Here is a 142905-nt window from a genome sequence, read left to right on the forward strand (position 1 = left end):
CAGGGTCTAGGGGGGTTGTGCCACCCAATGCAGAACAATCTGAGCCAATAAGAGTCAAGTCTGGAAAGAGAAAGCCAGAGGGAGCAGCCAGAAGCTGAACATCAATGGAACCCAGAAGAAAAGCGGGGCCAGGAGACGCCCCTCTATGCGCTGTCATGTGGTGGAGGAGCAGAGGACCATCCATCACCGGCAGCCAGCCCCAGGCCAGCTTTCAGGAAGAAAGCCCTGCTTTGATGATGTCTTGATTAGGACTTTCTCTTAGCCTCAAACCCCACTTTTTACTTCCTTCAGGATCTAAAAGGCAAATGCTTAAAATGTAATAATAAATCAGTAGTTTTGGACTCAGTAATGTATAAATCTTGTGAAAAGAAATACATAAAGGGAGGGGTATAAAAGCATAGTTCCTGGTAAGTTGAAGTTAAGTTGCTATCAAACCAAATAAGACTGTGATAGAGTTAGGATGTTAAATTTAAGCTGCATGGTAACCACAAAGAAAATTTTGGAAAACAGGCGAAGTCATAGAGATGCAAAGTAGAGAACAGGCTACCAGGAGCAGGGAGGGAGGGGAAATGTAGAGTAAATGCATAATGTGTGTAGGGTTTCTGTTTGGGATGACAGGGAAGTTCTGGTAATAGATGATGGTGAGGGTTTTGCAATATTGTGTGTGTGATTAATCCCAATAAATTGTATACTTGGGAGTGGTTGAAATGCAAAAGTTTATGTCATGTATATATGTTTTCACAATTAAAAAAATAGAAAGGGCAACTAAAGAGTCAATGACAATTAAATGCAACATGTGATCAAGGAGGGGATCTAATGATGAGGAGAAAAGGCTCAAAAGGACATTATTGGGACATATGAAAAAATTGGAATACAGATTGTAAGTTTTCTGTCAATGTGAAGTTGCCTGACCTTGATAAATGCTCCTAAGTGAATAGCCTTGTTCTTAGGAAATGTGCATGACAGTATTAAGTGTTCAAGGAGCACAGTGTATACAACCCACACTTAAGTGTTCAGAAAATGGGTTGATCGAGCAAGAGAGACCAACAGGTGGATTGGTTGACATACAGAATGATAATTTGGCAAAATGTTAAGAATGGAGGATTTTGGTATCTGCAGGGGTAGAGGTATGCTGGAGTTCTCTATATGGGGTTTGTATTACTTCTGTTACTGTCTTATAAGTTTGACAACATTTAAAAACAAAAAGTTTAAAGAAAAAATTGGACATGTTAGGATGAAATGAACAAATGCCTTTAAAAAAAACCACAATTTACCAAGCTCATTAAAGAAGAAACAGAAAATCTGAATACACCTTCATCTACCAAAAAAAAAAAAAAAAAAATTGAATCCATTAATAGACACCTTCCTACCAAAAAAACTAGACATGATTGCTTCACTGGTGGAGTTGTATCAAACATTTAAGAAAGACATTATAGCCACCAAACACAAGCAGATGCAGGAAAAATGGGAACTTTTCTCATCTTATGAAGCCAGTGCAATTTGTATAACAAAACCCAAGAAGGATTACATAACAAAGGAAAATTACAGAGTAATCTTCTCATGACCATAGATGTAAATTCCTAACGTGATAATAGTAAATCTAACTCAGAATTTTTTTTTAAAAAGTCAATTCTGGCACTTCCCTTGGAATTAGAAATGGGGGGAGGGGGGAGGGGAGCCTGGACTGCTGAGGCCGCCCCCGCACCCCCCCCCCGTGAGATGGATCTGAGACCTGCGATGGAGCCGACCAAAGTGAGCAGAGTTGAGAAGTGGGGCCTCAATCCAGGCCTCACCGCCACGCCTGGAGTTTTCAGCTTACACACGAGCCAGTTCATTTCCTTTTGTCTTGAATAAATACAGTTTAAACAACAAACCAACACTAACAACCACAACCTGGGGAGAGGACGGGAAGCCACTAGGTAGGTCTCCTTGGTGTCTGGAGGACCCCCTCCCTCTCCCCAGCTTCCTTCATCCCCTGGGAGACCCGTATGTGTGTGTGTGTGCGTGCGCACGTGTGCACGCGCGTGTACGTGCATGGGGCAGAGGGTGGAGGGCAATAGCGGGGTCGTTAACTGCTGAGAATTCTCTGTTACTGCCCTGTGACCCTATAACGAGCCTCTTCTAGATTAGAGAGAATGTGGCCCTACAGCCCAGGGTGAGTCAGAGATGAGAGGCAGGGAGGGGAAGAGATGCAGAGACGTGGAGCTGGAGCCAGTCCGAGACTCTGGAGGGAGGTGGGGACATTGAGGCTGTTTCTAAATTCCTGCCTGGGGACTTGGAGGGGAGGCGAGGCTCGGGATCCCAGGCCCCGGAAGACGGCAGGCCCCTACTAGAGCGGCGCAGCTTCTGCGGCAGCCCTGTCACGTAGGCCCTCTTAGCGCTGCAACAACAGGCCCCACGCTGTGGCACCTGCAGAGAGACATCAAAGGGGGTGAAGTTGTTGGGGCCGGTGGGAGGTGAGGCCTGGGGCGGGCGGGCCTGGAACTCCCGGTGAAAGAATGAGGGCCTGGGAAGTGTTGGGTTGAAGTCTGTGTGAATGTCTGTCTCCCTGTTTAAACTATTGGGGTGGGGCCCACAGCCTAACTCATCTCTGTAACCCTCAGAGGAAGCCAGGAAGTGCCTGGCACAGAAGAAGCCTGGATTAAACTGTGTTTTGAACAGAAACAAACTGGAAGACTTCAGGGGCCTGTCTCTCTTCTTCCTGGACAGAGCAGCTGTAAGTGAGTGGGCTGACCTTGGGACTGAGGACTTTGGACATATCCTGGTGTGAAGAAAGAGGGAGGAACTGATACCCCTTGGAGAGATGGTGGAGTGCTGAGAGTGTCGACAGGGAAACAGAAGGGGCCAGTTCCCCTGACCCAGGGTCTCCCAGCCAGGTTTCGCGGAGACAAGGGGACAAGCCTGTCAGCTGGAGGGTTGTGCTTGGAGGAGAGCAAGATGTAGGAGCTTACTGGCCTCTCAGCCCAGCTTCCCCAGCCCTGCGTTCAAGGACCGATGGTTATGATCACAGCCCAGCCAGGCTATGACACGTCTGAATGATTCCCATTTTACAGCTTCTAAATGGTCCTGCCCCCATCCTGTCCTTGCTCCCCTCTCATTGAGGTGCGTGGAGAGCGAGCCCTATGTCTAAGTGATTTGAGTTGGGGTGAGAAGGAATGAGATGCCACCCATACCTCAAACCCCCTTTTGATGAGTAGGAAATCCCATCAACTTCCAAAAGAATGGGAGAAAAGCAACTGCTGGAAGGGCAGGATTGGAAGATGTAAAGCTTCTTGGAATAATTAAAAACCAGGATTTTAGCCTTCACAACCTCATTGATTAGTAGAGGGCTCTTGAGCAATTCAAACAACTGTATCCGTTCATTCTACAGACATTGAGTGATTACTCTGTCAGGCACGGTGCTAGGAATTGGGGCTGCAAAGCTGAATGAGTAAGATTTTCTACCTTCGAGGAACTCACAGGCTAAATGGGGAGATGGACAAGCAGCCAAGCAACGAGTTATACTATAGGTGGTACGTGTTTAAGATGGGTAGTAACCAGGTACAACAGGACTTGCTTCCCCAGTGGAGCCTGCAGTACCAGATCATAAAGGGAACGTAGGGAGGCTTTGATGTGCCTGACCACAGTCTCATCTTGGGCAGAAATTTGGACCCAGGTCGGGCTCCAAAGCATATGTCCTTAAACCACTGAGCAGTGGTCACACTTCAGGGAGCATTAGAATTAGAACCTGGTGGCAAGCTTATTAAACAAGGAAGATCCCCGGGCCTGACCCCAGGAGTTCTGATTCAGTGGGCTTTGAAAAGTGCGGTGCATTGATTCTGATGCAGATGGACCATGAAACATGCCGTCTCTAAAGTCCCTGACAGCTCTATGTACTAAAATTTTCCCAGTTGTAAGTTGTTTCCTTTGAGCTAATAGAAGTGCTGTGATAGAGCCTGGATTTTGGCTTCTCTCCCAAGGTGCAGGCTTCAATTTTTTCCCCTATGGGGCCAGCTAGTAATAGTTTCCAGGTTCTCTGTCTGTTTGACAGACAACACATCTATTCACAGTTATTCTGTGAAACCGTATAAAACAGCAATAATGGGGTCTAAATAAAACGTTTCTCCATTACCCAAACACCTAAATATCCCAAGTTTTAAAAAGCAGTATAGAGTGTTGGTTAAGAGCTCAAACCTGGAGCCAGCTTTCCTAAGTTTCAAATCTGAGCTTTTCCATTTACTAGCTCTGAGACCTTAGACAATTTACCTTACCTTTCTGTGCCTCAATGTCCTTAAGTGAAATGGAGCTGATAATAACAGCATGTTAACCTCAAAGGTTGTTACAAGGGTTAAATGAGTTAATATGTGAAAAACACTTAGCAAGGTGCCTAGCACTTATAAACAATCAAGAATTGTTACCTGTTATTAACAAAGCTGAGTGCACACAAAATATTTAGGAGCTAAAAATCAAGATGGAACTGAAAACTAGAAAAATAAGCAGTTGTGCTGTACCTTGCAGCTACCATGGGGCGAAGGGGTATTGCTGGGTTGCTCTTGTTAACCCAGGGACTTGGGTTTTGATACTATGCAGGAATAGGAAACAAGATCTTGAAACTCTGGGGAGGTGGAGTGTTGACACTGAGACTTTCACATAAAGTTAGGATCTTCGAAGCACAGCATTCATAAAAAAATTGTAGACTGGAAAAACATTCTCTCTAGAATAGAGAGATGACAAGAAAACTTGTTTATCTTGAGCTGAGCTCTTGGTCAGGAGAGAAAATATCTCCCTTAAGAATTCAAAACCACTGGCATGAGCCTTTAATAGGCTAGAGGTTTGAGTAAACAGTTCCTGAACAATCAGAAACCCTTATGCTAAGAAATAAAATAAAATGTGATATAGGCCAATTATTATTACTCTGTTAGAAGCAAGCACCTTGATTATCCTCGTTTCTCCAGATAAAGCCCTGCTAAAGATGAGTTCACAATCCAAAATCACACAACATGCAAGGCAATAAAAAACCATGAGTAAGAGCCAGCAGATCCAACAAACAACAGGATTAGAGCTTCAAGAACCTTAGATGTAGAACCATCATAAGAGATGCTAAACGGAGTATATTAAATAATCAATGACATAAACTAAGGCTTTAAAAACATAAGAAATATCTAGGAAATGAAAAAATCAAGCAGATTTGAAAAAATAGAACAAATAGTACTTTTTCAGGGAAATAAAAATATAAAATATCATTGAAATTCAAAACTCAATAAACAATATTTCCACAGTTAAAAAAAGAGGGTGGGAATGAAGAGACAATGACAATGAAATGCAATACATGATCTTGAGCTGGATCTGATAATAGAGGGGAAAATGCCCAAATGCCATTATTGGGACATATGAAATTGGAATATAGGCTGTAAACTTTATATCAATGTTTAATTTCTTGAACTTGATAACTGTACTTAACAAAGTACAGTTAACTAAGATAGCTAACATAAGTTAATGTTCTTGCTCTTAGGAAGTATACATGAAAATATTTAGTGTTTAAGGTGCATAATGTACATAATTAAGCTACTCTAAAATGTTAAGAAAATAAATTTAGGTAGATAGATAGATAGTTAGATAGATAGAAGATAGATACATAGATTAATAGATAAAACTGACAAACAAATTGATGGATAGATAGAATGATAAGACAAATATGGGAAAATGTTAAATGTTAGTGGATGTGGGAACCCAGGTGGGTGGGTCTATTGGAATTCTCTGTATGGATTTTTATGATTTTTTTGTAACTGTTTCATAAGTTGAAATTATCCTCACATACAAGTTTAAAGAAACAAACAAACAATAACAACAAAAACTCAATGAGGAGACTAAATAGATTAGACATAGCTGAAGAAAGAATTGGTGAACTGAAAGATAAATCTGAGGATATTATCCAGATGGACCCCAGAAATAGAAACCATGAAAGAGATGTGAGGAGACACGGAGGATAAATTGAAAAATTCTAGCATATACCTAATAGTATGAATAGAAAAGAAAACAGAGAGAACAGGGTGAGGAACTGTTTGAAGAGAAAATGACTGAGAATTGATAGATAAGCATGTTTAGATTCAGGAACCCAAACTAGTTAAATGAAACCAAAGTCCTCTTTTTGATATACCATAGTGAAACTGCAAAACACCTAAGACAAAGAGAAGTTTTATAAAAGAAACCAGAGAGAAAAACTGAGCTTTATTACTATTGAGAACACCATGCAAGATGTCATGAAGTCCACATGACCTGGGTGCTCACAGGATCTGCATCCCAGGAGCAGAGCCTGCACACTGAGGAACCTATGGATTTTTTTTTGTTTGTTTGTTTGTTTGTTTGTTTTTTACATGGGCTGGGGCCGGGAATCGAACTGGGGTCCTCCGGCATGGCAGGCAAGCACTCTTGCCCGCTGAGCCACTGCGGCCCGCTCCATACATGGGCTGGGGCCGGGGATCGAACCGGGGTCCTCCGGCATGGCAGGCAAGCATTCCTGCCCGCTGAGCCACCGCGGCCCACCCTGGAACCTATGGATTTAATGTCAGACAGTTGGGGGGCAGAGGCAGAGATCAAGGATAACTTCAACAGTAGGCAGAGGATTTGGACTTGGTACAGAAGGCTGTGAGAAGCTCTTGCATTGTTTCAAGAATCCAATGAGATAAGATAAATATGCTTGTTAACTATAAAGTATTTTCCACAGTGTTTTGCTGTGACTGTTATGTGGAAATGTGCCTATTCTGGGACTCTGTGTTCTCAACTTCAAACTGCTGTTTTTTTGTTTTTCTTTTTTAAATAGCACAGAGAGGTTTTGCAACAAACAGCCTGAGGTACTTTGAGAAAAGTGTTAAATCAGTTTTAAGCAAATGCTTGCTGTTTCACTCTAGATTAACTGTCCCATGTGCAGTGTTGACATGTTCTGAGGGTTATGGCATGCATTATCCCACTTCCTTTTCCCTCTCTATTGCTAGGTCAGATGAGGCTGACCCTACTTGGAAAAACTCCTGACTGGGTCAACCAAGGGTATGCCCTGGTAGGGGCTGGGAGGAATAGCAGTGGTCCCTGAAACTCTGAATTCACACACAGGTTTTTGATTCTCTGTGGCCTCCAGTCTTCTGGGCTGTTGTCAACAAATGGAAAGTTGGGAAGCATTTGCTCAGGAAGCCACAAGAAAGAATCATGCACAGCCTGCCAAGGAATGTGAGTGAATTAGCAAAGGCTGGGAAATGAAGAGATATGCTGGGTACCATTAAACTCACCCACCCTGGAATTTTAGCTTGACATGGGGGCACATTTGGTCCAAGCAGAGCTTGCTCTTTCAACATAGTTTTCTTGAGTAATGACTATATGACTGCCACTACTCAGTGTACTAGGGACACTACAACATCCAAGCAAAGTCTCAGACCTCTCAGAGCTTGGAGTATAGTGAGAGATGCAGACAATTTATCAAGCAATTATGATAGTTTAAAGAGTGTTATATAATAGAGGAGGTATAAAGCACTGTCTAGACTTGGCAGTGGGGTGGCTAAGCTGAAGATTGAGAGAAATAAGTAAAAGAAGCTGAAGGAAGGGAAGTGCATGTTGTTCAATTCAAAGAAGTGTACATTGTTCAATTTTTCCAGACCAATGGGAGAGGTGAACAGTGAGAACTACTGCAGGTAAGGCAGGCAAGGCCCAGAGTGGGCCAGGCCCTATTAGTTACCATTAGAGTAAGCCTTGATCTCAAGGTCTCTTGGGGCCATTGAAGTGTTTATGGAGAAAAGTAACCTAACCAGATTTTATTAGAAAGCTCCCTCTGCCTGCTGTCTGTGGATTTAATTAGAAGGGAGAAATGGGAGGCAGGAAAATCCATCAGGCAGCTATCGTCTTGGTTGTTGGCTGAACCAGTTGGCAGCAGTGGAGATGGGAAATGGGAGGATTCAAGAGATTCTTTGGCAAGAGAACTGATTGGGCTTGGTGATTGGATTTGGACTTTGAGGGAGAGAGGGGACTCAGGATGATGTTCAGGGTCCTGTTTAAGCATCTGGCAGATGATAGGAGGAAAATACCTGTTCTTAAGACTTCCAGGAGGCAAAGGAAGAAAGAAAGTGATTAGACAAGAGTTAGGAGAACAGATCAGAGAAGGCTCAAGGAAACACAAGGCTTGCTTCATGGGTGTACAACTTAGACTGTCTCACAGGATCCTGCCCTCAGAGCGGCCACTTGTTTGATTTAATGCTTAGATGTTGCACTTGAAGTTTTCAGTAAGTTTATTTTTGAAGTTGTGTTTTGTGAGTGCAGACTAATGGACAGTGGAACATGCTCATTAGCAGAGGAGACATCCAATATGTATAACTGCCACCATTCCTTGCTGTCCTGTTCACATATAGTGTTTGTGATGCTCCGTAAGTGTGGAATTCTGGTGGGCCCACAGTGTGCAGGCATTCAGCAAGACTCAAACTGGGTACAAGATAAATGTATCTTGTACATTTATGAAATCTATGGAAGCTGGTGGTTTTGAGTCTCACTGAACTCTCATGCATTATGGGTCTGCCAGAATTCTGTTCTCATGTTCCATATCAACATGTCTATGACTAAGCAAGCAGGAGGACTGACTGCCCCAAGAGACTTTATTTTCTGTTTGAACCAGAGTTTGCTTCAATTGCAGAAAGGAGGCAGTGTCGTTCTCAGAAACATGAGTTTCTTTTTCAGAAACATGAATTACCAAGGAACTCTGCCATTTCCTTTCTTACTCATGCTACTTCCCTGTATTAGCCAACCACATATGCTGAAAATGATGACCCAGAAGGAAAAGGAAAGATAGGGCAATGCATTGTTCCTTTCCTTTCCTTCCTACTTCATTAGTAAGGTGAAGGTAAAGAGTGTGGGAGAAAGTTCAAAGGTGATGGTAGAGTTATACAGAGAAGGTAGGGCTTAACAAACGAGTATGATTGCTAAATCATTATATTGATATTTCTTTTAGTCTCTGGTATCTTGGAGTAGTTAGAAGTAAAAACCTAAAACTATGGAATTGTAACCCATGCCAAACCCTGATATCTGTTCTACAACTAATTGTTGTGATATGCTTTGAACTGTATTGCTTTTTTGTATATATGTTATTTCTCACAAAAAAGAAAATATTTTTCTAGCCTCCAGTGTTTTGGAGCAGCTAGGGGAAAAAATCTGGAATAGTGGAATGGTAATCTCTAACAAATTCTGAAATCTGTTCTGTAACTATTTGTTGAAAAGTACTTTGAAAACCATTGCTTTTTCTTTCTTTTCTTTGCATATATGCTATATTTAACAATGAAAAAAGTTAAAAAAAGAAAAGAGTGTGGGTACAATAAATATCAAGAAGTGAAAAAAACTGTTAATTTTGTGCAGTATTCTCATTGTGTGTTAAAAATGAAATGTATAGGCTTATACTAGCTACAAAATACAAACTGTAATTTTGGTGATTCTGCATATGAGTTAAGCACTCTTATATTGCATTTAAAACTGCCATGGCACAATACAAAGAATGGTAAAATTCAGGCTAATAATCTAAATTTTGATTTTTCTTTACTCACAATAAATAGTAAATAACACCATGACAAGTTGAGAGAGAGACCACAGAAGAAAAGGAAAAGCTTTATGATTTAGTACCTTTCAAGGCACTTTTTTCCTGCTTTTTAACAAAGGCCCTGCATTTTCTCTTCAGACAGAACCCCACAAATTATGTAGCTGAGACTGAGGAAGCTTTTGGAACTAGAACACAAGGGATGGCTTGGTGGACTAAAGGAGACAGCTATAGGGAGACTCCAGATAAACAATTTTAGTCTCTTCTTTGCCTTGACCTAGCCACTTGCTTTCAGGCATTTTGCTTCTCTGTATCTGAGTTTCTTCCTCTTTTTTAGTTATTTATTCATTTTACATGGGCAGGCACCGGGAATCGAACCTGGGTCCTCTGGCATGGCAGGCAAGCATTCTTGCCTGCTGAGCCACCACAGCCTGCCCAGTTTCTTCCTCTTTAGACTGAAGACTTTGGACTAGTCATCTCTAGCTTTTACACACCCTGGCTAGCAGCTTTTATTTGATTAGGAGGAGCACAAAAAGGCAAGACTGGTAACTGATGCTGGGTAGTCAGACACCAGTGGGTAAGTTTACCTTGCCCTCTTTGGCATGTCAAGATCAAATCTCATTTCAAGACTTAATCTCTATGATTCAGCAATGAATTGATTGAAAGAAATAGCTCAATAAAATGTCTTGACAAAGGCCCCTTAAACCTCACTGAACTGAGTTGGGTTTGAGCAAGAAAACAGACAAGGTGGGCAATACCTAGTAAATTTACTTAGACTTATACCCCAGAACCTGGAAGTTCTCAGAAATCTTGGACACATGCCATATGGATTTCTGGGAGAATGCCTAAGAAGCCAGGGGGTAGAGAAAGTGCAAACCACTCTAGAAAGACCTAAGACTGACCAGTGCGCCTCTTTTCCTTGGTTTGGGTCTCTTTTATATCAACAGGGAGTGGAGCACCATTAAGTACCCAGCCACATGCCAGCTTCTCCCTTGGTCCTTGCCCAAGCTTCAGGTGGACATTTTTCAGAGCCAGCACTCAGTGTGCTTTGCTGATGGACACTCAGCCCCTATTCTCAATCCTACCTTTGGCTTGCCCCTTTTCAGACTTTAGGAACCATGATTTCCCTCCAAATCTACGAGAGTTAGGGAACAACATTCCTCCCAGGACAACCAAATAATTGCCAGGGTTTTCAGAAAAGATATTTCGGTACTGTCACTGCCTCTCCCTGGGTGACCTTGACCAAGTTGCTTCATCTCTCTGGGACTCATTTGACCTGTGTGTAGCAGGAACATGGTGTAGAGAAAGGCAAGTTTAAGTGATTGATATTACAGCTACCAAAGAACCTTTGCATGTAAAAAGATGTAAGTGTGGAGCTGCTCTGGTTGAAGGTACGGAAAGATAGAGAGGGATAACCTTGAGTCCTAACTCACCACTCACCTACCCTCATGACCCACTGGTGCCCATGAAGCGCTAGACTTCTAGAACGCCCAGGATACCCCAGGAAACACAGACTGAAAACTCTTCTCATTTTAGAGATTAAGAAGGGTGAGGGACTTGCCTGAGGTCATATAAATTAGTGCCATGATGGAATTAGTGGTCATGATGGAATTAGGACCCAGGTCTCCTACCTCTAGTTCAGTGCTCTTTCCCTTCACTCTTTTGTCCCAATCTTGCTGAGGTCACTTTTTGTTTATTGAGTGGGAAACACCCTACAAGCCCAAACATGAGCTCTGCCCTCTGGGAATGGAAACAGCAGCCCACGCACAAATTGTTGCCACTGCCTGTGCAATAGTATCCACACAGAATGTCAGATTCTGACCTTGGAGGTTATTTTTGTTTATAACCAAGTAGGAGATTCTTGATAAAGTTTTGTCAGGGACTTGGATGAGCCATTAGTTGAGTCACAGTGTCAGCATTTGTCCTCTGTGGCAGAATAGCATTTAGTTATGCACAGTCCCATCCTTTTATGCTTATTGATCTTATCTCCCCCACCAGATACTCTACTCCATAAAAACACAGATACTTAATGCCTAGTTTGGTGTTCTGAACACAGTGTAGTAGCTTTTGTTTGATCATCTAGGGCAGGAAAAGGCAAGGCTGATAACTGATATTGGCTGGTCAGTCACCATTTAGCATTTCATGATCAAATCTTCATTCAAGAGATAACCACCATGATTCAATAGCAATGCGTTTTATTTCAAGAAATATTCATTAACATGTTCTGGCTAAAGTGGGCTCTTAGATAACAGTACTTAGCTAATAATGCTTGTTCTCAAAGTCATTGAAAGTATCTCTAATCACAAAATGGGAAGGAGAGCAAGGTGGGAAGAGAATTCCAGAAGTAGGCAAACTTTTCAAACCTGTCTGAAGGGGTATGGCACTGCTGACCCAGTATGGCAGAAGTGGGAAGAAGCTAAGCTGGCTTCAAGGTAGCCAGTGGGAGTGTGCTGCAAATAGCAGCTACCATTTGGAGCAATTACTGTGTGGGAGGCCCTGTGCTCATCTCTGTGGATGTGTTATCTCAGGTGATACTAAAACAACTTCGATGGACTTATTATTTCTCCATCATACTGATGACGGAACTGAGGCTCAGAGAAGGAATGGAGCTTGGATGAGGCCTGAGAGCTGTGACCAGAATCTTAGAGTATCTGATTCCAAAGCCCAAGTTTATAACCTCCATTTGGGGATGACCATGGGCAGTAGAATTGGGTTTTGAAGCTTGAGTATCACATTTGTTGACATCCCTCTGCCTGGTCTTTCCCCTTCAGCTGCCTCCCCCTCCAGCTGCCTCCCAAAGAATTTAGTAAAGAGGGCACTAAGTGAAATGGCTAGAGAATGTAGAGCCAGTGGGTTTGTAAACCAGACACATTAACATGGCCCAGAGTCCTCTGGGGGCGGGGGAATAGGGTGCTGGCAGAGACATGAACAAAGCCAGAGATGGAGTAATGAATACAGGCAATCTGCAAAGTTTATCCAAAAGATTTTAAATTGGGAACATTGTGATCATACTGAGCAATCACTCAGATGCAGACATGATGAACTAAAGCTTTTCTCAAAGCCTCTAGGGACACTAACAGGGTTGGGTGGTTACTCATGGATCTGGGGTTGAATCCCAGCTATACCACTTATTAGCTAAGGGACTTGGGGCAAATTACTTAAACTCCTTAAACCTCAGTTTCCCATCTGTATCTTAGAATAATAACACCTATCTCAGAAGGTTGCAAAGATCAGATGAGATTTTTGTTGAGTGCTCGTCATAAGATCTGGCATATTAAAAACATTCAATAGGGCAATGTGATGGTAGCTCAGTGGCAGAATTCTTATCAATCATGCCAGAAACCTGGGTTCGGTTCCCAGTGCCTGTCTACGTAAAAAAAAAACATTCAATAAATAGTTGCCATTATTGTGATTATTATTAATATTATTCAGTTTCAGCATCTCATTAAGTTAAGTAGAATTTTTTTTACAACTGAAGTGACTGTCCCTTAGTTCAGTCATAACCTTTAGTGACCTTCTTCAGTTCCTGGATGCTTCAGATTCACGTGCATCAATTTGCTTTTACACTCTGGTTCACACACACTTTGCACATTTGCGTGTCTGGAGGCCCACCCGAAACACCCTGGTGGAAAGACAATTGTGTGGGCTCTTTCCAAGGATGGATTGGGTGGTAGCTCATCAGGAAATTACCCAGACCTGTAACCTTCTTGAAAACTATTAAAGCTACCTGAAGATTAAAAATTTTAAAGTCAGTTCTTCAATTCTCACCAGCCTTCAGACAACTACAGATTCAAAATATTTGAGATCAAATGTTCTATGGATTTTAGAGGTTATCTGGTTCCAACCTCTTCATTTTACACATCAAACAACGAGTCCAAGAAAGGGTGGAACTTTTGCTAGAATCACAGATTATTTGAATTGCAAGAAACTAAACACCACACAGAGCTGAGAATGACACCAAGTCAGGAGAGTCTTTGGATCTTGATGTCCTCTGACTCCTGCTCCCTCCATGCCTGTGGCACTCTGATAACAGTCAGAAAGGTTCTGGGAGCTCTCCCAGGGTCTTTCTACCTCTGTCTCTGTCTCTTGGTGTCTCCCCTCTTACATGCATGGATGATTCTAGCACAGACTCATGGTCAAAACAAAGCCCATGACTTCTATGCCTTTTTATGCTCCCAGGGCTCAGTGTTTCTGGAAAAATTAAGTTGTACCTTCCCTAGATACAAGTTTTTTAAAAAGTTGGCGGCGGGGAGGCTACTTTTTGAGCCTCTTTAGTTCGTTGAAACTTTCTTCTTGGGGCATTTCTCACAACTCTGTCAGAGGTGGATGGTACAGAGATGTTGAAGAAACAAAATCAGGGGAGAGGAAACATTAACCCAAATCCAAAAGATGGAGACAGGTCTATGAGGAAGCTAATGAGAAAGGGTGAGGACCACATCTGCCTTGAACACCGTGGTATCTACAGCAATCAAACCTGAAGCTCAGTGAATATATACAGAATGAATAAATAAATAGATTGAGGGAGGGAGGGAGACAGGGAGATTCAACCTATTAGGTCAGTTAGAGAGCTGAACCGGGAGAACTAATTTGGTCAAAGAGCCATTTAGGTATGTGCAGGAAAGAAGAGAAGAACTAATGAACACAGAGCCTCAATGCGTGTCTGACCCTGTGCTTGGCCCTTCCGTGTGGCATATCACAGAATCCTCATTACCACCCTGTGGTACAGGCAGCCCCATTTCACAGCTAAGGACACTGAACTCCAGAGCAGGTTTTATGTTTGGCCAGAGAAAATATCTTCTAGGAAAGAGTCCATACTAATGATTCTCTTTCCCTAGACATCTCGTGTGCTGGTTCTTCTCCATTTGCTCCCACTCCCCACCAGATCCATCCTCTGCCCCTTCCTGCCCTGCTTCATCCTTGGAGCCTGACCTCTGCAGACTGCATCACCCATGTGCCCTTTCCCTGGCCTTTCTGTCTGGGTTTGACCAGTTGAGATTGGATGGCAGCAGCTGAAAGGGAGATTGAGGCATTTATTGCTATGCTCCCTTCCTGCTTTACCTCTGCTCTCTCAGTGGCTTGGATCCTCTGTGGCTCTAGTTCTTGTCAGATAGCCCCTCCACCAGCACTCCTGCTCTACCTGGGTTCAGGTAACAAAATTCTTTAACTTTGTCCTAAAAGCATGCTATTGGTTCCCCATTTTTGCTATGCTCTGGGTGCTTCACCATCTCTTCCTGGTTCTTTGAACCCTGCTCATTAAATAGTCCTTTCATTCTTCAGTTAACCCCTTCATGCCCTTCTCCTCTGAGACTTCATTCCCTCAGTTTCCAAAATCTACAAGCCCAAAGCTTCCCACAATTCCATGCCCACTCCACCGAATTCTTCCCGACGTCTTCAGTGAATAATAATGGTTTGTTCCCACTGCTCGGCTGACTGCCGGGATAGCAGTCTCCGGCTCTGTCATCTTGTGGTTCAGTGATAGATCAGGATGTCAACCTGCTCATCTTGCCAGGAGAGGAAGGAACGCATTAGCAGTTAGAATCCAAAAATCATAAACATGTTTTAGTTGGAAGGACTCTTAGAGGGAGAATCTTATTCTACAAATAAGGAGGTGGATACTCAGGCCAGGGAAGAGCCTTGCTCATAGTCACCGGTTACAAGGTGGCAGAACCAGGTCCAGAGTTGAGTGAAATCTTTCCAATGACTTTTCATCTCACTCAAAGTTAAAACTAAAACCCTATACAATGACCTCTAAGCTCTGTCTCCTCTTAATACCTCCACGACTTCACCTTCTACTACTCTCATCCTCCCGTACCCTACTCAAGCACACTGGTCTTCTTGTCAAGCACACTGGCCTCCTTGTTGGGCCTCTAACCTGCCAATCATGCTCCTGCCTCAGGATCTTTGCACCTGCTATTCCCTTTGCCTGGAATGTGTCCCACCCACACTCCTTGCCCCACCAGATATCTAAATGACCTACTCTTCATGTTCCTCAGATCTTGACTCAAATCTTCCAGTGAGGTCTTCCTTGGTTACCCTATCTAAACTTTCCCACCCCCACCCTCAATCTCTAGCTCCTTTTTAAAAATTTTTTCTCAGCGCTTGACCATCTATCATATTATGTATTATATTTAGTTTCTTATCTTCTTTGTTGTTTGTCTACGCTCATTAGAATGTAAGCTCCATGAGGATAGGAATGTTTCTTCAGTGTGTGCACTGCTAAATGCCCAGCACCAAATGCAGCACTTGGCACATAGTAGGTACTTTTTGTGTATATGTATATATACACAAAATGACTAAATAAATCCTTTGGAACAGAATTGAAATGCCAATTATTTGCCAAAAGAAAGATCAAGGGTTCCTGGTTAGCACTACTGCCTCCAGGAGTGGTACTTCACCAGAGGAGGCTGGGCTTCCCCCAGCTGGGAAACTTCATTGGGTGGTCTCCCTGGAGTTGGGTAAAGTTCGCTTGGTTGCCCCAAGGCCCAGTTAGAGCATGGTTAAAGAGAGGAGCCAAAATACACACGAAAGAAACCATGTCCATGTGCGTGAAATCCAAGGAATCCCTGCCACAATGCCCTAAATTGGTTTAGTTACCCTCTATTTTCTTCTTTTCTCCACGAGAACCACTGATTTAACTTTCTTGCTCTGACCCTAGTTGATAGTTGAGGATGAGTTTGCATCTGGAGCAAAGATGAGTCTCCTTGCCTTTATTTCCCTGCTCTGGGTGGCCACTGGAGACCCAGACCCCAGTACTTTAGCCACAGGATATGGGACTCAGGGCCCCTCAGATTGGCTTCAGTATGGTATTAAGCAACAAAACGCTCATTTGCAAAAAACTAACTGGGAAGAGTTATGAGGAGGCAGTATCAGAAACTGGTAAAGGCAGTCCTCTAGATCCTGAGACCTGCAGTTGAATTCCAGCTTCACCACTTACTGGCACCATAACCTTGGAAAAAATCCAATAGACTGTCATGCTTCAGTTGCCTTTTTTTCTAAAATGTGGGTCATAATAACATAACCTGCTCCACAGAGCCCTTGTCAGGATGAAAGGAGATTGTGCATTCAAGGGATTAACACAGAGCTTGATGCATGGAAAACACTCCGTGGTTATCTGAGTGGAGGGAGGTCTCTGTTCTGATTTTCAGACCTCATTTGGATCTCTACGGAGGGTAACATGCGATTCCCCGAAGGAAAGACTGTGGGGAGTAGGAAGTCCCAGAATGGAGCGACTGGGGGGGAGGGTAGTCGAGGTGGGGGAAGTATCCCAGGATCTGCTGCAGGAAGTACGATTGTTGCATCTCTGGCAAGAGCCCTAAACTCTTAGGCAAGTTTATAACAAAAGATTTTTACTATAGCCTCTTTCTGCTGACAGAGGAAAATTTAGCAGTCCTCTATATACATAAAAATTTCTCTCAAGACATAAAGGTACACAAGCAAAGAAAGGAAAGCTACATTTTCTAAATTTAACATGGTCCAGTGAGTAACAAAATAAGCATAGGCAGCTAATTTGAATTCAAAGTCACCTCTCGAACTTGGAGTCTTGTAAAGATTACATGGGAAGACTAGGAGAGTATTGATGGGGGGTGGCGCGGGTGGAAAGATTTGAGAAAAGTCCATTTCCAAAGGCCTTGAGTTAAAAAACAAAAACAAAAACAAAAACTGTCAAAACATTTTTTTAATTTTTAATTAAAAAAAATGTTTATTAATAAAACCAATCAACATACAATATGAACACCTTTTTATCACATATTTGTATATTCATCATCATGATCATTTCTTAGAATATTTGCATTAATTCAGAAAAAGAAATAAAAAGAAAACAGAAAAAAAAATTCATGCATACCATACCCATTATCCCTCCCATTCATCGATCACTAGCATTTCAATCTGTTAAATTTATTTTGACATTTGTTCCCCCTATTATTTATTTATTTTTAATCCATATGTTTTACTCATCTGTCTATCAAGTAGATAAAAGAAGCATCAGACACAAGGTTTTCACAACCACACAGTCACGTTGCAAAAGCTATATCATTATACAACCATTTTCAAGAAACATGGCTACTGGAACACAGCTCTACATTTTCAGGCAGTTCCCTCTAGTCTCTCTATTATGCCTTAACTAAAAAGGTAATATCTATTTAATGTGTAAGAATAACCTCCAGGAAAACCTCTCGACTCTGGAATCTCTCAGCCATTGACACTTTATTTTGTCTCAATTCTCTCTTCCCCCTTTTGGTCAAGAAGGTTTTCTCAATTCCATGGTGCTGAGTCCCAGCTCATTCTAAGATTTCTGACCTGGGTTTGATTCCTGGTGCCTGCCCATGCAAAAAAAAAAAAAAAAAAAAAAAAAGAGAGAGAGAGAGAATGACCCAGGTTCAATACATTTTTAAAACTCTTGCAAAATAGAAATTAATGTTATATTCCAAGGGTCAACAAACTACGGCCCCTGGGCCAAATCTGGCCTGCCATCTGTTCCTGTTAGTTCACTGTATTGTCTGCAGCTGCTTTCTTGCTACAACGGGTAAGCTGAGAAGTTGCAACAGAGGCTGGACATCTTACAAGGCCTAAACTATTCACTGAGCTGGCCCTTTACAGGAAAAGGTTTCTTGGCCTCTACAATTCAAAAGGAAAATGATAAAAACTCTTACAAGTTTTTAACAAAAATATGTTTAATGTGGTATGTGTGTGCATTTTAATGTGTTACATCCTCTAGGAGGTAGAGTCCCTCTAACTCATTTGTCCGAGCCTACAAAGGTCTGAAACTACTCTCAATTAAGGCAGTGAAACAATAGATTTGAGCATCATGTCATTTTCACAAAACCTCTTGAGAACCCATAATGAAGAGAGCCTTATTCGATGTGTAATAATTACCCTGCATTTCAAATGAAATCTTAAAAGGTATTTGGTATGTTAACCCTCACACCCATTTTACTTATTTAGTGACTTATTTTGCTATTTATCTATTTATTTATTTACTAAAGATTTCATTCCCACCTACCTATAAAGGACTTATGGCATCCAGAGTAACATGCAGTACAGAAGATGATCAGAGATCATCTAAAAGAGGCAGAAGGAATAGATGCTTTCACATACTTGAGTTGAATAATGATCTAGCATTTGAGTGGTGAACTTATATGGCCATGTAACTTGTGCAATCGCACTGAGCCCTCTGCTTGGAAGGACCCCAGGCTTGGTTTAATGCTCTGATGACACCAGCTTGAAATTTGTAGTAATTATTCAACATTTTCACTTTTTTCTGGGCTCTGCAGATTTTGTAGCTGGTCCCACATAGAGGATTTATTTTCTGATTGGAAGAAACTCTCCCACAGAAGGGAAAGTCTTCTTAAAATGAATCATCATCATCATTCTCAAAACCTCCCTTTGTTAAGTCCTACAATGCACCAGGTCTTTGACCCACACCATATTCGGCCACCCTCACATGCAGCCCTTCTATTCCTATTTAACACATGAGGGAACCTGAGAGGTTATGGTGGGAAAGTAGCTTTCCGGAACAGATGCTTGCAAATTGTTCAAACTGAGGACCTTTGTGCTGGGAACTCGCAGGAGATTGGGTGCGTGTGAGTGTGTGTGCACAGTGTCGGGTTGGGAGTAAGTACTCTGTCACACGGTGGCTTTCTGTTACCCAGAAACGCTGTTCTACCTAATACCTGTGGTGCTTACAGATTGCACTGGGCACAAGAAAGCTGTGTCTTCTCTGTAGCTGGCACTGAGGAGCAAAGCTGATAACATGTTGGGGAATTTTGAGAGAAATTCCTTCATCTTGCTCAGTTACACCTTCCAGGATATACTGGCACAAGGAGGAACAGGGGACTGTCAAGAGAGAATAACTTCCACATATATAAAGAATATTGGATGCTGTCATAACTCTTCTGCTGTGGATAGGTTGAGACCTCCAAGTTCAATTCCATGTAATACGAAACAGACGACTTTAACCTGAAAATTTATTAGATTTGGTGTGATCTGTTATCAGGTGCTCACTCTTTTTTTAAAAAATATTTTTATTGAGAAATCACACACATACAGTCTATACGTGATATACAGTCAATGGCTCACAATATCATCACATAGTTGTGCTTTCACCACCATGGTCATCTTTAGAACATTTGCTTCACTCCAGGAAAAAAAATACAAAGAAAAGCCTTGTACATCCCGTACTCCTTAACTCTTCCTCTTGTTGACCACTAGTGTTTCAATCTACCCAATTTATTTTACCCCTTATTCCCAGGTGTTCACACCTTAAGAGAGAATTTTAGTGTGGTTTCTGTGGTGTTTTTCTTCCACACCTCACCCCTTCTATTTATCTTTTCTTTTCAGCAGCTTTATTCTATTGGAATTGCCTATATGAAAGGACTGCAAAATGCAGCCCTAAGGGCAAAAATGGTAGAACCTGTTACGCAAGATTGATCAGGAGTTAAGGGAACACCCTTGTGCTGGTTGGAAAGTATTACGTACCCTAAAAAAGCCATGTTTTAATCCTGATCCAGTCTTGGGGGAGCAAGCATTTCTTTTAATCATGATTCAACACTGTCGGTTGTAATCTTTTAATTAGATTATCTCCATGGAGATGTGACACACCCAAATTGTGGGTGTGACCTTTTGATTATTGGAGATGTGACTCCACCTGTTCCAGGTGGGTCTTGATTCATTTACTGGACTTTTTAAAAAGAGGAAATATTTTGGAGAGAGTCAGAAACACCAGAAGCCTCAGAGCTGACAGAGAGAGTAGATGTAGACATTTGGAGAACAGTTGCTTCAGAGAACAAAAACATGGATGTTTGTAGATGCTCGGAGCCCAGCAGTTATCACCATAAGATGTTAAGCAAGCCAGAACATGGAGAGAGCCAAGGGAAACCAAGAGATGAAAGCTAGTCCCAGACAAGCAAAGTGAGAACCCCCCACATGGACAGAGACTGAAAGGAAAAGAGCCCAGGAGCAAGAGACCAGCAGATGCCAGCCACAAGACTACCCAGCTGACAGAGGTGTTCCTGACCCATTGGCCTTTCTTGAGTTAAGGAATCTTTCCCTGGAAGGCTTGGTTTGGACGTTTTACAGTCTTAGAATAGTAAACTTGCAACTTAATAAATTCCCTTTTTAAAAGCTGTTCCATTTCTTGTATATTGCTTTCTGGCAGCAATTAGCAAACCAGAACACTAAGGTAGAGTGGACCCTTTCCTCGTGAGGTTTAAACTCTGAGTAGCAGTGGGGGCTTGCCTGAGTTTGCATTCCAACTCTGTTACTTCCTTGGGCAAACTCTTTATATCTTCCTGACCTCTGTTTTCCTATCTGCATAGTAGGAATAACAATAATTAGTACCCATATTAAAGGGATTGCCATAGCATTAAACAATATAAAAAGCTCAAAAACTCCTGACACCACTCAATTCAATTCAGTTCTCCTGGGAAGTGGGCCAGATTCCGCAGATTGAGGACAATCTTCCATAAGACTGCCTCACTCAGAAGCCAGCTGCAAGCTCAGGAGCCAAGGCCACCTGCACTTCTGATGAACTGGCTACCAATTCCGGGGGGCCCACCACCTCTCGGGTGCAGGAATTCCCTAGAATGACTCACAGAACTCATTGAGAGCGCTATAGTTACAATTACAATTTTACTATGGTAAGAGGATACAAAACAGAAGAAGCCAAAAAAAGAGATCCCAAGGCCAAGGTCCGGGTGGATTTCAAGCACAAGCTCCTGTGTCTGTCACTCTCCTAGCAGAGCCATGCAGCTCATTGGTTGTGGAAACTCAACTGAGCTTCATTGTCCTGAGTTCCTATGGAGTCTCATTACGTAGGCATAATGAGTAGAGTCAATGCCTCCTGGTCAGACTCAATCACCAGCCCCCTCTCCTCTCAGAGGTTGTGCTGATGTGGTGGTTTAAAGCCCTAACCTAATCCCTAAGACTTCAGGTGTGGCTGGCCCTGTCCTGTCCCATTAGCAAGTGCGTGCATGGATGAATAACAAAAGACACACTTACACCAGAAATTCCAGGAATGTCCAGGAGTCAGGACAAAGGTCATAGCTCTTTTCTGTAGGCCAAATTCCTTACTCTGCAGATAAAATTTAGGTAAATCATTTAGCATTACACCTGGCATGGAATGAGTGTTCCATAAATCTTAGCAATTGCCGCTGCTCTGTGGTGAGACAGCTGGGCAGACAGGCAATTATTAGCTGTCGTAGAGCCCAGGGAGGGGGGCTTCACTGAAGGAGGACGGAGGATGGAGCAGCAAGGAAGGAACCAGGGCACCTAAGAAGAGAGGGGAGAGAAAAAGAGAGAGAAAAATAAGCCATGCGGGTTGGTGCATTTATTTATTTATTTTACTTCTACTTGGGCAAAAAAAGTGAAATATAGAAAAGACTCTATGAGAGAAGACTTCAGAAACCACTAAAATGTATTCACCTAAAGTCAAACAAATGCACCCTTATCATCTCCGTTTGTCAGTATAAATCTGGGAGATGGTTCCGCTGGCTGCTCTACCAAATTACCCCAAATTGGGTGGCTTTGAAACACAGAAATTTATTCTTTCATTATTCTGAATGTCAGAAATCTGAAATCAGTATCACTGGGCTGAAGTCAAGGTGATGGTAAGGCTAGAGTGCTCCCTCCATAGCTTCTACAGGAGAATCCGTTCCTTGCCTCTTTCAGCTCCTGCTGGCTGCGGCCTTCCCTGGCTTGTGGCCTCATCACTCCAGGCGCTGCCTCTGTGGTAACGTGCCCCCCTGCTGTGCTGTCATGTCATTTCCCTCTGCTACTCCCTTCTAAGTACACTTGTGATGGCATTTTAGGGCCCACCTAAAATACTAATTCAGAAGAAGCTCTTTATCTCAAAATCCTTAACTCGATTTCATCTTGGAAAGATCCTTTTTCCAAATAAGATGACATTTACAGGTTCCAGTGATTAGGAGGTGTCCCTCTTTTGGGGGAGTCAAGAAGGCTGCCCAATGTTACGAAGAGAACAGAGGCAGAAGCAGGCTACTGCACACAGGGGCTGAGCTGAATCTGTTGCTCTTTCCATACCATCAACCTCTGCCCCAGATGAAAAGCAGGAGAAGACAAGAACCCCGAGAGAAAGACATTCATTGAGAGGTTCACCTTCAGGGAAGATAGGCATAAATTTGTGAGAGAACCCCATTATCAGTTCCCTTAGGTTGAAGCCAGAAATTCATACTCGTAGTCCAGTGAATTCCTAGCAGCAAGGAATGTGATGAGAACCTCAGATCCAGAGAAAATGAATTTATTTTGGAAAACGTTTCAGGTGCAAAAAAGGCCAGAGCTGCTGGAAGAACTCTGTGGTGATTCCATGTGGTGAGCCAACGCTGGAAATGGTGAGGGATCCCTTCAGCAGTAATTCAGGGCACACAGAAGAACTCACCCTACCTTGTTCAATGAGACACCCAGAGGTTCCTGGGTATGGTGAGGGTGGCAGCTGACACTGTGGTTTGCACCTGGGAGTGGAAGGGGAGGGGAGGGTGGCCTGGGACTCTGATTGTGCTTTTCCATCAGAAGAAATAGGTGCTGACTGCAAGCACAAGAAGCAGGTAGGGTGGTCAACTCAACCCAGTTTCTTCAAGACTTTCCCCATTTAAGCACTGAAAGTCCCATGTCCCGGGAAACTCCTTATTCCTGGGCAAGCAAGGAGAGTTGGTCACCCGAGCTCCCATGCTTATTTGTGTAATCAGTGTTCCCGAGTGTATTTCAGATGGCGAGGCCAAAACCTTGGTTCTGTCTCCTCACTAAAGGAAAGGGGCCTCTGCAAATTGTCCCAGTACGGCAATAGAAAAAAGAAATGCACTCATTGGAGACAAGCATGGCTGCTCTAATAGAAATTTTACTCAACAGTGAGGTAATAGAACGTCTTTTTCTCTCCCACTTAAAGTCTGGGCATACACAATTCAGACTGGTTTGATGGCTCCACGGAGCAAGGACCAAGTTCTTTCTGTCTTGTTGCTTTTTATTGTGGAGGACTGAATTGTGTGCCCCAGACTGGACATATCCTTGGTCTTGTCTGCACTATGGTAGGTGTGGACTACTGTCAATAGGTTCTCTTCAGATGTTACTTGGTGAAGGCATGGCCCCACTGAATGAAGTTGGGCTTTAATTTGAATTACTGGAGTCCTTCGTAAGCAGAATGAAATTCAGACAGAGAGAGAGAGAGAGGAAGCCACAGGGAAGAGCTGGAAGGTGGAAGTCAAGGAAACCTGGAAGAGAAAGCAGAAGATGCCAGCATGTGCATTGCTGTGTGACAGAAAATCCAGAGCCCAAGGATGGCCGCCATTCAGTCCCAGAACACCAGTCTTCAAGAAGAAAGCATCACCTTGCTGATGCCTAGGTCTTGGACTCCTTCTAGCCTCAAAACCACGGGCCAATGAGATTTTGTTGGTTTGTCCAGGTGATGCCTTGATGAATCCCACAGTGATTTGATCAGTGAGTGGAAAAGTATTTGCAAAGTCCCCTTCGGGGATTGGTGAAAACAGGGGAAAACTCAACTTCCCCAAGTTGAATTCTTGATATTCTCACAAGCAGTGTGGACAACCAAAGCTATAGGCTGAACCCCCAGTCTTGGGATTTGTTCATATGAAACTTAACCCCACAGGGGATATAGGTCAAGCCTACTTAAAATTAGGCCTAAGAGTCACCCCCAAGAGAACCTCTTTTGTTGCTCAGATGTGGCCTGTCTCTCCAGCCAACACAGCAAGCAAACTCACCACCCTCCCCCTGTCTATGTGGGACATGACTCCCAGGGGTGTGGATCTCCCTGGTAATGTGGGACAGAAATCCCAGAATGAGCCGAGACTTGGGAACAAATACTAGGGGTATTGTTTTTTTGTCTCCAGCCATTATTTCTCATTAAAGGAAAAGTGGCTAATCCATTTAGATCATATTATTAGTGAAAGCTTCAAATGCAAAAAGGGGCTGCATTATTTCAGTCTTTTAACCTCTTGAATACATCAGCACCCAGACCTACAGTCTCTCCTCAGTTTATAATTCAAGAGATAAGTCAGGTATGTCCCAAGTATCTTCACTTCAAAGGCTCCAATGGAGGAAAACCCTTTTGGGCTTCAGGTCCAAGCCCCATTCTCTCATTTCTCTTTACTAGTTTATAAGGGACTCAGCATCAAGGGATTGATTGAGAAAACCTTCTCCACCAAAAGGGGGAAGAGTGAAATAAGACTAAGTGTCAATGGCTGAGAGATTCCAAACAGAGTTGAGAGGTTATCCTGGAGGTTATTGTTACGCATTAAGTAGATATCACCTTGTTATCCAAGATGTAATGGAGAGGCTGGGGGGAACTGCCTGAAAATGTAGAGCTGTGTTTCAGTAGCCATGTTTCTTGAAGATGATTGAATAATGATATAGCTTTCACAATGTGACTGTGTGATTGTGAAAACCTTGTGTCTGATGCTCCTTTTCAACAGACCTTGTCAACAGACTAGTAGAACATATGGAATAAAAATAAATAATAGGGGGAACAAATGTTAAAATAAATTTAGTTTGAAATGCTAGTGATCAATGAAAGGGAGGGGTAAGGGTATGGTATGTAAAATTTTTTTTCTGTTTTTGCTTTATTTTCCTGTTGTTTTTTTATTTCTTTTTCTGAATTGATGCAAATGTTCTGGGAAATGCTCATGATGATGAATATGCAACTATGTGATGATATTGTGAATTGCTGAGTGTATGTGTTGGGAATGTTTGTGTTTCTTTCTTGTAATTTTTTTTAATTAATAAAAAATTTTAAAAAAAGAAAAAAAAAACAAAACCACAGGCCATTGTTTAAGTCAACCCGCTGTATGGTGGTGTGTGCTTCAGCAGCGGGGAAACGAACCCGCCCATCGCTAGGATGTGGTCACGTGCTCCACACTCGGGTCCCATCCCCCCCCGACTGGCTTTGCGGCTATCCCGTCTCCCATGAAACGTTCCTCCCGTTACATTTCCTCTGTTCAAACCTCTCCTGAAGTTTCTGTTTATGTGACTGGGTGCCGACTGATATAGTCCAGGGCCTGAACGTGATAACTACAGAGAGAAACTGGGCAAAGGAATGCCAGGAGAACCCCATTGCAGCGAGTTATGAAGAAGAGAGAAAAGACAGAGGCCCTGGGCAGTTCGTGTCTATGTCGAAGTAGGGGAAAGGTCGTGCCCGTGCTGTCCAGGAGGAGGTAGTTTGAACTGGATAAAGCTGCAGAGTTCAAACTTGGGGGGAGTGTAGACACCGCTGGGCAGGAGTGGGGGGCTGAGGAAGGTCTGCAGGGGCTGCCAGTCAAATGCCCTAACTTGTCAAAGCGTTTCAAAACTTCCCTAGCAACCTTGTCTGGGAGACTTCTGCCTGGTTAAACCGTTTTTGGCACAAATTTAAAACCACATAAAACTCTGATGAATATTAAATACCCAAGTTCTCATTACGCAGAATTAACAACTGTAAAACATGTTTCCTCCATGCTTCAAATATTTTTTTATAAAACGGTTAATACTAATACATTATGGACATCATTAATGTCCGCTTTGACCCCAGCGCTGGGTCCTTCCCTCGGCTCTCCGTCGTCATCAGAGAAATCACTCTCAATGACCCCATGTCACTTCTTCCAACGCATGTGTCCCCGCATAGCACTTAGCATTGTTTTGTGGGGGGTTAAGTCTTTTCCCGTCACCCCACAGGTACTGGGAGCCTTGGCTCTGCCACCTCCCAACCAAATTCCTGGTTACTGTTTCTGGAAGAAAAGTGGGCAAACAGGCAATGACACTCGCTGGTGTGGGGACCAACAGGACACTATATAACTTCAGATTTAATATTAACACAATGTTTGTTACTATTGAGTAGTAACAAAACTCGAGTCAGAGAGAAGTCTCAGACAGAATGAGGCTAAGTCTTAATAACTTCCTAATTTCCCCTTTTAGCCAACAGCAAGTGCAGGCTCTAAGCTTGCACTGAGAAAGGTGTCTGGCTAGATTTTCATAACATTGACATTTTCCATGTATTTACTGTATGATTATCATCTATTTAAGGTAAGTGATCTTGGTCTTCCGCTTATGACAGTAGAATAAAATTACCCTATAAAATATACTGAAGTGTAAAGAGAAGGTAGATTCAAATAATTTTTTAAAAAAGCTAATAATGGTTCAAATGGTATGTGAATACTGAAAATTAGTGAAGGATGCTCATGAGGGAGTAGGATTTGCATAGACCCCGTATATGCCCAGGGCAGGCTGATATCTACATTTATTACATTTATACAGCTCTCTGACTGTTTTTGGCACTTTGTGTCAATAAGGAGTTAAGTGTACATTATTTGTCATAACCCCACAACAAATATGAAGAGTGTGTGATCCACTCCCTTTTGCAAATTAAGAAACGGATGGGGGAATTAAGAGGCTGAGCCCATCTTTGAAAACTGCCTGACTCCAAGAACCCCTGTGTTTAACCCTTATGCTCTGCTTAATAGCCTGGAGTCTCGGCGTGTTCGTCTGTAAAATGGGTCTTAGAGAACACCTCATCTGATGGACTCAGAGGGCTCCAGACAGGTTAGCAGCAAGGCAAGGGTGCAGATGTACTTTGCAACTTACCAAGCGCTGTCAGGACAGCATCTTGGGTTTGGGACCAGTGCCACGGAAAGGGCCCACACTAGGGGTTTAATGCTATCTTCTTCCCATCTTGAAATTCTTAACACTTTTCTCTCTGGTTGTGTGTTTGTAAGTGAAGCTGATGGGACATGGAAGCATGCCTAGAAGGCTTGGAGCTTTGGCTGAGGTGCAGGCCATCTCCCCTTGCCTGCCGGGGCTGGGTGTTTGGGAGCCTGTTCCCTGAACCCTGGCCCCTAGGCTCCATCTGGTCCCCCTCCCCCAACCCCTGCCCCATGGTCTCTGCTGCCTTCTGCCCAAAACAGGCCCATCTGGCTGTAAACCTACCCGTGGCCTGGGTGCCAGCACAGGGTGTGTTGGAGTTGGGTGTGTACCCCATGGTGTCTTGGGCGGGGCAAGGTGTGGCTGTCCCCACACCAGCGAGAGTCATTGCTTGTTAGGAGGGAAATTGACCTGGCATGTGTCTATTGCCCACTCTCTGAGCAGGGACACAGGGTGTCCCAAAGGTCACCTGTAGGCCATGGGCTGGGGTGGAAGACTTTGGAGGCAGAAATTGACTTTCCCACACTCATCAGGGCTCCCCATTCTCATTTTGCACTGGGCCTTGCAAATGTTGCAGTCGGCCCTGAGTGTTGTGCAAGTGCAAGGGAGGCATTTGATGAATGTGTCTGTGTGTCTGCTGTGTGTGCGTGGGGTGGAAAAGCAGGAATACAAAGGAACAAGTCCAGGAGAAAAGGAGAGTATTTAAGCAAGCTGCAAGAGGCAGGAAAATCCACAGAGCTGTGGCTGAGTACAAATTAGACAGGCCTCAAACCTAAACTGTCATCTCAACCCATTAACTTGCCATGAGCCTCTGTTTGCCCATGTGTAACATGAGGAGGCTGGAACAGAAGAGTAGTCCTAACCCTTGACTTGGTCCCCAAGAATCGTAATGGGAATCTATGGACTCTCTACCCAGAGAAGTACCCAGATCCACCGCATTTTGCATGAAATTTTAGCCTCACAATCTTCCCAGAAGCACATTGAATGACCAAAGCGACTCGGCAGTAAGGAGCAAATAGCCTAAGTAGGCTAAGGGGGTAGGCGATAGGCTGAATTTTTAAAGCACCGAATGAGACTGAAAAGGAAAGGCTTTAAAATGGGCACGAGAGATCCGTGAAAAGGGCAGAGTGAAGAAGACGTCTGAGTGTGTGGAGGTCATAAAAGCTTCCCAGGGACGAGGACATCAATTTTTAAAAGAAAGGAAAGAGAAGGAAAGTAAGTCCATTCTCATAGAGTAGATACTGATGGATTAGCAGATGGAGACATTGACAGGGCTTGAGAGATGGCAGGAAATGGGAGAATTCCGGGAAGCAGAGCAGACTCAGGAGATTGCAGGCCCCTGGAGAGTCTACCTAAATCCCATGGTGTGAGGGACAGCTGCCAGCCTGGTCTCTCATGGGCCCCTGAAAAATTTGGGGAGCCAACAAGTCAAAACTCTGGGAAGAGAGAGTGGGTTGCCAGTCTCCAACTGCATGGCCTTTGGGAAAAGTAAAGAGGAAGGAGGGAAATGGAAATCTGGAATGAGTGGCGCAGCAAATGGCATGGCAAAAATACTTAAATTCAAAAAGGAAGGCCAGTGTCAGGGGAAACAAGGAGACATGTGGCCCCGTCAGCGGAGGAGATGGTGATCATGAGCACAGTAACGATGAACACGTGAACTTCTGGTGTTCATAAAAGAAGCAATAAATAACGGAGAAGAAGTGAATACTTGTGTTACATACTGCATAATTTAATTACACATAATTTGTAAAAAAAAAAAAAAATGGAAACATACACAAAGTGATACCAAATGTTATTTGTGGACACCTGGATTGAAAAAAAAGAGACTTGGAGGAGTTGTCCAGGCTGTACATGTGCGACAAATTATCCTTGCAGAGTGCAGGCCACCTGAGCGTGAGAACCACAAGGAAGAGTGTTGGGACTCAGACCTGGGTTTAAGTCCGTATTTTGCCACTCTTAGCAACGTGATTATGGTTATTTAAGTTATTTCAATTGCAGTTCCATTAAAGCAATACTTGTCGTGCCTATACCACAGGATGATTTACAGGCTCCTATGAAAAAAATGTATGTGTAATAGCTTTGCAAAGCTCTAAATTACTTCTAATATAAGACATTCTTTCTTTGCTCATGAATTTATTACAGATCCAAGTGCCCCCACCTTCAGAGCTAAATAAAAAATGCTTGTACAAATACTATAATAATTCAGTCTTCTTTGTCCTTTGTTTTATCCCCATGATCAGGGAAAGGTGGGCTGGAATGCAGCTCTGTCCAGTAACTCATTCACTTGTTTATTCTTTTATTGGACCATCATTCTCTCGAATCACAGTGGCTGAGGATTCCCACAAGTCACCAGGGAACAAATGAGACATTTTCTGCCCCTGGGAAGCTCATTGGCTAGCTAGGGTTTTATGTCCCATGATTGGAATGGAAGGGACCCTCTGCTCATCATATTCCAAGCCCCCTTCCTATTTTCACCTCCATTCATGGTGAAGCTCATCTGAGTTCTATTGTGAAATTTTTTACCAAACCAAAGCAGGTCATCTCCATGCTTCTAGAGATTAATGTGACTTCAGGCCTGGGCCCTGCTGTTTTTCCTTTATTTCTATCTCCCTGTGACCTATCAGTTTTCTGCTCAGTGTGTAAACTGACCCATCCTCGGGGAGATCAGTTTCCCCAATTTGTCACAGCTATAGAATATGACTCCCTCTCCTTGGGCTGCAAACTTCTTAAGGGCAAACTCCTGGTTTCTCCCAAATTAAATTGGACCCTAAATCACTGACTCAAAATAAGTCAAAGCCCTGCCATATGCTGTCTATCCTGATTCTTAGGAAACACAATATCTGGGAAGGACACATCAGCCTTTCTCCTCTATCCCTCTCCCTCCTTGGAGTGACTTTCAAAGCCAACACTTGGAATATGAAAAGCCAAGTCAGAACCATGGTTGTGACTTTGAAGGGTGATCATAGCTGGCTGGAGATATTTATCTGCCCAGGGCTTTAGGTAGTACTTCATGAGAGGCTACATGTTTCTATGGCCACAGACTGGGGAGCACAGGGATGACATTTTGATTACTCATGCAACACTAGAGTTGAGACTTGATGCTACCTCCAAGCCTTGACACCATTTGTTAAAAAAAAAAAAATCTACTGGTAACATCCTTTACCCCAGCTCCTCTAGTATGCATCTCATCTGACTCAGTCCCCCAGCTGCTCTAGACCATGGTTCTTTTCTCCTCTTTAATCCCTTCCATTGTACCATGCTGAGGATTTTGTTTTCTAAGCAACACCTCCCCTGCATCTGACACCTTTTCTGAGCATGCTCAGACCTGTCTATACTTCAGTGTACCCAAAATGCACCTGCCGCAGGTGCTGTTCTTCCCCTAAAGACTCACCTTCGCCCCTCTTCAGAGAGAGGAGGATGGCCGCCTTAAGGTTCCTCTCTGTTCCCAATTCCACATTATCTTTCCTTTGAAGTCTTCTCACCTTCCCCACAATACTCGCACCATCATCATGTCACTATCAGGCCTGGAGCAGAATCAAGATTGAGCAAGCTGTCCATAAATACAGGCTGAGTGAACCTAGCCCCTGGGGGTCATGAGACTCTTCCTAGGAGGCTGGCCCTACCTCGCTGCTGACCAGATGCCATCCCTAGTGCAGATAACTCCGAATGCTTCAGTGTCCTCCAATACAGCCAAAGTGTGGCACCCAAGATCCCAGAAAAAATAAGTTGTAATAACTTTTAAACTTGGGATAATGGCTTGCTCATTCAATTAAATGTCACAGAGGCCGGTTGGCAGGAGACCCATGGCATGGGCCCAAGACTGAGATGCTCAATCATCCATGTGGAGACTGAATCAAGGTGTCATTCCTGAAAGTGGCTGCCATTCTCAGTCCCCACCTCCTGCTCCCCAATCCTTTCTCCAACCCTGAATAAGAGACAAATCAATTAAAGATTTGTTCTGTTTCTTGTTGTGCCTTAACATTCTGGAAAATGGTAGAAAATGGCACATAAGCTTCTGTGGTCCTATGAAACTGAGCAGGTAAGCTTTGAAGACTCCTGGATTGTAGGCTTATTCTCCAAAGTATAACCTTCTTGTTGACATGCCTAGCCCAACAAATTCCACATTCCTTAGGATGAAATTACCCAAATCAAACATTTCCTCCACACACCGTCCTCTGAGTCATCCACATTGATGAGACATCCATCATTTTCATCTATGGCTGCACCAAAAGGTAGTTTGTAGAAAGTCGGGAGGGTGGTTTAGTCCATTCCCTATACTCTCCATCAATATCTCCCCCAAATCAACACCCCAAATTGAAGAGAAACATTGTTTTCTTTGCAAACAAGCTTCAAGGTACACCCATGAGCAAGGCTCATATATGGAGTCTTTGCTGCCTGTATGCAAAGCCACACCATCTCCTACTAAAGACTGTGACTTTGCTCCATTCCGTCACACACCAGGCAGCAGCTCCAGTTCCAACAACCTCTGATTACACTCTCTTTATTCTCCTGCTTCTCTTTATCTGCTGATTTGTCTTTGCATGATCACTGGGGTCACCCCCAAAGGAAAGGAGTCCAATGCAATGGTGCCATACCTTGTCGTCCAAGCCTCTTCATCTCTGTTTCTCTCAGCCCCTTTGTCAGTTGAATGGGGGTAGGGAGGATGATGGCAGTGGTGATGGAATCAATAAACTCTCATTTCTACCTCTACATGTCTATGATGGTATTCGTTTTTAAGCCCTCATATCCTGTCCAGAATCTACAACAACCAGCCTGTTGCTGGGTCTCCAGAACTCTGGATGTTTTCACTCCCTGACTTCCTTTAGTGCCTTTTTTTGGTCTGTGCCTAGCCATAGCTTATCTTGATGATCTGCATTCTTGGTCCGATCTCTCAAACAATTGAAGTATTTTTGGAATCTGACTGAGGCCCAGGTTTTGCTTGGTTTGACCATTCAGCACACCCTTTAATGTGAGCTGCCTCTCACTATTGCTAAGACCTTCTTTCACATAAAGAGAACATCTATCACTACATATCTTGCCTTCTCTATTATGTCCTAAGTTCCCATCTATAGCAGATGCTCTCAGTGCTGGATCTATATCTTCTCAACATGCAACCTTGCTAGGCATGCTTCCACCTGCCTCTGCTTGTGTGTTGCGCCCACTCTGACACTGTCCACTTAGTGGTCTGTAGGATGCAGCCCTTGTCAGAGCCCTAAACCAATGGGAGCTGGTGATTACATGCCCCAGCTTCCTCACCTCTCTAGATGGAAAATTCTGTGAAGTTGTTCTATGCTAATGCTCCATATTCTTCACTGGATGAAGCTCCAACTATCCACTGTGGTCACTGTTCTCATAGCACATCCTCTATTGACTCCTTCCCTGTCTCAATTCCGAACTCCCTTACTGCTTTGTCCTGGGATCAACTCCCAAATAAATTACTTGTCTCAAATTCTTGTCTCAGAGTCTGCTTCTGAGGAAACTCAAACCAAGACACCATCCCTCCTCCCTCTTTCTCTTTCACAGCCAATAACCTCACATCCTATTTTGTGGAGAATATTGAGGCCAGTTGAGGTTATGTGGAAAGTACTTTAGCCTTGCTCATTTGCCTCTGTAACCACACCTTAAAACTTCCAAATGCATTTGTATGTAGCTTTGGAAGAGAAGGGTGAGGGAAAAGCTAGGCACATCTGTCTTCCTTTCTTGGAAGTCCTTTCTGCCTTGTAGAATCCTGTTCCACTACTGCTCCCCTTCTTCTAGCACATTTCTTTCTCTCTACTGACTTCTTCCTTCTGTCTTTAACTTATAGGGAAAAACCACAACTTTCCTTGAACCTGCCCATAGCTTATTGACCTTCCCTGCACTCCCAAATTTCTCATTAAAATTGGAATTCATTTTCACTCGGTACTGCCTACCCATTTCTTCTTCTTTTGTGACCTGGTTTCCACCCATGTCACACTGGGAGTGCCATTGTAAGGTCATCGATGATGCCTTATTTTCCAAATCTATTGTTTTTTTTTCATCATAGTTTTCTTGACCATTTATCTTTTCCTCACTCCAATCTGTTCATCATACTTGGCTCCAGGTAATATAGTAAAGCCACATTATGGTCAAATTACTCTCCTGCTCAAAAGCCTTTGGTAGCTCCCTATTGTTCAAAAGATAAGAACCATTTTCCTTGTCTTGCATTCCAAATCCTCCATGCCTGATCTCTATCTAGCTTTCCAGCTTATCTTGCAAACCCTCTACTATGGACAACTGGTATACTACTTCATCTGAAACTATCCCATGTCCATTCTTGCCTCCTAATGCTCCCTGAGTCCATGAAGGTCTCACTTCATCTCCTCCCTGCCAATATAAGCCATTCCTTGCTTTACCATTCAGGGCCATTTCACCTCCATTTACAAAATCCTTCTGATTTTCTCCCAGCCTTGGTTCTTTTTCTAAATTCCTAGGGGTGTTCATTGCCTTGGTCTATGGTTCCTTGCTTTACTATTTCTTTCCTTGCCTGTGCTTTGTCTCTCCAATGAGCAGGGACTGTGTCTAACCCAAGAGCCAGATGCAGGGGCATTTCATGTATATCTGTTGATGTCGACAAAGATGAAATTGTTAGCCCCAAGTTCTCTTTTGACAGAAAAGTGCACCAAGACCAAGCGATTTGTCCAAGGTCGCTGTGCTAATAAGTGGCAGAGGCAGGACTAGAATTCACATCTCCTACATTCCAGGGTGCTTTCTTGCAGGCCTGAGTGAAGATCCAACTTTACCTCACACAGGAGAAAATGGGAGACTGCCCTGGTACCTTGGAAAGGACCACAGCTTTGGAGGTAGCTGGGCCTGTCTGCTGCTTACTAACCCTCTTGGGAAAATCACTTAATTCTCTGAATGTCAGTTTCCTCATCTGTAAGAATGGGCATGCTGGCATCTACTGCAAAGAGTTATTATGAGAATTAAGTTAGATGGCATTTAGAACATACGTGTTGGGAGGGGGGATAGTGTTGTGGTTGAGACTGGAGTTTAAATCCAGGCTTTGCAATTTCTTGGTGATAATCTAGGGGAAATTATTTGACCTCTGAGCCAAGGACCGCTGTTTCCTTAGGTATAAAGTGAGGATAATAATCGTGCTCACTTCGTAGGATTAAAGGAGATATTGTACACGGGGCACATAGCAACAGGACCTGGCAGGTGGTGAGCTGTCTGCTGGTATGGGCTATGCCACGTGGCTCTCAGTCTATTTAGTGATAGACTTTCAGGGAACGTTAACTTGCTTCTTTCCTTCCCAAGGAAATATTGTAAACACAATAATGGGAACCACATTTTAACTATTAGAGAGAGAGAGAGAAATGTTTACTGGGACTTCAGAACATTTCATGCAACCACTGTTACTAATTACCAGCCCTGCTAGGTCGTTTATGTTTGTGTTTCTCTCCCACACTAACCTGAGAGCAGCTCCAGGGTGGAGCTGTGGCTGGTCTTTGCTTTCCCAGCACATAGGGAAGTTTTGGGTCCATAGTCAGTGATCAAAACTGCTTGCCAAATCAGTGTCACAAATGGACTCTGAGAAAAAGAAATGGAAGCATCACATGAAAAAAAGAAACACAAAACAGCACGAACATTTACTTAGCGGGTTATTGATATAAAATACTAAAATCTAAGAGTACTTTCTGTGTGCAGGGACCATTCTGTGTATATGATGATGTGTTCTATCTTTGCCACAACCCTAGGAGGTGTGTGGTGCTGTGATTTCTATGTTCTGGGTGACGAAAGTAAGGCACAGAGGGGTTAGGTAACTTGTGGGAGGTTATGTCAGCTGAGTAATAGAACCCGGATTGGAATCCAGGGGCTTTTAAGCATGAAATTAGACCCCTTTTCCCTTCTCACTGCTAGGTTTCGAATCTGCCCCAGTGCTTCTGACAGTGTATTCATCCACCGATGTCAAAGAATTTAAGCACAACGCCCAGCAGAGAGTAGACGCTCAATAACTATTAGCTCCTTCAGAAAAAGTCCCACTTCCTCACGTAGCTCAGGTCATCAGAGATTTGTGCTTGGCAAGTTAGTAAAGCGAGAGGGAATACTCTTGTCAGAAAGGTTTGCGGTATCATGAGGTTTCCTTTCGAAAGCATTTTTGCTGATAATTAATTGATCTCCCCTTGGGCCTTACACTTCCATCTCTGCACCCACGACCCACCCTGGACAAAAGTCTGAGTCTCTGGGTGGGTGTTTGTCTCCCCAAATGGATGGATGAGCTGCTCCAGGAAAGAGACCCAATCATGCCGCATTAATCTTTCTATTTCCTGCCGTGCCTAGGAGAGTGTTTGGCATGTGATAAGCGTTCCATAAATAGTTGTGGAATTTTTGAACTAAATTAAATCTTCACAGTGGAAAAACAAGAATGGAATAGTTCATGAAAAAGCAGAAAGTAATCTGTAACGGGAGAGTGCCAAGGATTTATAAGATTTTATGCCTTCTTTTAAAATAAAATTAGCATTTCATTAGGCCAATAATACATGTTTGTGGTAGAAAATGAAAAAATATAGATAAGCAAAGAGAAAAATGTTGAAATTGTCATGATTTCATGGTTAACATTTTTGTTTGTTTCCTTCTACTTCTTTTCCCTTCTGTCTCTGCCTGCTTCTGAGCTGTATGGGCAGGTAATTTACATGGCAAAGTGTGCATGACCCATTTTCTGCTCATTTTTTTCCCTTCTATTCTGTACGTTTTCCTTTATACCCATGTGTTTCATGGGGGAATCTTTACCATTAATATTCATTGCAGACAATTTGGAAAAATAAAAAATAACGAAAATAAAATAAGGCCTAATTCCAGCACCCAGAATTAAGGTCTGAGTCTCTCTTTGCTCCTGTCTCTCTCTCTCTCTCTCTCTCTCTCTCTCTCTCTCTCTCTCTCTCTCTCTCTCTCTCCACACACACACACCAAAGTTGACATTTTTTAATGCTTTTTTAGAAAAACAAAACAAAACAAAAAACCTTGCAGTTATACAGTGAATGTTTATCTTCCTATGTTTTCAAGTGTTCTTGGAATGTATGAATTTTCATAGTTATATGTTATTCCATTAGTTTGATATTTTTCCAGTGCCATAGGCTATTTAGTGATAGGCAAACTCTTAAAGGCTCAAGGTTCAAAGGATGAATCCCTCTAGAGAATGTTTTCCTGTTTTCTTTGCTTCCTTGCAATAAAAATGTTTTTCTTTTTTAAACAGCTTTATTGAGGAGAACACACATACCATTATATTCACCCCAGTGACCAAACATTGTTCAATGACTTTTAATAAATTTGTAGTTGTGCAACCATCACCACAATCCAGTTTTCAAATATTTCCATCTCTTCTGATGGGGGAATTTTAAGCCACGGAAAGCCTTAATAGGAGAGAGGTTTGGGGCCTGGACCCATCTTTCTGCACTTGCCAATCTCTTCTCCCTAGCAATGTACTGTGGGGAAAGACAGGAGTCAGGGCATCTGGTTATTGGGTGTTCTAACTTGCTACTGTATATCCTTAGCACATGGTTTCCTCTCTTCCTATGTCTTCCTGGGTCCCATCACAGAGGCAGACATTTCCACAATCCTAATTTATCAGATAATTTTTTTAGGAGGGGGGGGCATGGGCAGGCTCCAAGAATCGAACCCAGGTCTCTGGCAAGGCAGGTGAGAATTCTGCCACTAAGCTACCATTGCACCACCCCAGATAATTTTAATTTTTGCATCTAGAAACACTTCTTGTGATTTTTTGGGTCCTTTCCCCATTTTCCTGCCCATTCCCCATCCCCATCAAGGCCTAAGAAAGGTTGCAGCATCTCATCTTTCAGGCATCTCTGAGCCTCTTGTCATTTAGACAGCTCTCCATTTTCTTCCACTCTTGCCTCCCTGCAGTCTGGTCCTGACTCTGCACCCAGAGGGAGTTTGATGTAAACCTAAAGAGAGCTTGTCACTCCATTGCTCAAAACCTTCCTGTGGCTTTGATCGTAACTGGAATGAATGCAAGACTCCTTGGCACAGCTTTTAAGAGACCTGCCCAGTTCTCTACCCTCATCAACTAGTTCTCTCTTCTCTGCTCACTCTTCCCTGACAGATCGATCTTCTTGCTGGTCCTAAAACATGCCACACTGGTTTACCACCCAGGGCCTTCACACTTGCTGTTCTCTCTTATCTTAAATGTTGTTCCCCCAGACAGGCTTCCTCATGGCTCACTTCCTCACTTCATTTGGACTCTGCTTTAGAGCAGAGTGACATTTCTGTCACCTCCTCCGAGAGGCCCCCCTTGACTATCTTAACATAGCTCTGCCCTCCTCCTCTATCATCCCCCTATCCTTGCTTGCCATGTTTCTCTTTATGGCATGACCTACAGTTAGATTATATATTTGCTTATTTATTATCTAACGAGGTCATAGACTGTAAGCTCAAGCATTCATTCAGAAAATGAACGATTGAGGAACACACAATTTGCCTTGCCTGAGGAAACACACTCATCAAAATTATCTGGAGGATCTGAACGTGTGATGGAGTGTGTAAGAACAAGGCTATGGATACCTGTAGGTGGGGAGGCAATATCTTTGGAATCCAACTGTCTGGCTTCCAATCCTCCATCTATAAGCTATTTTCATTGGTAATCACGGGCTAATCATTGTGCTTACTCATGGGACTTTGTAAAGACTGAAGGCCTCAATGCCTGTTAAATACTTATGACATGTAGTGATAGTTTAAAAAAGTTAGCTGCTTTAAGATGAGGAATAAAGACACCTGGTTAGGGATAACAAGAATGAAAAAGGTTAGCTGTTATCAACATCATCATCATCATCACCATCATCACTGTGAATTAGGGACCTAGAATCTTAATAATGCCATGATGAGGTACTTTGGCACCTTGTAAGCAATTGCTTGGGTTAGGGCTGGTATTCCTATAGGGTAGAGCGGTGATTTCCAAAGCCTGTTCTCTGGACCAGCTGCATCCGTATCACCAGGGAGCTTGTTAGAAATGCAATTTCTCAGGCCTCATTCCAGACCTTTGGAATCAGAATCCCTGGGGGGCAGGGCATGGCAATCTGGGCTTTATCCAGCCCTCCAGGTGCACAGGCTGGCCGGCTGGATTTTGAGAACCACTTAGGAGAGGCAGTAAACTGGTAGCCTACAGGTTGTCAGGCTCCTCAATGTTTCTGCCTGAACTGCACGATGATGTAAATATTTTTAATTCTGTGCCAGCATTTAAATATCTGCATGTTTCACATAAAATCTCTGATTTTCAGCTTCCCTGTTGACTGCAGTGGAGTAGAGGCTGCTCCTTGAGACACAGAGAGAGTTCTTGGGTTTACACCATCCCCTCCACTCCCAGTTGTATTGCCCCTGGCAGGCTTCGCTCATTTGCTTTACCAGCCAGGACAATGCAACACCTACTATAGAGCTGTTTGTCTATAAGGGGTGTTAGATGTCATCTGACAGAGAACCCAGCTTGTACAGATGAGGAAGGAGAATCCAGAGAGTGGAAGTGGTTTGGGATCCAGACCCAGTCCCTACAGAACCCAAGACGATGTGACTCCCAGAACCGCTCTCTGGAGGGAACTGAGGCAAAGGATTGGGCTGGTGGAATTGGAGCCCCAAACAGTGGAAACCCAGCCCAGAACTGAAATGTTAAGCTACTAAAATGCTTTTAAGGATGAGACTCTGGGAGACGCAAACTGTTTCCCTTTTGCCTTAGAGTTTGGGTATGAGGAGAGAGCCGATGAGCTGCGGGAGAAGGCCTATTAGTTTTCTCTGCTCTCAACCTGCTGGAAACGCAGGGTGGGAGAAGAGGGACAGAAGGAGCGGGCTATTGCTAAAGAGGGGCTCAGAACACCTGTGGGGGCCCAGCCCAGGCTTCGGTGTTTATCATGCAAAGCAGGCATCCCTCAGACACTGATGGGTTAAAGCTGGAATGAACAAAGCCACAGGGGTCCTGGCTAAGGCAATGATGACTGCAGCTAAAGGTGGCTCAACCCTGAGCAACCCGAGCTATTGACTTCACAGCGCTGCCAGGAGCTCACATGTGGAAGGGAGGACCCTGCAATGGGTGGTTTCCAGGCCTCCAGGCCCGCCTTTGGGGACTGAGCCCTGCCCACGCAGGACGTCTCTTTGAGCCTTGCCCTGGCTCTCCTTTACCCACCCACATGTCACTTCTCTCTTCAGCTTGTCACTGAAGAGCACCTCTCTGACTCCTGTCTGTTTCAAGGGTTCTCCTTCCAGGTAACACGTCTCAGTTCCTTCTCTTCATTGTCCCTGCAGCTCAACTCCTCTCACCCTCAGGAAGATCTAAGAGCTGACCCCAGACCCCTCATGTGATTCCCCTTCTTTGTCTAACCTCAAGGACTTCTCCCAGCAGTTTCTTCTCGGGGCTCTGAATGTAAAATCCAAACCTCCTCCCTGGGCTGCCTTCTCTCCTCCCAGCCCCAGCGACTACCAATAATTGGAAACAGTGACCAGCTCCCTCCCCCAACCAAGTCCCACTTGTCCCTAGCACCTCTCTCTCGGGTATCCCATAGTGGGGAGGGCCCGGGAGAGAAACAGGGTCCCGTCCAGGTCAGGGAGGAGGGTAAGGTGGGCTATCTGTGATTGAGAAAAGGAAGGAGTGAGAAGGGGCAGGGAGGGGAGGGAAGAAATTGTGTGTAAGAGGAAGAAGTGGTGTTTGTTCCAGGGTCAGAGGAGCACAGGTGGTGAAAAGCATGCCAGGGAGAATTATGGGGGAGGGTGATTTAGCCTAAAACAGTGGTGCAACATGTTTTGACCATGACCCACAGGAAGAAACACGTTTTACATTGTAACAGTACACCACACACTCACGTGCACACACACACACACACAGAGATGAAACCCAAGTTTCACAGAACAATACCTAGCCTTACTGCATGTGATGCATTCATATAGTCTATTCTATCTGCTCTCTGTCTTTTTAATGTGTTGTCTCTGCCTATGAAACTGATTTCACAAACCAGTACTGGTGGATAGCTCACAGATTGACCAGCAAAGCCCTGAAGATGGACAGTTGAGAATAAACTTATTATTGGTTTCTAAATCTATGAATGGCAATTAATACTAATAATTCACAACAAGAAATAATGATAGCAAATATCATGTAAATATCATCGACATCCACTATTTTACTCAGTCTTATAAATCTACAATGAACTGTTATTATACCCGTTTTACAAATGAAGAAACAGACACACTGAGTGAAACCTTACACAGTTTCACTCAAGCCGGGATTCAAACCCCCGGCAGCCCAAAGCTAGAGCCGTGGTCTAGTTCTCTCGGCTACTCCGTACTGGGAAGTGCTCAAGTCGTGCGTTCATATTTGAGCCAGGGCTGCAGGGGTTACCCACGACAAGACGCGGCTCCTGACCCTCCTGGGAGGGCTGGTGGAGGTAAGAAGGGGGCAGACACGGACCAGTCGTGCCGACCCCAAGGACCAGGAAGAATCACAGAGTGGACAGTCCGAGATCATGAAGGCCAGCCCCTCACCTCACAGATGAGAACCGGAGCCCCAGGAGCCACCCTGCTGAGGGTAGGGTCTGGCAGACACCCAAGACCGCTGGACAGCTAACTCCATCTCTTCACACCAAGGGCCTCCCTGCAGGGTCACGAGAAGCCAAGACGGTGGACAAATACTTGTGGTCGCCTTCTGCGGACTGTTGTGGGACATATCATGAACACCTGGAGAAGACGGCATGTGTGTAATTGCTTTGTGCTGTCCCACCTCGCCCTTCCCACACCTAGCACCAGGCTGGGCACACTGCAGCCCCCTCTTTATGTGTTGACCCGGTGCTGCCTTGTATTTTTCTGCCAGTCTTTTTTGCACTCGGCATTTACGTCTTGTATTTTAGTTAACTTTCAGTGTCTTCTATATCTCTCCAACAGACTATACCTGTGAGCATCCTGAGAAGGTGAGGGTGTCTGTTTTACTTACTCCCATATTCTCAGGGCCAGGGACAGTGCCAGCCAGTCTCATCATAGATTTGAATGAATGAGGGAATGAATGGCCCTTGGGGAGCCCAGCTGCAGGGTGGGAAGCAGATCTTAAACTTCTTAAACGCAGTGCTCCTCCTGGATGGCTAGCGCCCCAAAAGTTTTCTCCTTTGCTTCTTCATCAGCAATCATCACCAACCGAGAGCAAGGCCCTAGGAGGGATGACAAGATTGAGCAAAATTGTGGTCCCTGGGTCATTTAAAAGGACTGCATGGTTGCCTTAGGTCCTTCCCTGCGCCTACTGTGTTTGGGGTCTCCTTTGTCCTCTGGCTTCTAGGAAGCTTTGACTAAAGGGAGGGATGGTGGCTCATTGGAGCACGGGTGGAGGAGAGCAGCCGGCTCATTTCTGCTCCATTCCCCCGGCTTCAGCCCTGTTTCCGGCAGCAGCTGTGGCTCCAGCTTCCTCTGGGAGCTTCCCACTACCCCACCCCCACATTCTAGCTCCCCCTGGCTGTAGGGTTGTCAGATTTAACAAATAAACTACATGACACCCAGTTAAATTTGAATATCAGATAATCCTAATACATTTTATACTGAATTTAACCTAGTTAAGTGAGTTGATATTTATCTGAAATTCAAATTTAAGTGGTAACACCATCTCCTCTTTTGGTTCCTGTAGTCCAAAGAGGCTTTTCTATCACCTCTGTGATCAATTTCCTTGATTAAAGTCTCTAAATCAAAGACCTAAATGAGAAGGAACCACTCCCCAATCATCAAAGGCTCAGATATCTAAGGTCCCTGGGTAATTGAGCAATTCTCTGTATCCTCCAATCTTACCCAGCCCCTCCTCTAAGCGTCCCTCTTTCCTCGACAGCTCTTAATCCCCTCCACCCCCGAAACCGAAACCATGCCAGGTGTCTTTTCAATTCTCAGGTGCACCCCACCCCCTCATCTCCTGGGCTAATTGGTTCCATGCATCTGCCTGCCTTTGTCACTCGGCCTCCTCCCCCTCCCCCCCACCCTCCCGCCCCTCCAAGCCATCCGCCCACCTGCCTTCCTTACTCACAGTTCCTCCTTTCGCTGAGCGCTTCCTGTCACACGTCTGGCACGTCTCCGGCGTCTGCAGGCTCTCCTGCTCCCTCCCTGCCCCCTTTCAGGACCTGACAAAGGAAAGAAAAGGGTGGCTCTTGTTGCATTCACTACTTTTATTAATGAATGCACAAAAACAGCCGTCCCCGCAGACATTTCTGCGGAGCTGGGGGTTGCGAAAGGAGGCAGAATCCTAACATCTTGGTTTTGGAAGAGACCTTAGGAACTAACACAATACAGGGGACCCCTCCCTAAACACCCAAACCAGAAACACAGAGCAAGAGTCTCAAGAATCCTCCATGCTGGGAAGAGAGTAGTGGTTACCCAGTTAAACTCTTGGAATCTAGACGAGTGATTCTTTCCAGCACCCAATCGGTACTCAATGTGTGAGCGGGTGTGCAAGGAGGTGGCTCAGCAGCGTGCAGTTGCTCAAGCTCCATGCTGTTCCATGTGCTCTTTACAACTGCACCATGAGGAGATAAGTATAGAAACACCAGAGAATAAGCATTCAGAAGTCTTTAGAGCCATCAGGCGTTACTGCACCAAGCATGTGATCATTTTTCTGGTCATTCAGCTTATTATTGTAGTTTACCAAAGTGTCTGTAAGGAATTTAAAAAGCACTGTTTTAGTGCTTCAACATGGGATAAATATCTTAAGGCAAATGCCTTAAACCCACTATACCTCAGTTTGCTTATCTGTGAAATGGGGATAGTAATGGCTCCTACTTCATGGTGAAAATGATATGAATTCCCAAAGATAAGCGCCCAGGAGTGCCTGCTGTGTAGTGAATGGTGAGTGGGTTAGCTGCTGTATTTGTTAGATTCTTCTTGATTTGAGCTAGATAAACTACCAAGCTCACTGTCCAGCAACCCTCTTTCTGGAGCTGTCTGAGGACATAGCTTCCAGTCCCACTCTTCACCTGCGCTATGCTGATTATTGGCCTAACAGTTCTGTCCTTTCTGCAGGAGCCGTTCCATTCCCATCCCATATCTTAAATCACAGGAACCTGCAAGATGACACGTGGGTTGCTGGGTCAACGGCAGTGATGAGCGGCCAACACTGGGGTCAACATTGGTCAACACTGGGGGCCACCCAGAAGACCAGGCCAGAGCTGAAGAGGGGAGCCGAGGGCAGCTACTGGGGTCTGCAGAGAAGGGAGCCAAGTTGGGGCTGGGCAGGGTGACAAAATCAGTGTGACAACACAGGAACTCAAACGGGATTTAGCAAAGGCAGCAGAAGATGGCCATGAGAAATAAATGTGGGGTGCTGTCAGCCCCATGCAGAGCTGCCTTTAAAGTGCCGGGCAGGTATCATCGGCCTGCTTGTGCTTCTGGAATGCTGAAAATGCACTCCCATGTCTCTCCACCTCTGTTCACATTTCACCTTGCCTCACTCATCCCAGGCAGAGATGTCCTTGCAGAACCCAGCCCTTGGTGGGAAGGAGACTTTACCACACTTCTAGCTTCCGGTCCGGAGGGTGCTTGGTCTATCGGCAGCAAGCTGGTAAATCTCCCGCACACTCAACAGCTCCTTTTGTCCTGATTGCACTGGTCAGAACTGCTTTGTTTCTCTCATTCCTTTGTGCAACTCTACTGCCTGAAGAGCTGGTGTACACCAGAGGATTCGTTTTACCAACACTAAATTCACATCTAGCCGATAGGCATGTTGGATGTGCTCTACAATCTTGGCTCAACTGGCATTGGCATCTGCAGAGTATCTCTAAGATATTTAAGCCTTACATAGGACCTCAGAACCTCCAGGTCTGTACTCATCCTGGATCCTCCACCTACTTGGTCTGATATTAAAATTTGCAATAATGTATAAAAATTCTCAACACAGGGTCTGGCATGTAGAAGCAGTGAAGTAAATGGAAACTGTGTTATTGCTTGTACCTTATCCTCCTTGTTCCAAGTAAAGGCTTGTCAAAGCTTCTTGAATCTTTCCTCTCTATGCCTACCCTACAGCTCAGGGTTATGCCCATCGTTTCTCCATGAACATGGTCACAGCTTTCTAACTGGCTTCTCTGCACCTTCCTGGTCCCCTTCAAACTCTTTCTTTCCACATTGTGATCTACCTAAACTTTTGTTTTGTCCACTTTACGCTTCTGCTTCTACTCTTCAATGACACTCCATTGTTTTAACATGACAGAGTTCAAGATTCTTAGTAGGACTTAAAAGTTGTTTCATGATCCAGTCCCTCCCTACTTCTCCAGCTTCATTAACACTATCTCCAGTCTTCTGCTTGACTGCCCAAACACACCAAACCATCAGCAGTTCCTACAGTGCCCCAAACTCTGTCTGCCTTCCTTTGCTCATGCCATTCCAAATGTCTGGAAAGCCCTTCCCAACCTGACTCCTATTTATTCTCCAGACTCCATGCTGGAGTCTCTACCCCCTTCTGGAAGCCCTCCCCAACCTGAGTTAGGCACTCTGCTACATTGCCCTGGGGCACTTTAGCATTGCCCCCATCCCCTTATTTGGCAAGTCCTGCCTATTTTATCAGGGTATCAGGTCTTTGAGGATAAGGACTGCATGAGTCTAATTCATTTTTTCTTTTTTTGTGAAAAATAACATATATACAAAAAAAGCATTAAATTTCAAAGCACACCACAACAATTAGTTGTAGAACAGATTTCAGAGTTTGGTATGGGTTACAATGCAACAATTTTAGGTTTTCACTAAAATGAATGAGTGAATCAATGAATGAATGAATGACTACGTCTTACGTCTCCAGCCCAAACCTGCACCTCTTTCCAATGATATTGAACAGAGTTCTCAGTTATGCAACCCCCCAGCTTTCTGAGGCTGGAGGGGTTCTGAAAGTCTTGTCTAGTGTCTTAGTCTCCTGGTTGCTATGACAAATGCCACCCAATGGTTTGGCTGAACAACAGGGATTTATTGGCTTCCAGTTTCAGAGGCTAGAAGGCTTTCTTTCTCCAGCGATCAGTTGCATTGTGGCTGACCAGCAATCTCTGGGTTTCTTGGCTTTCCTGTTACACAGTGAGGCCCTCTCCTTTCCCTTCTGTTTCCATTAGCCTTAAGCTTCTGGGTTCTTCCCATAGCTTTTTCTCCAAAGGGCTTCAGTAACAGACCTAAGGCTCATCCCGATTCAGTTGGCCACATCTTTACTAAAAATGACATCCTCAAAAGGTCCTATTTTCAGTGCGTTCCCACCCACAAAAATGTGAGTTGAAATTAAGAACATATTTTTTTTTTCTGGAGCATATAACTCAATCTGCCCCAGCTAGTAACCTATTTTACCCTATTCTTTCTCCGAGATTTCACACTGCAATTGTTTGTATTTTTATCCTAGGTATAGTGACCATATGATCTGGGCTGTCTGAGGTTAAGCATTCTGTATTCATCCCCATGATGTGCTTTTAATGCTAAAACCCACAGGTCCCAAATGAAGTTCAGGTGCTACTGTCACCCTTCCTACAGCTCTCAAACCATGGTTCCTTCACCTTTTAGGAAAGGGAGCCTTGCACAGATCAGATAAGAAGGTCAGAGGTAGGAGGAAGTGGAGGGAGTGGTGTGTATAAGAGTCACTCATTGATTTAGCAAGTTGAGTTGTATGAGTTCCTGGCAAGGTTTGGACACATGGTGGCAAGTGCAATAGAAACAGCCTTTGTCCTCAATGAGCTTACAGTCCAGTGGAGGAGACAGACATTCATCAGATTCTTGCCCAAATAAGTGACACTCTAACTATGAGATGTGCTGCAGAGAGGTCCATGGCATTTGGAGAATTTGTAGGACGGGATTGACACATGGAGGAGAAACCTTTTTGGAGCTGTAATGACTAAGGGGGCAGTGGAAGGAAGAAGTAACTAATAAAAGGAAAGGGACTGGAAGAGCTGGGGAAGGGTTAGACGGGGGATGGAGTCTGCTGTAAAATAATTCTGGAGGGGGCAGTGATCCCATGAAGGGTAAGGCTAAGGCTTTGGGTCTTTATCCTCAGAATGGTGGGAAGCCACTGAGGGATTTTGAGTAAGGGTGTAAGGTGATCAGATTTAGGTTTGGAAAAGAATATTCTCTGGCTAAAAAGTGGAGAGCAGATTGTAGAGGGATTGCATTTTCTTAATAGAAAGGCAGTGAGAAGATAACTTCTGAGGTATCTGCCAGTCCCAGGTCCCACTTTCTTGCTGTGCCCTCCCCATGCTAGCTCCACTAAGGTGGGAAGAGTTGTCTGTTTTGTGCAGCAACAGCAAGTGTCCCCCAGATGCGTGAATGTCTCAAAAATTCGAAGCACTTTGGGGCAGGTATATGTCAGTCTCACATCCTTGATTGGCTAAGCAAGGCATCAGGCATCTTGTATCCTTCAACCAAGATGATGCAAAGGATCCCACTGTCTCAAAAGGGAGAAGGACGAGTAACTGAGGAAGGAGCAGAGGCAGGATAATGAAGGCTGGACTGTCTGCAGTGTAGAATGGTGAGCTTATCAAAATTGATTAGTTGGAAGTTTCTTAAGTCAAGATCAGAAAAACCTCATTAGGCACCTGCTTTCTGCAAGCTTACAACCTTGGACAAATCACTTTGATTTGTTAGATCCTCATTTTCCTCGCCTGGTAAGTGGAGATGATAATAACTGCTTTGTAGGGTATTTTTGAGACGCATATGAGGTCATTTTTTGTGAATCAGTTTTCTAAGCTAGTGGACAGCCCAGCTGTGGCATTGCTCTCTTCTTCTTTCTTTCTCTTTCTTCTTCTCTTTCCTATTTTCTTTCCTCCTATCCTTGTTGTTGTTATTATATTTATTATTATCTGGCCAGCCCCCCTGGCGTTTCTCCAGAAAACTATTAACCATGGTTAAATAAATCAACCCTGGCACCTTCTCCCTGATAATTACATAGAGTTGTCCACGCGAGAAGCAGCTCAGTTGCAACTTTGGAGAGCACGTCCTGGTGACTCTCAGTTTGGGACTCATGTTTGAAACCAGGTTTGTGTTTGTGTTCTTTGTTTCTCCCCGTTTCCTGAATACGTGCACTGAGTCTCTCCTAGTCAGAGACTCTCTCTGTACACCATAGGAAGCTGCTCTGGAAAATGGCTTCCTTCCCAGCGCTTGGGGTGCCACCGTACCCTGCAGGCCACTCCAAAGGGAATTTTGCATATTCCTTACAGCTTATATGTTGAATCAAGCCACTTAAAATAAGCCCTCTAAACCAGGAGGAAAATCTATCTAGTCATATTTTAAACGTTTTTAAAATTTTTATTGTGAAATACAATATATATACAAAGAAAAGAAAGAAAAAGCAATAATTTTTGAAGTACTCTTCAATAGTAGTTACAGAACAGATTTCAGAGTTTGTTATGGATTACGATTCCACTCTCTCAGAGTTTTCCTTCTGGTTGCTCAAAACACTGGAGGCTAGGTGAGATTTCTATATAGTGATTCAGCAGTCATATTTGTTTGTTAACTCCTATTTTCTCTGTTATAACTTCTCCTTCTCCTTTGATCCTTCTCCCAATCTGTACAGATCTTTAGGCCATACCCGTTCTGACTTCTTCATATTGAGAAGAGGTATAAACACTAAAGGATAGGGGGATGCAATTACTTGATAATCTTGGAGAGGTTGGTCCCTCTAGGTTTCAGGATTTATCTGGCCTAGGAACCCTCTGGAAAGTATAGGTTCCAGGAAAGCAAACTTGGTGCACAAAACTTTTCTAGAATCTCAGTTCAAGCCCTAGGTAGTCTTAAGAATTAACGGGAGTGATATTGGCTGGGGTTTAGCAAACCATGGCAATTAGCACTAACTGAAATCTGCAGAAGAGTAGCCTCTAGAATAACCTCTTGATACCATTTGATCTCTCTTAGCCACTGGTGTCTTATTTTATTTCTTTTCCCCTTTTTGGTTAGGAAGGTGTTGTTGATCCTACGGTGCCAGGGCCAGACTCATCCCCAGGAGTCACACCCCATGTTGTTAGGGAGACTTCCGCCCCTGAATGTCATGTCCCACCTAGAGGGGAGGGTGATGATTTTCCTTGCAAAGTTGGGCTTAGAGAGAGAGGCCACATCTGAGCAACAAAAGTGGTTTCCTAGAAACAATTCTTAGGCCTTGTAATAGGTAGTCTTAGCTTTACCACTACGGAAATACATTTCACAAGGGCAAGCCTCAAAAGCAAGGGCTTGGCCTATTTTCTTGTGAGTCCCCAGTGTCTGAGCGTGTACATCGGGTTTTCCAGATGGGAAAATTTAATAGTTTCCTTTTTTTTGTTTTTCTCCTTTGGACCCTCAAGGGACTCTACAATACTTTTTAATTACCAGCCCATCACAGTTTGAGATGTATCCAAGTATTACATTAAGCTATACAGAATTGCAAGGCTTCGTTCCCATTCTGGACTCTGGGAGTTTGGGTTGCCAAATGAGCTATGCAGACAGGTTGATTTAGATTATGTGTTACAGAAAATTTAGGTTCTAGGCATAATAAACCTCTCTGCCTTTGGTCTCATATAGTAGGTGAAGTTTGAGAATACATACACTATCACCTTTTACCCTGTGTTCTAATTTACCTTAGTCCCAGCCAGATTGGCTTCATTTAATCTCTAATTAAGGCCTGATCTCCTTTCCTGTTTCTTTAAGTGTTATTATATACAGCTGTGCTAACTTTCAGGGCTGTAGCACTGCATTTCTGTTTCTCAGGTGTCGCAGAGTTACTCAAAGTTCCAGAGAAATACCAGCTGATACATAGAGCTCCGTGTCTCAGAATCTAGACATGCACTTACGACTTCAGACTGAGCATGGCTGCTCTAGGGGTTTGCAGTCTAGGGTCCAGCTTTTTTATAAGTATTTTCTGAAAGAGACCTGAGTATATTTGTTCTTTTGTTTCTGGCTTATTTTGCACAAAACACTGTCCCCAAGGTTTATTCAGTTCTTTGCGTACCTCTTGACGTCCTTCCTTTGTGTAGCCGCACCATATTCCATCATAAAATGTATCACAGTTTGCCATTCTGCTTCTCAGTCACTATAGGTACACATTTAGGTATTTAATCCATTTTGAATTAATTTTTGTGGAGGGTGTAAGGTAGGGGTCCTCTTTCATTCTTTTGGCTGTTGATATCCAAGTCTCCCATGCCCATTCATTGCAAAGACTATTCTCTCCTAGCTCAGCAGATTTGGGGGCGTCATTGAAGATCAGTTGTCCATGGATTTGGTGGTCTATCTCTGCATTTTGATTGCATTGGCTGACAGTTCTGTCTTTGTGCCAGTACCATGCTGCTTTGACCACTGTGGCTTTATCGTGAGCTTTAAAGTCAGAAGTGTTAGTCCTCCCACTTCACCTTTCTTTTTAAGGATATCTTTAGCTATACTGTTCTCTTTCGCTTCCAAATGAATTCGGTAACTAGCTTTTCCAAGTCTTCCAAGTAGATTGTTAGGATTTTGATTGGTATCATATTAAACCTGTAGATCAATTTGGGTAGAATTGCCATCTTAGCCACATTCAACCTTCCTATCCATGAGCATGGGCTGTCTTTCCATTTATTTAGGTCATTCTTCTTTTTTCTTTTAGCAATGTTTTGTAGTTTTCTGTGAATAGGTCCTTGACATCCCCAGTTAGGCTTATTCCTAGATACCTGATTCTTTTGGTCACTAAATTGAATGGATTTTTTCCCTTAATTGTCTCCTCAGATATGTCATTACTTGTGTATAGAAATATTACTGATTTTGGTACATTAATCTTGTATCCTGCCACTTTGCTGAATTTGTTTATTAGCTCAAGTATCTTTGTCATAGATTTCTCAGGGTTTTCCCAGTATAAGATCATGTCAACTAGAAATAATGAAAGTTTCACTTCTTCCTTTCTTGTTGGGATGATTTTTATTTCTTTGTCCTATCTAATCACTCCAGCTAGGACTTCGAGCACAGTGTTGAATAATAGTCGTGACAATGGGCATCCTTGTCTCATTCCCAATCTTAGGGGGAATGCTCTCTGTCTCTCACCTTAGGTATGATATTGGCTATGGGTTTTTCATATGTGCCCTTCATAATATTGAGGAAGTTTCCTTCAATTACTACCTGTTGAAGTATTTTTATCAGGAAAGGATGCTGAATTTTGTCAAAAGCTTTCTCAGCATCAGTCAATATGTTCATGTGATTTTTCCCTTTTGATTTGTTAATGTGCTATATTACGTTGATTGATTTTCATGTATGGAACCACCCCTGCGTTCCTGGTATAAACCCCACTTGGTCATGATGTATAATTCTTTTAATGTGTCATTGGATTTGATTTGCTAGTATTTTATTGAGAATTTTTGCATCTGTGTTCCTTAGGCAGATTGGTCTGTAGTTTCCTGTCTTGTAGCATCTTTATTTGGTTTTGGTAATAGAGTGATGTTAGCTTCCTAAAATGAGTTAGATAGTGTTCCTTTTTCTTCAATTTTTTGGAAGAGTTTGAACAGAACTGGTATTAGTTCTTTTTGGAATGTTTAATAAAATTCCCCAAGTGAAGCCATCTGGTCCTGGGCTTTTCTTTTTGAGAAGATTTTTGATGACTGATTGACTCTGTTTGCTTATAATTGGTTTGTTGAGATTTCCTATTTCTTCCTGAATCAGTATTGGTAGTTTGTGTGTTTCTAGGAACTTGTACATTTCATTTAATTATCTAGTTTGTTGGTATATAGTTGTTCATGGTATTCTATTATGGAAATTTTAAAAATTTCTTAAGATTCCATGGTAATGATGACCGCCCCCCCATTCTGATTTTGTTTATTTTGTATCCTCTCTCTTTTTTTCTTTGTAAGTCTGGCTAGGGGTCCATCAATTTTATTGATTATCTTAAAGAAACAACTTTTTGTTTTGTTGATTCTTTCTATTGGTTTTTTGTTTTCCAGTTAGTTTATTTCTGCTTTAATCTTTGTTATTTCTATTCTTTTATTTGCTTTAGGGTTAGTTTTGCTGTTCTTTCTCTAATTTATACAGGTGAGCAGTTAGGTCCTCAAATTTTGCTCATTCTTATTTTCTTATATAGGTATTTAAGACAATAAATTTCCCTCTCAGCACTGCCTTTGTTGCATCCCATAAGCTCTGATATGTTGTATTATGATTATCATTCATCTCTAGATATTTACCAATTTCTCTAGCAATTTCTTTTCTGACCCACTGATTATTTATGAGAGAATTGTTTAATCTCCATGTATTTGTGAAAGCTCTGGTTCTTTGGTGATTACTAATTTCCAACTTCATTCCACTGTGATCAGAGAAAAGGCTTTGGATAATTTCAATCTTGTTAAATTTGTAAAGATTTATTTCGTGTCCCGGCATATGATCTCTCCTGGAGAACATTCCATGTGCACTAGAGAAGAATGCATACACTAGTTTTTTGGCATGTAACAGTCTATATACGTCTATTAGGTCTAATTAATATATTGCACTGTTTAGGTTCTCTATTACCATGTTGATCTCTGGTTGTTCTATCTGTAGTGGAGAGTGGTATATTGACGTTCTCACTACTGGTGTTGAAATGTTTATAGCTCCCTTCAGTTTGCCAATGTTTGCCTCATGTACTTTAGAGCTCCTTGACTGGGAGCATAAACATTTATGATTGTTATTTCCTCTTGGTGAATTGTTCCTTTTATTTAATATGTAGTGTCCTTTCTTTTCTCTTATGATTCTTTACTTTTTTTTTTTTTTTTTTTTACATGGGCAGGCTCTGGGAATCGAACCCAGGTCTCTGGCTGTCATTACTTTTAAAGTCTATTTTATGTGATATTAGTATAGCTTTTCCTGCTTTCTTTTGGTTACAGCTTTTATAGAACATCTTTTTTTTTTTCCATCCTTTCATTTTCAACCTATTTGTATCCTTGGGTCTAAGCTGCATATTTTGAAAACAGTATATAGATGGATTATATTTTTATCTATTTTTGCAATCTGTATCTTTGGAGTTTAGTCCATTAACGTTCAATGTTATTACTGTAAAAGCATTTCTTGAATCTACCATCTTATCCTTTAGTTTTTATTTGTCAGGTCTGTATATTCTTTTCCCTCTCTCTTTTTTTAACCTTTAAATTACTGTTACTGGTTCTCTTCAATCTGTGTCCTCCTCCAGACCTCCCTCTCCTGGCTTTTTATTTTAGCTGTCAGGACTCCATTTATTATTTCTTGTAAGGCAAGTTCTGTTGTTGACTAGTTCTCTCAGTCTTTGAAAATTTTAATCTCTCCTTCAACTTTGAAGGACAACTTGGCTGGATAAAGACTTCTTGGCTTGAAGCCTTTCTTGTTCAGGATCTCAAATATATCATACCACAGCCTTTTTGTTTCCATGGTGCCTATTGAATAGTCTGAACTCAGTCTTATGTACCTTCCCTTGTATGTGGTAGATAGCTTTTCTTGTACCGCTTTCAGGACTTTCTGCTTCTCTTCAACATTTGACAGTTTGATTAGAATGTATCTTGGAGTAGGCTTATTTGGATTTATTCTATTTGGGGTTCATTGGGCATCTTTGATTTGCATATTTATGTCTTTTATAAGGATTGAGAAGACTTCTCAAATTATATCTTCATCTAATCTTTCCAGCCTTTTACTCCTCTCTTCCCCATTCTGGGACACCAATGGCTCTTATATTTGTGTGCCTTTTGCTGTCCATCAGTTCCCTAAGCTCCATTTTTTCCCCACCTTTCTTCCCTTTTTTTTCCTTTGTGTGCTCTAGTTCAATTGTTCTGCTTCTAACTCACTTGTTCTTCCTTCTGCTTCTTTGAATCATGCGTCTCTAGCATATTTCTGATTTGGTCTACTGTATCTTTCATCTCTATGAGATCTGCTATTTTTCTATTTAATCTTTCAAATTCTTCTATGCACTAGTATCTTCCTGATATCCTTTATCTTTATAAATATCCTTGAGTAATTGTTCCATATTCTGTGTCTCCTCCAGTGTTTAATTTGGTTGTTTGGCTGGGCCATTTCTGTCTTGTGCTTTACATGATTTGTGATTTTATGTTGTGTTTGGGGCATTTGATTATCCTAATAAAGTTATTTTGCAAGTTGGTTTTCTTCACTCATCTAAAGTTTAGTATTTCCTTGGTTTTGCATTGAAGATTCCCTTTTGAACTTGGTTTGCCAGTAATTCCCCCCTAAACCAAGGCCCAGATCTCATGTAGGGGATACAGTGATACTTGAGGGTCTACTAAAAGCTAGGCAGCGGTGCATGGGTAGTTCAGTGGCAGAATACCTACCTGCCTGCCATGTGGAAGAGCTGGGCTCAATTCATAGCCCATGCTGGAAACAAACAAACAAACAGACAGACCAAACAATGACAATAATAATAGTAAAATAAAAAAGATAAAAATAAACGAATATACCTCAGCAGTAGTAGGCCCCAAAGTCAGAAGGAAACACCCTAAGATACATTGGGAATGAACTCAGACTAGTGCCTTCAGAAGGGGGAGCAAATGAAAATTTTAAAAATCAGTAAAATATAAATATATAAAAATAAAAATTAAATTAATAATACTAATAATTTAAAAATATAAATATTTTTTCAAAACCTAAGCAGATAGGAGTATGCCAGACTGCACTTATTGCTTTTTTCCAGCAGGTGGCACTCCCGGGGCACTGTCTCCCCACAGGCCCATCCCTCCCTGACTTCAGCAGCCAGCTGGGAAGATGGTATGCATGGAAGGGGGGCTGCTCCCAGCACATGGCGGCAGGATGGCTGGCCCTGGTTCATGGGACGGGGGAATTGATAGCAGTGCCTGAGGGAGCAGCTTGATTATGGTACCTGGTGGTTCTGCCATTCACTGTGCCTGATGGAACAGCTACTCATAGCACCCAGCCAGCTGACTGCTCCCCAAACCTGGGGGCAGCTTTTCATGGTGGATAGTCAGGCATGCCTCCAGACTCCCCACGGGTGCTTCCAGCTGCCGGACCATGTGGGGAGGTTTCCCCAGCCATCAGCTGGAGCAGGTTGGAGCCGAGAGACAGTCAGTTTCCTCAGATCTGCACTTCCCTGTGTGCCACCACCCTCCCTGGTGGGGGTCACATGCCCTCCCTATCCTAATCTCCTGCCTCGCTCCTCCCTAAGAAATATTAGAGACGCTTTTCAATCACTCACCCCCTGGGACTGCAGTCCCCGTCATTTTTTCCCTGTCCCCTATCTTGTTCTGCTGAGCAAGGGTGAATCCAGCTGCCCCTACTCTGCCATCTTCCCAGAAGTCTCTATCCAGTTATATCTTTTTTTGTGAGGTGGAAATGGAAAATCTTATTTATATAGAGGTTCCTCTGGGACCTCACAATTAGTGGAGAAGGCTGGGGCAATCCTGGACTGTTTGCTACAGAAAACGTCCAAGCAGTAAGGAGTCTGGGCTGCTGGCTTCCTGGAAAAGTCACATTAAATTCTTGCCTTGCATTTAGAGTTGCTGAGAAAGCACCTTCAGGAGACAGGAGCAAAATGATCCCAGGCCTCCCCACCCCCATCCTTGCAAAGCAGTGTGGGTGAGTAACAGGACCAGCTGGCTGTTTGAAATGCACCCACTCACAGCACACTGTGACCCACGAGGGACTGGAACCCAATGGGATGGGGACAGGGTCATAAACAGCCTCACTGGCTACACCTCATTGGGCTTATCTCAGCAAATATTGACCCTGGAGGATCAAACGTGTGGCAAAAAACAATAATATTTTCCCCAAGAGAGAAGATCCTGTTCCAGGTGGCCAAGGGCAAGGAAGGTGGGTAGGGACGGGGACACACCTGCGGGGTGAAGGTCTGCCTCGGAGGGCTTCAGCCAGGGAAGGAAAGGTAGGGCTCTGGGCACACTCAGGTTGTCCTGAAGAAAGCCCAACACCCCGTATTCTGGATCAGAGTTCTCAAAGTAAGGTTGCTCCAAGAGGCATGAGCTCCTCCCACCACCCCGAATCAGATCCAGCTTCAGTCCTTCATGAAGTCATAAATCCTCACTCATGAGCCAGGGGTTCTTACCTGATTTTGCAGATGAGGGAACTGAGGCTCCAAAGTCACACTCTGGATTACCTGGCAGAGCTGGGATTGAACCCCCACATATAACTGCTTCTAGGTACGTTGTGCTCATTCTGGTTGGTTCAGGCTATGAGTTCCTTCACATCAGAACTCAAATGCCCCTTTACACACAGAAAGTCCAGAGAACAGGATTCTGGACAAAAGAGCAGGAACTGAGGTCATTGACTTGGTTGAGCCTTTGGGCTGTTTACTATTTTGTAAAGATGTGGATGGAAATAATGATCGATTCTTTATTCTGGAGTGCCGGCAAGAGGCACGGTTGGGAAAGTATTGCAAGAGGCCCAATGCTGTACTGCAGTCATGCTGTGTGTGTGTGTGTATGCTCCTGTGAGCACGTACACATGCACGTGTAAGTGGCTGTTGGAATGGCAGTGGAGGATTCATTGTGGCTCTGAACATTCTCTTCTGACCAACTCCGAGACAATGTTATCTTCGAGTCTCTGGGCCCCTGATTATCATTACAATGTGGGGGTCATTGCAAACTCTACAGAAGGAAAGGGCTGGTTCCTGGAAGGAGGCCTCCAGCAGGGGTGGGGGGAGGGGGGTACAAATTACGTCCCTAATGGAGATAACGATGACGGAAGAGGCAGAGAATGCAGTGAGAGAGAGAGAAAGTGAGACCAACCTCAAGCTAGAGTGAGACAGAGAGGCACAGCAAAATAAGAGGTAGAATTAGTTGCTCAGTGACACATTGCAGAGGAGAGAGAAACGCTTTACAGAAAGTAAGGGAGGGAAGTTTCACTGGAGGAGGTAGCCAGGAAGATTGCAAATGGGAAGAGGGTCCTCACAGGGGGGCTGTGGGTGAGACAGGATGTGGGTGGAGAGAGAAGGACCTCAGAGCAGCAGAGGGAGCTGAGCGCTGGGAGGCACCCCAGAGACACAGCATTGCCACTGATGGTTATGATGCCCTGCCAAATGCCAGCAGGTGCCAGAGAAGCAGTTTCCAGCAGGCATCTGCCTCCCCAACCACCACCATAGTTGACATCTGAGGGGAATGTGGTGTGGAGCTGTGGGAGGGGGAAAAGAACTGCAGAAACACCCCATTGTCATGGAGCCAGAGCTCTGATTTCTAACACCACCTCCAGGAAGCCTTCCCAGTTCTTAGTTTGGCTGCAGAGGGGTCCATGACTTACGCGGAGGCTCAAAGTACCCTCCCTTTGCATTCGCAGCTCCGCTGAATTATCATCAGTGTTATCATCCTCTATAAGCTCCTTTATTTGTGTTTTTCATGTGGGTGTGTATTGTTTCTTTTAATAGCCTGTACATTTCTCTACTATTTCTGTTGTATCTCCTTTGCAATATCTGGGGCAGGGCTCCTGTTCTTTGGAGTATGTACAGCACTGTTGGCTCTTTTCTCTTTTAGCAAATTATACTTTGAAAAAATTCCCAAGCTTATCAAATTTTATGCCATTCTCCTCGCCATGTCTTCTATTAAAACCCCCTTTCTGTTTCTCAGAAACTTGAAAAGAGAATTATCACACGACCCAACAATCTCACTTTCTGGTATATACCCAAAAGGATTGAAAGCAAGAAATTAAATAGATATTGTACACCAATGTTCACTGTGGCATTATTCACAATAGCCGAGGGTGGAAGCAACCCAAGTGTCCACCAACAGATGAAGGGATAAACAAAATGCGGTATATACACTTAATGGAATACTATATAGCTTAAAAAGGGATGAAGTTCTGAGTCATGCTTATTTCGTGCAAAACAAAAAGGGAAATATTATGTGCTCTCACATATCTGAAAGACCTAAATGAGACATTTTTCATAAAATCATATAGTAGATTATAAATTACCAGGGAAGGTAGGGAGGGTAAGTAAGTTGCAGTTATTGCTTACTAGGTGCTGAATTTCTTTCTTTTTTAAATATGGAATGCTTCACAAATTTGCATGTCATCCTTGCGCAGGGGCCATGCTAATCTTCTCTGTATCGTTCCAATTTTAGTGTATGTGCTGCCGAAGCGAGCACAGGTGCTGAGTTTCTGCTGGAGGTGATGAGAAATTTGGGGTAGTGGATTTTGGTGATGAGAGCACAATATTGTGGTTGTAATTAATACTATCAAATTGTACTGATGAAAGTGGTTACAATGGGAAACTCTGAGTCATATATATGTTACTACAATAAAATTAAATTTAAAATCCCCTTCCTACTTGGTTGCTCTCTATACTGTTCAATGCCCTTCATGAAGTACTTAGTGCCTTATGAAGGCAGAACAGGCACTACTATTCCCATTTTACAGATCAGGGGACTGAGGCTCAAAGACACGCCTAAGTTAATGAACTCGGCCAAAAGATTAAAATAACCTTTACATTTTTAATCAGCGTGTGGTACGCAATCTGATTATAGGCTATGTTCCAAGGAGCATCTTTTCATTGAAAAGTTACGTGTTTTTATTTTCATGCATGCTCCGGGAAATAGTACATTAAATCAGTGTTTTCAGGGATATTATTGCTTATATTAAGGCCACATTTGTTTAGATAGAATAAGTGAGTTAATTTAGAGACAGATATTAAGGACATAATAATTGAGGTGGTTCAGAGGTATGGCAGAAATGAGGAGGAAGGTCCTTGAACGGCCAGTGTGTGGAACGCTGTTTGGCGTCAGCTCTGTACACAATGGCGCTTACTCCATGCTGTTTTTGTTGGCTGACAGCAGCTAGAATGAAGAGGTAGGAGTGCCAAGTGCAGTGACCAGTGCTTGGGGAGTAAAACCACAGAGTCATCAACTGAACTTGAATGAGCAACTTCCTTTCGTCAGGCCACAGTTTTTCCATTTATGCAAATGGAAATTGTCAGGGTTGCTCACCTCTAGGCAGATTGGGAATGGAGCAATCTCTGCCTACCGTGAGCAAAGCCTGGCAGGTGGGGGAGGTGTATGTAGGTGTGGGGGTGGCGGGGGGAGGGGGGTGGGGGGAGAGGTATGGAGTTCACAGAAGCCAGAAAAGACCAGTCCTTGCCCTCACAGAACTTTCAGTGTTAGGGGGAGATAGAGGAGAAGGATGGCGACCACACAAAGAAATCCAAAGCAACAGAAATTCAGATCTTAGGATAGCTTTCACAGAGCTCCACTCCTAAAGGCTCGGTGTTTAGAGCAATGGACAGGACCAGATGAGGTTTGCCTGGGGAAGCCTCGAGAAAGTGCTTTGCAAGGATTGAACCCAGAACACGTATTAGAAGACAGCCTTCCTTCCAGAGAAGTTCCAGAGAACTTCCTTAACTATTGAACCGGCCTATAAAGAATCTCTAAATTGAGGTTCTTACTTTCCCCTAGAAGATAATTCTTTGCTACCTACACCCCACAGCAGCTCAGTTTCCAAATTGGATTATTTCATCATTTCCTTGCATACTCAAATCTCAGTCCCTTTGCCCTCAATCTCTTGAGCATTTGCAGCCTGGCTTCTGATTGGAGGAGATACTGCGGTTTAATTATAGAGCAAAGGAGAAAACAAGACCTGTCTGTAAAATTGCGACCTGTAGTCTATACATCAGTGTCCTGGCGGGAAAGAAGTGGGAGGAGGAAGGCAATAGTTTAGACTCATTTTTCACCACTGCCCCAGCAACAATTTTGTAAGAGACCCAATGTGCCTACAGCAACTTCTTGCTTTCCATAATTCTCTGCTGATTTCCTGGAAAGGGGAGTTGGGCGATGGAGAATGCCTGCTACTTTGGGGGAAGAGAGTGAAAGGATTAGGAAAGGGGGAGAGGTCAGTGTGCTCAGCTGGGCACACAGCTTCTGCAGCCTGCATTGCATCATGCCTCTGCTTGGGTTTCAGCTGTAGGAAGGTTTCAGCTTAACTTGTTGTTTTTGGGGTGGTGGTGATGGGGGAGCTGAGAAGAGGCAAGCTGAGTGAATGAGTTTGTGATTCCACATCGCTAGCTGCTGTCGCTTCCCATTCTTCATTTGTTTATCTTTGCCTGCTCCTCTTGGCCTCGAGAGGGTGAGGGTGGGGTAAGGGGGAGATGAGATAATTGTGGGGGCCTGAATAAGTTTGTTCCAGACAGCATGGTGTGGCTGAGATCCACTGAGTGAGCAAGACAAGAGAAAGAGAAAGAGAGACAGAGAGAAACCCCCTGAGTAGAGGGTGTGATGGGACGGGGGTGGGGGTGGGGTGGGGTGGGGGGGTGGGGACAGCAGAGGAAAATCAAGTATAAGCAATTCTAAAAGTAACTGTGAAGACTCGAAAACAAGAATATATTAGAGGGACTCAGGTGGCGGCCTTCGGGATGCCGGCAAGTGTGTGGGATCTTTTTCCAAGTTCAGAGCCAGGGCCTGGGGGAAGCAGGGGCTTGCTGGGAGGGGAGGGGGATGCCTGCAAACAGATTTAGGATTAAGAAGGTTGCTGGGTTTCAGGAGCTCCCCCATCGGAATAAGATGGGCTGTTGTTTGCCAGGGTCTGAAAGGTTTATTTAATGATTCCAGATAGAGTATGGCCAAACAGATGTAGTCTTGTTCCTCGAAAGAAAAGCTGCAGTGGGGAGGGAGGGGATGAGGGGAGAGGCAGGCCCATCTAATGGAGGCAGCAGCCTGCTCAAGTTTTTCACAGATGCTGTGCCCTGCTTGCAACCTTTTCAGGGAAGCCAGCATTCTCCCCCTCGGATCCGTGGCATCTGCCCTGCTTGCCTCTGCCGCCTGTCCTGCCTCCATTCTCCAAGAAGCCTCCAGGAGCTTTCCGGCTTCCAACCTTGTCTCAGATGACCAGAGAGGGTCTGCCTGGGCCTGGCCAGTGACCAGATTCACCTATTTTCCCCCAGCGATGCTGCGGAATGGGAGGGAAGGGAGGGGAGTTGGGAAACCTGACATTTATAGAGTTGGCCTTTCCAACAAGCATTCTATTCCTCTCTTGGGATTACACATGGGGAAGCTGTAATTGGGGCAGGGGGAGGGCCGTTGGATGCAGGTTGGGAAGTGACACTACAGGGTCTACACTATCTCCCAACCATGACGACCTCTGAAAGCCTGCTGGGTGCAATCGAGGCGGCCCTGGAGCAGGGGTCAGCAAACTGTGGTCCATGGGCCAATTCTGGCCTCCATCTGTTTTTGTAAATAAAAATTTATTGGAACGCAGCCACACTCATTCATTTAAGCATTGTCCTTGGCTGCTTTTGCGCTCTAATGGCAGAGCTCAGTCATTGCGACAGAGATCACAAAACTTAAAATATTTACTATAGGGCCCTTCACTAAGTTTGTTGACTCCTGATCTAGAGTTCTAACTAAGGGACCTTGGATTGACAAAGCCCCTGCTTCAGATGCAGTGGGTTCCAGGGTCTTGAACCCATTAATGATTTCCACACATCCCTGCCCCTCAAAACCTTCTGAAAGGGGAAGACAAAAGTCTCAGTTTGTTTCTCCACCCAAAGTTTGGGCTCTCAGGTGCTCTTTGCAAACTGTGAACATCAGAGGCTGGGAGGAAGGTGACCTGTAGAAGAGAAAAGTTTGGCCCCTTTTATTTGGATCACCCAGAGCCTGCCTCGGGGAGGAGCAGTTGTCCCTGGCTCTCCAGGGAATGACAGGTACTTTGAGAAGCAGAGGGCTAATGGAGGGACTCCCTGGAATACAGCCAGGCTGATCTACAGATATTCTCCCAGTGAGGAGGGTGTGGACGTTTGTGCTCTCTGAAGATAGCCTCAACAGTATCTTTGGCCCACAGGTTATTTCTTCAGCTCCTTCAACAAGATCTGGCCTGGGACAGTTTGGCCAGAAGAATGACGGGACACAGTGCCATGGGACTTCTGGGGCTGCTTCAAGAGCCTTTGCAGCTTCCACTTGCCCTTCTGGGACACTCCCTCTCTGAATCCAGCCACCATGTGGTCTGAGAAACCACAAGGAAGAGTCATCCGCGGGGCCTGTGGTTGACTACCTCAGCTCAGCCCCCAGCCAGCAGCCAGCAACAACTGCCAGTTACGTGGCTGAGAAGCCTTCCTGGACGAGCAGCTGAGTTGGGCCTTCAGATGACACCAATAGCAGGCACTGTCCACTGCAGTGGCACCAGAGAGCCCATGCAAGAATCGTCTAGTCGAACCCAGTCAACCCCAGAACCACAAGAGATATAATATAAGTGGTTGCTGTAAGATCTAAGCTTTGGGATGGTTTTGGCAATGACAGTGTGGGTTGTGACAAGCATGGTGAATGATGGGGGCCATCTAGCTGTTTCCAGAGGCTCCGTGGATTTGGTCTGTAAAGCTTCCTCTGGTTGTAGCAGATTCAGGCTTTGGGGAGGAGAATCATCCCCAACTCCCAAACTAAATATATATATCGAGATGGGATTTTTTTGAGTCAACCACATGCCAGATGCTGAGCGCAAAGAATCCTCACAACCGCCCTTTGAGGTGGAGATTATTGTCCCTATTAAACCTAAGGAAAAAGAAGCTCAGAAGTTAGTTGACTCGGTCAATAACATCCAACAAGCAAGTGGCAAAGGAGGATGTAAACTCAGTTCTGTGGTGCATGCGCCGATTTGAATCAAAACTGACACACGCATTCTTAATGCCACTGCCAAAATGACACTGCAAAATAAAAATACTAAATACTCAGATGGAAATTACAACGTTCCAGGTACTATTTTATATTCCCATAAAAACCCAGTATCTCCATTTCATAGATGAGGAAACTGAGGCACACATTAAGTTCAAGCTTACACGGCTGGTAAATGGTTGCATTAGTCAAGTAGGTTAGCCTACACTACAATAACAAATTACCCTCCCAAATCTCACTGGCTTAACACAACCAAGGTTTATTATGACACTCATTACCTCTTCAAGGCAGGTTGGCAGGAGACTCTATTCTCTATTCCATAGAGTCACTCAGGAATCCAGGCTGATGGAGACGCCACCGTGTTGTAGCCTCACCATCTGTAATGTGGGGAAGATGGAACTTAGACATTCATGCTAATTGCCTCAGCCCGGAAGTAACATATCACTCCACTCGCTCATTAACCAGAACAAGTCACATTGGGTTCTGCCCAAGTTAAGCTTCTGTGTGACCAGGAAGGAGAGGAGATGAGTCTATGTTGTGGACATTTGCAATCTCTACCATGGTGGTTTGAGACAGGAGTTGAGCCCAGGCAGATATTACCCATGTTCTATACTGCCTCCCTAAACCATTGCTTCCTTTACTCGGTGTCTGAAAACGTCTAGGCCGACCCCCTCCTTCTTCAGAAGCACTTGGGTAGATTTAGAGAACTTGAGTAAAGTCCCACGGTGTGCTCAAGGCCAAACACCTTCAAGTCAGCAGCCCATCTGGAATTAGAATCCTGGTTTCCTGGCTCCCCTGGAGTAGTGGAAAGGTACAAGTTTAACATCTGGATTATTACATACTAGCTGTGTGACCATGGACAGGTCACCCAACCTCTCTGAGCTTCATTTGACACTTGGGAGAATTAAATGAAATAACACCTGTGAAAGTGTTCATGCAGACTCACTATTGAGAACCACTGTTCTTAGCCTCTTCTCTTTCTTCCTCTTGTCACTGCACTTCATTGCCTACTATTAAGGCTACGGAGACTAGCTGGACCTCCTTCTTCCAGCCGAGATCAGATTCTGGAAGCCCTTGGCTAGTTTCCATGTCTTCTCTAGGCCTCTGAGGATCACTGTGCTCTGACATCTTTTACTTCTTCCCTATGACTCTTCAGTATTCTTCCCAGAAGCTCAGTGGAACCATTTGTCCCATTCCTGCTTTGCTACCCACTCCTTCCACCAAGCATCTCCCTTGGACTCCTCCCTCCTCTGCAAACATCTTCCCAGCTTTATGAAAGGGTGGGGTGGGGTGTTTTCCTGCCTACACACTGGAGAACTCCCAGCCTCATACTCCACTCCTGTCCTGTACCAAAGGACATGGGCCCCTCCGCGTGTGTATAAAGCAGAATAGCACCTTCTATCTCTTTTTGAAGTTTGCCTACTAGGTGTGTGCTAAGTATTTCATCTTGACTGTTTCATTTACTCTTCACAGCAACCCTCTGAAGCAGGTATTATTGTGAGCATTCCCTTATGACTGATGAGGAAACTGTGGCTCAGAAAGGCTAAGTAATTTGCCTCAAATTGCACAGCCAGTAAATGGAGGGATTGAACATGAATCCAGGCAATCTTGCCCCAAAACCCTTTTTCATAACTCCTCTGCCACCCTCCAGGGCTCAGCAATTGTGTGCTTCCTTTGTATCATCTTCATTTGGTCACTTTAGGGTCACCCAACCTAATTTAGCAACGTCTAGAAGGCAGGACCCTAGAAAAGCTTTTCTTTACCAAAGACTTTCTGAAGATAAAGATGATGATGGTAATCAGAGTTGTTGGCGTGGAACCTGAAGCTTGTTCAGGAAATTGGGACAAAACATGCAGTCCTGATCTCCTACTCACACAAGAGCACATTTACATTTTTCATTTTTAATCTCTGTTTTCGCACAGTGATGGTACTCAGCATTCCTTTATGAAGTGTCTAACCAATGAACTGGGTCAGAGAAAAGGCAAAGGTCCTCATCCCTATTCGTTTTGTGTTTCAGGGAATGGCAAGGAGGAGGTAGCTCTGGTCCGTGGCAAATCCCAGGGGAATTTAAAGAGTGAATAGCAAACTTCCTCTGTGCAAGAAATGCTCTTATCCTTTTATGCCTCCTCTCTTCCTCCTGAATCAACAACTAAAATGAAAATTAAAATTCCCATATTGAAAACATCTGAGACCTGTGCATGCAAGATAATTTTAGGTGCTACTCAAAGATAATTCAATCATGATGCACAGGCATGACATTCTATAACACTATATGAAGTTATTCCCTTTTAAAATTCTTTGATATTAAATTTGATCATATTAAAAAGAGGCTCTAAACCTACAAAAAGGTGCTTGACTTCATTAGTCATCAGGGAATTACAGATTAAAACCACAATAAGATGCCACTACATATCCACCGGAATAGGTTAATTATGAAAAGATGGAAAATGCCAACTCCTGGTGAGGATTGAGAGCAAATGGAATGCTCAACCACTGTTGATAGGAGTTTAGGTTCATACATTTACTTGGGAAAACTTTTTGTCTAGATCTACTTGAACTGAACACAAGCATGCGCATGGTCCAGAGATTCTACTTCCAGGTGCAGATCTGGCTGAAATTTGGGCACCTGCTCAACAAACACGGCTGGCAAAGTTCAGAACAGCAATATTCATAAGAGCCCCAAACTGGAAACTCCCCAAATGCCCATCAATGGTAGGATGGATAAATAAATCCATGGTGTAATCATACAATGGAATACTACCCAACAATGAGATGGAACCCTCCACAACTGCAGTAGAGAATATGGATGAATCTCATGAGCATGATGCAGGGCAAAAAAGAAGTCAAACGCACAAAGAGTGTCTATTGTATGTTTCATTCCTATAAAAGTCATCCATGCTGATAGATGCCAGGATAATGGCTGCCTTTGGTGGGGGTGGGGTGGGGTATAATAATTGGAAGGAGACATGAAGGGGCTTCTAGGTGTTGTTGTGGCCTCTTCTTTGGTCTGGGTGCTGGCTATACGGTGTGATCAGTTTGTGAAAATTTGTCGAGTTTATGATAAGCACCCTTTTTTGCTTGTCTGTTATACTTCAATAAAAATGTTTTAAAAGTATTCCTATTTTTTTGATTACTTAATGGAGAAAATCCTCAGTTTGGCTCTGGCTGGCCTTTAAAACTTTTTAGGTTTGCTCATCTTTTTTAACTAGGTAGAGAGTGTGCCAGGCTCGGAGGCTTCAGCAAGCAATACACTTCAGCTTGAACTGAATTCCATCCATTGTTTTGTTTTCATTGTGTTTATGTATATGGTTACCGTCTATATATGGCCATCATTCCTAGTTCTCCATTTATGGTAGTGATATAAAGTTTCTTTTAAAAATAGCTTTGAGTTAGAAAAAAAGTGACTTGGCTTACATTAAAAAAAATATTATGTAAATAATAATACAGGTGCTACTTAGTTACAGCAAACCTTGTAAGGGTGGAGTTTATGGAACTGTTCAAATGGAAAAAGGTAGGGATTAGCAGGAGGGGAGAAAACCAGTCTCAGCCTGTCCCTCTTTCAACCAGTCCGCATTGCAGGGCACTGGCAGACACTCAAGCCTAAGGACACATCCTTTACAAAGGATGCAGGGAAACTTTAAAGTAAGGACTGCTGCAGACAGTGGGCGAGTAATCAGGCCTGGGAACATTGTCAAGTCCCTCCACTTCTCTAGTCTTCAGTTGATTGAGGATGTTCTGTGATGCAAGCTTCTCCAGCATTTGCCCTTTCTGGAATGGAACTCAGATGTTTGTGGCCGTTGGGAAGGAACTTTAAAAGATAGTGTTTGTGGTGGGGACGGTGGTGGCAGGTAAATATCAGCCATTAATCGAGGAACAAGAAGGAAGTAATTGAGGCATGACTTTTAGGCTAATTAAAAGGAGAAATCTTGTTGCTTTGCACTTATCAAAGTAGCATCACTGCCTGCTCATCTCCACCGCGCTTGGCTAAAAGATGAGCTTTTAAAAGGAGGGGGAAGGAGAATGAATCTCAAAAGGTAAATGAGTGACTGACCAAACAGATGTGTTTCCTAGCCTCTCTGTGGTTTAGATCCGTCACTGTGGATTCATCCCCAGCTGCTGGGTATTACAATGCAGATGGAATGCAAGCAGGGGCTCTGCCAAGCAAAATTTTAGAATGAGACAGTATTTTTCATTCTTTCCTTCCTTCATTCATTCAACAATTAATTTATTCAGTGCCTACTAGATACCATGCACTATATTTTAGACCTGCACACCCTCTAATACGGTGGCTACTACCGAGCATTTGAATGTTGGCTAGTCTGAATGGAATGTTTTAGTCTGTACATCTAAAATACACATTAGAATTTGAAGGAGTGTTAAAACTCTTTTTTAATTATATGTTTTGGATATTATGGGTTAAGTACAATACATTATTAAAATGGATTTCGCCTTTTTTTAAAAATATTTTTTAACGTGGCCACTAAAAAATTTTTAATTATACCTGTGGCTTCCTTTTGTGGTTTGTATTAGATTTCTACTGTACGGTATCGTGCAAGGCGCTGTCCCTATTCTGCAGGAGCTCAGTTTCTAGGGGCGGGAGCAAGAGAAAAAATGACACAAGAGGCCAGGGCAATAGGGAGGTGGGGTGACCAGGAGTCTCCCCAGACCTGGCTCTTTTTAATTTTATTAGGTCTGCACTGCCCACAGTTTCAGATGATTTCCAGAGGTCCAGCTCTATTTCTTTCCTTTGCCTTAACATCGACGCTGTAACCCGGCTGCTCACCAAATTAAGCTAAACCTCCCCACAAGCCAACTGGCCTTTCCTGCCAGTCTCACTGCTGCCTCCAAGTTTTCTGTTCTCCAGCCAAAGTGGACTTACTTTCTGATTTCCAACCTCACTTTCCCATTTCCATGCCCTCGCTTTGGCAGGACCCTCTGCTTAGTGTACTCTGCTGTCCCTGCATTTCCCCTGCTGGAATTCCAAGCTTGAACTTCCCCATGAAGTCTCTCTCCCACTACATCCTCCACCCCTAAATGGTGGGAGGATTTTTCTACCTAAATATCTCTTCCTTAAAGCCCCTAGCAATCAGTTATTTGTCTTACCAAACTTTCCACCACAACATTGTTAGTTCCTTGAGATCAGGAACTTGCTACGAGTTTTACTATCCCCAGTGGCATCTAGCTCACCTCCTTCAGGCTAAAGAGGCCGCTTGGAAAGAAGCTGTAGAATTGGATCAAATGGCTCTGGGCCCGAAGGTTAGAAGGAGCAGAAGTGGAGAGCTCTGGTGGGGGAGGGTGGCATTGAGATTTTGTGGAATTAACTCCCTGCAGCCGCGCTTAATGGTCCATTCCTCACCCAGAGAATCTCCCTGACAAGGGTCTTTGTTCGGGTCACAACCCAGGGAAATGGGTGATAATCAAGCCCGAGCTCTTGCTGGAACGACCGGGGTTGGGGGAAGCCAGAATAGATGACTCAGTGAATCAAACAGAACAATGAAGACAGATCTGCCTCTTCCAGCTGCCTTATTGGCGAGAGCTGTAAATGGGCCTTCTCTCACACCTGGAAGGCTGATCTGACCTCCCCAAGGCCTCGCAGCAGGGTGTTCTGGGAGCCTTCCAGCAGCAAAAGCCTCCGGATTTGCGGCTGGGAACCCAGATCGCTAAGTGGGGGAGGGGTGTGGTGGGGGGCACGAGGAAGGGAGCAGGATTCCAGAAATTGCATTTCTCGTTCTTATCTGTTCAAGTTACGAGCGCCTAGGTTTAGGAAGCTGCGCTGGTCACTAGGGCGGCTGTGCCGAGAACCCTAGGCTGGTATAGATGGGTCTGAATCTCCCCATACCTAAGGCGTCCCCAGGTAACAGGTCAGGCTGGAGGGAGTTGGTGGGATGGGCCTGAATATACGTGAAGGTCCAGTCTGTGCCTGACGTCTTTTGTGTCGCCCCAGGCGTTAGTCCAGCGCCAGGCAGATGGGACGCACGCAAATAAGCCCTTTGGAATTGAACTGTAAGGCGGGAGACAAAAGCACCTACTCTTCTCCCTTCTCACGCTGATCCGACCCAAACCTCCAAGTTATTCTTATTCTCCGGTAGACCGGAGCGCGGAGTAGAGGGGAGTGGAGTGACAGAGGCCGGGGAGGGGTGAGGAACGAACTGGGCTGCGGCGAGTGGGCGTGCGCGCACGCACGTGCCCGGGCGCGGGAGTGTCGGGGGGAAGGGGGTGGTCTCCGAAAGGGGGAGGGGAGAAGGCAGGGGGCGGGGAGAAGCAGGGCCCTTTAGGACCCGGCTGCGGCCGCAAGGAAGGAGAAGAAGCGGAGCTCGCGGCTCCCGCGCTCGCTCGGCCGAGCCACCTGCCAGCTCCCTCGCCGCCGTCGCGCTCATCCCCGCCAACATGCTGCCGAGAATGGGCGGCCCCGCGCTGCCGCTGCTCCTGTCGCCGCTGCTGCTGCTGCTGCTGGGCGCGGGCGGCGGCCGCCGCGAGGTGTGCGCCGAGATGCTGTTCCGCTGCCCACCGTGCACGCCGGAGCGTCTGGCCGCCTGCGGGCCCCCGCCGCCCGTCGCGGGGTCCGGGGCGGCCGGCGGCGCCCGCCCGCCCTGCGCCGAGCTGGTCCGGGAGCCGGGCTGCGGCTGCTGCTCCGTGTGCGCCCGGCTGGAGGGCGAGGCGTGCGGCGTCTACACCCCACGCTGCGCCCAGGGGCTGCGCTGCTATCCCCACCCGGACTCGGAGCTCCCCTTACAGGCGCTGGTCCAGGGCGAAGGCACCTGCGAAAAGCGCCGGGACACCGAGTACGGCGGCAGCACAGAGCAGGTTACAGGTAACTGGCTGGGACATTTAGTTTGGAGAAACTTGGAGGGCAGCGTGGGATCCTGGCTGGCGACCGCTATGTGCGGAAGGAGATGGATACAGGGGCACCTCTGGGGCGGTTTCAGAGAAAAAGCGGCGAAGCGTGGGTGGCGGTGGCGGTGGCGGTGGTGGTGGTGAGGTGAGGTTATCGGGGTGTGTGTGGGGGCGGGGTGCCTTGAAAGCCAGGTCAGGGGAGGGAACTGGAGTTAGAGGTGCGAAAGAGCCTTGGCTACTAATTTGGTGGGGGGATAAATGAAGAGAGGGAAAAGCACGTCCCCTCCTTTAAATTTTAGAGGGGGGGAATAAGTAGGGAGGAGGACGTTAATTAGACCTATGGAGTAGAAATCTTGAGACTTCAAGGTACAGCTTGAGTAGGGGACCGCCGATTGAAGGGTCCTTGCGGAGAATGCTGCTGGGGGGCGGGGGCGGCGGAGGCTGCCGGAGGCGGGTCACCCCGCGGACCTCCAGGGAGCCGAGGCATCGGCGCCCGGAGGGACCCTTCTCCACGAGGCGGTAGGGAAGACCGGGTTTGGGGACTTTCTAGGGTGGGTTGCTCAGGGCAAAAATAAAAATTAAGGCTGCTGTTTTCTAAAAAAAAAAAGGAACGAGGAGAGCGCTTGCCACTGTGTGGAATGGAAAAATAAAAGGGGGACCTCGGCGGTTGAGTTAATGAAACTCAAGCCGGATGGTCGCCCGGAACCCCGGGACGGGGGCAGCCAGGCTGCGGCAGCTTTGCATCTGGACCCAGGGTGGCCGGCAGGAGGATTCCCCGGCGGTGGAAGCAGCTTTTCTTACTTGAGCTATTTGTTAGCCTCCGTCCCCTCCTTCTCTTATAGAGTGCGGGAGGAGGGGTGGGGGTGGGGGTCTCTGAGGTTCTTAGTAAGTGGGCCCCATCCTGTGGGAAAAGTTATTGGGGTGACCTCTCCATTTTTATTTTATTTTTAGTTACAAAAGCTTCCCACCCTGTGGTCTGGAGGAAGCTGTAATTATTTTCTTTCCTCTTGGAGACAGGGGTGAAATGTGTCCCCTGCCTGCTGCTGCTGTTGTTTGAAAAGCAAGTGTGACCAAGTTTCTCAAACTAAGAATACAATAAAATAAAACTAATAAATAAACACGAAAGAAAAGTAGAGGAAAAAGCAGAACGATTTGTGCACCTCCACCCAGATAGATTTCAAGCCCCAGATTCCTCTGGCCTGCAGCTATTGTTCTCTCCCTGTTCTCGTTGAGAACGGAATTAGGGATCAGAGTTGAAATCTTCTATTTCTTGGGCACATTTTCACCTTGATTGCACAGCAAGTTAGGGGTCCTTCCAAGGGGAACCCTTTCTTCTTTCTCCTGCTTGCACCGCAACTACCCCTTCCCTTCTGCTGCTCTTAAAAAGTAATCATAAGAGAAAAAAAGACTGGGCAAAGGTCCTCTGACTGCAGTGTGTGTGTGTGTGAGGGAGGGCTTCCCCCAGACTGAGGGCCTCCTCTCTGAGCCCTGCTTCCCCATCACTCCCGGGCACCCTGGGCCCACCGAAGAGGCACTGCGTGACTTCTGACCCGAACTCTTATAAACTAAACATAGCCCTCAGCAGGGGGAACTTTTTGAAAGGCCTCTGAGTTAAAAGAATTGTTTGGATTTTGACCACTTTAATAAAAAGTGTGTGCTACATTTCCATCTTAAATGTTTTAGTGTTTCTTTTGCTCTTTATTCCTCCCACTCTAAGCCTGGAAACCAACTTCTTCCCAGACTCCAGAAGCAGGTTAGAGGCTTTGGAATGGAACAGATGTGGGGAGATTCTCTCCTCATTCACTTCTCCCCAGAGCCCGGAACGGGGAGTTGGCAGGGCTGCTCAGGCATAATGGGGTGAGTTCATGAGAAGAATGTCACTCTGGATTTTTTGCCTGGGTTGTGGGACTCTCTTCCACCAGCTTGCGCCAGCTGTCTCGCCGAGTTCTCCTCTTCCTCTCTGCCCAGACGCCTGCTGCATTTTTTTCTCTTGTGATCCAGACTGTGAAGAGGGGAAACCAAGATTTTTATTGGGGAGGGGGGTGGGGTATGGTGGCGGGGATGGAAACTAGATATGGAAACTGAGTGAACTCCTGGAAAGGAAGTGGCCAAGTGTGGAGTGGGGGGGGGGTGTCCCTGAGTCAGGGGGCGAGAAGCCCTGGCTTGTAGGGGCTCTGGGAAGAGAGAAGACTAGGTTTAAGGCTTCTGTGAGGGAGTGGTGGTGGCGCAGGGACAGGGGACTTTGGAGAGAGCTGTGGTCATAGTTGGGGGTGAGAAGCCAGCTGAACATGGCTCACATGGGGACCTTAGCACTGAAGCTACTGCCTTCCACTGTCCTCACATGTCTTCTCCCCACTCTGAAGAGTGAACACCCCCCACCCCCAGCCTGCATCCCTGTTAGAGCAGGTTGCTTTTGAGAATTTTAAACATACCCTCTAATTTCCAGGCACCAACCCCCAGCAGTTCCGGCTTTGCTGTTAGCTCCTTTGTCTTTGTTCCCAGGACTCAGGGCTGGCTTCCTGGGGATGGCAGGGATGTGGAGGTGGGGGGAGGTGGGCACATGGGCTGAAGAAATGGGTGATCCCTGCATCCCATGGGGCCGATGGCCTGGGACTTGCTGGTCCCAGGAAACTGAGAAGTCAGAGGTTGGGGTTGGGGGTGGTGGGGCCTGGAAGAAAAATGGGCGGGGGTCCCTGAGATCTACCCGAGGTCAGTCCATGGAAGGCCTGGACCTTAAAAGCCCGTGGGTGTGTTTGGCGCTGGAGTGCACGGGAGTGCCTAGAAATGTCCTGGTGAGAGGAGGGAGTGGGCCTGGGCCAGGCTGGGCCCTTTCAGAATTCAAGGCCTGGGCTTGCCCCAGGCGGGGCTGGACTGGTTCCCTCTGCATCTTCCCTGCCTCCTTCCCTGCCCTGTACAATGCAAGGGATTATGCTGAGGGGCGGAGCCGCCCAAGTGGCCGTCTGGCGGGCTGCACTTATAAAGGTGCTATAGAAATGTGCAGTCATTCAAAGTCCCAGGGCGGGCGGGCCTGTGGGCCGGAGGGCCTGGAGAGGCTTTGCATCTGCAGTTGCTGGGGGAGAAGAAAGGGGGGCAGAGGCGAGCACTGATTTACAGTGGTTCAGTGCAGCTTCAAAAAAAAGGGGAAAAAAGCCATGGGACTTCTGGCTCAAAGCGCTGCTTTGCATCTCGTCTTGCATAAATTTGCATACCGAGTTCAAAGTCATAAAATAGGCTGGGGAATGAGTGGGACCCACTGTCACCGATTGCTAACACCACTACCTTCCGCCCCCCCTCCCCCCTTCTGGACAGAACACCCAGAGCTAGATCTGCTAAGCTGCTCCGCTGACTCACCACTGCGGGCTGGAAGGAGATGGGGGAGCTCAGGGCTGTGCTGCTGTTGGGTCCTGTCTTGCTGGACACAGAGTTCCTTGGCTAAGCGATGAGGCGGAGCGTGGCTCTGTGCGCTCCCAGGGTCTCCAAGGCTGGGCCGGTCTGAAGAGCGCGGCCGACAGGTTTGGGGACTGGGAAGGCTCGTGGTGTTCCCACCTGCTGCCACTGGGTATGGTGGGCTGGAAATCTGAGGAAGCCACAGAATCGGGTCTTCTTTGCCCTCAGTCTTCCTACTCACCTTCCACATAAAGTCCCAAATTTTTGTGGTGATCACTTTGTGCGATCACAATGACCCCATTCTTTTGACAAAATAATTTAGGAAACTTTGAAAAAAGAATCCTATGTAACATTGTTAACATATCTTTTTTTTTTTTTAAAGAGAAAACAGTTTTATTCACACACCATGGAATCCATCCTAAGTGTACAATCGATGGATTTTGGTATACTCACATACTTATGCATTCACCATCTCAGTCAAAATGAAAACATTCTCATTTCTCCCGAAAAAGCAAAATTCCATTCCCCTTGTATCCCCTATAACTGACATTTAGCTTTAGTGTAGTGCCTTTGTTACAATTAATGAAAGGGTATTACAGTGTTACTGTTAACTGTAGACCTTAGTTTGCAGTAATTGTATTTTCCTCCATATAACACCCCATTATTAACACCTTGCATTAGTGATGTATTTTGTTCTAGTTCATGTAAGAACTTTCTTATATTTGTACAATTAACCATCATCATTTTCCATTCTAGGTTTCCCTCAGTTACACAGTCTCAGTTTTTATCCTCTAGCTGCCCTTTTCTTTCAACCATACTCACACTCAGCTTTGTTAATTACAGTTACAGGGCTGCTTTAACTTTTTAAAAGGTGTTTGCCCACCATCCCTGCTTCCAGTGCCCATGCAGACATGGCTAATGAATGGGTATATTCTTCTCTGGGTCTCCTGGATGTGACTTTGGAATCCCTAACAGGAATGTCCAAGCAGCCACAATGATAGATTAGTGTTGACCTGGTGTTTGTTAACATATCTATAAAAAACAAAACAGCACAAAGGGATCTGAATTCAGATATGTGGCAGAATCTGTGGGGAAAGAACTTATCTCTTGTGGTCATGTGGGTGTCTACTCAGAGAGGTTCTTGGCCAAATTGGACTATTGAGTTTCCTGGCAGGCAAAGTGAAAAGTGAGGCTTGTGAGTTAAATGGTTCTCAGTCTCAGCTTACCTTAGCATTTAACCTGAAAATACATTTCACAAGCAAAGCACTCTTTTGGGGTAGGGGACTATGTGGAAGTTAGCCCTAAAAAAGTGCCCATGGGTTACCTGGGTGCAGGAGCTTAGTCAGTCGCTCATTCTCAAACATCTGTTTGGGGATTTACTTTGACAGAACCCCTATTTTCTATCTAGCCTAATTATCAAGTTAGCTTTCCAGTTGGTTCTGAGGTTAGCTCTTTTCTGCCAGTGAACAAGGGCAATGAAAATGGGATGGACAACTCATAAGTTTGGATATGAGCAAAAAACCCAGCACGGCCGGTTTTGCTGTTTACTGTCCTTCTGTATACAATACTACCAAGAAAATGCTTAGGATTTTTTTTTTAAAGGGACCCTGTATGGGGACTCCGTTTCACCCTATTCTCTCTTCTCTCTGTGTCACCAGCCCCCCACTTCTCCCCTGCTTTCTCCGTCCTTAGTCTACCCTAGACTATTCTCTCCCATGTTTCTCTCTCCCATGTCACTCCCATTGCTGGTCTAGTCTAGAAAAACACCTGGCTAGACTCTTAAGTAGGTGCGCAGGGCTCAATTAAAAGGCATGAAAGCCTATCAACCCTGCCCTTTCTCAGAGATCCAGTTATTAGAAAATCATGAAGATGATCGGGGATTGGAAGATTTGGAAGAAACCTAATCCTTGATGAGCACAGGGGCAGGCTTTGGTGGGAAAGGACTTCTGGACTGAGGGGATGGCAGCGATTTCCCCTAAGGGAGTTATAGCTAGGGCTGCTTCTGATGGCAGCATGGCATCGGACAGCAAGATTATACATGTTTGTCACCTGAGGAGCCCGTGGTCCAGTTGGCAGAAATTTCTAGGCCCTTCTGCTTCGTCTTGCTGTCCCTAGTTGGCAGTTTGCTGAGGTGATGGTGGCCACCTGGGGGAACTGGTCCTCTGCCCCTTAGGCCTCAGCCTGTGGTGAACTGACTTCTTGGCCTGCTTTGCCTCCTGCCTTACAGCACCCCTGTCTGTGAGAGAGGCTGTAGCGCCTCCATTCCCCAGGTGCAGACGCTGGAGCTCAGAGGGTGACTCAGCCGGTAAGTAATGAGGCAAGAGACCAGGCTGGCTCCCTTTCCCCTCAGCCTTCTGCCTCTGGGGTCAGGCGAGGGGTTGAGGCTGTTGGCCGAAAAATACTTTTGACCCCGTCAGCCATTAGTTTTGTTCCTGGACACTGGACACAACGCAGGTCATGTACGTTGCTGCCAGATTTCGGGTTATTTGGACCCCCTTGACCCCTTTTAGAAGCCCAAATCCTGGAGCTTGAGGACTTCAAAATGTTAGTGGCCAGTCAGGAGAGACAAAAGGGTGACAGGGCAGGCCCTGGGGAGAAGAGCTGGTATGCAGCAGGGCCTAGTGGGGACCGCCCAGACTTTCCCAGCCTTTGCCGTTCTGTTGACCTGGGCTCAAATCAAGACCTGCCTTTTATACCCCGACCAAGGATGAGCAAGGGCTTCCCGCAGACTCCCCTTTCCCCTTTGGTAAGATGAGGATGATGATGGTACCTCTGCCACGGGTTTGTGTGAGGGTGGACGGTGATCATGGAAAGTGCTTGGCACCTATAAGTTCTCATGGATGTTAACTGCCCCAATCCTGGCAAGTGGTGAGTCCTCTGTGACCCTTTAGTTAAGCTGAAGGTCAGGTGGATGTGGCCGGCAAACCCCGTGCCTCTGGAGGTGCCCTCACAACCTTGAGCGGCTTGAACCTGGGGTGAAGCTGCTTGGGTTCAAACCCCAGTTTCCCTCCACATACTAGTCTCTTTAGGCAAGAGCTTTATTCTCGCTGAGCCTTGGTTTCCTTATCTGTAAATGCAGGGGTTAATAGTATCAATACCATAGAGTGGCGTTTGAACACATGTACGAATAATGCATGAGATAGGCAAGTGCCTTAGCGCTGCTTTTTTGTCATTAGTCACTTAATCCACCTCTTCACCTACAAAATGGAGATATCCATACTTTTTGGACCTCTTTTCACTGGGCTGTAGCATGCTTCAGTTTGTGGAAAGGGCAATAAAATTGTACTTCAAATGTCATACTAACCCAGTTGACAATAAAGGGATGGTTTGGAACATAACCAAAGCTGTCCCAGAGCACGGGAGGGTGTGCAGTTGGGTCAGAGCCTGGGAGGACTCCGTGGCACCCATTTCCCACTCCAAGAAAATGGGGCTTTCAGTCTGCCCTCTCTGGATCTAGGATGCCAGAAACTTGAACGTGAGCCTGGCCAAGAAATGGGATGTTCGATCCAAAAAAGTGACGTCTTCTTACTACACCATTTCCAGAGTTCACTTCACTCCTGGGTCAGGGAGCAGCATCTCATATTCCCGGGGGCTTATGGTTCTCAGCAGAAACACTGAGCAGGGACAGTGTATTCTGGGCACTGGGGACACTCCCTAGGGTCTGATTTCATCTCTGGACTGATGGAATGATGCTGACTCCCCCAGTTCTTGGGTTGGGCTGCTCCAGGCTGTTGGAACGATGGGAAGGAGCCTGGAGGAGGGGTTCCAGGTGAGTGTTTGGAGGTTGGCATATATATTAATTGGGTGACTATTTTCCAAACTATAAATCCAGGACAGTGGGCACAGCCGCCTAGTATTTGCCACTGAGACAATCTGGGGTGGGCACTCACCTTAGACCCTCTGAGGGCCTTCGTGGGGAGGGGGAAAGAAAAGCCCATTTACACATGGGGTCTCAAGCCCAGAGAAATTTGTTGGTTTTTAGCTTACAGAGAAACTCCTCCATTCCCACCTTCTTCACCCACAATGAGCAGAATGTATGGGATGGAAGAGAGGTTTTTTTCCTGCTGGAAAATGGCCCCTCCGCCCTGCCCCTCCTCCGCTCCTACCCCTTGACCTTCCCTCCCCCTCCTCTGGCCACTTCTGTTCCTTAACAAAACCGGGAGGGGGAGGACCGGGGCTGGCTTCAGGTGTCAGTCAAGGCTGGGAGGAAAGAACTTGCTCAGAAAGCTGTTCCCCCAGAAAGAAATAGAGTTGACTGCAGTCAGGAATTTTTCCCTTCCTTTTTTGGGGGGGGGGGGGTAGGGGGAAGGGAGAGTTTGGCAGCCCTCCGGGCCCTTCTGGCCGCCTGCCCCACGTCTCTTCCTGCCTGTTGGGAGGCAGGAGTGCGGATTGAGAAGAAGGGGCTGGCAGGCCTCCAGCTGCCGGGCAGGGGACTTGGCCCAGGGGCACTGGGTCCCCAGGCCCTGAGTGAGAAGCCTGGGGCAGTTTCTAGTGAGCGGAGGGGTGTAGGGTGTAGGTGTGTGAGCCCCGGGCATGCGGGAACTGGGCTCTGAGAGCCAGAAAGGGGAGAGAGACTGAGTCCCGGAAGGCCTTGGCAAACTGGGGAAGGAAGGGTGGGGAAAAGAAGAGCAAGCTGTGTTCCACCCTGATTAGCTGAAAAGTGGGGGTGCTTTCTAGCTTAAGGGATCCAAGCTGGATAGGGGGAGAACAGAGGGTCCTTGGCAGTGAGTGGGTGTTGGAAGCAAAGGAGGCCATCTCAAAAAGGGTTACTGATAAAATAATGACATGGTCCACTTTTACCAATGTGCCCGTAGCTTTTTTCTGCTGTTTAGCTCAGGACCCTCTCCTCGACCCTTGCCCTCACCCCAAACACACACTTATAAAAAAGATAAAGAAATCAAGGCTGCCTTCAAATACCAAGTCAAACACAGTCCAGAATGGAGTCTGGGTCTCTGGATTCTCATTCCATCAGACTCCCACATGAAAACAAAACAAAACTGAATTGCATACTGCTTCTTGGAAAAGCTCCTTTTACCTGGGAGGTAGTCATTAAGGCATAACTTCGCAAAAATGTGCCTTTATGCGACTCCGCAGGAACTTTCTTTTAGGTTTATTGTCTTTACTTCTGGTTAGAGGTGCCAAGTTGCCTCTGGATGGTGAACTTGCCTTCTGTGCCTGAGGCCAATATAAAATGAAAATGACATTCCCCGGTCCCTGCCCCTGTAACTGCCTGATAATGCTGCATGGTTTCTATAGCAACAGAGGCGGAAGGTGTATGAGGCAGGATAAGGGAGAGTGGGATGGGAATAGAAGTGGGTTTTCCTGGATCCTAAAAGTTTCTTGAGGTTGGGCAGGGCCAGCTGACATGGCCGATGGCTTCTCTGGAAAGGTGGTCCCCAGGGAGGTGGGGACAGGGAGAGATGCTAGGGGGCAGAAGGAATGAAGCAGTTGGATTGAAAGGTCTTGGTTGTATCTTTTCCTTAGGTGAAATCAGATGACCAGATATCATTCTGGTTGCTTATGAGCTTTGCAGCTAAGCCATGTGGGTTGGGTTCTGGCTCTACCACTGACCTCGTGACCGTGCAGTTGGCCTCATACTCTCTGGCTCTTTGGTCAAGTGTGAGGGGGAGATAAGCAGTTATCAACTAAATGGGTTTGCTTATGATAAAGTAGTGCACACAAGCCATTTAGCACAGAGTAAAACCCTGTGAGCTATTATTTTTAGAAACTCAGATAATCAGGTAGCGCTGTGCTGGTACTTAAACCCTCCTTTCTTCTCCCTCTGACCTCAATACATGTACTAGAAGGAGAAGGGCACATGGCTGGTTCTGATGTTTTCTGATGGATTGAAAGAGAAGGCATGTTAGAATCCTGTTAGGGGGTGTGGTTTATCCATGGGATGTGGCTTATCTTTGCTCTAGAACAGCTTTCTTGAGTCCCAGACTGGAGTCAGACAACAGTTGTGATGTTTGCAATGGGCCATGACATGGCCTTCGGTGCCAGTGTCACTCTTTGTGGCTCTATCAATAGCAGATGGCCAACTGTGGTCAGGTTTTGCCCCTGGGTGGGGAGGTTCTTTCTAGAGGCTATGCTCGTTGTATCTGGCTTGGTTTGCTGCCTCCTAAGCCAAGAGAGTATAACCAAAGAAGGCAACTGATGTGATGCAGTGTTATATCAGACCAAATCAGTGAACTTTTTGTCGAAGAAAGAGAAAAGCGTGGTGACCTATTTAAAGACACTTATTTATATTCAGGACGCTTCTTGTGCTGGTTTGAAAGCGTGGCCAGCAACCCTGGACCTCTGTGCAGGTTTTTGATTTCTTTTCTGCATCCTCCAGGATCAGGGCGTAAGACCTGAGTATCTGAGGGCATTCTTGTGAGGATGGAGAAGAGTCTGGCAGAAGGGAAAGGGGGCAGGAGAGAGGTGGGTAGGGTTTGGTCTTTATTAGTCCCTGGGACCTGGGCCGTGGGGTTGTGTCATCAGAACTGGGTGTAGGGACAGTGGTTTGTGGGTCCTGGAGGAGGGAAATGTCCTTTCGATCTCGTCTCATGCTTTCCCCATTTTTCACATGCAATCCTCACTCACTGCTCTTGTTACTCTGGGAACTTGCAGGTGAAGGAGAGGCCGGAAGAAAAAGAATTAATATAGCAAGATACTGTAGGACAGAGTCTAGGTTGATGGGTTGTTCTCTGCAGAGTCAGCTTTACCAATCTTTAGACATTAATTGAACACACACCAGAAGTGAGAGATTCAAGTCTGGCAGGTGTCTGCTTCTTCAGTCTTGGAAGAAGAACGCAGAGTTTTCTTCCCTTCCACAAAGGTAAATTCAGCGCATGGAATGGCTCTTTTTCTTTCTTTCTTTTGTTTAACATTTATTTTATTTATTAAACATACCAACATACAAACACAAACATTCCTATCATATGATCATTCCAGAATGACTCCTTTTCTATTCTTTCATCAAATATATATATATATAAATTATTTAAAGCTCTGTGGAACCTAAGACCAAGTTCGTGTTTTTAAAAAGCTTCCATCTTTTGGAGGGAAGAAGGAAAGACATAGGCCCACAGCTTTTTGCCCGTGGACCCAGACTAGGGTTCTGCGTAGACCCAGACTAGGGTTCTGCGAGAGAAGCTGGGTCAGATTACAAGTTTTCTTTTTTTTAACTTTTTTTTTATTAATTAAAAAAAATTAACAAACAAAACATTAAGATACCATTCCATTCTACATATACAATCAGTAATTCTTAATATCATCACATAGTTGCATATTCATCATTTCTTAGAACATTTGCATTGATTTAGAAAAAAATAAAAAGACAACAGAAAAAGAAATAAAATGATAATAGAGAAAAAAAGATTATACATACCATACCCCTTACCCTTCACTTTAATTTACCACTAGCATTTCAAACTAAATTTATTTTAACATTTATTCCCCCTATTATTTATTTTTATTCCATATGTTCTACTCTTCTGTTGATATAGTAGCTGAAAGGAGCATCAGACACAAGGTTTTCACATTCACAGAGTCTCATTGTGAAAGCTATATCATTGTTCAATCATCATCAAGAAACATGGCTACTGGAACACAGCTCTACATTTTCAGGCGGTCCTCTCCAGTCTCTCTGCTACATCTTGAACAACATCTTGAACAACAAGGTGATATCTACTTAATGCATAAGAATAACCTCCAGGATAACCTCTCCACTCTGTTTGGAATCTCTCAGCCATTGACACAGTCTCATTTTACTCTTTCCCCCTTTTGGTCGAGAAGGTTCTCTCAATCCCTTGATGTTAATTCTCAGCTCATTCTAGGGTTTTTCTCAGTCCCTAGATTATAAGGTTTCTTTGCCCCGTGGTGTCTGACCGACTCAATCAAATGGCCTTAGGACACTTGGAGGCCATCTTGTCCAACCCCTCCTTCTTAAAAGGGTTCCTCCTAAACTATACCAGAGAAAGTCTTTCCAGTTGTTCTTAGTTACTTGTGTTAGTTTTTTTCCCATGAAATTCCTGGGTGGCCTCTAACCTGGGCTTCTCTGTTTCAGCAAATGGCTCTTTCCAATCTGGTCCTCTTCCACTGTCTCTGGGTCCCTCTTATGACTTATTCCCCAGTTCTGTGTGGAGTAGAGAACTGGGCAGAAGCCTGGTGGATGGTGACCCTGATGACAAGGCCTTGACTTCTCAGTAGCCGAGGAAGTCCGTCATGTTCAGAAGACTTCCCAGGGGACACCCCAAGTTTACTGACAAGAGGAGAGGGGAAAAGGAAGGCGAGAGGGGACTGTTTTAAGAGAACATTTAAAAAATGCAGAGAAGTACAAGTGATGCAATGACACCAGTCTAACACCCCAAACTGAGAATGGTTGATATCTTGTCATAATTGCTTCAGGTTTTTTTTTTTAACCATGAAAAGTTAAACATGGTCCTCCCCACCGCAACTCTTGTTCCCCATCCTTCCTCCCAGAGGCAACCACTGGGAGGCATGATTCAGTGTCTCATTCTTGCCTACACAAATTTGCACGCAAGTATATGATGGATGACAGTTATCTAGAGTTTTTCCCTAGAAATAAATTGAAAATGTACGTAAAACGTTTCATTTTGCAGCCTTTCCCTCATCAATGATAGTTTTTTGAGATCTACTCATGCTAAGCGATATACACAGGTCAGAGCTGTGCTTTTTATTTATTTTTATTTATTAAACATAACAACATATAAACACAAACAATCTTACCATATGATCGTTCCATTCTTGATATATAATCAACAAATCACATGATCACATACTTGTATATTAATCATCATGATCATTTCTTAGAACATTTGCATCAATTCAGAAAAAGAAAACAGAAAAAAATTCATAGGTGCCATACCCCTTACCCCTCCCTTTCATGATCACTAGCATTTCAATCTACCAAATTTATTTTAACATTTGTTCCCCCATTATTTATTTATTTTTAATCCATATGTTTTACTCGTCTGGTGTTAAGGTAGATAAAAGGAGCATCAGACACAAGGTTTTCACAATCACACAGTCACATGGCAAAATCTCTATCATTATACAGTCATCTTCAAGAAATATGGCTACAGGAACACAGAGCTGTGCCTTTTAACTGCAGTGTGATGTTCCATCACAGTGGCCAACTGATTTTATTTATCTATTCTTTTGATAAACTTTCAGATGGCTAATTGTTTTTTGCCACTACAAATAAAGTTGTATGAACATATCTGTGCATGTCCCTTGTGCACATGTATGAGAGAAGTAGAGTAGCTGGGTCTTCCAGTTTATGTCATTTCTGGTCCAGGTTTGCACCAAAGCATGCCTTCAGCAACCAGGATACCTTGCCAGGTTCCTGGGTGGCTTTAGTTGAACAAGAGAAGTGTTTGGGACCCATGGAAAGGTGTGAACGTCGATAGTGCTGTTTGCCGTCCTCATAGCAGTCCCTCCTGACTCTTCAAGGACTGCACGGCTTTCAGAGCCCCAGAGGGCCTTGGCTGGATTTGAGCACACTTTTTGTTTTCTCAAACCGTCTGCCTCAGCCCTGACCCTCCGCAGGTCCTTGTGATTCCAGGAATGAGCCTGGTGTTTATAGAGCAGCGCTTTAGAGAGCGTGCAGGCAGGGAGGCTCCGGAGAGGCTGTGCTGTTTCTGCTTGCTCCCAAGGAGCCTGAAATGAGATGGTGGGGTAAAGGCATGCTCCAGAAATCTCCTTGGTGGCTGGCCAAGAAGAGCCTCTGTGTGTGTGTGTGTGTGTGTGTGTGTGTGTGTGTGTGTGTGTGTGTGTGTGTGTGTGTGTGTGTGTGTGTGCGTGCCTCCAAACATACATATGTGTCTATTTACAGACCTGTGAGTCTATGGGTAGGAAGCGCTTCTGAGGCCTCAACTTTTGCAAAATGTGTGCAGGGGGCATATTTCTTGCCAAGAAGAGGCATCGTTCTTCCATCAAGAAGTTCATCGGCAACTTGGACAGGAGAGAGGGATAAAGAAAGGAATAATGAGGGCCCTGGAAATGCTGGAGCCTGAAGGCATTGTTAAAAATAACAGATTCCTTGGCCCTTGCCCAGACTAGATGTCTCTGAATCTCTGGGGCTGGGGTCCAGGGCTCTTTTTATAGCAATGTCTTCAGATGATTTTATAGAGGAGGACCCTGAAGCCTGCATATGTCTAACACCTGGCCTCAGTCAGTCTTCTGAGTAGACCCTCTCGGCCAAGGCATCAAACCCAAGAACCAGTGTTCCATAGGGAAACTGGAAGCATCGAGTGTGGCCTGACATGGAGGGCATCGATTAGCCAGCGGTGACTCTGCCCTCCTCCACAAGCTGTCATCTCCTGTAGCCGTTCCTTCCCTGTCAAGGGTGGGGTTACGTGTCTCCTGGACACTGCAATGACAGACTTGACTGAGCTCATCCTCACTTAGCTAGGTGATAGGCCTGTGGTGGCTAGAAGGAGATGAGAAAGGCCAGTTCCTGCACGCGTGGGATTTATAACTTGGGTGGCTTGTGGATCTAGAACATTCTGTAGGGTCTGGTGGTGGTCATTTCCTACCACAACGGGAATCCAGAGAGGAGGAACTGACTCTTTTTTTCAGGAATTTTGCTGAGGAGCAACTGATAAGTTGCCAAAGTTGGGGGCGGGGTTGTCTCACGGAACATCTGAGGGATGTCTGGCTGTTTGTGTGCCCTTCCCCCTGCCCCTTGCAGGGAGCCTGGCTTCTCGAGGATAGGAAAAAACAGGAGGGCAGTTTGGAATGAAGTTGTGTGTCAGCGGGGAGTAGATGGGCTGACCAGCCGACTGAGGGAATGCCATTAATGGGGTTGGACTGTTTCCTGGGTGCCAGCCTGTACCGCGGCAGCCGTGCACACATGATTCAGAGTTCCAGCAGGAGAGGTCCCTGCGGCTACCACCTCTGACCTTTTGAAAGGGATATAGGAAGAAACATACCCAGGGTCACACACCCAGAGAGACTAAGGGCCTCAGGTTAAACTTTAGCTAAAAAATAACAAATAGGCCCCCTTCCTGTCCCACCCCATTTCTGACTGTTCCTCTCAGGGCATCCTTAGCATGCCTGAGTCTGCGCTGCCAGCCTGGGGGTGGGCTGTGTGGTTGAACATAGTGGCCATGTGCTAGCTGGAGTTTGGTGACCACAATCAACCACCCAAAGGGACTGACTTGGAGTTGTCTACCATGGAAATTGTTTCCCATGGTTGTTAGTGAGTTTTACCTCTGAGCCCTGCCTCACCTGCCATTGGTCTCTCCTCACTTCCCACCTACCTCAATGGCCCCTAAGACTTCAATCCAGGGTGACCTTGTGGGAATCTGGGTTCTGGACTATACTGCCTCATATGGCCTTGCAGAATTTTCTCTGTAGCCCAGTTTTCTAATCTGGAAAACGGGAAGCCTCAGCCCTGCCTGTCATTATCTCACAGGATTTGTAGAGAGAGAAAGATGAAAGAATTTGTGCATATATTGGAGCCATCTGAAGATGGTCTACAAACGTCTTCCTAGAAACGTTTCCCTCCTTGGCTCCTCTAAATGTTGTAAGCAAACGATTTAGGCAAATCCATCTACCTAAGGATGTCATCAAATGGCAGAGATCTTTGATGTGTGGCAACACACATAGAATTTATATAATCGACAAAAAAAAGTTTAGGAGAAATATGTAAATAGTGTAGCAGAGCTCTTTTATAACTCATTTTCCACATGTGTTTGTGGTCTCACGGATCAGGTATTGCTCTCTTCCCCCTCTCATTTACCTATTCAAGAAATAGATCACTTGCCTGAACATTTCTTCTAAAGAATGATTTTGCCCTCAGTGTGATACACTAATCCTGTATCACATTTAAATAAATAGCAGCCTTCACTTAGCAGAGTTACATTCCCACTTTTTTTTTAGGACTTGAGAAATTAAAGCCCAGAATGCTAAAGGATTTGACTAAAATCGCCAGTGAATAATTCAGGGCTCTTGACTCCTGGTGCTTTTCATCCATTTGAGTTAGTTAATGAATTGCCCACTGGCACGGATATCAGTGGAGAAGTTATCAGGGGAGCAGGAAGAGGGGGATGGTAGCTACTTTATTCTTTTGTCTATCATATGTCAAGGTTAACTGCCCTTTGGGAGAAATTAACAAAGAAGGAGCCATGTGAGCTGTCTGTCCAGCCAGGGTGGTACCAGGAAAGCAGCCAGCGTTCCTCAGGCCCATTAGTTGTAATCAATTTTTGCAGGGCCTGGAATGCTGATGCCTGGTGAGGTGGCTCCACTGGAGGGTATGGTAGGCTCCTGTCCCAGCTCTAATATTGGCAGGTAATCATAAGAGAAGGCAGAAAAGTGGTTAAGGTTTCTTTAGAAACTCGGAGAACATGAGATAAGACTCTGTCAACCAGAAGATTTTTATTTAATTCATTGAGAAAGGTCACCAGTGCTACAATCAAACAAGATTAATATGGGGCAAAGAGGGTTATGTCATAATTTTAGTAAGAGTGGGTCGAGGCTCAATGTGGGGACCCCATGCCAATTTGGAAGCACCTGTGACGATGGCAGAGGATGTGCTTGCCCCTGTAGACCCAGGCCTCAGAAGCTCTTCCTACCCATAGACTCACAGGTCTGTAAATAGACCCAGATGTCTTCTGGACTCCACGTGTACCATCTGAGAAACATGATACTCATCCATTTCCTCTCATTTAGACTGCCTAAATGGAAGTTCTCCCCTGTTCTTCAAGCCCTCCACTAAATGGGGTTGGTATTCTCAGCATTGCCCCTCTATAGTCTCCTCAACTTCTCTTTGGAAAAGTTTTATCTTCTGTATATAATCGTGAAATTCCCTGTTGACCCATTTCCACCGTCGCTGTGTAGAGGTAAACAGATCATGCTTACAACTTGATAAGGGAGAGATATCCTCAGGGACCTTAGAGGTTCAGTCAGACATCTCTAAGCCCTGTGCCTTTTCCCATTATGATTTGGGGTGCTGGCAGCCGAACCAGATAAGAGACAGCAGAGTTGCATGTACATGTAGTTGCTTAATATATATAATAAATATTATTCTGAACCTAACTCTCTTAGGCAGAAAAAAATACAACTTGGTGTTTTTGTTCCAAGGGCAAATTCCACCTCTAGCTGGAGCCCTGCATCTGGAATGTTTTCCTGTGGATTGCTCCTGTAGCCTAGAAGAAAATGTATGGGAAGAACTTGGTACCATGTGATGATGCCCTTGTCTGACTATGGAGGGCGGTGTGGGGTCCTGGTGGGGAGGAGATGGGAGCAGCTAAGACCTAACTCTGTATGCTCCTGCCATGTGAAATGCATGTAGAACCCCCCGGAATCCTCTGAGCAGCCCACTGGGAGATGAGTGCTGCTTGTCCTTTTACAGATGAGCAATGGAGATAAACAGAGCTTGAGTAATTTGTCCAGAGCTGCACAGCTGATTGGTAAATTTGGGATTCAGACCCTGGCAAGGCAGTTAGACCCCTGGTGTCTGAATTCTTGAACCTCTGATTGCGAATGGTAACAGTCAAGGAATCAAGGCTTTTCTAAGCCTGCCATCCTTTCTGATCTCCATCCTGCCAACCATTTCATTCCCCTTCCCTGAACTCTGAACTTGGTTCAGAGTAGAGTTCCGAACTTGGCCCTTGAACTTGGGTCCTGAGGTATGTTCCAGAGAAGAAACGGATGCTCTACTACTTTTAAAAAAAGCATGCATCGGTAAACAAGGCGCTTGGATTTCCTCATCTTTCTGGCATGCTCATTGGGAGTGATGGGATCAATAAAGGAATGGAATGAAACATACCCTTGAATTTAGGTGGCCTCTGTGAGAGTGGACAAACTGACCTTCACCGTGGGAAACATCTCAGATCAGGAAGCCAACTCTGTCCTCCCAGAGAAAACTGCCCAGTTCTCCCACCACCCCCATCTTCTGCACATTATGATTTGGGGGTGGGGGGCGAGGCACTTTTTCTTGGGTGGGCTTCTTCCCCCATGAAAAGATATTGAAGAATTATATTTTATAGCTGTTGATGGAAAGACAAATGTACTACTATTGTATATTAAGACAGTTTCTTCCTTAAAGTTTTTTTTCTCCCTTCTGATTTTTAAAAAGAAATTAAAACCTTTCAGCAGGCTCTAAAACTATCATGGGCCCTAAACTCTGTGCCTTCTTTGCCTAAGGGATGAGTTGGCCTTATCTGGAGCCTCCAGGCCTGAATGCACATTTATCTGTGTGTGTCTGTCTCCAGAGTGTGTAGAGGGCCTTGTTCGGAAGGACAAATGTGTACTGGCCTCTAGGACTCAGCCAGAGGATGCTTCTTTGTCCGGTGTCACTGATAGAAGGGCCTGGGAGGGCTCTGGGAAGAGGGAGAGGCAGGCTGAAAGTCCCCTGGGATGCCCGGGGAAGATTTCAGAAGCTGTGGAGTCCAAGTCAAGAACGGCTGAGGCTGTAGGGTTTTGGGAAGGGGTCTTAGCTACAGGTGGGAGTTATAGGAGAGCTCAGATCTGTTCTCTGTGGGACCCCCAACCATTTCAGCAGTGGGCTAGGGGAACCTTTAAGGCTTTGGACAAAGCCTAACTGCAGAACAGTGGTTCAACTAGGGGAGATTAATCTCCCATGGGCCATTCAGCCTGGAGAACCTTTTCGTTGTCCTAACTTGGGGAGGCTGCTATTGACATCTAGTGGCTAGAGGTCAGGAATGCTGCTAAGTAGTCTATAATGCATTGTACAGTACAGCCCCTGACAAAGAGGAATTATCCAGTCCAAAATGTCTGTAGTGCTGAGGTAGAAAAACCCTGCTCCAGAGGAATGTTCTAGACATGGGGTCAGGTCAGTGGAACTTTCTAGAAGCTCCTGCATAGGACTAAACATGGGCTGCCTTTCCCTAATTATAAGCATAGTAGAGAGGCAATCTTAGTGAAAGCTTAGGGGTGGGGTGAGGTGGGGTGGGACAGGCAAGTGAGCAGAGCCGACACGCCCAGGAATGGCGGCAGCATGTGGTGGCAGCAGATGCCCTGCGCCCTTGTCTTCTCTCGTTACCACAGACACAGAACACTGGGACTCAATACAATAGTGTTGAGGTCTCCAGAGTTGGTTGACCAGCTGGGCAGGGTGCAGTGAGGGTGACAGGCCAGAGGCTGTGCTTGGAGTGTGACCTGTGGTACACAAGGAGCCCCCTAAGCGTGACCTGGAGGTTGGAGCTTTCCCACTTAGACCCGGGGTTGGTTGGGAAGGAGGCAGAGGGCTTTTGCCTGTGGCCCAGTGCAGCTGGGGAGAAAAGGACTTCCTAAGCAGCCATGCTCTGCTTCTCATGCTGTGCTCCCGGGGCCGGTGCTGGCAGGGATGGAGAACAGGGGGAACCTGGCATTGTCCCACCCCAGATCTGGATACAAGGAAGCCTGGGGGGTGGGGGGGAGGGGTGGTTGGAAAATGGCAGTAGAAGGTGGATCTGCCCTGAGGTGGTAGGAACAGGGGATGAGCTCCCTTTCCCTCTGCTTGTGCCAACATCTTCATTATGTTTCAAAGATTACTTTTAAGAGATGGATTAACCGAATCAGACTGCTCCTATTTATTTTGGGTCACCTCAGATTTTCCCAAGCCTCTCGCTGCACCCCACCATCACTCCCAGTCTCCTGTCCTCCTCCTCCGGCTTCCACCTGCAGAAGGAAGGGGGTATCTCCATGGTTGGCCCCAGCTCCCTGACCCAGACAAGAGGTGGGCCCCCGCAGACATGGGGAGCAGCGGTGCAGAGAAAACCTGCAGCAAGGCAGGGCTACTCACCTCTCTAATTTAGGACACCTGGCAGGTACCCGTGCAACGGGGAGCTCTGAGGACTTCCCATGAGGCCCCTGGATTTCTGCTGCTTTTGGCCTCTAGTTGGAGGGGGGACAGGATGGGTGAGAAGCATTTGGGGTAGGTTAATGGGTTTGATTGAACCCAGGGAGACAGAACCGCCCCCTAGCCTGGAGGCAAAGGCTTCGGGGTCACCCTCCCCTGCAGGAGGTGGTGGGGCTGCTGGGAACAGGGTTGAACCTGCACTTGGTTCTATTTAAGGTAAAACCCATTGTCCCAAGAGCTGCCTCTGGGGAAATGGCCTTCCATTCTAGGCAGAAGAATTTTCCAGGTTTCAGAGAGTTTATTCCATTTTTAATTTTCCTAAAGTTTAAAACTTTTGATTAAATTTTTTTGTTTTAGTGCTGGACATTTGAAAATTTAGCCCCCTCCTTTTATTTTTGTTTCCCAAGCTCATCATCATGAACACAATTTATATTTCATGTTGCAGAACATTGGACGATTTCAAGGGTCACTGATGGGTGTGGAATTGTTGGCCAGCACCAAGTGTCCCCAGAGTTCTTGTGCTTTTTTTTTTTTTTTTGGTAGTTTTCTCTTTCCTCCTTGCGTTTGATCCTGATCACCATTATCACATGCATTTCTTCTTTTCCTTTTTATTGTGTTGATTTTATTCTGTGGTGGGCTTGGAAGCCAGACATCTGTGCTTCCAGTCTGAGCCGCCGGGGTTCTTAATGTGGTGATTCTCTACGTGCCTCATGAGGAAAACGCCAGAACGTGAAAATGCACGGACCTGGCGGTGGTTGTCGCGATGCTGCGGCTCTTCTCCCCTGCTTCCTCGTCCTCGACCGGGTACCACGCTGCTGAGGCTGCCGATGACTGGGGCACCGCCATCTTTATCAGCATCGTCTCAACACTTGTGTAGCTTCTTTGCCCCAGGTTTACCTATAACATGCTGTCAACAGTTGTAGGAGGTAGGAGCTGTTACTGCCCACAAAATACGGTTAAGCCACGGAGGCACCGAGCGGTGGTACTGGGGAGATACAGCTGGTATAGAAGGTGGTGGAGCTGGGAATTAACCTGGAGATGTCGTTGTAGCCGGTCTAACTACCCTGGCGATCATTTGCTGGGTTTGAAGGGGGTGTTCCTATAACTCAGAGACCTCACCGGGTATCAGTTCCCCACGAGGAGGGGAGGGGTGGGCGTGGACCCCGGTTTGAGCCCCCCTTTGTCCTGGATCCTGCTTGTGTTTGTCTCCTGGAGCCCTGGAAGCAGGGGCTGCTCTCATTCCAGCACCCCAGGCCATACCTGGCACAGAGGAGATGCCCCACCCCTCAGCTGGTGAGTGCGTGACCGCTCAGTTCACAGCTATCCAGAGGCAGGCATTACAACCTCCATTGCTCAGGTAAGGGCTGGCAGCAGGGCTGGCTCTTTCCAGGTACAGCATTGCTTGAGAGTGGCTGTTTAAGCCCCTGTGCACACCACACTATGAACACGCACACATACACACATTTATCGTCCTTGTCGCGCCGCAGGGGAGCCATTCCGGGCATTCTGGTCTGGGGCTCTGTTTGCTCTGCTCTGTCAACAGCAGCTGGGCTGGGCTGTTTGATTTCAACCCCTGTCGCCTAGCTGGGACTTGTCCCCCCAGTGACGCCTGTGTGTGTGATTTTGTTCCTCTCGCCCTCTCCTCCCCTCACTGGATGTGCCTAAGCCCAGGCAAGACTGCAGTAGCTGGGGGCCACTTTCCCAAACCCCTCTACCACTCTGTGTACACAATAGGAGACGTTTCGTGTTGTTTACTGAGGGATGGCTTTAACTGATGGGTGGGTTAAGACTAAATGTTCCTTGGACAAATAACTGATGAGGCTTCAGGCCGTATGCTAGACTGAAATAAAAGGTTGAGGAATCCATATTTCCTTTCCTGGGGCACTCACGTAAGGGGGAAGGAGCTGCACAGATGAATCTGGACCCAAATAAGAGTCAACAGCCAAAGGAGCAAAGCACTGTGGGGACTCCAAGAGGGAGCAGACTGGCAAATAGCAGAGAGGGTTGGAAACCAAGGAATCCTGATGGAGCGTAGTTCTCTGCTTTCTCACTCCTTCACCAGACATGGCATGAGGCCAGTGGTCTCTGCAGCGTGAGTCTTTACGACCCACCTTATCTCTGTCCTTTGGGATCAAAGATGATGAACTACTTAAACTGGGGGTTAGTGGTGCGTGAATCTGGGAGCTCTTTCTAGAGAAGAATGAGAGCCCTCAAAAAGGACTTGATCCCATTCTTTGTTAAGTTCCTAGCAGGTGCATTCTATGCCCCTCTGCTCCACTCTGGCCTCCTAGGATGGAGGCAGGAGGGAGAAGGCATTGGAATAATTGTTTCTGGAGTCAAAGAACTGGGTTCAGATGTGGATCTGTCACTTCTTAGAGTTGTCGTCTCGGTGAGATATCTGAGCCTCAACTTCTCTATCTGTGAAAGAGGAAGTGTGCAAAGATTACCCCATTTCAGGAACTGTGAAAATGGCAATAGATAATTGATGTAAATTCCTTTGCTCAGGACCTGACATGTAGGAGGCTCTCGGTTGGTGTTCGCCATCTCCATGCGTGTCACCGGCAGCCATTTGGGCAGCCCCTGTAGGGGCCCCGTCTTTTCAGGGAGATGGGACCTGGAATTCTTCTCCTCTTCCTCTGCAGATGAGGGCGGCCTGACTGAGAACCACGTGGACGGGACCGCAAACGTGTTGGGTGGTGGAGGCGGTGCAAGCCGGAAGCCCCTCAAGTCGGGCATGAAGGAGCTGGCTGTGCTCCGGGAGAAGGTCACCGAGCAACACCGGCAGATGGGCAAAGGTGGCAAGCCCATCTTCATGGAGGACCCCAAGAAGCTGCGGCCCCCGTCTGCCAGGGTTAGTGGGGCCCCTTCTGGCTAGAGGGGTGGGGGCCTCACAGCTTGGGGAGGTTATCTCTCCCCAAAAGATCCGTTTACGTCCTGTGCTACTTAGAGTCAAAGTACGACTATCACCAGCCTGCTATTATCGTGTCTAGTAACCCTTGGGTCAGTTATTCGCTTTTGGGGCCTGTGCCTCTGGCTTTAAAATGAACTATGCATATGATTTTCCTGAAGTCCCTTCCTTAAACCTCCGCATTTCAGTGTGAGTTGGTGTGTAGGTACTCCAGAGACAGCTACTTAAATTCTGCAATAGAATCTAATTTGCAAATCCCATTTTGACTCATCAGATCCTTTACCATCGAGTGAAGAGAGGAGGAAAATCTTAAAGCCATCTGCCTTTCTTGAGGGGGTGGGGTAGGCATGACAATACGGCACCACCACCTGGCTTTGTGACCTTCCCCATGGATGAAGGTCTTCCTGAGGTCGCACCTGGTGCTGGTGTGTTGGGAGCTCCTTTCTCACCCCAGTCCTCCTCCGTGCTCTCCTGTGCCCTCAGACCCCCTGCCAGCAGGAGTTGGACCAGGTCCTGGAGCGGATCTCCACCATGCGCCTTCCAGACGAGCGCGGCCCCCTGGAGCACCTCTACTCCTTGCACATCCCCAACTGCGACAAGCATGGCCTGTACAACCTCAAACAGGCAAGTGTGGGCCTTGGCCTGGGTGGGAGAGGCGCTTCCTCAGCCCAGGCCCGGGTGTGTCTTGTTCCTGTCCCATCCTCAGCTCCACTTCCCAGCTCTAAATGCCGAACGGGGTACCCAGAATTCTGTAACCATGGGGATTCTAGCTGCCAGGCCAGGGAGGGTGGGGCCTCACTCCTTGGCCTCAGGTGGGTCAGAGGCTGACTCCACTTACCCAGCTATCTGCCCCAAACCCTGGGGGTTGGGTTGGGAGGGAGCCTCTTGGAAAAGCGAAGTGGGTTAAACCAGCGCTTCTCCCATTTTACCGAGCGTTACTTGGAGGTGATTCCTGGACCCCACTCCCAGAAATTACAATTCAGTAGGCCTGGGGTGGGGGCCAAGATTCTACATTTCTAACAAGCTCCCAGGTGATGCTGCTGCTGTTGGACTGAGGGCCACACTTTGAGAACCACTGGTTTAATTCATTGGCCAAGCAGCTGCTTTGATTTTCAAATATCTCAGGAAATGAAAGATCAGGGATGGCGACTCACCATTTAAAATATTTCTCAAACAAATGATAGAATGACATTATAAGCACATTAAAATTAAGAAAGTAAAAGCCACCCAAGAGCCCTCTTACCCATCCCATCCTCTGTCCTTCCACATTCTAATGATCAGTGTGCCTAGGCAGTGTTTTCCTCTTGCCATTATATGATCAATATTTTCCACACAGACGTTGTAAGGATCATTGTTAGCAGCTGTTTAATATTCTATGGATCAGATGTTCTTTTACTTTGCCTGCTCCTCTTTACTGCACTTCACCCCATCTCTATAGGGAGTAAAAGTGAAAAAGTGAAATCTGTGTTTAAGTTATGGCAGAGAAAAGGGAGGAGGAAAAGTAAAAAGAAGTAGTATGAGTTCCACCTGGAAATTGTGTTTTTAAGTAGAGGTTCCCAGCCTTGGCTGCACACTGGGATTGCCTGGGGAGCTTTTAAAAATATGGAGGGCATCGCTCCATGCCCAGAGATTGGGATTTTGTGGGTCTTGGGGGCTTTCTGGGCATCAGGAGTTGTAAAAGCAGTCAGGGTTGACCAAGAGAGTGGCGACCTGGCGCCAGGAGCCGGAGAACCAGGCTCTGCTCATTCTCAGAGTCGCAGGCAGCCACCTCTGCCCCTTTAGTCATTATGCTAGTGTCAGAAGCCATTCATTTGCACACACCCCCTCCATAGCTACTTCATTTGGAGCTCAGAAGAAGTAGCGATGAAAGATGACTATGTGTGTTATCAAAGGGATTTTCAAGAGTGAGTACTTGATGGGTAAGAGCCTGGACCCAGGAACCAGACTGTCAGGGTTGCATCTCAGCTCTGCCTCAAATACCGCCTGACCTTGGGCAACCTACTTAGCCATTCAGCGCTTCATTTCCATCCTCTGTAAAATGAGGATAGTGATGGCACTGAATGTACAAGGTGGCTGTGAAGATCCAGTGAGTATAGAGGTGAGCTATCAACTCTAACCAAGCAGCGACTGTATTGCTTAATGCGGTGTCTTGCACTTAACACGGTGCTAGCCCTGGCTTTGATTATCATTTGTACTTTTTGCCTTGTTCTGTGTTTGAACTCTGGTAGGATGGATCTTAGGTCCCCAAGAGATGGAACCTTCTTGAAGGGAGGGGCTGAGTCTTTTATCTTTGAGCATCTTGGACAGCCAAACTCATCAGCGTCACCATGGAGCTTGTTAGCAAATAAGAATCTCCCCCCCCTTCCCCCCCCCCCCCCCACTGAATGGGAATCTACATTTAACAAGAATCCTGGTGCACACTAAACTGGAGCGAGAACACTGGCAGCACTAGTTCAGAGCCCACAGTAGCTGTGTGAAGGCAGGAAAGCTGGAGGATGGATGTCCCTCCATGTTCTCTTCTCTCTCCTCAGTGCAAGATGTCTCTGAACGGGCAACGTGGGGAGTGCTGGTGTGTGAACCCCAACACTGGGAAGCTGATCCAGGGCGCCCCTACCGTCCGGGGGGACCCCGAGTGTCACCGCTTCTACAGTGAGCAACAGGAGGCCCGCGGGCATGCCCAGTAGAGCAGTAACCCAGAGCCAGCCCGTGCCTGGTATTCCCCTGACCCCTGCTCGCCAGACACCGGCAGAGAAGGGAGAGCACCTGGGTGGTAGGTGGTGGGGGATTTTCCAGGAGTTTTGACATGTGTATTTATATTTGGAAAGAGACCAGCACCGAGCTCGACACAGATCCTACCTTTCCCCTCCCACCTCCCCAGCAGGAGATGCCTCACCCTCCCCTTCTCCCTTCCCTACTGGGGAGGAAGAGGGCTGGTCACAGTGGGGAGCTGGGGTAAATGTTTGGGAGGTGGGAAAAAGACATTTTTATTTTTGAACCTGTGTGTCTCTTTCACTTACAATTAAAGGAAGGAAAAATAAAGCATGTGTCTTGCGCCTAATTTTGGGGGACTTCCCCGGGAAAGCGATCTGGAGCCCTACTAAATGTCCTTCTAACCCAGCTTTGTCCCCTGCCCCTGGGAAATTGGGAGAATGGGCCTCAGTTTCCCATTCATAAAATGGGGATGGGGAGGATAGGGCAGGAGGAAGGGGGATGTCTTCCTGCGAGTGGTGTTGGCTTGTGGGCACAAGAGACCCTTAACCCAGGTCCAACTCAGCATGCAGCCCCAGAATGTGGCGTCTCCCCTGGTGGGCTCCCCAGTGAAGCTTCCCAGCCCCCTGTGGCCCCAGGTGGCCCTGTGCAGGGGCAGATGAGCCTTGGGCAGGGGGGGACGTTTATTTTCTTTTCCCCATGTTCAGAGGACAATGAGAGAGCTGAAGCATTGGCGTTGGGGTTCTCCTGCCCCTGCCTGCCCACAGGACATTTCAGCTCAGCCCCCAAGGGAGAGGGAGTGGGGCCCTTGTGGACCAGCCATGCACAAAGATGTTACCCTGGACAATTCAGGCGTTGCCCTTTGAGGGGCCCATATAATTATTTGGCTCCCAGAACAGCAGGTGTTAACTGGATACAAAGGACTGTGGGTGTAAGAGCGGAGGGGCCAGAGAAACTGAGGCACAGGCCACAGACCCAATTAAAGTGCCATATATGAGCTCCACCTGCTTTGTTCTGTGGGCCTTTATACTCCTGGCAAGTTCTAGGAGACCCCCCCCCCCCCCTTTGCCCTGGCTCATGGAGAGATCTGCTCAGGGATTTGAGGCCCACTGCCCATCCCTCTGCCCCCTCGGGCACGTGGTGCACAGCCTACTGGCTCATGTTACTTTATGCTCCTCGCCTGGTCTGGGGTCTGACCCCTTCTGCCCAGAGAGGGGAGGGTGGCTGGGGGAGGTGGCCACTCCGGGCAGAAGGGGTCAGATCCCAGACCAGGCGAGGAGAGGCAGGACACCTGGGGTCTTCACTGGGGGTGGGCTTTCTCCCATTGGAACCGGAAGAAAACCAGCTCCCCCGGACGGACGAGTCCCAGCGAGGTGTCTTCCAGGTTGCACCAGGCAACGCCAGCAGGAGATTTGGTCACTTAGCGCTCTCCGCCCGCCCAGAAGTACCTTAATCCAGTCCATCCTCCTGACTCCCTGAAGAGGGCGCTCCTAGCTCCACGCTAAGCTGAGGAAAAATGTCCCAAGAGAGGGGCCCCTCGCGGATTCCCGGGAGCCGCTCAACCCTGCATTCGGCGCCCCGGCCGGAGGCGTCAGAGAGCCGAGAGGGCTTTGAGCTTGGAACTGGGCGGGCCCTGCGGGGAAGCACCGGGCTCATTTCCTTTCATTCAGCTGATGGGTGTTCCCGCCACCCGCCGGCTGTAAGGGCAGCCGCTGGGGTCCCGGGGGTGGGGGTGGGGGCGGCAGCCCGCGCCGGGCTGGTATTTGAATCGACTGGGGCGCTTAAAACTCGGATGCCGGCAGGGTCCCCTCTTCAGAGATCCTGATTTAATTGTTCTGGGGTAGAGCCCAGGCAGGGGCTCTATATTTTAAGTCTCAAGGGGATTGTAACGCAGAGCCAGGGATGAAAACCAAAGTGAGGCAAAAGAGCAGGGATCGTACCCCTGGGTTCGAATCCCGACCCGCCACTTGCAATTCCATATGCCCGGGGCTGCCTCACTGGCCTTCCCAGGTTCCCCCAGCTGTCTAACGGGCCTAATCCCTGCCTCAGACAACACGACGGTATCAGTGTAAGGCTGTGGATGTGAGCGTGTTTCGGACATTATATAATAGGAGCATTACGGGACTCTTGGTGGGATCAACTCGCATGCCAGCCCCTGTGCGTTGAGACTGCCATCTTGCTTGGGCCCTTTCTGCCACATTTTGCAGATGGCTGAGGATTCCACAACCCCCCAGCCCATTTCCACGGCATTTACCCATAGCCCCCTTGTACTCCCAACCCTCTGGAAAGGTGGATTTTGGGAGTGTGAGCAGCCCCTTCCCAGTGGTTCTCAGCCACAGGAAACTGCACTGCCTGGCATGTAACATGACCTAAAAACCTTTGCGGAGGTAAAGCACAGTTGCACCCATGTGAGGAGATGGCTGGCTGTGCAGAAGCCAGAAAACAGCAAGCAGCTCTCTCACCTTCTGCAACAGTTACTCCTTCGCCTTTAATTAAACCTGGCAGCTAAACACCGGGGCTATACTGCCACTGTGTGGTAACACTAAGAACTGCAGCTGAGCATCCGTTGCCCTCCACAGTCCTGCTGATTCTCCAGACGTGGTTCCACGAGTCTGGAATAAGTCCATTACTGGTGCTTGTTAAACGTGCAGATTCAGGGGTCTCATTCTATACCTCCTGGGTTGGAAGCTCGAGGAGGGAGCTGGGAATCTACATTTAAACATGCTTCATGATTGATTCTTAGGACTGATGACCTAATCTGCGGGCCGAGGGCAAAAATGAAAATTTTTCATTTTTGAAAATTATTTTAGGAAAAGAATTTCAAAATGGTGGCCACAGAACATTAATCCAAGTCCAGGTCCCTGTGTGACCGCACAAATTGCACACCCTTAACACCGGTCCAGTTCTCAGGTCCTATGAATTCAGAAAATCACTGTCAAGGTCACTGATTGCATTTGTTCGATGTCTTGAGTACCAGCTTCATATGATGTAGTACTTACAGATTGTGGGTGTGGAGGCGAGGCAGACTTGTGATGGAACTTGGGCTCCACTAATTTAGGATTATGCAACTTTGGACAAATCTCTAACCTCTACGAACCTCAGTTACTTTATCTTTAAATATTGGATTGACTTCTATTTCAAAGAATTGTCTGAGCAAATGAAATCATTTCTGCCCCATAGTAAGTGCTGCCTAAATGTAGTTATTACTATGTTTAGGCCCATGTTTAGGCTTTTAGGATGAAGATGAAAAAGAGTATGGACCCTGTCCTCAAAAGACTGACATTCTAATGGAGGGAACCAGCCAGGGACCTAGAGCTTTTACCATCCATGTGGACCAGTGTGGCAGAGGTGTGACCAGGTGCTGCGGAGCAGTTAGGAGGAATATATGCAACAGGTGTCATGGAAGACATCTCAGAGGGGTTTGCGAGGTCAGGTCTTAAGGAGGAGGTAGGAATTAGGGGAAAAGAGTGATGTGTGATGTGAGTATGGGGAGAAGGGCCAGGCAGAGGGAATGCATGGGCAAAGGTCATTTGTCATGAAATACACGAACTTGTCTGCACGTGGTTGAGGATACCTGTGGTTAAGGAATGATGCAAGTGGGTGAGTAGCTAAAGATGAAACCAGAGGGAAGTCCATCAGGAAAGACCTGGGGTCTCTTGCTGAGGGATCTGAACTTTGGACCAAAAGCTTCGAAGAGCAAGGAAGGAATTTTGGTAGGGGATGGGCATGATTAGATCTGTCTTAAAAAGTGGACTCTTGACAAAAATGTACAGCATGGAGGGCAAGCCATAGAACAGGAGCAGGTGAAAGGCCCCGGAGGGAGATGTGATAGTGACCCAGATGAGAAGTGGGCATGAACTGAACTAGGGTGGTGTCGGGGGAATGGAGAGAAGGGTCAGATTTAAGAGCTGTCAGCAAGGTCGCTGATAGGACTTGGTGGCTTCTGGATGGGGGCGGGGCAGTACATAGAAGGAGTCGAGACGGTGACTGGGGGTATGGTGTGCGAATTCTCTGAAATAACAGGGGAGGAGGAAAGGGGGATAAGGGGAAGGAAGAAGAGACACGGTTTAGGGGGAAGATGAAGATTTCAAACTTCTCAGTTGTTGTTGAGCTGGCACTTTGCAGAGGATACAGTGATGAAATCCTGAGCTTACGGAATGAGGTCGGCTTTGGAGACATTGAATTTGCATTGCCTGAAGGACATCTGGGAGGGGCAGACATCCTTGCCTTCTTCCTCAGCCTCACCAGACAACCCATTCAGGGGCGAGTCCCAACAATCCCACGACAAGGTGTGGCTCCTGCCACCCGGTCCTCCCCTCTGCGCTGCTGCCATTGCCGCCGTTACCGAAGGAGAAGGATGTTTGTGGAGGCGGGTGGGGCAGCTGGAGAGGAGCTGTCTCTGGGACACAGAGGAGGCCTGAGACAGGAGAGAACGAGACCGTGATGGGTGGTTTTGTGGAAAGCTCTGCATGGGTTGGAGTGGCAACGGCATTTGCTGGGAGGGAAGGAGGGTGGAAGCCTGTTACGGACAATGGGTTAGGGGTGCCTCACAGGTTTCCCAGGCGGATCTGGTGCCTGCAGAGCCTGGGGGTTCTGTGGGGCCCAGCGGTGCTGTGCAGAGTGGCAATACTGCACCCAGGCAAGTCGAAGCTAATGGCGGAGCCGTGAGCTCTGCTCTCCCTAGGGAAGGAAGCAGAGGGACTGGAAAAGAACGGGGAGACCAAAAACTCACATTCTCCATGAGGGCCAGTGTGGACTGCGCAGCTCCCTGGCCCATGGCTGGAGTGGGAGAGTGGGCTTCTCGGCTTGTAGGTGTGCGTCCCAGGACTCAGGGTGCAGCGTGCAGACACGACGGCCAGTGGGGTTGAGCAGGACTGCAGAGCAGGTGCTGGAAGCGGGGCTCTGGGACCTGCCACTAGGCTGGTGGGGGTGAGGAAGGGCGAGAGCAGTTTCCTGGCCCCAGCCCAGTCCTGCCGCATCGGAGTCTTTGGGGCAGATGAGGCCTGGGAACCAGCCTTTCCCTCAGATACCCTGGCTGACTTGGGTGAGCACTGGGGTGTGGTGCGACAGGCCCCTAGGGTAGGGTGGACAAGGGGTGGAGCGTGGGGAGCCCGAGTCCTAGGTGACAGTGGGGGGAGCAGGGAGTTGGTAGGTGAGGGTTACGGGGGCAGGAGGAGGCTTAAAAGGAGTAGAGCATAGTGGGATGGGGTAGGGTTGAGAGGTAGGGGGTGAGCTGAACCCCTAAGCAGAAGAATCCCAATTCACAGGCCCCTCCAGGCCCCATGGGAGAATGAGCAGCTGGATGACTGGACGACTGGACGTCTGAAGAGCTGAACGCAGCCTCTTTAGGTCATCCGGCAACTTGAAGACCCTCAGGGGACCTGGTGCCCCACCCGCCCAGGCAAGCCTGAGGCTGTCCCAATGACTCCACTCGCCCGGTAGATGCTGCAGGACGCTGGGGTTCCTGCAGACACCAGTCTCCCAGCCGAGCTGCGCAGAGTGGAGATGCCGTGAGCTCAGCTTCCCTGAGCTGTCCCAGTGGACTGTGAAGTCCCTGCTCATGTGTCAACATTGGGATGAATAAGGGATAGTGTGCTGCTGGGCCCCGCGGGAAGAGCCAGAAGGAGGAAGGGGCCCAAGAAGAAGGGAGAGAAAGAACGATCCAGAGAGAAGGTATGGACTCTGCTCTTTATGCCACTGCTGAATTGAAATGAGTTAAGAGTCATTTCATAGCTTTCCTCTTCCCTGGAAGGAAACATCAATGGAGGGTTGGGTAGAAGCTGAAGGTAGGATTCACCTTGGCCAGAGGTGCCCAGGTATTAAAAGCTCACAAGGCACTGGAATAAGTGACTGAAGAACATTCTAGAAACGGCTTCCTTAAAGCACTGTCCAAGGTGGAAACTTATTCTTTGCTTAAGGTGGATGGCCACTTTAATGCTAAGGAGTGGGATTAAATAATGATGACAAAAATAGCCTTAGTAGTAGTGACCATGCACTGAATAGTCAATGCCCTAAGTGTTTCATGTACCTTAACTGATTTAATCCTCACACCAGCCCTATGAGGTTGTTACCCACGTGGAAAGCGGGGCACAGAGCAGTAGAGTAAGTTGCCTGTGTCCACATGCCAGCGTGGGCTTTTGTGGGTCTTCAGTGGGATGGAGGAGGGGTAACCAGGTCCCAGATCAGAGGTGCAGTCCACTGCAGCCACTGTCTTCCATTTGGGGGATCCCTCCGGAGAGCCCAAGCCCTTGACTTCATCTGGGTCCTCTCTCTTTCGCCTTGGTTTGTGGTCTGTGGTTGGTTGAATTATATACCCCAATGAACACGTTCTTACTCTTAATCCATGTCCCCATGGGAGTTGGAAATCCAACTTCTCGAAGATGCTACTTTTAGTTGAGGTGGGGCCAAATGAACTGGGGTGGGCCCTAATGGGCACGAAAGAAGGTCTTACAAAGAATGCCTGGGAGTCATAGAAGCAGAGGAGGGAGAGGACAGCACTGTGTGGTGGCAGGCAGAGGGACAAGCCATGGGGCCCCAAGGCTGGCCGGCAGCCCGTACCAGAACGCCACAGGCTCTGGGAGAAAGCAAGCCTTGCCAATACCTTGATTTTGGACGTCTTCCGGCCTCAGAACCGTGAGCTCACAAATGCTGGCTGTTTAAACCAACCCAGTGTGGTATTTGTCATAGCAGCTCAGGCAAACTGAGACGTAGGCCCAGGAGACTCATGAGCCTCAGCCTTTGCTTACCTCCCCTGGGCCCTGGCAGGAAGCTGACGCAGGCTAACTGAATGCATAACTTTATTAAATAAATGCTTTGTCATGACAAAAGACAAAGATTGAGGAGTAACATAAATTATAAGTTGAATAAATAGAATACAGCAATCTTCACTTTTTAATAAAACGTGAGATCCTCTGTTTGTTTGTTTTTTTATTTTCTGAAGTACAAAATGCTGAACAGAAGCCAAGTTCGTCCACAATCAGGTGATTTTTTTTTTCCCCCGCGTTTTTTCTTCTCACAAACTGTTTTTTTGTTTGTTGGTTTATTTATTTATTTTTTCATTCCTTTCACCAGTAAAGACTATGAGCATTTATTTAAAATTTTAAAAAATGAAAAGAAAAAAGAAGAGAGAACAGAGCTATGGTATGTATGTCAAACTACAAGGAACTACAGTAATATGTGCTGTGGTTATTGCTGTTTTTTTTAAAAAAAAAACCAGTAGGCAACTCGGAATCTGAAGGAATCTTGTCTGACAACTGTGCTATCCATGTGGGCTACTGTGTGGTGGAAGGTGCCGGACTCAGGCTGCTGACCAGGGACCAGAGAAGTGGGGTGAGTGGGCGCGGGGAGCTGGGAGCCCCTGCCCTCTGCCCCTCCACGCCTTCCTTTTCTCCATGCAGAAGCAGTTACTGAGAGGAGGTCAGAGTCTGTGGAAATGGCTACACTAAGTACTCCATTAGAAAACCAAGACAGTATTTTTTTTTTCTCTAAAGAAACAAAAATCTAAAAGGAAAAATAAAGTGGAGCAATAGTGCAAAATACTTCTTGCACTTTAGTGGTTTTAAAAACAAAGACAGTACAATGCCCAGGCTGCTGGTTGGTAAAACCCCCGTTCCCTTGTCCCACCACTTTTTAAATGTAGCCTCCCTGCCCTTGGCAGCCAACAGCTTCCTCTTAGTGACCGGGGCCTTTCTTCTCCTTGCCCCCCCCCCCCCCTGAAGTTTCCAACTTTCTGAGTTGGTGGGGAGAGGGCACAGGTTGCCCACCCCTCGAGGGGGCTTGGCAGCTGGCGTGGCAGCCCTGTTGCAGCTAACTAGCTTGGTGGTGGACAAGCAGAGGTTGAGGCCCCCCTCCTCCAGAGGAAATGAACTCTGAAGAGTTCCCATGCAGACCCCAGGGGTGGTGATGGGGAAATGGGGTGAGAGGAGAGGAGGGGCAACCACAGGGGACCTCCCGTCCCTGCCACCCCAGTGTCGGGGTTGAATGTCTCCAGGCCTGACTGCTGAGGCCTGGCTGTCGGAGATACTACCCAACTCTCCCTTCCCCACTCCCAGCTCTGCCTGGCGGGGTCCGTGCAGGCTGAGGGAAGGAGGATCAGTCCTGGCAGAGGTAACTTCTCCACTGTTGGAGTGACGCGTGAGTCAGAATGGGGAAGAGAAGAGACCTCCCAGGGGGTGGGAGGACAACACTTTCATGGACCTGAGGCCATGGAAGAATTTACCAGTAACCCAGAGTCCAAGGCTTCTAGGTGAGTAGCGAGTTGGCCAGCGACCAGCTTGGAGCCAAGGAGATGACTGCCCCGTTCAGGGCCTGACGTTCTCATACCCTTCCAAACCTGCCTTCCTTCCTACCCTCCAAGGGAAGGAGCCTCATCTTTCCTTCGAGGACTCTCTTCCTGGGGTCTCCCCACCCCAGGCTAAGGCCAGATCTCCCATTTGGGAAGTTTGGTTCCACAAGTCCATGAAAGTGCAGCTTCCTCTAGGGAGTGGCCTGCTGCACAGAATCACCCTCTGCAAGCACTGATAACTCATAGGTTTGGATCAGTAGGCACGAGCTTTGGAAATCTCAAGGGTCTGGTGGAGTTCAATCAGGCCATAATCCCCCACCTTAGGGCTAACAGTAAAGAGCCAATGTGAGGGACAGAGGCCCATTCAAAGTCCAGCAAGCAGTTGGGGGAAAGAGGGAGCCCCCTCTCAGGAATCAGGTCCAGCCTTGAGAGGGCTGGGGGCGGGGTTATGCAACTCCTGGCTCAGTCTCTTCTTAGGGGGAATAGTACCCCAGTATCTACTTGGCAGCAGCATCCACTGCTCAAGATCCATAGAAAGAATGGGCAGAGAGAAGACTGAAGTGGAAAAGGTTTAGGTTACTGGCCTAAGACATATAGAAATGTGAGTTGGGGGTTTGGGGACAGTCATGCAGAGAGATGGGGAATGCTGACATGACAGGTTGAGTAAGTTCTCACTGTTGGCTTCCCCATCTGGCCCTTTGTCTCATGAAGACTGAACATCTCTCCCCCATACCCAGCCCACCGTCCTGTTTGGAGGAGTCAGAGACACCCCCCCCAAGGTCCATGGCTGTACATTTTCCATTAGCTGTAATGTATTTGCTTCTTTGCTGTCCCTCTTGGTTGCCTCAAGTACATGTTTGAGTTGGGCCTCCACTGTCAGGCCAACTGGTAAGAGTGGAGAGAGCTGTGCCCACATGGAAAAAGTCTCCTTTGCCAGTGTCCAAGCTCCCTTTCTTGGCAGGCTACCTCCAGTCTTAGAGGACAGCCCCAAAGACTGTCCAGGAAGTCAGTGGAGAACAGATTTTTCTTGGTTCAGAGTCTGGCTGCCATAAGACAACTTCCCCTAAGCATCCACTCCTGGTCCCTCCTGGACCTTCTTCCTTCCTCCACCCAAGAGAGGAAGCACGGACTGGCCAGCATGGATGAGGAGCCGGAAAGACACTTTGGCTGCAATCGCTCACTGCAGCCTGAAGGTGGGCATCTGAACACAAGTCTTGACGCTTCAATAGCATGGCCAGTCTCTGTGAATCTTTGTTCCCTTCCAGCTTCCACACGCCAGAACCCACTTAAAGTTACCCACCTTCCCTGACTCTATGGCCTGGATTAAATTCATTCCTGTTTTACAAACTGCTCTCCCATTTTCATCTGTCTTTCCTCTTGAATCCCCAGGGGGCCTAGAGAGTGGGGAAGCCGAGGAAGTTTCTACTGAAGGCCCCCTTTCCTTTTCAGTTAGCCCCCTGTTCCTCCACTCCATCTACCCTCACCTGAACAATCAATGTTATTGTTTCCCCTGTATTTAAGTTTTCTCCTCCATCTTCCTCTTGCCATCTCTCATGCCAATCTTTCTCCTTCTCGGCCAGTGGGGAGACTGAGAATCCTTCAATGCAGGCACTGTCCAGAGGAAATGAAAATGAAATGAACTTGGGACCTGCTGGGCTCTACTTCGGGGTTGAAGGTTAAAATGGGATGTACAGGGAGCATGGCGTGTGCACCATCGAGCTTGGTGGCACACACATGCACATATGATGAACACATGTGCACGTGGAAAATAATTTTAAAAATCCTACAGTCTGTCCCACAAAGGCTTGAGTTTGTTGCTCGTGGGAAACTGGTATTATGGTTTGTATCAGAAGAATATGCGTTTTCCTAGAATGAGGAGGCTCCTCAATGTCTCCTAGGAACTATGTTCAAAAGTTAATGCAAACCATTGAAAGAAAGGAAGAAAGAAAAGAAAGAAAGAAAATAGATTTATATGCCTATATATGATATTATATGGAGCTTTGGAGGTAAATACAAGCCCACTTTTTTTTTTTTTTTTTGCCAGCCTATCCTCCCCCAGAGGCTGTGCTAGTTGGGAATCCAATGAAATGAGGGGCTGAAACCACACCCTTGAGCCTGGAGGAAAGAGTCTTTCCAATATTAGGGCATGTATTGATTTCTAAAAGTCTGCATGGGGAGTGAAATATACACATACCTGTAATAGTTACGTATCTGCTGAGGAAAACCTAATATCACTTAATTATGATGATTATTTTGCTTTGTTTTTAAAAGGAATGGAATGCATTTTAGTTTTGATAAATTTGGGGGCCAGAGAACACTTTGCTGGAAGTAAGGAGAGAGGAAGGACAGGTTCGAGCCATCCGAATTGCTGGCTGGAGGAGGAGATGGATCCAGGAGAGGTGCTGGCAAGTTTTTGTCTTTCCCTTTCTCCCCCAGCCAATTCAAACTGGGAAAACTCCAAGTGTGTCATGGAAGGCCACTTCTTGGACCACACGTTCTCTTGCTTAAACCTCTCCCAACCCAGGCCGAGGGCTGGATGCTAAAGATGCACCCAACCATGGCCCCAGGGACCTTCCTTCCTGCCCACTTTCTTTTCTTTTCCTTAACTCTCTGCATCTTTCCCTCTCTTCTAAACATATGCTTTTTGCCCCTCTTTCCCTCGTTATTCCTCTCTTCCCTTCCCTACTCATTCGACTTGCATCAAATAAACAAAACAAAACAAACCAAACCAACAAAACAGTGTTAAAGGGGGCTCCCCTAAACTTTTCACATCTCTGCTGTCGCCATTTTCAAAGTTGAGACCTTGCTAGAGATTCCGAGGTCCTCAGTTTCCTCAATATCTATATATATTGTTTTCCCTTAAATGAGATGAAATGAGTGGCGTCCTGGGAGTGGAGGGAGGCGCTGGCTGGAGTTGGGGCTGGGGTGGGGGTGGCAGGTGGGGTTGGGGTGGGGGCAGGAAAAAAAGGACGGGGAGGGAGCGCATCACTCAATGTTACTGCTGTCGAAGGTGTGGCACTGAAATTCTCCTTCAATGTACTCCATGCCCGGCAGCTTCATCCCGTACTTGTCCACACACCAGCAGATGCCACGTTTGCGGCCGCGGGAAGGCTTGCACTGGGGGTGAGGAGAGCAACAGGCGGTGAGGACGGCAGGGGCCCAGGGCTCTGCTCCTGCCTGCTCCTTCCTGTTTCCCCCACCTGCAGAGGGTTCAGGGGACTCTACCCAGCTCTGGGGTTCTGGTGTGCCCGTTGCATTGGGAGAGCCCCAGGAAAATATGAATTTAGGCAGTCTGCCCTTGGGTAGCTCCCCCAGACTCTTTTCTATGTTACTCCTTGGAGTTCTCAAGGAGGACCTTTTCCACAGCTGCATGATCTGACAGTAAAGACATTAGTGATAATTATAGGAAGCATCACACGTGCAGTTTCATCACGGACACTGTTTATCAGCCAGTGAGACAGCCCTTACTGTGATAGCAGGTGCTGTTCCATGTGTCCATAAAGATGACAGATTCATTCTTCCTCATAAGCCTCAGCAGAAGCCCTGTTGCTCCCCCATTTTACATGCAAAGAACCAGAGGAGTGGCTCCATGAAATAACCAGGCTGAGGAACACCACACCGCTTGCCGGTGGTAGAGCCAAGATCTGACCCGAGGTGGTTTGGCTCTTGACCTCTCACCTGGACTCTGAGTCCCCTTAAGTTCTCAAAGTGGTGTCCCCTGCCCGGCAGCACCAGCTTCACCCGGGAACTTGTTAGAAATGCAGAACTCTCAGAATCCAGCCCAGCCCTCCCAGCCAGAAGCCCTGGGGATGGAGCCTGGCCATCTATCTTTTAACAAGCCCTCCAGGTTGCTCTAATGGCCTGGACAGGGTGAGCAGTAGGGCTGAGAGGCCCTGGGTGCAGCACTTCAAAAAGCCCAGGGTCACTGGTTAACCTGAAGGAGGGTTGCCCCAGGTGTGTGGCCTGGGTATGTAAGGGCCATATAGATAGGATTTTAGCTAAATAAATACATGTAAATAAAAATTAAGAGAGATAGCTACATAAATCAGAAACGAATAAGTGCCACATCCAATCCGTGATGTGATGCAGTAATGGAACATGTCCTCTTGAATTCACACAAACAGAGTGACTCCATTAAAATGGGAAATACCACGCTTGTGGTATGGGGCTGGCTGGATGTGATTCAGCGAACAGTAACGATAGACAAGTCATACCGCTGCCTGAGGGAGAGGTCTCCCGCTAGCCCCTGTTTAGGAGTCCTCTGAACCTGGGGCGCAGGAGCCCTACCTGCTTCCTCTTGTAGAATCCTTTGCGGTCACAGTTGGGCAGGTACACGGCCCGGGGCACCATGCGGGGGCTGGCTTTGAGCTCCTGCAGGGAAGCCTCCATGTGTCTGCGGCAGGGGCCCTGCATGTGGACGGAGAAGCATGAGCTAAGGACCAGTGCAGAACACGCAGCCCAGGACTGGGGTGGTGGGAGGTGGGGGCTAAGGGCCTCCAGGGTGATCGGTCCAATCGGCTGCTACCAAAGACCTTTGCTCCCCGTCACCTGCACTCCCAGGGGCATATGCAGAACCCCATCTGGCCAGACCTGTATTTTCCCATTTGTCCTCCATGCAGCCTGCCCTCAGTGCTTCCACCTGGCTGAAGAATCCAGCTCAGAGATGGCCCTTTCTGGAGGCTCGAGGGAGAGTGGTCAATCTCTAGGATGGTTCACAGTTCTGGGGCAAGTTGAGGGGGCGGGGGTTCACACACCTGGTCTGTGTGGCCAGCTGGTGCATGCTTTGCATTAGCACGCCCCTCCTCTCCCACTCACTTGTCCAAACTCCCCCACCATCCTGATAAAGGTAAGCTCAGAAAATCCTCCCCCAAGTCTAAGTTGAGTTTCAACTTAGAAGCCCAAACTCCTGCCACGAATGCCCGTGCATGAGCAGTGCATGGTGGAGGGGCCACAGGGGGCCGGCGTGGAGAGAAGCCTCGGGACTCACCTGCTCCGACTCTTGTCTCATCTCGGGTGCAGCGATGACCCGGGGGTGGGCGGTGTTCTCGGCTCCACCCACAAACTTGGACTGGGTCAGCTTCTTTCTGCGGTCCTTCTTCACAGCCTCGGCCTTCAGCTCGGAGATGCGGGTGTGCTTGGGCCGGAAGACCTTGGGTGAGTAGGTCTCCTCGGCCATCTCGGAGGTGGTGGGTTCCTCGTGCTCCCGGGAGTCTCTGTCTGCAGGGACAGGTGAGTGGAGGGTCAGCCTCGGTGGGCTGCGGCACAGAGGGCCTGGGGCTGGGGGGTTTGGGGTGAAGGGAGAAAGGAGGGGTGGAGTAGATGAGATCTCCGCCCTTGGGGGATGGAGGGAAATAGAACCAGGGAATACGTGTTACCCCTCATTTGAGTGGTGGTGGGGGTTCCGGCATGCCTGGAGCCAGGCACAACATCTAGGCAGACTTCCTGGGCCAAGAGAGTCTTGAAAATGTGGCACAGGTATTGGTGGGGAGTTTTGACAAGGAGGGAGAAGACATTCTGGGAACAGGAAAAAAAGGTAAGGGATACCCCTCCCTCTCAGGAAGCTCTAACCGCCCCCCCACCCCCACCCCATCTGAGGGCTCAGCTCATGGAGCTGGTTTGCTTGCTGGGGAGATAGCTGAGTAGATAGGGTGCTGGCTGGAGGTGGGTGGAGATGTAGGAAAAGTATGGACGTCTGGCTAGGGCAGGCACAGAAAAGACTGGGTTTCTGTTCTTTGGGAGGTCTCTGAGACACATTTGGGCTTGGGGACTGGGGGGCCAGTGGGTCCCAGGGGTCTGGAGCAGGAGGGCGATGACAGGAGGGAACTTGGGAAATGGTGGAGGGGACAGGGCCTGGGCAAATGGAACACTGAGCTCCCGCCCCCTGCTCTGGCTCAGTGCTCCAGGCCCTCGGAGCCGGGACATTACTCAGCTGCAGGCTGAGAGAGGCCGACAGCTGGCGGGGCTGGGGCAGTTATATATAGACCGACTTGGTGATAGTCTATACTTAGTTGACTTATGACCTTTAAAGAAGTAGGACTTTGTTCATTTATGTGTCGGTCTGTTAATTCCTCCTTCCCCTGGCCTACTCTTGGCCCACAGATTTCTTGCTTAGGCATCCTTTCCTGGGGCCCGTTTACCCCTCAGTTCCTGGACCCCACGGGCCTTGGTGGACCCCAGGTGGGGAGACCTTAAATTGCCGCTACCTAGTGGGCTAGGGGTGACCGGTTTGCCCAATGCAGAGAGCAGGGGGAGGCGGTGGGTGGGAGCGGGGAGGGCGTGTGTTCGTTGCTCTGTTTTCTTTTCTAGATGCTGGAAAAAAGGAAACAGGGCTTGGGGTGCTCTTAAATAACTCAAATGGGGTGAAGGAAATTCCTGTTGGCCACACACTTCCACATCCACTCTGGGAAATAGAAGAAAGGGGAGGAATTCAAGGAAGTAGGGAGGTGCGAGGTGAGAGAGATGCTTTCTGAGAACACAGTTTCACATTCCCCAGGCAGGAGCAGAAACTTGTGGCTGAGCTCGCAGCCCAGGGAAGTGCCAGGTGTGCGTTGGGGGAGGCAGCTGGAGACCTGGCCTAACCTGGTCAGCGGGCAGGTGGCAGGAATCACCCGGACACCTGTGTCTCTCTTGGTGTAGGATGTGTCAAGTTTAAGGGGTATCCGGTCTTTTAGGCCCTGGCATGGAGGTTCCCGTCCCTGAAGAAGCTTCCAAGGGCTTGCAATGCTCTGGGTGGTTAGTTAATTTGTGTTATTGTCGAGAGAGGAAGGGAAGTAGTTACCGGAAGGGAAAATGAAGGGGAGAAAGCAAACAGCAAAACCGTGGTCAAGCTTGGCCTGACCAAAATTGAGCAGGAGGGTCCCAGAAGACTCCCTTCCCCACCCCCCAGGGCCTGTCCCCCTCTCCCCAGCCGTGACTCAGCTTTATCGCCGTCTTCTGGGACATGGTGGTGTGCCCGTGGGATAGTGAGTGATGCTTGGGGTTGGCCAGCTCTTCTTCATTGTGGGACAAGTTAGAACGGGGCGGCGGGTGAGGGATGACGAAGGGAGGAAGACCAGTTTGGGGGACTTTGCAAATTAAAAGGCTAAGACTGTCCCCTGGCTACACAGGTCCAAACCCAAGGCTCGAGTCTTGCGGAAGGAGGGGATGAGGTGAGGACTGGTTAACTGCAGCGCCCGGCGTGTCCCATTCTAACCCTCACCAAGCAGCTGAGCACTGTTGGCAAGAGCCGGCCGCCGTGGAGAGGCTGGGGCATTCCAGGGTACATGGGCAGACCCCGTCCCCAGCCCAGATTGTAAACAGATGTAGTAAGGAGCAGGAGGGAGAGAGGGCCAGGGGTGGGTGTCCACCAACGTGTGGAGGAGATGGTTCTCAGGAACATTCGTGGGGCTGGGCTCATAGGAATTGCCTCTTGGAGGGGAGATGCCCAGGAAGCTGCTCACTCACCCCCGGTGGCTGCACCAGCTCCTGCATCCCTCCAATAGACCATTTCATCTGTCCCCCGGCGGCCAGGCACAGACAAGTACATATACCTCTCCCTTGGTGTGCTTTCTAAATTCTTAAAGGCATCAGGGGTGGGTGTGTCACCCTATCCCTCTCCGGACATTTGTTTTAGGGGGTCTGCTCTGTCCCCTCGGTCAGAGTCATTTAAGCTCATCCTCTCTCTCATCACTTTTTAGAGCATTTTCTTAGGAGTGCTGTGAGCCACCCTTAACCTTTAGTCACCCCCCCCCACCTTGGAGGAAGAGGGGGATGCTTTGACCTGGGGCCAAACCACAGATGCTGGGAAATGTAGATTCCTGTATCTTTCATTAGGGAACTTTAAAATAATTTTTGCAACCCCTCCCTCTGCCACCCCCCCACACGGTGGGTCTCCTCAGGCCATACCCTCCCCAGGTGGCAGGCTCCTCGGCTGCTTCTGAAGGGCAGGCTTAAAGGTTTGATGTGCCTCCCGGCTTTCGGTGCCACCTAACCCCGTGGGACCTATTACTTAGGCAGTGGGAGAGTCGAGTATCAAAGGTACTAAGCAGGACCTTGTGGTCACCTATAGGCTCCAAAGAGTCAGTGGAAACTTGGAGGGGAGCCAACACAGAGCCATGAAGATTAAAGGCCTGGAAAGTAAGACGGCAGCCGGGATGGCAGAGCCAACTAGCCCCACTCAGCTGCTTTGTGGCCAAGTCATAAATAGGCTTTCGATGTTGGAAAGGTTTGGGTTTTAGATAAAATGAGAAGGCATAAGTAGCCTGGCTATTCCTGGGCTATTTCATCAAGAGAAAACGGCCCAAGGCGGCAGGAGGGATTTAGGCAGGATGTAAGGAAGGACTTCCTGGTACAGGTTCCTCTGCAGATGGACAGCAATCCAAGAAACCTAGTGGGCTCAGGCATGGGTTTCACAAGAGGGGCAATACCTCCAGGAAGCCAGCAGATGGCGCAGGAGACCGATGCCACACAAGTCCAGGCACCTGTTTCTCGTGCCTCCTTCTCCTACTTCTCTGACAATCACCCAAATCCTCTCCCTCTCTGTGTGCTTCTCCAGCATGCACTTAGAGTCAGGGAGGTGCACAAATGAGAAGGGGAAAGAACCTGTGCTAGGGGAGGGTGGAAAAGGCAGGTGTTGGTGCTGGCAGCAAGGCGGGACCAGGCTTATCTGTGCATAACTCCCTGCTGTTTCTTTCATCTGCAAGTGAAAAATGATCAGGGAGGGATGGCAAACGTATCTAGGAACTCACTCCCTAGCTCTAGTTGTCATTTTGAGAGGCGGCTGCAGAGGATGGGTATGTGGGATACATGCTCCTCCTGGAAACCAGTCAGGGAGGGACCCTTTATTTTCATGATTTTAGGAAGGCAGTGGGTCTATCAGATGGTCCTGATATTTATTCTCAGGACAGGTCCTGGATATACCCTGGCTTCTACCCCCCCCCCACCCCGTGCTTCCAATCAACGTTTCAATGCCGCAAGGCCCTGCTGTGTTCTGGTGGCCCACTCAGTCCCTCCTTCGCCCATAAGGCATTCTCCACTCACACCAGGGGCAGCAGTATTCACAAACGCCCCCGGCCACGTGAACGTGAATTTCAGGCCCATGCCAGCTGCTGTGGATCCAGAGGTGCTCAGGTGTGGGCACCGCCCAAGTGCCTGCTCTCTACCCAAGCTCAACCAACCACCCTCTTCAAACCTGCCCTCTTGCCGCTATTGTGCTTTTGCAGGAGTGATGGGTCAGCAGCAGAAGCAGCAGGTCCATGCTCACAATAAGCGTTCTGTCTCTACCCTGCTGTTTCGTCACAAAAATGGGGGGTCCAGTTGGGGACCTGTGGCCCTCTGAAATCCCACTTTCCACCTTGGGGCTCTTAGCCATGCCCTGACACCATGAATAGCCGGGTTCTGGGCTGATAGTAGTTTCTTACTCTATCTTGACTTCATAATCAAACTTAGGAGAAAACTAGGTGGCCCGGATATTGTAAATTACTTTACAGGAATTGCAGAGACTGAGGCGCCATCAGAATTCATGGCCCAGGAAGAATGAAGGGCTTTGCCTGGCCACAAGGACCTGGGGGAGGAAAGTCCTTCTTTGTATTCAGAAGACAAAGATGGAGACACCAAGAATCTCTCTACAAAGAATGCAAAAGGGAGCTCGGTTTCCTCTGGCTCTCATCCTAGCTCTCTCTGTGGAATTTAAATTGTAAACTTCTTAAGGGCAGAACTTTGCCATTTATCTTTGTCTCTCTAGCACAGGGTATTCAATAAATATTATTTCAATGGAGAGATATATGAATATGCCTAAGAGACAAAGAGAAGTAGGTCTAGAAGCATTTCTGTAATACCAGCTCGGGCAAATTAGAGTCCAGTGGATGCCTCGATAGGTCATTTTGTCCATGTCCTCCTGCCTTAGGTAAGAGAACTCTGCCAGAGAAGGGAGTGGGGAGGCAGAGATGGGCTTCCTGGGAGCTGGAAAGGAGATGCCCTTTGGATTTACCAGGCTTCTCTTTGTTCTAAGGCTACACTGTCCAATTCAGTGGCCATTAGTCACACGTGACTATTTAAATCAGTAATTATTCATTAAAATAATTTTTAATAAATTAAAATTTCAGCTCTGCAGTTGCTCTGGCCACATTTCAAATGCCCAGTAGCCACATGCGGCTGGCGGCTATGGCTCTGGACAGAGCAGAGAGAGATTTCCATCACTGCAGAATGTTCTACTGGGCAGTGCCAGTTTGAGGGCACGGATCCATGCCTGGGTATGGATGAAAATACCAAGGCCCGGGCTAGACGCCCCCACCCTATCCTATCCCCTCCCTCACCTTGTTTCCTGGCCAATGATGGTTTGGCTGCTCACTGTGTAGAAAAATGTAAGACGTGTTCCAGTCTCCTGGAGTCAGACTGTTTCCCAGCTGCAGGCGCCAAATGACTCAATTACACTGTGTGTACGTGCGTTTGCATAGAAAAAAGGGACAGGGACAGCAGGCAGGGGCTGCAGAGCCTTCCAGGGGAACCGCAGTGTCCCTTCTCCTACTCGTGCCAGCACTGACCAGCGTCTGCCTGCCCCCAGTGTCTCTTGGAAGAAGCTGCTTTCTTTTCCTCTGTGGTCAGTGACAGGCATGATTGTTCTGGGCTCTTTTTAACCCGAATTATGGGCTGAGAAGAAAGCAAGCATTAGCCTTTCAAGAGGAAAACAAACCCAAACAACTGTCATCCTAAGAAACAGACCCAAGAAGCGAGGAGGGCCAGGAGAGGGTACTGGAAGCAAGTCTTACCGGCTTGGGGTGAGTGGCAGAGGCAGGGAGCAAGCTCAGACTCACACTTACTGGACGAGGGCAAAAGACCCACCCAATTAACTCCTTTGCAGGCTCCGTCCATTTCAAATTAAGAGAACTAGAGTGGTTAGGTGCTCTAAACCAGTCGTAAAGTTGGCCACGGTGGGAATGTAAAATCTCCATCCCAACTAAAGGACTAAAAATACTATATAGTCTGGTGGATAAACATTAAGAATCAGCGAGCCAGACTGCCCGGGTTCAAATTCCAGCTCCACTACTGAATAGGGAAGTTACTTCCCCTCTCTTTTTCTGGTTTTCTCAGCTGAACATGGGGAGGAGAACAATAGCCTCTTTCCCACAAGGGTTAAGAAGAATGATGAGTTGATATGTGCTTAATTAACTCCTAGCACTGCCTCTGTTTTCTGAGGGTCTTTCTTTTGCCTCTCACCTTCTTGGTTCCATCAACTAAAAATTTGGTTGCTGTGGCACCTGGCTGACAGGAGTCAAACAATAACTCTATTCTTGTTTCCAGAGAGCCAGATCACCAACCCCACGTGAGGAGGACTTCTGCACAAGTGCATCAGGAAACTGGTCCTTGCAAAACTTACCCTGGAAGTTCTTCCCTCTGTCTAATCCAATTCTTTCATTCTGCAATAAAGCATGAATTTCCTTCCCTGAAGATGGAGACAGAAAATTGATCCATCTACCGTGCAGATGTGATGAGTGTTAAGCTGGTGGCACTCCTAGAATGAAAGGCTGGGGTCCCACTTAAACATCCCCTACTGTTCAGGGACAAGAAATAAAGAAAGATTCTCTCCATTTTTTTTTTCTCCTGGGGCCAACCTAGGATTCAGGGGCTTATTTTCGTGGCACATTTCTTAGTTCCTGGCATAGAGTTAGTGATAAATTTACACATAGGAAATAGACATTTATGCACATCTCCAAAGATGAATATCTCCAGCCGGAATTCTTGAAGAGTTGGGAAAGGGGTGGGGGGAGGTGTCTGTTGAGTACTGGGTGACCAGAAGGGGGCAGCAGGAAGCCGACAGCACTGTCTCATTTTCCCTGGTGGCCCTAAAACAGGCTTTGCTTGGGGTCACACAAAGGGGTGTTTCAGTCACAATGAAAGGTCAGACTCTTTGGGAGCAGGGGGCGACATGGAGGACAGCAGTGCCCTCCTCAGGTGAGGGGGGGCTCGCCGGTGGCCTCTGCCTTGTTCACTGAGGTTGACACCAGCAGCACCTATGGCTACTGAGCACTTGAAATGTGTGGCTAGTACCATTTTGGAAATGAACTTCCAAAACTTATTAAATGTTAATTAATTTGAGATTAAAAACCAATACTTGGTTTGGTTATGTTGTACTGTGTTTGCAATAAACCGGCTATATGCATCTACTTTTTCATCTGTAAATTTTATGAAATCTAAATACAAATAAATACAGATGAAGTATTTCCGATGGAAACATAGCGTGCAGATTGAGATGTGTTCCAAACATAAAGACTTCATTTGAAGAAAAGAACATAAAATATCTCCTTACTACTTGCTTATTTTGAGTAATAATTAATAATTAATAATTTGAGATAATAATTTGTGCCTATTGAGTTAAAATATGTTACTAAAATCAATTCTACCTGTTTCTTTTCACCTTTTTCTAAATGTGGCCTCTTTTAAATTTAAAGTGACATATGTCACTTGCATTCTATTTTGATTGGGCAGTGCCAATGTAAGGAATCCAGAAGGAGAGTCATCTTTGCTGGGGTGACAGAGAGAAGGTACAGCTGTGAGGCTGTAATCTGAGCAGTTTCGGATAAATGGAACCCACGTGGAACATCTCCCACCACCCCAGCAGAGGTCAGCTGGATCCTGAATTTGAGTGCAAATTCAGTCTTGGGTCTGCCCGGATCCGACAGTTTCAGTTGAGGGGTCAGAGATGAGATCAACTCTTTATCTTATAGCTCTCCCAGGGTTTATCTACTAGCAGCAGCTCTCAGCTGTAATTCAGAAGAGGCTCATCTCTCCCCTTGCACGGAAAGACCTCCACCATACCTGCGCATGACCAAAAACAAGCTGCCCCTCTTGCTCCCTGCCTTATCAGCTTTGCGGCACATGGTTTTCTCTTGCCCTCGGAATTGCTTCACTCACCCCAGCCTGCCCCAACTCAGATCACGTCACCCTGCTTGCCTGGTCCCATGGGAAGCAGGCCCCTGCCTTGCTGTGTCCTTAGAGGTGGCATGCATGCCCCCTGCCCAGCCTAGGATAGCGGGGACTGCTCCCTGTTCTTTGGTGGGGCTAAACACCACCCCTTCATGTCCCAGCACCCATTCCCTGACCAAACCATTGGCCTCAAACCAGTTCATGGTTTCCATGAACATGTGGGAAAAAGGATCCAAACAAAAAAAAATTATTAAAAATAGAGGGGGGATGGCCGTGGGGAGTTGGGTTTTCTGCTTCGGGAATACTTCACTCCTTCCCTTACCACCCCCAAAATAGAGCATCTCTAAATTCTGAGCTCTTATTTCATCTTTTAACACTGTCCCTGCCACTGATTTTGCACAAGTCACTTTCCACTCTGGACCTCGGCATCCTCATCTGTAAAATGATGGCCTGATGGCAGTGATCGCTGTGGGCTCCCTCCAGCTTTAACATTCTTTGGCCAATACCCAGACAATTCCTGGAGAGAAGTAGTTAGGGCTGAGCTAAGCAGAGTGGCCAGGCAGGAAAGGCCACTTTTCCTCTCGACAGAGATTTCCTGCCACTCCTCTGAATTTACTTTAAAAAAGAAAGAAAGAAGAAATGACGTCGGATCAAAACACATGGAAAGAAACGGAATTGGAAACAAAAGGGGAGTCTCTTTTGTTGGGGGAGGGGCAGGGAGTAGAAGCCAATGGGGCTTCATTTGTTTACTTATTAATTTTTGCATATATGTAATAAATCTTATTGTTTGGGGGAAATATAACCAGATTACAATTTAGGGGTGATCTCTGGGATTGCAAGTTTTGGATAGAATGTAGCAAGTTGCAAACCACAACCTCCCTCCCCCACCAGGTGCCTACTCATCTCTTACAGCATCCATCTCCTGCACACTCTTGTCCCCTCCATACTTTGCTTCTGTACCCCTCCCCCGAGTCCCCCATGGGCACTTGGTCCCTTTGTGGTGCTCCAGTTTCCAGCTGCAGTTTATCTGGAGCGTGATGATCTTGTCTCCAAAACTTTACTTTTCCCATGCATTAAACAGCTCAAAATTTCATAGCTATTACTTAGCACAATGTCAAAAGTTTAAGTAAATGTCACCTCCTCTTCCTGCTCCTAACCTCCCCTCCCAGCCCCATGAAGGGGACCAGGGAGGGGTTCCTCCAGGGACTCCTGCTCTCATGCCCTTTGCTCCAAACCTCACAGTGACCGCCGGCTTCTGGGGTCAGCCCAGTCCTCCCACAGCTGCTGCAGGCCCACCTGCCTGCTCAGCTCCAACCCAAACTCTAGGAGTAACTCACAGCTGCTCTGTCTTTCTTAAAACTCACACCCTCCAGGGATGCATCCTCAGAGTTGGGGTGGGGAATGGAGAAAGGCAAGAGAAAATAAAAAAAAAAAAAAAAAAAAAAAAAGGAGTGGGAGGAAGGCATAAGAGAGCCTAAAAAGAGAAATGGAGAAATGCAAAGAAAATGATCTCTCACTATAGCCAATTGTCCTTCCAGTCTGAGCTGACACAGCAGAAAGAGGAAAAAGAAAAGAGGAAAAAAGGAAAAGTTAAAGCACCGTCTCTCGTATTGCCAACTCCCGCTCTGGTTGGCTCAGGGTACAGGCAGCCTCTCAGAGACTCGTTTCAAAGGGCGGGGGTGGGTGGTGGGTGGTGGGTGGGGGGGTGGTGCGGGTGGGAAAGGAATTTGGCTCCTTCATTTTTCCAGGATCTTGTTCAAACCAGACATAAATTTGGCCAATAATCCTAACTCTGGAACTTGACTTCAACATGGCATTTGGACCTGGCTTGCAACTCAAAGATGCAAGGAATGGGTTCATTTTTAATTTGGTAATTTCTTTCTTTTCCCCCCAGAAGGGTATTTTCTGCCTCTCTTTCTCTCCTATTTCTCAATGACTGACGAGAAACCGAGAATTTCCATCCCCAAACCCAATAACAGGCATAACGGGAAACTCTGTAAGGGTTCCCTGACTCCCCCCCATCCCGGGTTATTCTGGCTGGTTCCTCTGGCCCACTGCGTCTCCCTGCGTGCTGCTTCGCGGGGTCTCTTCCCGCGCACCTCGCACAGGCTGGGGTTCTCAGGGCTGGAGGGGCAATTGGCCTAAATCCTGCCTCCTTGACTTTGTGCTTCTTCTCCTACTCTCCTTTCGGTCTCCAAGGCCGCTCAGGGTGCTCTAGGTGCTTCCTTGAGCACACACACACTCCTGCGTGTGCACTTCTCATCACATCCCAAACTGGAAGTCTCACCAGACCCTGGCAAGTCTGCTCGGGCGCCCAGAGAGCCACGAGGCCCCTCCTCCAAACGTCCAGCGCAGAGCCGGCTCCTCCCTCTACTCCATCCAGCTTGCCGATATTTATCGCGCTTGGCCCAATAAATAGCTCCGGTCTCTCGCCTCCCCGGCCTCTCATACACCGCCCTCTGTTTCTGTATCTATCTCTGCTCCTGAACTGGCCAGAATAAAAGGCAGCGGCAGGCGCACTCCCAGCGCCCGGCTCAGGGCCGTCTCTGTCTCCAGTTGCTCAGCAACGCGCCGAGCAAAACACCAGTCTCAGCCCGCCCGCCCTCTCTTCTTCCTCCCAGAAGCTTTGGCTGCCTGCCACCTCACTCTCCGCGGCTCCCCATTTCTGATTCTAGAGTGCACTTTTTTTTAAAAAAATTAAAAATATATTTCGCAACCTCTGGATGGAGGGGGCAAAGTCAAGCTCGCATTGCTCAGATTTGGCGCGCGCGCTCCTGCGTGTGTACGTCCGTGTGGGATGAGGCAGGAATTTTGGCGGAGGAACCCAATACTTTCCTTTTCCATGTGTCTCTGCGCCATCTCTAACTTCTTCGGGTACCCAGCCAGCCGTTCTCGGGCCGAAAGGACAAGGCCGGGAGCGCCCACTCCCTCCCCATCCACCCGGGAGAAAGGCAGCGGCCGGGGCCACCAGCCGAGCGCAGCCAACCGGCAACTGCAGCCCGCCAGGCACCTGCCTCATGCGGAATGGAGTGCGCCACCAGGGCTAGGGCTGTGGCGGAGGGAGATTACTTGTTGGCTCAGAGGCATCATCAGGCAGTGCGGATTGAAGACGGTGCTGCAGTGAAGTCTAGAGAGGAGACTGCTTGGGACATGTTGATCCGGGAAGTTGGATGCGCCTATTTGCTTTTGCAGCAGTTGCGCGCGCGTGCGCCCCGCGCGTACACCCTCTACACTAACCACATCATACTGACCATCCGGCTGGGCAAAAGACCGTCCTGGATGCGGCTAAGGGATACCTCGCGTACTTTTGGTGTGACTGGATTGTTACTCAGAGTTCTCGATTCCAAGCCAGAAAATCAATTCATACCTTTTCCCTTTTCCCCGGTGCTAAGCTTTTCCAAATCCACATTCCCCAAGATGAGGGCGGGCGGGACCGCCTTTGAACAGTGGCTCTTATTAAAAAATAACCCCGCGAGTTGGTCTCTGGAGGCTTCTAGGCCTGCACTTCGCCTTTCTCTTTTTTTTTTTTTCAGATTGCAATCCAGAGGGCGACTGCTTCCTGCAAAGTTGGAGGGGAGGTCTAAACCTGATCCTGGGCGAGACTAGGAAAGCTCTCCTGACTCTTGTCGAGGGCCAACTCACTCCACTTATAAGCTAGTGTCGGTAGTTTGCATTTAAGAAAACTCCAGCTGGGGTGCTTGTGCCTAATGGAAGGGAAAGGACAGGCGGGCAGAAAGGGACTGCACCAATAATAAATTACTTGGGGTAAAAGTTATTTCGTCAAGTGTCTTAGCCCCGCTTGGAGAGATTCAATAACCAGGCTGAGGTCTGAGAACCCAGACTTTGGTGGATAGTGCATTCAACTACTAGTTTTCTTGAAATATAAGATCAGGTAACTACAAGAAGAAACCTGGCCTAAGGGGGCAGAACCGTTCTGATTGAACAAGTAGTTCTGTCAATCATTTATCCCCTAGCCTCCTGGCGCCGAGAACTTGGGGGCGGGGCAACTTGGAAGCTGAGAGAGGCTCCCGGGGCGTGGCCTTCTGTCTCCGCCCCCTTGATTTTGCATTCTGAGTTTCAGGGCCCCTCTTGTGCATTTACATCACACCCACTTGTGATCCTGTTTGCAAGATCGGGGGTGGGGGTGGGGAAGATTAGCAGAGGCGGGGAAGTTGGGATGTGTGAATTTCTTTTGCCCGCTTGCATCCCAATGCCATATCCACCTTTCTCCTAGGTAAAATCTGAACTGCGGAGGAAAAAGAGGAACTAGAATCTGGAACGGAATACCAATCCCTTCCATTCTCCCTCTCCCCCCTGGACCCCGCCCCCACCGCGCGCCTGAAGTGTTCTTACCGGTCTTGGGAGGAAAAAAAATTGCACTTTAGTATATTTCACTATCTATCACAATCAATCATATCCAGTTAAAAGCAGTGGATGTGCACGTGGGAAGGGGGAATCAAAGTCTCCACCCAAAAGGCATGAATTACCTAAGGTGTCTGTGGAGGGATAGAAAGGCCGGTGGGGACGGGCGGTGAGGGACGGGGGGCTGGGAGGGACAAAGGTGGAATTAGCTCAGGAGATGGGTAACGCCTCCTTCTCCAGGATCCCAGTTTAAACAGCGATTCTAGCAAAAAAAAAAACCTTTTTTTTTCCCGGAGTCGGGGAAAAGGTATGACCATGGTGGGGATGCAGGAGGGTGTTGATAATATCCTTTCATGCTGGAGACTGAGTACCAGGGATTCTGGGCTTTGAGGTCGAATATGAATTTAGAGTTAGGATTCAGCCGTGGGGAGGAGTGGGGTGGGGTGCGGGCAGGGAGAAGGACAGGGATCGAAAACTGGGAAAGGCTCTAGATTGCAGCCCAGGGTAGCGGTACCGGCCAGGGCTCCAATTCCGAGGTACCAGGACCCTCCCCGCCCAACTCCCGGGCTGCACCCCGGCTCCAAGCCACTTGCGGGGCAAAGCGCGCGGGTTCAGCCCGTTCCCTGTCCCTCCCCGCCAGTGCGCCGTGTAACTGCTGGCACACTGAGCGCGCTCACCGATCTTGGCTTGCTCGCGGTAGCTCTTTTCGTTGAGGCAAACCCCGCGGCCGTGCAGCAGGGCGTGCAGCGGCTTCTCCTCGTCCTGCCGGGGGAGGCAGCGCAGCCCCTGGGCGCAGCGCTCAGTGTAGACGCCGCACGATTGCCCCTCGGCCAGGGCGCAGGTCATGCAGCAGCCGCAGCCCGGCTCCTTGACCAGCTCGCAGCCCAGGGGGCTGGGGGGGCACATGGACAGGGCTTTCTCGTCGCAGGGCTCGCAGTGCACGAAGGAGCCCAGGCCCTGGGCCGGCCCCGCGCAGGCGACCAGCAGCAGGAGGACCGTGGTGATCATCATCTTCTCGGAGTCTCCCCCTCTACCTCGGGGCGGGGCAGGAGAGCGCAAGTGCTGGGAAAGAGGGGCCGATAGGTGGCCAGAGACTTTTTTGTTTTAATTTCTGGCAGGTAGAGCAGGTGCCCTCCCTCAGACACTTGCAAAATGCAAGGAGAGATGCAAGGTTGGGGTGCCTGCAAGCTAGCCCCAATTGCAAGGATTAAAGACTTGCAACAGGTTGGGGGTGGGTGGCTGGGGGAAAGCGCCAGGTGCACGAAAAGTGAAAAGAGGCCAGAGAAACCCCCGAACCCGCGCTGGTCAGAATTGCGGGGGCTGGGGGGAGCCACAAAATTGCTCACTGCCAAGCACCCACCAAAATAATGCACTCGGAGGCTGTGGAAAAGGGAGGAGGAGGAGAAAAATGGATTTGTCTTTAAATTTTTTGTTTAAAATCTAAATTACACCCAGCTCCTGGCTAACCCTCAGCTGCCAGCGGCGCGCGGCTGCCGCGGAACAGGTAAAAGGGCTGCAGCGGAAAGGGTGGGGAAAAATGTTGAGAACAAGAAATTAAAGAGAAAAAAAAAGAACAAAGCAAAAAAGCCCTACAATAAAAAAAGCCTAACACCTCTTTGCTCCCACTTTGCCACCACCTTTTCGGAATTCGCAGGTTCTGCGTAAAGCCCGGAGAAGGGTGCAAACTGAGGAGGGGGTAATTAAAAGGAGTTAAAAAAAAAAAAAAAAAAAAAAAAGGGAAAAACCCCAGGCCGCCTCGCAGCTTTTTCCTAGCTCTTTTCCCCGGCAGAAGTTTCCAAAGAGACTACGGGCTCCGGTCGAGCAGGCGCTTTTAAATAGACGGCCCCTGGCTGCCAGCCAGTTTGTAGCTGCAATTTGAGCTCCCCAACACCCAACCCAGGCAAGGATGCCAAGGAGCTTTGCAGCACAAACTCACATGGGGTGGGGGTGGGGAGGGGCCTTCTAGACACACGGGGGCTCCCCTTCGCGCCCTGAACAGCGCCCTCCTCCCCCCGGAATGTAAGAAAGGGGCACAGGGACAGGGCTTGGGCCCCTGAAGGCGGGGGTGGGGGGAGGCAAGTGGAAGAGAGCTCTCTGGAGCAGGGTGGACACAATGAAGAGAATAACTCAGTCTCCCCCTCCCTCCCACCCCTTAACTAGCCAAGGCACAGGCTGGAGGGAGAAGCATTTTCTTATTAGCCAAGTGGATATATACAGTACAGGGGAAATTCTTCCCAAGCTTTGTAAAACGACTCTCTGCAAGTGTCTAAGTTACCATATAAATCTGTGTGTGTGTGTGTGTGTGTGTGTGTGTGTGTGTCTTGGGGGCAGGGGGTGAGGTGTGAGAAATGTAGAATGGCCAGCGATGGGTGGAGAGCTAAATGAAAAAAAGAAAGAAAAAAACTCTGGAAGTCACCCCAAAAGTCTGGGGAAGGGGATTTAATTAAGGGTGTTTCTGTTGCTGGTGAAGTGACTGCCTTTCGTTAGGAAGCCATTACTCTCCTTTAGCTACATTGTTGGCCCAAGGAACCTGTGTACGTGTGTGTGTGTGTGTGTGTGTGTGTGTGTTGTCTGTATTTGCAAGAGCAGGAAGGAGCCTTCACACAATTCCACATTGTTGAGAGTGGGAGTTACAGGGGTTGGAGCTTTGGAGGAAAAGCTGTTAAGTCTGACAACCTAGTCCCGTGTCCTAAAGTGTCCTGTTGTGGGGTTTTTAGATGGAAAGAAGGCAGATTAGAGAGATGATTTTCCTCCATGTTGTTTCAAAGGGGTATTTCTACTGAGCAGGGCCACATCTCTGGGTGACAGATGAGAGGGAGACCTCATTATAAAGTTAACTGGCACATGCAGGTATATACCAGGAAAATGAGGGGACAAAACCCGAAGGACTTCTTCTGAAGCGATCCTGACCAGGGACAATGACCCCCTTGAAACCTCAGACACCTGTGCCCCCTCTTTTCTTTAGTCAAATGAAAGAAACAAAATCTTAAAAGAAGGAAGATGGTGATGTTTTCGCTTTTTCTGAAATTGACAAGCGTGGATTGCACAGCCTGGTCAAAGAGAAATGAGCCATTGTTACTGTTCCTTTTGAGTGTACTTACGCCCTTTGCATTTCCTTTCTTTTCAGAAATGCTCTTTCCTTTGGAGAAGGGGCTGCATTTCATGAAGTTTGCCACTAGACTGCACCCTTATCTATGATAAGAATTCTTTCTGCAGAACTGCTTTGAAGAAAATATTTCTCTTGCTGTTTGGATTCAGGAGCAAATCGCTTCTTGTTTTGAGCACCCCAAGATCCCCATCTCTTTCCTCATTTATCTACTTGCCGAAAGGCACATTTTAAAATGAGGCTAAAGTTGAAAGTTCTGCTTTTGCTTGTATTGCCAAAGGGATTTTAGGTGTTGGCTAGGGGAGAGGGAGGAGAAACTGTATGAAAAAAAAAAAAAATTGCAGCAAGGCTCATTCCCTTTGCATCTCAACTCCGTGTGGAGGCTTGGTAAGACAGGGGACAAATTGGCATTCAGAAGCTTGGTTGAAATATCTTAGGAGCAAGGGAGATCCTGTGCTATTTTCTTATTTGTGTCAAGTTCAGACTAGAAGTGTGGAGACCAGTAGGTTCCATGTGTGTGCTGGTCTTTGCCCCTATTTCTGCACCACCTTAGCAACTCCGCAGACTCTGGGCACGCTGGTAGCATTTAAGATGAATGGGGAAATTGTGGTGCTCTTTCCAAAGAAATATGAGTTGCTTTGTCCCAGCCACCCTGTATACTGAGAGACAGCCACCAGTGACATGCCTTTTTGTCTAGCTAGCTTCCAGTGTCTGGAAAATAAGATGTCCGAGGACAGGTAAAAGGAAGAGGGGGTGATTCATAGAGAAAAGGAAAAGGATAGAGAGAAGAGCTGGTCCTTGGGCTGGGGCGGTAGAGGGGGGCAAGAAGGGAGCACGCTTTGCACGTCTGTAATGTTAAGCAACCATTCTTTATCTCCACTTAGAAATGGGCTGATGTCATGAGGGATTTAGGGTTGATGAGAGGACCGGAGCTGCTTGACTTCCGAGCGATTGTAAGAGAAAGAAGAATTCTCAGTAGTCTTGGATTGTCTGAAGTGATTTTGTGCAAACGCAAGGATGGGAGACTGGCCAGATGAGTTTTTCTTCTGAACCATAATTAATGTGTGATTGTGGAGGGGGAATGTGTTGATTCCGTTTCTACAGGATGTTGGATTAAGGAGATGTCTTTCCCTCTCCTCTCCTTCCTGAAGGCCTAGACCTGTTCCCAGTCACCTTTAGTAGATTGATTTTGGAAAGAAATAGTTTGCATAAGTGAGTTTAGTTGGGAAGACCTTATTATTTCCCTCCCAGGGACCTCTTTTTTGCTGATTTGGTTTCCCTGCCACAAATTTATAACTCCAGCACATATGGGTTTTGATACCTATGAACCACACCTTTCTTGGAGAAGTAGGGTGTTAAAATTATCATCCACTTGTGTCATATTTCCCTGGAGACCACTCCTCCCCATTCCTTTCAAAGATTGAAACCAAAATTGCACGTTTAAACCAAATTTCAAGAAATGCAACTGAGAAAAAGATTTGTGCTTATATCTGGACAACTTTTGAAAGTGTGGATAGCATTTTAGTTTTGTAAATCTTCGGTGAATTTCTATATGAAAGTTTTCAGGAAAGAATGCTACCTGATAAAATGGTTTGAGAAAGTCAGAAGTTCAGGAAGATCTAAAGGATCACGTATTTTTCTGGGTGGGAAGGAAAAATAATGACATGTAGAGCTCTTGTTTTCAATCCTTCCTAGGCACTGCTATCGCTTCTCTTCAGGACAGGCTTGTCTAACCCATTCCCCTGTTTTAAAGACCTCATGAGCTTGACACCAGTTCCTTTCTCAGGTGCCAGTACACATCGGGTGTGCTAATGCGGCCACTTCATCCTGATCCAAACTAAGGTTCCCGATCTTCAAAAAATAAAGGACGCTGTCATTTAGGTCCCTCCCCAACTAAGGGAACTTCAGCAAGACTGAGGTCTGGGCAAAGAGCGTCTTAAGGCAGCTTTGTTGTAGTGACGTCGCCGAAGGCTAGGTGGCAGAATAGATACACCGCTGAACATGCTCCTCCTTTCAGGCTGAACCAGACAGAGGTAGGAATCTAACTATGGGGATGGGGGTGGTGGGGGGGAGAAACATACAGGAACACCCCGTGGGTCCATTTGTCCTGTTACCCCAGTCTAAGCCTGATGGCTTTTGCCAAAAGAACACCCACCCGGCCTTGGGTACACAGTCCTCCAGGTTCCACGCAGACATGTACGTGAGTAATTTATCTTGCAGACAAAGTAGGACCAGATCAGAATTTGATTACTTTAGGTTCATCAAAGATTTCCCTAAAGCTTGTTTGATGAATAATTAGAGTGTGATCTTCAGTTAAAGTGACTATAAAATATCTTTTTTAATTAAAAAGGTTAATCGTTATATTTCAAACACATACAACAGAAGATAATCTAACCTATAGCCTATATGTACCATATGCATTGCACATTTAGCACATGGTAACAATTAGTCATAATTGTTTGAGTTTTTGTTCTAAAGGAAATAAAATATAACAGATAGCACCTAACCACCTATCCCATTCCATTCCTGTCTGCCCTCCCAAAGGTAGCACTATCCTAATTTGCTTTGTATTCTTTCTGGACAAGGTTTCTCTAAGTTTAGATGAAATTTCTTGTGGAACAGAGTGTACAGTGATTTGGAGGATGAAACCATGTGCTACTTGAGAGTTAATTTCATAATGGCACTCCCTGTGGTGGCCATTTAACTGGAGTCTAAATTGACCCTAGGGCTGCCTTTTGAAGAAATGGGAGCCAACTGTGACTCAGAGTGATTTATATTTCTATGTGAGCAGAATGTAAGTTAGTAGTTTAAGAAATTGACATTTAGGAGGCCTCTGGAGCAGTTCCAGGCAGATAGGGCAGATCAGGGAGGGCTCCAACAATACAGTGTCTTTGGACCGGGAGCTTTCTATCTTTTTGTATCATTGGATCTGGTGTGTTCCTACAATGGACAGCCCTGAAGCTGTGTTTGAATTTTGGAAAAATGAGATTAACCTGGAAAAGTGACCTATGATGACTTAGAAGACAATTGTTGGTAGATCAAGAGCTAGGAGAGAGAGAGAGATGGGCTAGTGGGAAAACACGGAGTTGTATGGAATAGGAGGAGAGAAAAGGAATGTTTGCTGCTTGAAGCAGGTTGCATATGATACATCTGAGCCACAAAAAGGCCAAATGAAGTTGCAATGCACGTTTAAAGCTTGGTTTTCATCACAGTTCAAGAGGAAAAAATGGTGAAAACTAACTTACTGCTGCTAGCCGTGGGATACATTTCTGTGAATTAAAATGTGCCCTTCCTTAAGATACTGTTCTTCCAGTTGTCAAAAAGATATAAAATACAGATTTTTTTTGGAGCAAGAAACTTCTCAGCCCTTTCCAGGAAATTGTCATAGTGCGTGTACATATCTATGATGTCTGCTATGTGAATATTATCCTTTGGATGGGGCTCTGTTGTGCAGTGCATGACCTGCACAGCTGTATGCAGTGGCATAGAGGCGGTGAGTGGTGGGAGATGGGTGGCAATGGGTAGAAGAGGTGAGTCTGGTTTCTGAACCATCTTTCTACTAGAAACACTACTTTTCTACTAGTGTAGAACCAGTGTCTTTGCTGGATCCGCTACCTGCGTTCAGGGATGGGGAGGGAGCCCTTCAGAGCTGCCTCTGGCTGTCTTCTCAAATGAGTCAACTGTACTCCTGCGCCATTTCTTAGCTAAATCATGCTCTTCCATGCCGCCATGTCTTTGCACAAACTGGCCATTCTGCCAGCAGTGTCTTTCCCCCTCCCTGCTGACTGGTGAATTTATAGTCATTGCTAAAGACCCAGATCAAGTTGTACCTTCTTTGGAAGGTTCTCTGACTCTCACAGGCAGGCAGTGGTTCCCATTGTAGTCTCACAAAGGCACCCAGCTAGGTAACAACCACAGTGTCGTCAATTTCTGTGTTCTCATCAGAAAAATGAGGTAATAGCATTGCCCACCACATAGTGTGGTAGCGAGTGTCGAATGAGATAGTCCGGGCAAACCTTATTAGTGCTTAATCACAATTACCCACTATAGCCCTTTCTTCTCCATTAGACTCAATATCATGAAGGGTCAAGTTCTTGTTCATCTTGGAAGCTCATTTCCCCCTTTTCCTTCCTTCCGCACTTCTTCACCACGAGTGCCTGGTATAATTCCTAGTACCAAAGATGCTTAATACATTTTCTTTTAATGAAAAACATATACCAACCACTAATTATTCCAACATCTCCCTAAACATTTTGGTTTATCTCTGCATTGTTTTAGACTAACTGTTGGTCATGGCTAATACTGTGTGCCTCAAATGCAAATAATTTATGGGCTTTTATAAAAGTAAAACTAAATCCAATAGAATTCTATTATTGGACTTAAAATCTGTTAATTTTAACATAAACTAAATGTGCACAAACATAGTAAGGTCTAAACTCCATATGGTAATATCACTGTAGAATCTAACAAATACGTAAATAAACTCATCAAAACTATAAAACCACTAAAATGTGACTTGACAACATTAATTTAGTATTTTGCTGAAATAAATCCTCATCTTTTGATCATGGCTTGACTGTTATGGGGCAAGTTTGTTTGAGTTGGTAGGCACAAACTACCAAGATCTGTTTGATAATTTAATTCTATTATTATTCTTTTCAAATATAGTGGACTCATGTCTTACATAGTGGTTAGTTTTAAAGTAAAAAGTGGAGTATAATCAAATTTATCCCTAAAAATCCCTTAAATCACCTGCAAAATAAAACAGTATTGCAAAATCTTCACATTATAATTTGATATCACCTCAGCCCATCTTCACTCAGCTCCCACATGTTATCTCAGAATTGATTCCATTTCTGCTCTTTAGTCTACTAGCCAGTGAAAATGACAGTGGTGTTACTTGGCTCCCATGCTTCTGAAAATGGAAAATGTCTCCTAGAGCTGGGATTATAAAGTGGCCATCCAGATGACCTAGAATACGTTTAATGTTTAAAATTACTAGCAATAAAACCACTCACCTCCACCCCCCATCCCCAAACTTCCATGCAACTTGCAGCTCGTGGGAATACATCTGTAGACTATCCCAATTATTGGGCTAGTCCATCACTGTCCTTCTCTGTCTTATCCTAGATGGTTCTATACTCAAAGAATGCATGAATGATAGTCAATGATTGATTCCACCGTCCAGAGTTGCTGATGTCCTTTCCTTAACCAATGCAAGGAAAACAGACCCTAGACCATGAACCTCAAGTTGAGTTTATGGTTTCACAGACTCTTGAGTTGACTAGAATACCAGGAAGTTTACCCGCACAGATCCTGTTCACTCCAAGCTTGCTGGTAGTATCGTGAGTTCATTCAATTTAATTATGCAATTCTTGGCTTTTAAAAAGACACATGACCTGTCTTCTGAGAGCTTCGTTCTAGGCTGGATACACCCAACAGGCTGAGATAAAGAATCTCTACACAACTGTGTGACAAGCCTTGGACAAAAAATGAATTAAACAAACATAAATAGGATGGACAGTCCATACTATGATGTCTGGTGGGTTTTGCTGGGTGTGGTCATGGAGGATGGAGGTCCCACACTGGGATGGCCAATTAATTGGTAAATGGGGAGGTAGGAGTTAAAGCACAAAGTCTAGCTTAGACAGCACAACACACTAGTCCATCCCCTTGTACAAAATTCGAACAAGTAAATACACCGATTTGACTGCCGAGCAGGGACAGGAAGCCCCTTAATCATAAGCCAACCAAGGACACAACTATTTTGAGCAAAGCTGAAAGGCCGAGTGGACAGACCTGTGGGAGTCATCCAACTGGGGCAGATTGGGATAGAGGGTTTGGTTTTCCTGAGTCCCAAGCTCTGGATAGCACTGTCCTTTTTTTTATTAAAAAAAAATTGAAGCAGCATAACCTCGAGTGAATTATTTCACCTTCCTCTGGCTCAAATTACTCTTCTGTAAAATGGGATAGAGCACCTCACCACGGGTTATTGTGAGGTTTGAATGAGCTGATGTATGTAAATCACTTAGCACAATACTTAGTAGACAGAAAACACTCAAGTAGTGGCTATTATTATTATTTTTCACAAAGTCTTCTTTAATCAACTTTACGCCAGATATTTTATAGCCAGAAAATTCTTGAAGCTGCATTTCTATTTTCATAATCTTTCCAGCCTTAATTATGCCTACAAAGGAAGTGACATGAGAGCAGGCAATCTGACTGTCGGGTTCCTCATTGTGTTGTCCAGAACCGGGAACATAGTAAGCACTCAGTAGTGTTTGTGGATAAATAGATGAAATCTCTTACTTTCCTTCTTCTTCATTTATATTTTCCCCCCAATTTCTCAAGGGCTAGCCTCTTTCTGTGGTTACCTTTTCTAGATTGCCAACGTGTTAAAGGCAAAGGAAATGAAACTAAATAAGGTTTAATTCCCTTTGTTGATAATTATTAAATCCTCACTAATCACTTGCTCTCTGCAGCCAGTTAGAAACCCAATCGGATGGGAAAGAGCAGTGCAGTGGGTGGGTTGAACGAGTCAGAGAGAACTGGAGCCGACTTTGGATATTTCTTAGGAATTGATATTGGCCAGGTCTGGGAGTTGAATGAACGGGTGTAACACCACTCTGAGAGTCTGGGAAGAAACCACTGAGGCCAATGTTGGCTCTCAAAGTTTAAAGTCAAAAGTCTAAATGAGGAGTCAGGGTCCTGGACAGATAACAGGGCCTTTATTTGGTCCTCAAAAAGGTGAGCTTCATATTCCTTTCATCTGATGCAATGACTCTCTGGTTCTTAACCACCAGTGTAGGCCCAGAAGATTGAACCATCTGCAGCAGATGACTCCTGATCTGAAAATATGTCAGGATTGTGTAAATCTTGGATGCATGCAGGAATTGGAATGGGAAATGTGAGGAGGTAATGTTCCGTGTTCTAGGGATGCAGAGATGAATGCTGTCATATGCTAGTAGCTCTGCGGTGGTCTCTGGGCCATCTCTTCAATCTCACAAAACAGAAATAACTGAAAACATACTAGTAATTATTGATCAATAGGCATCGTTCATGTACATTTGTATGCATCTATTTATCCATTTATTTTGTTACAGCCATAGGAAACAGGTCACAAATGACACAGGCTGGATGGGGACTGTGGAGAATCATGCCATGTTCATGGGGCCACCTGCAATTCAGCCTCAGCCTGTTGTTACTATTTGGGAGTATGAAGACAGTATTGGCATGCTCTTCCCACCCACATTTTTTTTTTTTTTAAGATTCAACTGGTTCTTTAATTTCATTAAAAAAATTTTTTTATTGTAGAGAATTTCAAACATACACAAAGGAAGACAGGATAGTATGATGAACTCCCATGAACTTATGACTCGGTTTGAACAACTGCCAACCCCATAGCCAATTCTGCCCCATTTACACAGCTCAGTCCACTTCCTCCATTCCCATTGAGTGAATTTTAAAATACACTGAAAACATGAGTTTTCAGCTGTAAGTGCAATATTATGTTTATGGAGCATCTTTCTTCTAATGCCCTGAAATTTCATCCAAACATTCCTGTAGAATAAGGATGGAGATGGATGATTTCCTTCTGCATTATGGAGTAAGAATTGGGGGGGCCAATGAAAACAAATATTTGGGGGAAGTGGGTTAGCAGAGGATAAATGACCACGAGGTTCCTGAGTCTGGATAGCTGGAAGGATGGGGGTGGGGAGACTATCCAGACATAGGAGGCACTGAAGAAAGAGGTGGAGAAAAGGAAGGGAAGGTGGTACATTTGAGTGACGCTACCCTAAGGACAGAGGATATAGCAGGACTGGAAAGAGGAGAGCTGGTGGAACAGATCAAGGGATCACCCATAAAAATGTGGCAATATAAGCATGAATTCCTTGAGCGAATGTGCTATTAAGAGCCTACGAAAGGGACATTTTGCAAGGCAAAACAAGCTAGAAACAAAAGATTAAATATTGTATGGTCTAAATTAGAAAATACTTAAAAGAAAATTAGGGTCTAGATTGTAAGCTCTTAAAGCAGTCACATTTAGTTCGGAGCAGTAATTGTTATTTCTGGATTTTGGGAGTCTGTGCTTTTATGTATAGCTTGGAATTTAGAGATGAGAACAAAAGAAATCGGGTTGGGATTATGGTAATTCAGAATACAGGGTTAAAGAAGACATTGTATTTTATAACTTCACCTACTCTATGAGACCAAAGGAAGAAAGGTTTATTTTGTTTAGAACCTACATTTTCTGTGGCACATAATCTAATTCAACCTGTCTGGATAGATTATTTAAACAACCAGGCATAGGGAGCCTCACTCCCAGAATGAGGGCCTGTAATCCTGTATAACTTAATATAATGCTCAGATACATTCTGGAGTACGTTAGGCTGATAATCAAAAAGTATTGATCAAGTCCCTTGAAGGATGGCAGAAAAAAATGCAACTATTAAACATTACCACCAGGGAAACTCCTGTTATTGTGTCAAACATTAGGGACTCCCAAGTCAATAAGCCAAGGCCTTGATCTTGAGGCGTGCTCTTATGAAGCTTATTTATGTAGGGGAGAAGCTTAGCTACCTATGGTTATGCCTAGGGATTACTTCCAGAGGACCTCTTCTGTTGCTTGAATGTGGCCTCTCTCTTTCTCTAAGCCCAACTCTCCAAGTGAAATCATTACTCTCCTCGCTGTGTGGGAAATGACATCCAAGGGTGAAGGTCTCCCTGGAGGTATGGGAGATGACACCCAGGGATAAGCCTGGCCCTGGCACCATGGGATCAACAATGCCATCCTGACCAAAAGCGGGAAAAGAGGTATGCCATATAGGGTATCAGTGGCTGAGGGAGTTTGGATAGAGTCAGGAGGCTACTCTGGAGGCTACTCTTAAGCAAGCTTCAGCTAGACATTGCTACCTATCATAGTTTGCCACACTCTAACCATAACCATTCCTGCCAATCCTAAAGATCAAGTAGGACTTTATATGAGATTCTACAAAGGTTCCATGCACTAGGATTACTTTCCAGAAAACTACAACCTCCAGTTGGGTTTCCTAGGCCAGACAAGTCCTGAAATGCAGAGGGACCAGCCTCTCCAAGAACATCAACTAGTTCCATCCACTTATCCCATATTATCAACAGTGCCTTTCAACGTGAAAAAGTCAAAATGGGCATAGCCTAAATAACCCTGAAGAGTGGAAGAAAGATCAAAGGAAACAGTAGAGTTATACAGAGAAAGTAAGGTTTAACAAATGAGTATGATTGCAGCAGCATTACACTGATATTTCTTTTAGCCTCCAGTACCTTAAAGCAGCTAGAAGTAAAAACTTAAAACTGTGGAATTGTTAACCCATACTACACTCTGAAATCTATTGTACAACTAATTGTGGTGTACTTTGAAATTTACTGCTTTTTTTTGTATATATATTATTTGTCACAAAAAAGCAAAAAAGTTGATTGTGATGATGAATAAACAGCTATTATGGTGATATTGTACATTTTGGATGATTACATGATATGTGAATATATATATATATATATATATATATGTCAATAAAATTGCATTAAAAAAAAAGAGCATACAAAGAACTATGAAACTCTAAGCTTAGGAAGAAAGCCCAGATTATTGGTTGAAAGTGGTCAATAAAAGGAACAGAGAAATATGAGTTAGAGTAATGAAGGAACAGGGCTTCAGTTGCCAGTGTCCCCAATTCTTAACTCAAGTCTAATTACACATCATGGCTAAAGAAAAGTGAATAAATTTGCCATCTCCTTTCTAGCTTCTGCTTGGAGTGGGTCTACGATGTGTATTGACTGTAGGAGGAGGGCTTTCTCTCAGCCACATGGTGTGGTCAGCCACGGAGAAGATGTGGCTGACTTCAAGCCGTTGGGAAGTATGGGCAGGATCAATGCCATTTGAGAAGTTTTTTGGGGTGCTTTTTGGTCAGATTCTTCCATTTCAAGATCCACCTTTGTTTGGTACACTACCAGATTCTTCCTCTGCCCATGTCTACAAGCCAGCAGTAGAATAGACTGAGCACTCCTCCAGTCAAGTTGGGGAGCATCTGAATAAGCAGAGACTGATTTTTGCCACCACGTTGCCCAAATAATTTCCTCTGCTGGAATGTGGCCTTGCTCCCTCATCTGATAGGCTGATGATTTTCATCAATTAAAGCTACCTAGAGCACATGCTCCTTTTGTAAACCTCCCTTCAGTCAATCAGCAAGTATTTATTGAGTGCTTGCTGGGTGCCAGGTCATGGGCCAGGAGCTGTAGCAAAAAAGGACAAGTGTGGCCCCTTCTGGGAGATCACAGTCTAGCCAGAAAGACAGACACTTAACAAATAGCACAAAATGTGCAGACAGCTGAGGGGACACACTGTTAATGAGACTCGAACCAGAGGTCATTACCTAATGGGGGAGGTTAGGAAAGGCTTGCTGGAACAAGTGATCTTTCAACCTGGTAGAGAGGCTTTGGGCCAGGAGAGCAAGGCAGTTGTGCGAAGTGTTATACCATTATTGCTCAGATTGGAAAACTTGCAGGGCAGCTGGTGACTATGAGTGGCTCAATCAGACCTTCTATTTTCAACAAAATAGGGGTAGGCTAAAGGCAGAATGAGTTAAGGATGAAGCAGATTGAAAACACACACATGTGTGTGCACACCTTTTATACTTAAAAAAAATGCAGTTTTACCATTGCCAAGTATATACCTGGAGTAGTTTTCTATGCTGTGTAACAAATTAGCACAGACATAGAGCCTTTAAATGACACTCACTGTTTATCTCCCAATTCTTATAGATCAAAAGTCATGACTCAGCTAGGTTCTTTGCTTGGGGTCTCACAAGGCAAAAATCAAACTGTCAGCTGGGTTGTGTGCTCATCTGGAGGCTCAATTAAGGAAGGACCTGCCTCAGGTTGTTCATAGAATTCATTGCTTTGTGTGAATTTATACTGGCTACCTTCTTCAAAATTGGCAAAACTGAAAGAGCATTCTGCTGCTTGGAGTCTGACTTCAAGGAATACTTTGGTCAGCTTTTAATGGGTCCATCTGCTTAGGTCAGGTCCACCCAAGATAATCTCCCTTTTGGTTAATTCAAAGTCAACTGCTTAGAGACCTTAATTATATTGACCAAGTCCCTTCACCTTTGCTATATAAGGAATATAATCTCAGGAGTGATATCCCATCACTTTTTCCATATTTTATTGAGTAGAAACAAAATAAAGATCCTGTTCAAGGGGAGGAGATTATACAAGAGTATGGGCCATTGGGGTCAGTTTAGAATTCTGCCTACCATAATGCTTGTCAGATCAATTCCATTTTTGGCTTCATTTTCCCCACCAGTAAAATAATAGGGTTGTACTAGAAGATATCTGTTCTAGTTTGCTAGCTGCCAGAATGCAATATACCAGAAACAGAATGGATTTTAAAAAAGGGAATCTAATGAGTTGCTAGTTTGCAGTTCTAAGGCCGAGAAAATGTCCCAATTAAAACGAGTCTATAGAAATGCCCAATCTAAGGCATCCAGGGAAAGGTACCTTGGTTCAAGAAGGCCAATGAAGTTCAGGATTTCTTTCTCATCTGGAAGGGTACATGGTGAATACAGTCAGGGTTCCTCTCTCATCTGGAAGGGCACATGGTGAACACAGCATCATCTGCTAGCTTCTTCTCCTGGCTTCCTGTCTCATAAAGCTCCCCAGGAGCCATTTTCCTTCATCTCCAAAGGCACTGGCTGGTGGACTCTGCTTCTTTTGGCTATGTCATTCTGCTCTGCTCTCTCTGAATCTCTCATTCTCCAAAATGTTTCCCTTTTTATAGGACTTCAGAAACTAATCATGACCCACACAAATGGGTGGAGACATGCCTCTGTATCTAATCCACCTTAACAATCACTCTTGATTAAATCACATCTCCAGGGAGATGACCTAATAACAGTGTCAAACGATTCAAATATTGAATAGGGATTAGAAGAAACGGCTGCCTTTACAAAATGGGATTAAGATTAAAACATGTTCTAGGGTACATACAACATTTCAAACCAGCACAATCTCTAAACTCTTTTCTAGCTCTAAGCTGCGTAATGATAATGATGATGATGATTCCTAATAACATTAATGAAAATAACACACTAACTAACATTTATATAGTATCATTAGTATATGCCAAGCAATGGACTGTTTTACAGAGATTATCTTGTTTAATGCTCACAGAAATCTGTTCTTATCCTAATTTTCCTTTGGAAGAATGAAGAGATGTTCTTAATCAGCTCTGTCTAGCTACTAGCCACAGGTAGTTATTTAAATTAAAATTAATAACAATGAAATAAAATTAAAGCTTCAGTTCCTCAGGTAAACTAGTCCCATTTCAAATGCTCAATAGCCATGTGTGGTTAGTGGCTGCCATATTGGAAAGGACAATGATAGAACATCTTTGTAAGTGCAGAAAATTCTAATGGACAATCACTGTTGTAGGGGATAAGTAACATGTCCAAATTCCACGTGCCATCTTAGTCTTTGAGCCCTTGGACCAGTAGTAATTCTCATGCATGGACCCAATTGGCAAGACGGAAAGATTCAAGAGAGGAAGAAGCATTGTTGTTTTCATGCTTCTCAAACTCCATAGGGTTTCAAAAAGTCAGAGGAAGCCACCAATTGAACTTAAGTCATCTAAAGAGAATACATTAGCATTGGGCACTGTGCTTCACAGTACCAGGAACACAAAAGATAAGTGGGCTTCCTGACTAACTCTTTACAGTTTTCTCTGGGAGGTTGAACACCTAGAGTTATACCCAGAAGCCTAAAGGAAATGTCTTCAGACATCTGGAAACCATAGGAAAGAGAGATTGGAGCACCCCTGCAATCCACATACCTTAATAAGGCATGTCCTATGTTTTTTGTTCACATAGGTGCCTCTTTGAATTTCTGACTGTCCTAAGGGGAATAACCAACTCCAAGGAAAACAAACCAACTGTGATATTGCAGCACTGTCAATGCAGCCTTGATGTTGGCTGACATCTGGTCAACCTCACAATACTAAAGCCTCACAGGCCCACAGTGCCCAGGAGGCTGATGGCCCCAGTGAAAAATTGAGTTTTCCAGTTCTAACTTCCAAGCATTATTCACAGTGCTGGGGAAGTGAGAGGAGGGGAGGACATTCAAGAAAATTGATGAGGAGAGTTTGGGCCAGGCCTTTTGGAATCTGCTCCTGTCCTGGGGCTGGCCCAGCCTGGCCTGTCTCACCCACTTCACTGCCTTTGAAGTGCACTACCTGGACGGTGAGCTAAGCTGTGCTTTGGCAGGAGGGGGCCGGAGGCTGTGTGGTCTGGCAAAGAGCAGATCAGAGGGGCAGAGGGACGGAAATTGAATCTGCACTGACTCACCACCCAGCTCACGCCAGGCATCTCACCACTGGGTCCAGCTGGAAAGTGAGCAAAAGACCCAAGTCCGCGTCTTACCGAGAAATCTCACCCATGTCTTTCAGGAGAATAAACAAGGTGGCCTATGCATTGTGTCTCTCTCTCTGGTTTTTATTTCTGCTTCTCTCTCTCTCTCTGTATTTTAGCTCTGAGCATTTCTCTCTGTCCTCATTTCTCTTACTTTCTCAGCTTCACGGCTTGATTTAGGGGTCTCTGCCTTGGTCACTGTCTTCAGGTATGAGCCTGGCCTCTCTTTAGCTTCTATTCCAGTTCGAGAAAGATCTGGGTTGCTGCCCTGTCTTCAGAGTGGTGTGTTTTGGCAGGCCTCTGCCCTCATCTCTGACAATAGAAATGTAGGGAGGGGTTGGGGGTGGGTAGAAAAAGCCCTTAACCTGGCAAAGGTTTTGCAGAGCTCTGGTTCTGTCTGTTGCTGGAGCAATGGTAGATGTATATTTTTCTTAATAGGCATTTCTGGTACAAGAACAAAGAAAAACAACCAAAAAAAAATCACTCTTTTAAAGCAAATATTTTTCTATGGCCCTGGCCTTTATTTTCTCTGCCACCCCTGACTCTCCTCCAGGGTCCAAATGCAGGCCAAACCTCTACCTTTCTGCCATTTTCTCCTTCCCATCCATTTTCTCCACTTTGCCTTCCTCTCCCTTCCCATTCTTCCTCATTTGGGATGATTTTGGGAGTAGATTCCCTTTTACTGTCTGCATTGGATTTGACTTCAATTGAGGAAGAAGAACCTTCTTCAGTGGCTGACTCTGTCTAAAAACATACCGGTTATAAGTCCTACAGAACTGACCTGAATCCTAGTCTGCCACCAATTAGCTGAGTGACCTTGATGAGTTACCATTCTGAGCCTCAGTTTACCTTAACCTGTAAAATGGAAATAGTACAGTCTACTGTGCAGGGTTTGTAGGCAGATTCAAATTTTATAATATTTATAAAATATTATGCACATTGCCCAATAAATGGATAAGCTTTTGACCTGAAGTTCCAGGAGGATTTAGAGACGTCCCTGAGATCCTTTCTTTATGCCCATGGCTAGCATCAGTGGAATGCAGGGCTGGGGACCATTCATAGTAGGCACAAAGCAAACCTCTAGTCCTTTAGTCATAAAATCTGTGAAGGTAGCAGATATTTTCCACTGCCATCCTGGACAACTTTGCAATGTCACCTTAGAAACCAGAAAAGCAATCTAAGGGTTTTTGCTGATTTTTAAATTTACCCTAGCACCTGGGAAGTAAACTGTTCACATGAGCCAATATTCTCAGTCTTTTCTTAACCAAAGCTTCCTCTGCCAAAAGCAGCAAGGACTGGCATGGAGGGAGAATGGGTGAGATAACTTTTGGGATGTCAGAGAGCGTTGATATTTGGTGGATTTGTGCCCCCCTGCCCTTCATCTTTTGAGTGACAGATAATGCCTGAATGAGATCAGGAGTAAGGCAGATGGCTGAGGACTGGAAAAAGCTTACCGTCTCCTAGATCCTCAGGCCTGGATAATTTTCAGATGACTGTATGAAGCTCAGGTGAATCTACAATAGATCCAAGGTTTATGCTTATGGGTAGAATGTTTGTGTGGAGATAAATGAGGCTATCTCTGTGGGGGAATTTTAGGCAGATACCTTAGGGCTAGGGTTACCAGATAAGATAGGTGCCCAGTTGAATTTGAATTTCAGATAAACAACAAATAATTTTTAGCATAAATATGTCCCATGTAATAGTTGAGACACATGTAAACTAAAAAAAAACAAGTTAAATTTGAATTTCAGATACAGAATAAATAATTTTTAGCATAAGGTATGTTCCAGGCAATATTTGAGATGCACTTATATTAAAAGTTGTTTGTTGCTTATCTGAAATTCAAGTTTAATTGACTGCCCTGTATATTAACTTCATTAAATCTGACAACTCCATCGGGAGGGTGCATCTCCAGGTCTGTGTGCAGGTGGTATACATTAAACATTAGCATGTGCAAAGCAAGTAGGGAAGGTATGTATTGTAAAACCTTCTCTGCATCTTAGGAGGAAACAATATCTAGACAGAGGTCATTTCAGTGCTTTCATTTTTTGTTTTTTGAATGATTCCAAAATTATTTTCTATTTCCCAAGACGACTTCCTTGGAGAATTCCAAGGGCCCTCCTGAACCTTGAGTGATTGATCTTAATTAAATTTCCCCACTAGGTCATTTGGAAGAAAGAGCAAACTGAGGTTCTTGGAGTAGTATGTGGCTCTTTCCCCCTTCCTTTCTCTCCTTGTCGACGATTGCTCTCATCACGCTCCTATTTCTCTCTTTGATGAGCCACTGAGGAGATGAAGTATGAAGACAGAAGCTCTAGGAGCTTAGGCGTGGTTGAGGAAAAAGAAATCAAATCTTGGAAGTTCCAGGGCCAGGGAGAGGGGCATCCAGCTAGGGCTCTGGAGTGTGATGAGAATAGACTCAGGAAAACCTGGCAGAGGTTGAGTCAGCCCACGGCAGGACTATGGGTGGAAGACTCCACATTGCTGGCTCCTGGCTGTGCAAAGGGGTTGGCAGGGAAGGGCTTTTATCCCAGGGCTAAATCCTGGAGGAGAGAGGAGGAAGAGTCAGCATTACAAGTTGCAACTCCCTCCTGAAAAACTGCCCTGGAATGCTGGTGTAAAAGCGCTCCCTCCAGTCTGGGGCATCTGGATCTTTTTGTTCAAGGAGGATTTGTCACTGCTTGATGAGTGCGAGTTGTCAAAGGACTTGACCAAGATTAAATGGTCTTACGTACAGAGTAGGGGTGAAGAGGTAGGTTGGTCCCAGGTTCCCAGCCCCAACAAACTCTCCCGTTGGCCCAGGTAGCATGCAGACCCTGGGACGGAGTATTCCTGTGGCCAACAGGACAAGCATCCAGCCCTCTTCTTGGATGCTTTCACCAGGGACACTTGGGTCCCAACTTTAATACATGGGAGCGTATACTCTACCTCAGTGGGGGGCCAAGCCAGGGGGTGTTTTTTCAGCCCCACCAGCATCTCACACCCCATGCCCAGAGAATACACCTAGCTCCAGATCCTGGAGAACTTGGCTTTGGGCAAGCTGGAGGGCTCCACGTGTTAGTGCAAGTAAGAGGACAGACTTCTTTCCGGCTTCTCTGTACTTCCAAGCTTCTGGCCAACACTGGCATCGTCCAATTCTCTGTTGATCCTGCCAAGGCACTTCTCTTCTTTTTGCCACACCTTTGACTCCCAGCCAGCTGAGGGCTGTAAGACTGGCCAATATCTCCCTTTGGTCTCATTTTCCTTACCTGCAAAGCGGGTGATACCTCATCCACACCCCAGCTTCAAACTAGGAACCTAGACCCAGGCTGATGTAATTAGACTTAGAGTTAAGAACCTCTTCGAAAAGGCTCTTAGGGTTTCATTTTCTTAAACTTGGGATTCACGGTGATCTTCAGGTAAAATGCTTAGAAATGTCAGGAGTTTACTGTACATCAAAATATTGGTAATATGTTATTTCTGCTTGCTGTGATCATGGATGATCTTAAGTGCCTTCTTTGTTCCTTTCTGCGTGAGTATGCATTACTTTCACAATGAGAAAAAAATGTTATTTTAAAAGATGGTCTTGAGACGGAGATTACAGGCCATTTGTTAATCTGTTTCATGAGGATGCTGATGGTGAGGGGTGGTTTGGATACGGAGGCAAGGATTCGATTTTATGGCCTCTGAAAGGTGCTTCCAGGCTGTGATTCTGCATTCAGTGCATGAATCAAACTCATACCTGTCTGTGGGAGTGTGTCACTAGGAGCAAGGGGACAAAGAAGAACAGGAGATAGAACAGGAACAGGGGAATGGAGGAGGAGGAAGAAGAAAGAGCAAAAGAGAAAACCACACTGTCATGAAAAGTCTGAAACTTTCCTTTCAACTTTCCCCTTATAATTAGTTGATGCAGCTGGAGGGAAATCAGTCTTGGTGAGTTGCGACTTGTTGGGCTGCAGTCCTCGGGATGTGAAAGGCTGGCTCAGTGTCTGGGGGAGAGCGCGGTTCCCAGATGGCTCCTCCTCCCTCTCTGTCTGTCTTTTTGTTCTAATTCCCTGCCTGGAAGATGCTTATGAAGGGTTGGAAACTTTCTAGTGCTGTTGGCCAAGAAGTTATTCCTGTAGAGCTGGCCTGGAGATGCTGGTTGAAGCAGGTCCCTCTCCACCAGTAGTTTTGGGGCCAGAGGCTCCTCAAAAGGCTTGAGAGTGAGTGACGGAGAAGGTACTGAAGGAGAAAGGAGGGCCCAGGTGCTGTAAGGGCACTGGCATTCTGGTTGGTTCTGCCTGGACAGGAAGCCTCTTGCCATCAAGCAGGCATCTGCTCCTTTTATACCTAGCAGGTCCTTGGCTATCAGCGAGGATCGTTTTCTTGCTCTGGAGACTTCTAAGGCAGTGGGGTTGTCTGGCCTGGTACGGAAGAGCCGAGACTCCAAAGTCAGATGACTGGATTTTAACCTTGGTTCTCTGTTGCCCAGCTGGGTAGCCCAGAGGAAATTATTGAAGTTCTCTGTGTCTTAGTTTCCTCATCTGTCAAATGGATATAAGGGTAAAACATTTTTCCTTAAGAGGCTTGCTCAGAAAAGTGCCTAGAACATGAGGAGTACAGCTAGAGGTTTCTATTCGTACTGCTATGAGAGTTCCTTATGGAGGGGGTGCATCAGCTTCTCATGCAACCCAGTGCCTGGGTAGCAGCAGAAAGGACCAAGATTCAGTGTCCTGTGAGAACCTCTAGCTGTAACCCATTGGTGTGGACCTTGGAGGTGGATCGCTGCTTTCCTAATGAACTAGAGCTGTGCTGGCTGGTGAGGCTGCCTGGAGGTGGCTGCACATTGAAGTGAGGGCCCCATGAGTGCTCCAGCTGGCTCTGCTACTGGCTCAGAAATTGCTCATCTCCCACTTATCCAATCTGCCGTGGCTGGCACAGAGGAAGAGCTCAGTGCCTTAGCCCCCATTCTTGGGCAGTGTCACAGAACAGCAGTAAAAGCCACAGGGAAACAGGTAGATTCTTTGGCATTATCTGATTTCCATCTTGTGTATAGTGCTACTACCTGCAAGTGGTCCTGGCCAGTACCCATTATGATATATGTCAGGCATGCCACATTTAGTATCTCTTAACTTTCTGACGACTCTCCCTATAGGGATCATTGTTCCTATCTCATGGATGACAAACTGATTCCCAAGGTCACACCCCTTGAGTTGGCAGTAGGCACTGGAATGAACTGTGTGATTCCAAAGCTTTGGTTCTTAATAAAACTAACTGACTTAATGTAACTATTGTGGTGAGAATTATTTTATTGACATCTTTAGAGCAACCATAGAGCAGTTACTCTCTTATAGATAGAGAAATTGTGGTGTGGGGAGGATATGACCAGACTTTCTTTCTTTGCCTTTATTGATTCTTGACAAGAACTCTCTAGAGAGCCATCCAAGGGGAGTCTGTGTGGTTCCAGTTGCTTACATATCATATAGCCCTTATGTCTCAGGATTCTCTGGCCTGTCCTCTAGGACCCCGCAGGTGTCTGCCCATGCCCCCATTTAATGAGTTAATAAACTCATTAAATGTTAAGACTGTGCTTATTTTTCTATTGCCCCCACTTCCTTGAACCTGGTAAGCACTTAGTAAATGCTTTCTAAATAAAATTGGCCTCCATAATAAAAGGTAACAATTACTGATTGCTAACTGTATGGCTGTTATCATGTAGAACATACTAGAAGCACTCAGTTATGTAATCCATGTAACAGTCTATTCTGGTTTGAAGCTGTTATGTACCCCAAAAAAGCCATCTTCTTTTAATCCAATCTTGTGGGGGCAGACCTATTGGTGGGTGGGACCTCTTCATTAGGCTGTTTCCATGAAGATGTGACCCACTCAGTTGTGGATGGAATCTTTTGATTACTTGTTTCCATGCAGATATGACCCTGCCCATTCAAGGTGGGTCTTACTCTGCTTACTGGAGTCCTTTATGAAGGAGACATTTTGGAGAAAATACAAATGCTTGGAGGGCTGACACAAAGAACAGGTGCTTAGAAACAGATTTTGGTCCCAGGGAAGTGGGGTGCTGCAATTTGCAAATACCAAAAATGTTGGAATGTTTTTATAAATGGATAAAGGGAAGGTTCTGGAAGGATTGTAATATGCTTGATAGAGCAGGCCTAAATTGCTTTGAACAGACTGTTGGTGGAAATGATGAATGTGGCATTGCCAACTGGAAGGAAAGCAACCCTTGTTTAAAGTGGCAGAGAATTTAGCATCTTGGTTGTAGATGGAAGATAGAAGTTATGGCAACGAGCTTGTATATCTAGCTGAGGAAATTTTCACTAAATGGGAAATTTAGTGAAAAAGGAAGAAAAGGCAGCCTGGTTTCTCCTTGCAACTTATAGACAAATGTGTCAGGAAAGGTATAAGCTGAGAACTGAAATCTTGAGTACAAGGAAGCCAGAAATCTATGGTCTGGAAAATTCTGGGCTTCCAGAAAATGAAACCCCAGAGAATAGTACCCCATGTGGAATCAGTCAGCCATTTCAGGACAAACCAGGATTAGAAATGAAATTATTCAGAAAGGATCTGTGGAAAGTCCTATTGTCTGATGTTTTTGACCCTGTATGCTGCATGCCAAGTCAACTTTTTTTTTTTTTTTTTTTTTTTTGCAAGAGCTGTATAAATGGAACCATAGCCAGTCTGGACTAAAAGGGTCATATAAGGGACAGAGTGAAAGAAAAACGACTTCAAAGGCAGAACCTTGGAAGCCAGAAAATCTGGCTGTCAGGAAATCTCAGGCCAGGAGAGCATACACCCACCCATGTCCAAAGGGTGAGTTTGCCCCAGAGGCAGAAGGAGGGCCTTCCTCCTTGATGTCCAGGAAGAGTTTTGCTGCCTCAGGCCTCAAAGAGGATGGAGCACATTCCCCATGGATTGGGGGACCCTGGCCACCACCACACTGTTCTGAAGGGGTTAAGTGTGTGCTCTGAGATGGCAGAGAATCCTGGTGCTGCCCAGATGCTTAAAGGGGGTGGGACCAAGAACAAGGCAGTGTCCCCAGTGCTTGGATATATTGGAGTGCTCACTTTATTGTTTGCAGAGAGCAGGGCCACTGCTTAAGTTCTTGGAAAGGATGGGACTACTGCTGTCTCAAGTCTTGAGGTTCAGTGATTCTCAGGACTTAAAATCTAATGAAGTTTGCCCTGCTGGTTTTTGGAACTGTTTGGGTCTGGTCACCCCTAATTTTCTTCTAATTTCTTCCTTTGGCAATGGGAATGTTTATCCTATGACTATATTGGAAGCAGACAACTAATTCTAAGTGTCACAGGTCTACAGCCAGAGGAGGATTTTGCCTTGGACAAACCTTGCCTGTAACTGATTTTGACTTGGTGGTGTATTTGTATTGTTACTGAAATGGTTTAAGACCTTTGTGATAATGTGATAGAATGAATGTATTTTGAATTTGGAAAGAACATGTCTTTTGGGGGTACAGAGGGTAGAATGTGCTGTTCAATCTTGAAGGGACAGGCCTGTTGTTGGATGGGACCTCTTGATTAGGTTGCCTCC

At 46.3% G+C, this 142905-nt stretch overlaps 2 protein-coding genes, 1 long non-coding RNA gene and 1 other non-coding gene across 6 annotated transcripts; 1 reads left to right on the top strand and 3 right to left on the bottom strand.

Annotated features, from left to right (window-relative positions):
• Positions 1-2042: 2042 nt before the first annotated feature.
• IGFBP2 (insulin like growth factor binding protein 2) lies at positions 2043-93623 on the top strand. 3 transcript variants are annotated; one of them, XM_077155075.1, is made up of 5 exons: positions 2043-2155; positions 2604-2716; positions 90319-90527; positions 91068-91208; positions 93116-93623. In XM_077155075.1, the coding sequence occupies exons 1-5, from the start codon at positions 2136-2138 to the stop codon at positions 93266-93268; spliced, it is 636 nt and encodes a 211-aa protein (XP_077011190.1). In that variant the 5' UTR covers positions 2043-2135; the 3' UTR covers positions 93269-93623. The 3 variants fall into 3 exon arrangements, with proteins under 3 accessions (XP_077011190.1, XP_077011189.1, XP_077011188.1); XM_077155074.1 differs by having other exon boundaries at positions 2137-2234; XM_077155073.1 differs by lacking the exons at positions 2043-2155; positions 2604-2716 and adding an exon at positions 67914-68452.
• On the bottom strand, positions 39828-55517 carry LOC143676545 (uncharacterized). Its single transcript, XR_013172160.1, has 4 exons — positions 55107-55517; positions 42180-42273; positions 41115-41325; positions 39828-40861 (listed from the first exon to the last, which is right to left on the bottom strand). It is a non-coding gene; the product is annotated as an uncharacterized LOC143676545 (long non-coding RNA).
• LOC143678372 (U6 spliceosomal RNA) lies at positions 57032-57138 on the bottom strand. Its single transcript, XR_013173185.1, has one exon. It is a non-coding gene; the product is annotated as a U6 spliceosomal RNA (small nuclear RNA).
• Positions 93624-100073: 6450 nt separating the features above from the next.
• On the bottom strand, positions 100074-120587 carry IGFBP5 (insulin like growth factor binding protein 5). The gene is made up of 4 exons (XM_077155078.1): positions 119517-120587; positions 106565-106794; positions 105865-105984; positions 100074-104694 (listed from the first exon to the last, which is right to left on the bottom strand). The coding sequence occupies exons 1-4, from the start codon at positions 119848-119850 to the stop codon at positions 104563-104565; spliced, it is 816 nt and encodes a 271-aa protein (XP_077011193.1). The 5' UTR covers positions 119851-120587; the 3' UTR covers positions 100074-104562.
• Positions 120588-142905: the final 22318 nt, after the last annotated feature.

Source organism: Tamandua tetradactyla, chromosome 3, assembly GCF_023851605.1.
Source record: "Tamandua tetradactyla isolate mTamTet1 chromosome 3, mTamTet1.pri, whole genome shotgun sequence".
In the NCBI taxonomy this organism is placed as follows: domain Eukaryota; kingdom Metazoa; phylum Chordata; class Mammalia; order Pilosa; family Myrmecophagidae; genus Tamandua; species Tamandua tetradactyla.

Bases quoted from the DNA above. Each gene is read 5' to 3' on its own strand.
- IGFBP2 (XM_077155073.1), top strand. From the start codon at position 68,029: ATGCTGCCGAGAATGGGCGGCCCCGCGCTGCCGCTGCTCCTGTCGCCG. The intron at 68,453-90,318 runs GTAACTGGCTGG...CTTCCTCTGCAG, and splicing joins CAGCACAGAGCAGGTTACAG to ATGAGGGCGGCCTGACTGAG. The intron at 91,209-93,115 runs GCAAGTGTGGGC...CTCTCTCCTCAG, and splicing joins GCCTGTACAACCTCAAACAG to TGCAAGATGTCTCTGAACGG.
- IGFBP5 (XM_077155078.1), bottom strand. From the start codon at position 119,850: ATGATGATCACCACGGTCCTCCTGCTGCTGGTCGCCTGCGCGGGGCCG. The intron at 106,795-119,516 runs GTGAGCGCGCTC...CTGTCCCTGCAG, and splicing joins CCGCGAGCAAGCCAAGATCG to ACAGAGACTCCCGGGAGCAC. The intron at 104,695-105,864 runs GTAGGGCTCCTG...CCTCACCCCCAG, and splicing joins GATTCTACAAGAGGAAGCAG to TGCAAGCCTTCCCGCGGCCG.